Source organism: Bufo bufo, chromosome 1, assembly GCF_905171765.1.
Source record: "Bufo bufo chromosome 1, aBufBuf1.1, whole genome shotgun sequence".
Classification (NCBI taxonomy): Eukaryota; Metazoa; Chordata; class Amphibia; order Anura; family Bufonidae; genus Bufo; species Bufo bufo.
The window spans coordinates 23,901,739-24,045,917 of NC_053389.1; the positions used below are offsets into that span (position 1 = coordinate 23,901,739).

The following is a 144,179-nucleotide window of genomic DNA, read 5'->3' on the forward strand; positions in this document are numbered from 1 at the left end:
ACCTGTTCTATTCAGTAAAACATGTGACATACAACGTGGCCCCCCAGATAGCAGCCCGCAAACAAAATCACACTGCGCGCCCCCCCCCCCACATACCAAATCACACAGCACCCCCCCTGCATCCAATATTACTCGGCCCCCTCTCTGCACAATATTACATAGCCCCCCCCTGCATACAATATTATACGCCCCCCCCTGCATACAATATTATACGCCCCCCCCTGCATACAATATTATACGCCCCCCCCTGCATACAATATTATACGGCCCCCCCCCTGCATACAATATTACTCGGCCCCCTCTCTGCACAATATTACAATGCCCCCTCCCTGCACACAATATTATACGGCCCCCCCTGCATACAATATTATACGGCCCCCCCGCTGCATACAATATTATACGCCCCCCCTGCATACAATATTATACGGCCCCCCCTGCATACAATATTATACGCCCCCCCCTGCATACAATATTATACGGCCCCCCTGCATACAATATTATACGGCCCCCCCTGCATACAATATTATACGGCCCCCCCTGCATACAATATTATACGGCCCCCCCTGCATACAATATTATACGGCCCCCCCCTTGCATACAATATTATACGGCCCCCCCTGCATACAATATTATACGGCCCCCCTTGCATACAATATTAAACGGGGCCCCCCGCATACATTATTACACAACCCCTTGTTAAAGATGTGCGAATTTTATTCTATATTTTGTATATCTAGGACTGTAATGAGTTAACTTTTTCTTTTCCAAGTGCCCCCCCCACCCCTCTCTTTGTTTCAAGGCTGGAGAGGAGAGAGAGGGGGGCAAAGTGCTGCGGGCAGTGTCTGATTTCTCATCTTTCTGCAGGTGTCCCATAGAGTGTGGTGGAGATGCGTAAGCCAATCATATGGCTTGATGATATATATATTATTCACTGCCTATAGAGAAGCACCTCTTTGAAGTGTCACATATGACGTATGCAGTATTATTGTTAGAATAGAAGCCATTACAAAATGGCGATGGTAACGAGATGTTTACATTAGTTCACATTCCAAAGTGGTATTCACTGCGCAGATGTTGAAGTGTTATCTATGTTTCTCTTATCACTTTTTCCTTTTTGACCAATGAAACAATGTTTAAGCCTCAGAGAGGACTGCCCTCTTTTGAAGATGTATAATACGGCTTCCCTCATGTAATAAAAGTTAGAGATTGCTTTGACCAACTTCTGTGTCAGTGTTCAGTCTCTCAGCCACGCGTGGATATTAACCCCTGGGGGGGTACATTGATCTGGAACATCAGAGTGTATCTAAAATGCCCTAATTTAGGGCTTCTTTATCAAAATGGCGACCACGAAGGGACTCTGAGCGAATGTAGCATCGAACAGCTGACAAGACGGGCCCCTGAGCTTGACGAACGGCAGAGGGGAGAGGATTGCAACCTCAAAGAAAGGTGAGAAAACTTTTTATCTCATCTGCCTTTCTGCTATTTACTTTGTCATGCTCAGATAGCTCAGTCCGCTGTGGGGTGGTACTGATGTAAGTATAGTAGTCGGCTGTAATGCTGAAAGCTTAGAGTCTATTGAACCAAAAGTCTGAAATCATAGATCACTCTGGTGTGTATATGTTTTGTGTGTGTCTGCGATTTATGTGAGCAGTGAGTTGAGCACAGGCGGAGGAAAACCACAGACAAAGGGAGGGGACAGTAACCTCCTGGTTTGGAAGGGGGCGCTGTAGCGCCGAGGTGTGGGACAAAGGAACTCCGGCTGACCTGACCAGGGAGACTGTAGTTCTACATGACTCATTGATCAAGGGGAAGACTGCGGAGACTACCTGACCTGACCCCAGGAAGACGCGACGGAGCCCGCCTGACCCCTGGTTTTGGGGAAGACGTGCAGGGAGTCCCGGCTGACTAGTCAGACGTGATAGTCAGATTTGAGCAAACCAGTGGGGAGGGTGAATCCTTTGTCTGCGGAAGAAAGGGCTAAAGGTGCTGATCACTCCTCTGTTTTGTGTGTGTGTCAGTTTGAAATATTGTTGTTTTAAGAGGGGCCAGTCCCAGTATTAGAAAATACAGCCCCTAGCTAGTAGCGAGGAAAGAGGGAGATTATAGGATGTGATATGGAGAATTGAAAGTTAAAATGTGACAAAGAATGTTAGAGAAAGTGTGGCCCCGGACAGAAGGTCGCCCGGCTGGGAACAGGGATGAAAATCTGAAAGAAACTGTGAAGTTAGAGCTTACAGATTGAGGGCATCAGAACTCCGGTGATGTTGAAGGGGGAGTTTTAACGAGTGAGAAAACAGAGCAGTGTCAGGGAAAGCTGAATGATGAAGGATTATTAGGTGCAGCACAGGCATGGCACCGAGCGGCAAGTCGATTTATGGCAACTGGAGGGACAAAAAGATGGTCAGGAACTGTGAAATAGAGAAATTCATTTCCCCCCCACCTTCACACAGAAACATTCCTGAGATAAGAGGAGCAGGGAAAATGGGGGAGGGAATCATGCAGAGTAAGTGATGTTATATGTGTAATATTATTATAGAAGACAAAGAATTGTTCAATAATCTTCTTTCTTCTTCTTTCCCAAGCAGTGTACTGTGGGAATCCAACTTTTAACAAAATGACTGTATGATTATAACATGTATATTGTCTTACAGCGACAGACCATCAGCAATTCTGGGTGTGGTGTGGCTATCTGTTTCCAGGAAAGCTGTGTTTGTCTGTGCTGCAAGTTTTGGGATGAAACAATGTGGGTTGGAAGACATAAATGATTCAGTGGAATGTGAATGGGTGTGGCTTTGAGTTGTAATTGAGGCGAATATGTGTGAAGACTGATTATGAGCTGTTAATGAAAATGAGTACATGAAAATGTATATGAATGCGTATGGAGTACGGTATTTGTTTTATAAATAATATGCGCATTGAGGATTTTATTTTATTTTTCTTGGAAGTTTTTGGTTTTTATTGGTGCCAACAGCATTGATCAAGCTGTACATTTTTTTATATCGAAGTCAATGAAAAGTTTTTATGAGCCCTTTGTGTGTTCATGTCTGTATTGTCAGATCTGGTGTTTCAATGTTTGAAGTTACATGTTACATGTTAAGTGTTGTGCTAAACATCAGAGTTCTGTTCTGATGGATAGCTGCCACATTACTGACAGACAAAAGAAGGACCACAGCGTCCGACTGAAGGGGGTGGACTTAGATGACTCAGAGCGGAGGGAGGAGGATAGGGGTGGACGTTACAGACGACAGCCCTTATGTCCATCCCCTAGTTATAAGACACTCCCATGGAAGATGAGAAGTCCTGTTTTGTTTTCCAGTCTATTAATTCCGCGATAGGGAAAGTTGGATACTTCTGTAAGCCAAAATGCAAAGTAACATCAAGCGACATTGGGTGGTTCAGTGGTGCCAACCATAGGTAGTGTTCCTTTGGCATTGCTACAGCCCTGATGCCAAACGCCTCATTGAAGTGAGGAAAAAGTAAGTCTGCCATCCTGTGATGGGCCTGCAGAGTCTGTGGGACCCAGATCCCAGAAGAGAGAGTGTTGTGCTGTGTGTGGTACTCCTCGTCCACACCACACGAGAGGATTGTATTCTATGTTGACCATGCCCGGATCACTGTTCGTCCCCACAGACACTCATGTTTTGTTGTCATAAGGAGAACACAAAGACAGGGAGGGGGGGAGTTAGATCAAGATTAGGAAACAGGAAATCCAGTATCGGCTCTACTTTTAAACATTTTAAGCAGATTCAGTCTGGCCCAATGATATCCCTTACTCTGGGTGATAAAGAAGTAGTCCTGTTTTTGATTGATACTGGAGCAGCCAAGACAGTTGTGCACAGCAAACATGGCCTCCCCTGATTTACTCTCCAAGCACACCAGTCTTTGGGTAGAAGTGGATGGGAAAGTAGTACGCTCCCTTTTCAACAGAAACCATCCATATTAGATTTGCCCCTAACCAAGATGCGCTTGCCCGTTTGCTGGTCAGTGGTAACGCCCTTTGTTGCCTCCCAGGTGCAGATTTGCTTGCAAAAGTACATTCTGGTATCTCATATCAGGAGGACGGCACTGTGAAGCTTACAGGTGCCCTCAACGACCAGGAACTTTGTTTGTTAACGACCAGGAACTTTGTTTGTTGGCCATTGGTGATAAAATTCCCTGGTCCATGTTTGTATCAGTACTCCCAGAAGCTGAAAAAAGCAAAACCACTCACCATTGGATGGTACATGACCTGCATGCCGTTAATGAAGCCACAGTTTCTAACACCCACATCGTGCCCAATACACACACCTTGTTGGCTCAGGTTCCCATTACCCCTACTCACTCCACTGTGATTGATTTGTGCTTTAGTCCCTACCGCCTCACAGATGAGGTGGTAGATGCTTTTTATGCCTAGAACTGGCAATTTTGTGTTCCCCCACAATGTACTATCAGATTATTACATTTAGATTGTATTGTTATGAAGTGAGTGGCCATGACTCAGCTGTCCTCACCCAACTGCATGGCCAGCAATAACGCCCCGTAGCATATTATTCAGTCAGACTTGATCCCGTGGCCAGAGGTGCCCCTTTCTGCATCAGAGCTGTAGTAGTTGTACTAGCTATGCTTGATGAAAGCTCGGAGATAGTTCTGAACCACAAAGTGATGGTGATATTACATCTATCCTCATGAACGTACAATCCAAATTATTGTTTTGTTGCTGTAATGACCGGCGTCACGCACAGGGAGGAAAAAGGGAAAGCCCTGCCCAAGGGAGAGGGAAAGGTGGTGACCCCTAACTCACCTTGCGGCTGGCACCTGACGTCCCTAGACGGGTTCTCACCCGTGCGGCGATCACGTGCCTAAACCCTGGCTTTCCCTAAAATGAGCCCTAGATAGTGAACGGGCCGGTGGGATCGCTAGTCCGCACCACTGTCACTAAGAGGGAAACACCAGGGAGAGGACAGACAAAACAAACAAACACATACACCAAGGTGGGCGACCACAATAGACCACAAAGGTCCAACAGGGATCCGGAGGGTAGCGTTCTGGACCAACTACCAGAGAACGCAGCAACACAGCTCCAGAGGGTCAGAATAGATGTCCAGGCAGGAAGCTCTATATCTGGCAACCAGAGAAGTGTGAGAGGGGAATATAAGGAGGTTTGGGAGTGCTGGACAAGGAACAGCTGAGGAGAAGGAGCTACGGATCCCTGAGTGAGCCAAAAGGGTTTGCAAAGCAAACCCAGAAAGCTACCATAAGGAAACAGCCCTATCTTACATAGAGCGTGCAGCCAACCGCTGCGACTTCCTGACCCCGGGTATAACGGAGTCAGGCGTGGTTCTTGACACCCTCGTGACAGTTGCCCGTTATTTGAGAATGCAGTGTTCCATTTTGTTGCCTGACAATGTTGCTCTCCAAAGGTGTAATTCTTTGGACCCAGCCACCCTGTTGCCTCTGGACCAAGGGGGGAGGGAAGAGTTAGGGCACCGCACTTTAAACTTTTCTTCCAGATTCAAAGGAAGAGGCTCCTGACTGTTTGCAGATGAGGTCACAAGAGGTAGTGGGATTTGGTAAATCAGCCATTAGGTAATCTAGATCATGTGCTATTTATGGATGGATCAAGGTATGGCCAGGATGGCAGGTACTACACAGGTTGGGCAGTGGTGAATAAACGTGAACTACCACACATGTCTGCACAAGAAGTGGAGCTAAAAGACTCTGAAGATGGCTTGCAGATATGCAGATGGAAAAACAGCCAACATTTACACTTATTCCAGGTGTGCTTTTGGGATAGCCCATGACTATGGGCCCACATGGAAAGCCAGAGACTCCTTGATCGATTCAGGTAAACCCATCGAAAATGGGGAAGCAGTGAGGTCTCTGATGGAAGCCCTCTTGTCACTAACATGAGAGGTGATGATAGCAACGAAAGGCCACTGTAAACAGATGCAGAGGAGGCAAAGGGGAAAGCCACGGCAGATCAGGCGGCAAAAAATGGCTGCCAAATTACCTAAGCAGACCCTGTCTTAAGTGGCCACAGTTCAGGTCCCTGAAATAACTCCTCCTGTCTCCCGAAAGTTCTTAAGACCTTACAGAACCAGATGGGGAAGGAGGAAAGGGACTGGTGGATGGAAAAGGGGGGACTACAAATAAGAAGGGAAACTTTACCTTCCCAGGTCCCTCTACTCCACGATGGCACAGGCAACCCATGGAGTGACGCACCAGACAAAAACTGCTATGTGTGATTTAGTACGTAGCATATGGTACGCCCCAGGGTTCAGCACTGTAACAGTCAGACATACTCAAGGATAAACGGTTGTGCCCACAACAACGTGGGCAAGGTGGTTAAGGTACCCAAGAAACACGTCTTGCTTTTTGTATCTGTTTCAACGTTTGCAGACTACCTTCAAATACACAAGGTGGGCATGTATGAGTATGTATTGATATGTGACTTGTTTTCAGGATGGCCAAAACCATACCCAAAGAAGTAAAGATTATGGCTGAAGTTGTGTGCAGGTATGGGGTACCTTAGATCATTGAAAGTGACACAGGTGTTTACTTCACAGGTGAAGTGATGCAGGAGATGATGAAGGTTTTGGGTGTAGGACAGGCCTTACATGCTTCGTACCATCCACAAAGCAGCAGTAGAGTAGGGAAAAGGAACTGAACGGGACACTAAGTTAAAGATTCAAAAGCCTTAGAGTGCCTGCTGGTAGCACTCTTTTAGTAAGGTATACGCCTAACCGTGAGACAGGCCTTTGTCCCTATAAGGTCCTTTTTGGGTCAGCCCCTAGGATAGGATTTATTTCCCACAGCAGCTCCAGATGCAACATGGTTGTCTGGCAGATTATGTGATCAGTTTTGTACAAGCATTTGACTAAAGTACATTTTCGAGTTTTTGCTTCACTTCCAGGTTTTGATAAAGTACCAGGAACCCACCCACTTGTGTCTGGAGACTGGGTGGTAGTAAAAGACACGTTAGAAAAGTCCTAAAACCCTGGTTTGATGGTCCATTCCGAGTGTTGTTGACCACAAGCACAGTGAAGCTCAAAGAAAAGGAAAATTGGATTGATTTCAAGGAAGTGTTGAGACTGGTTTTCCCTTGTGTGACTGTTGATCATGACTCAAAAGAATATGGAAAATTGTATGAAAACATCGATCCAGAAAATCAGAAGCACTGATGACCTCCAGTCTCCCCATATAATGTCAACGCCAGTTAGGGAAAGATCATCTGACTTCCCCGTGCTCAAATCCAGTGTCACGGGAGGCTGTTCGCTAGGTATGGCTTGTCGTGGAAGCTGGTGAAGAGGAGGCGGAGCATTGGGACAGATGGTTAGGTTTAGGGAGAGAATGAAATTCAAGGGGGGACTGTTAAAGATGTGTGCATTTTATTCTATATTTTTTGTATAACTAGGACTGTAATGAGTTAACTTTTTCTTTTCCAAGTGCCTCCCACCCCTCTCTTTGTTTCAAGGCTGGAGAGGAGAGAGAGGGGGGCAAAGTGCTGCGGGCAGTGTCTGATTTCTCATCTTTCTGCAGGTGTCCCATAGAGTGTGGTGGAGATGCGTAAGCCAATCATATGGCTTGATGATATATATATTATTCACTGCCTATAGAGAAGCACCTCTTTGAAGTGTCACATATGACTTATGCAGTATTATTGTTAGAATAGACGCCATTACAAAATGTCGATGGTAACCAGATGTTTACATTAGTTCACATTCCAAAATAGGGCCCAGTGCGCAGATGCAGGTCTATTATCTCCTCTCTCTTATCTCTTATTCCTTTTTGACCAATGAAACAATGTTTAAGCCTCAGAGAGGACTGCCCTCTTCTGAAGATGTATAATACGGCTTACCCCATGTAATAAAAGTTAGAGATTGCTTTGACCAACTTCTGTGTCAGTGTTCAGTCTCTCAGCCACGCGTGGATATTAACCCCTGGGGGAGTACATTGATCTGGAACACCAGAGTGTATCTAAAATGCCCTAATTTAGGGCGTCTTTATCACCCTCATCATACAATCTCTCACAGCAGCCCCCCCCCCCATTATACAATCTCACACAGCAGCCCCCCCATCATACAATCTCACACAGCAGCCCCCCATCATACAATCTCACACAGCAGCCCCCCTCATCATACAATCTCACACAGCAGCCCCCCCCATCATAAAATCTCTCACAGCAGCCCCCCCATCATACAATCTCACACAGCAGCCCCCCATCATACAATCTCACACAGCAGCCCCCCCCAATCATACAATCTCACACAGCAGCCCCCCCCAATCATACAATCTCACACAGCAGCCCCCCCCATCATACAATCTCACACAGCAGCCCCCCCATCATACAATCTCACACAGCAGCCCCCCCCCATCATACAATCTCACACAGCAGCCTCCCCCCCCATCATACAATCTCACACAGCAGCCCCCCCCCATCAGACAATCTCACACAGCAGCCCCCCCATCATACAATCTCACACAGCAGCCCCCCCATCATACAATCTCACACAGCAGCAGCCCCCCCCATCATACAATCTCACACAGCAGCCCCCCCATCCTACAATCTCACACAGCAGCCCCCCCATCATACAATCTCACACAGCAGCCCCCCCATCATACAATCTCACACAGCAGCCCCCCCCATCATACAATCTCACACAGCAGCCCCCCCCCATCATACAATCTCACACAGCAGCCCCCCCCCATCCTACAATCTCACACAGCAGCCCCCCCATCATACAATCTCACACAGCAGCCCCCCCATCATACAATCTCACACAGCAGCCCCCCCATCATACAATCTCACACAGCAGCCTCCCCCCCCATCATACAATCTCACAGGACAGCCCCCCCCTCACAGAATTGTCAGCCCCCCCTCACAGAATTGTCAGCCCCCCCCTCACAGAATTGTCAGCCCCCCCCTCACAGAATTGTCAGCCCCACCTCACAGAATTGTCAGCCCCCCCTCACAGAATTGTCAGCCCCCCCCTCACAGAATTGTCAGCCCCCCTCACAGAATTGTCAGCCCCCCCTCACAGAATTGTCAGCCCCCCCTCACAGAATTGTCAGCCCCCCCCTCACAGAATTGTCAGCCCCCCCCTCACAGAATTGTCAGCCCCCCCCTCACAGAATTGTCAGCCCCCCCCTCACAGAATTTGCAGCCCCCCTCCTCACAGAATTGTCAGCCCCCCCCTCACAGAATTGTCAGCCCCCCCTCACAGAATTGTCAGCCCCCCCCCTCACAGAATTGTCAGCCCCCCCCCTCACAGAATTTGCAGCCCCCCTCCTCACAGAATTGTCAGCCCCCCTCCTCACAGAATTGTCAGCCCCCCCTCACAGAATTTGCAGCCCCCCTCCTCACAGAATTGTCAGCCCCCCTCCTCACAGAATTTGCAGCCCCCCTCCTCACAGAATTGTCAGCCCCCCCTCACAGAATTGTCAGCCCCCCCTCACAGAATTGTCAGCCCCCCAGGCTTCACATGTACGGCTCTCAGGCAGACACTCTCCCCCGTCAGTGCTAAAGACGCTGGTGCGCAGCCGCAGAGCAGCCATGCCTAACCTTCCTACTGTAATAGAAGCGCTCGCTGGCTGCCGACCCACCACGTGACCTAGAAATGTCACGTGATAGTGTGACGTCAGAAGGTCCGTTTCGTGTTTGGAGGAGTTTAGTCGCTACCGTAATGTAACGTTACAGGTCACCGTGACCGAGTCCTGCATCGCTCTACTGCCTAGTGGCCTGAAGCCTATGAGGCATAACGGAGGGGACGGGAGCCATAGGCTACCATGACCCTCATTGAAAGTTCGGCTGCCTGGCGCCCGGGGCAACGGCCCCTCCCTACCCCCACCCACCCCCAAGGCTACGCCCCTGCTTTGCACTGCAGCCTCCTGTGCATTTGTTATTTTGCGAGGGATTTATTATTTATAAAACATCAACTTTTTGTTTGTTACTGGGGGGAGTTTCATTTCATCAACATAATTAAGCTCCTCCCATGTTCCACCCAAAACCTTCTTCTCATCACGTCCTGTCTTCAGGAGCAGAACCATGAGCTCCCTGTTTGGAATCCTCTGCCTCCTCTCGGCTCTTGCAGCAACAAGTAAGTGAGACCTGAATTAGTTGTCTTTTCCTATTTAGTTGCTTTGTTTTATGGATTTATTCATATTATTGTCAATGATAACAGTCATGTGTCGGACAGATCTTCCCTTTCTCCTGATCATGGTGTGAGCTGGGCTATACTGGACATCATTCTCAGACGCCACTGACCTCATTAACAAAGCAAAATAAAGAAATGTAATGGCAAATACTGTAATAAGTGACCAGTGTGCTGACTGACATCTTCTTCTTTAGGTTACTCTTACTCATGTTCTCGGTGTAGTTCTATAGCCATACATTGCCCAGCCAACAACATCACTTGCCCATCAGGAGAGGAGTGCCCAGGCGATACTGGTGAGTAATATGTCCCTCATGGCTCTGTTCTGGTGCAGCAAACCCCTGAGGGCAGACAAAGCGGAGAAGGGGAATGGCAGTAGCTCTGACTAGATGACGATTGATGCTTAAAACACTCAACATAGAGAAAACCGACTTCATTCTCTTTCCCTCTTACCATTCAAGCCCGTCACCATACTTGTTAATCGCAGTTATTGACTCCACACTTTCTACCTTCACCCCTAAGCCTATATCACCTCTTACAGCCTCCACAAACATTTCTCATATATGGTCCTTCCTCAATCCCAAATCATCTAAAGTGCTAGTGCATGTCCTCATTATCTCCCGACTAGACTACTGCAACATCCTCTTCGGTGGCCTCCCATCTCACACTAGTATATCCCTATGTCACCAGGATTATCTCCATAGAGCCAATTACATGTTATTGGAGGTCTCCTACAGCAGGTCAGAAATATACCATTGTGCAAACTATGACTGCTGTAGTTTTGCAGAAAAAAAAAGACACTTTTATATGTTTGCAAATAAACTGTGAAAAGAGCCCAAGAGGAAGCAACATAGTGAACCAGTCACAGAGTAGAGCGGATGGCAACAGCAATGGCGGTAACAGCACAAGATGGTGGCAGTAGGAGAAGATGGCCACAGGTGTGTGGCATTAGTCAGGTGGCAGCATTAGAATAGTGGCTGAAGCAGGTGGGCAGAAGTAACGGGTAGTGTTGAGCGAACTTCTGTTTTAAGTTCGGCTTCCGGTTAGCGCAGAATCCCGATATGGATTCCGAATTCCGTTGTGGTCCTTGGTAGCGGAATCAATAATTGGCCATTATTGATTCTGCTACCACGGACCACAACGGAATTCGGAATCCATATCGGGATTCTTCGCTAACCAGAAGCCGAACTTAAAACAGAAGTTCGCTCAACACTGGTAACGGGCCATTTTTCCCCATGTTCTGCTGTGGCAGCACACTGCAGTCATAGCATTACTGCCAGAATGATCTAGTCTGATGCATCAAGCACCGGTGTGTGGAAATCGTGGCTGATCCACGCCTGATTCACCTTTACAAAGGATAATCTCTCAACATTTTGTATTGAAAGGTGAGTTTTCTCCCACTCCAATGCCACACTGCTGGTCGGGCAGGAAAGCTTGTCCAGGACAAACTGTCACGGTCTCTCCCATGACAGAAGATCTAAGAGACTGGCTGCATGTGATGTGATCTGACAGCCTCTTTGGGTTTCACTGTGTTGTTGCTGTTTATGACCACCCCGATGGTCTCAGGTGTAGCTTATGTGGTCATTCCAACTCCTCTGTTTAGTTTGGTCTCGCCCATCATGCTATGCGGTTGATAGCTCCATTCTGGTTGTAGAAGTGCTGGTGTTTGGATCTCCACTGAGTTCCTGCTCGTCCACGTACTTATCAGAGTTAAGTGTCTTTATCCTATTTCTAGTTTGTTGTATTCCCTGATCTTTTGGTATTAGGCCTGAGGGAGTCTCCTGTTCCTTCCGCTGGGAAGGAACAGGTCATCTGTTGTCCTGACACTATTTTCAGGGCCCTTTAGGGTGAGATAGGGCTTTAGGTTCCTGCGTATGAGCATTCCTACCATCGAGGTCTGTTCATACAGATAGTCAGGGCTCGGATTAGGGATTCACTAGGTTCCCATGTAAAGTCCTAGGGAAAGGAATCCAGAGAGAGACAAGTTTTTCAGTGTATTGCTAAAAGTTCTTTGTTTAACCCTCTGTGCCTGGTTCCTTTCTCCATCATCTTTCGCACTGCATTGAACCCCTGGGAGCAACAGCCTGAGGTAGGACACTGCAACACCACATCACTACATCAGGGTCACTACCACTCCCATCCTCTACAACTTGCTCCCCAGGGGCTCCTTGCACATACAGTGCATTTTTGTGAATAGAGATTGGCTAATACCTCCTGTGGAGGTGCTCAGGGAATTTGAACTTGTGCTGTTAGGTTTCCCCACAGATTATAGCTGATCACTGGAGCGCCCAGCAGTGGGGAACTTTGTGATCAGCCTCTTGTCAGGAAAATCTGTTAAAGAATTCATTTTATGATTTTGGAAAGAAAAAAAAAAAGTTGTTATGTTTCTTTGCAGGTGGAAAGAATGCTGCATTTCTGGGCAAGTCACGTGCACGGTCATCTGAATGTAGCCCCTTGGACAGCAGGAGCGCGCAGCAAGAAAAAATGAGGATAATCAATTCATGTTGTAACACGAATGACTGCGATCTTTATAGTCCTTTATGTAAGTCATCTATTTCTGTCTTTTTATACATATACTTGTAGTTTGGCAAAGAAAATTCTTCCTTGGCTCTAGGGCTCCAGGTTTACTAGCACAGCACAGTTTTAGATTCCACCTATTTTAATTGTACTTACTGATGTGCCCTTCCTTACCTTTCCTGTTGACTTGACATATTGTGAGATGAGCGGAGCAAGATGACCGGTTTTAAATAAATAATTTGTGTGACTCTGTAAGACTTCTGCGAGTCGCATACAAGTTTTTACGCATTGTTATCCGGCACCACTCATCTTGGTAAATAAGGACACATGTCCACATAAAGATGGAAGGTAAGAAAGAAGACCAATCTATGTTGTTTTATAACCTTGTCAACTATGCTACTGTCTCACTACAGTGACCCTGTGGATCACTGCTAGAAGGGTTAATAATTAATTGGACCACTGCTAGAAGGGTTTCTACCTGCCACCTTAACCCATAGCGCCATATATACAGTACAGACCAAAAGTTTGGACACACCTTCTCATTCAAAGAGTTTTCTTTATTTTCATGACTATGAAGGCATCAAAACTATGAATTAACACATGTGGAATTATATACATAACAAACAAGTGTGAAACAACTGAAAATATGTCATATTCTAGGTTCTTCAAAGTAGCCACCTTTTGCTTTGATTACTGCTTTGCACACTCTTGGCATTCTCTTGATGAGCTTCAAGAGGTAGTCCCCTGAAATGGTCTTCCAACAGTCTTGAAGGAGTTCCCAGAGATGCTTAGCACTTGTTGGCCCTTTTGCCTTCACTCTGCGGTCCAGCTCACCCCAAACCATCTCGATTGGGTTCAGGTCCGGTGACTGTGGAGGCCAGGTCATCTGGCGCAGCACCCCATCACTCTCCTTCATGGTCAAATAGCCCTTACTTTCAACGTTTTCCCAATTTTCCGGCTGACTGACTGACCTTTATTTCTTAAAGTAATGATGGCCACTCGTTTTTCTTTACTTAGCTGCTTTTTTCTTGCCATAATACAAATTCTAACAGTCTATTCAGTAGGACTATCAGCTGTGTATCCACCTGACTTCTCCTCAACGCAACTGATGGTCCCAACCCCATTTATAAGGCAAGAAATCCCACTTATTAAACCTGACAGGGCACACCTGTGGAGTGAAAACCATTTCAGGGGACTACCTCTTGAAGCTCATCAAGAGAATGCCAAGAGTGTGCAAAGCAGTAATCAAAGCAAAAGGTGGCTACTTTGAAGAACCTAGAATATGACATATTTTCAGTTGTTTCACACTTGTTTGTTATGTATATAATTCCACATGTGTTAATTCATAGTTTTGATGCCTTCATAGTCATGAAAATAAAGAAAACTCTTTGAATGAGAAGGTGTGTCCAAACTTTTGGTCAGTACTGTATATATGGAGTAATGTGCCTGCGCGTGTATGGAGCGGGCCTCTGCAGCGGGCCCACTCCATACACGGCGGTTGCTGGCTGTATCATATAGCCGACACCCGCCTGTACTGACAGGAAGTGGCGATCGTGCCTCCCCTGTCATCTAACCCCTCAAGTGCTGCGATCACTGCTAATCGGCGGACTTGTGAGTAACGGCAGAGCGATGGGGCTCCCTCTTCCTTCCGATCGGAGCCCCAGCAGTGAAATCGCAGGGCTAGGCTACAATCGGTTGCCATGGCAGCCTGGACGCTGCTGAAGCTCTCCAGGCTTGCCATGGCTGTCTCCATACTGAGCTATGTACGAGGCACAGCTGGGAATGGGGACTGTAAAAATCCTATTCACCCTAATAAGATCTATTAGGGTGAATAGGAGAGGGGATCAAAAGATCCCATGTACTAGGTTCCTAAGGTTAAAAAAAATAAGTAAAAAGTTTTTAAAAAAAAAATTAAAAGTTTAAATCACCCCCTTTCCCAATTTTACATATAAAAATATATAAACAAAAAAAATTTAAACATATTGGGTATCACCGCATCTGAAAAAGTCTTACATACTACAAAAATGGTACCAATAAAAACTAGTTTGTTACGCAAGAAACAAGCCCTTATACAGCTCAGTAGACTGAAATAAATAAAATAAATAAGTTATGGTTGTCAGAAAATGGTAATGCAAAGAAAATTTAGATTTTTTCCAAAGCTTTTTACTTTTTTAAAAGTAGTAAAAAAAACACTAAAATCAAGTTTGGTATTGCTGCATTTGTATTTGCCACAGAATAAGGACGTCAGCTCATTTTCAGTGCATTGTGAACGCTGTGATCTCAAAACCACAAGAAACTTGCCGGATTTCTGGTTGTTTTTTTTTTTTCAATTTTGCCGCACAGAATTTTTTTCCCGTTTTCTAATACAAGACATTGTAAATTAAATTAAAAAATACATCTTATCCTGCAAAAAATAAGCCCTCATATAACTATGTGAATAGAAAAATAAAAAAGTTATGGCTATTGGAATGTGGGGAGGAAAAATCCAAAACGTAAAAATGGAAATAGTCACGGTATTTAAGGGGTTAAGACCTCATCCACACGGCCGATGCTCGGCTGTTCTGTCCATTGGGGACTTGAATGGGTCAATCAACTTGAATGGGTCCGTGATACATCTGCACAGCAAAAAGTTATATATTTTATTTATTTTTTTGCAGTGCGGAGGCACAGAGATAAATTCCACGGAAGCACTCCGTATTGCTTCCGTGGCCCGTGGGGTTCTGTGCCTTCATTCCATTCCGCACCTTCCGGATTGTGGACCCATTCAAGTTAATTGGGTCCACATCCGTGATGCGGTGAGCAAACGGCCGGTGCCCGCATTTTGCGTACCCACAGTTTGAGGGCCGCGATGCGGGCCACGTTCGGCAAAAGCAGTGTGCATGAGGCCTAAGAGTTTACTGCATTTTCTAGGTTATGCTTGTGATTTCAAGAGCTGTCCATGGGTTAACTACCTAAGTGTTTTTTGCCCTACTCAGTAGGTGGAAGGCTGTCCCTGCCCCCTCTGAGTTGGGAGAAATAATTTTTTTTTTTAAAGTAGTACCGTATGTCCTTGTTGTACAAGATAGATGAGCAGAGTGGTGGAAGACGAGGCAGCAACCTACTAAAGAGACTTCATTAATCAGTGTGAGACTGTGATAAAATGTAAAGAAAGAAAGGCGTGAGGCGCCAATATACACCAAGTGCCCACACAGAAAGTTACTAAGTGGTAAAAACGCTAGGGATGCATATAAAAGTGGTAGACACGTTTATCTGTTAACCAGTCAGAAAACTTGGAGTTAAAATTACAGTATACCGCATGGAATACTTCACCAGGGAGGGGGTGCAAGATAAACTCAAGACACTTGCATTCCTCACCTCCCTCGCCGAGGTAGCCTGTAGAATACCAACCACCCGTCCGTTCAGCAAGATGGATCAGAGGACTCCAATAAAAGGAAAGTAGTTAATGAGGAAATAAGCTCGACGTGTTTCGGGGATTACCATAGAGGTCCCCTTCTTCAGGAGCATATAAAAATACATAAAATGACTTGTGAGTGGGGGAACCAGAGGGGTTTAAATGTGCGGGGCTCCTCCCACAAATCCGGCCAATAATTGGCCTCAAACTTGTAGTCTGAGCCCCACTAATTCGTACCTGTAACATGCAGGTGATGACCCTACCTAACCTTGACTTGAGGTGTGCCACAGTCACTATGGTCAGTATGCAATAAGGGGGCAAAAACCACTTAGTAGAAAAGGGGATACATTAATTAAAGTAACAACTACAGCAGAAGTTTGTAGAATGCCTGCGCCATTTCCAGCTGTGGATCAGGCACATACCTAGCATAACACCCTGAACTCCACCTTCCCAACTGCTTAATGACATGCACTGGAGCACCTTGCCTGGATGCCGCAGAAGCTGCCCCTATCCTGAAGGAATGCCCGGAATATTGCTCGGGGTTGAGACCCCTGTTGGCTAGGAGGATGCGTACATCTCTAATAAAATGTGCGGAGCTGAGTGGACCTCCTGAGAAAAGCAACAGGGGACTGTCCGGAGAGGAATGACCGAGAGCAGCTAGCAGCTGGTCCAGAACTCTGACTGGACACCAGGCATTCTGTGAAGGGAATTACTTGACCTCCATGCTTTTGCCAGGTTGCAGTGTCTTCGAGTGTTCCAAACAAAGTGAGAAGAAGGTGGGGTAATGAACTAGCTGTCTCCTGGCAAGAGCGTGACCCTGCGGCCTGGTAACAGTGAACTCTCCGGGCCTTAGAAACCCGTAGAAGGCTAAGTAGATTGCCGCCTTCAAAACCAGGCTGGGCAGTACACCAAGAGGTGCCCACGACAGCCCTCCATCAAGATCCCGGGAAATCCCCTCCGTAACGGGAAGGCGGATGAGTCTTGACCCTGGCTGCAGCTTCTGGATTCCCCTGAGTATGGCCTTAACGGGATGCGCTGAAAAGAGAAATGGCCTGTCGGGGTCCTGGAGGGACATGTGATGTTGCACCCCCACTAAATACAGCTTGATGGTACTATGTGAAAGACCCAGGTTGGTGTGGCAATACGATGACAGTATGTATTTGATGTTGCCCGAGTCTAGTCTCGGGTACCTCTCCTGAAAATCTAGAAACCTGAGCCATGCTGAGGAGTAAGCCCTCCTTGTGTTATCGGATAACGACTTCTGAATGATGTGGCAGGCGGTGGGCCAATGAGAGGTCGGTCCAGAATTAGCAGAGAGAAAGGTGGCACCGGAGTGGCTGTAACGTCTGCCTCTGGATGCTGTTGGAAAAAAAGGGGGAAATTAATCCGCAGCAGTGTTCCCCCTCCCGGGGATAAACGAACAGGCTATATTGAAACTATGTTGCAGAGACAACCATACCAGCCTCCTCAGAAGGGACATAATGACTAGGGACTTGGATCTGCCTTTAGTGATGATATCGGAGGTAGCCTGATTATCAGTGAGAAACGTTACTGTTTGACCCGACCACAAGTGTTCCAAAACTGTGGCAGCAGCCACGATAGGGTAAATTTCGAAAAGAGAAGAGGTACTTGAAAATTCTGGAATCTCCAAAACCTCTTCCATCCAGGGGGCTGCTAGCCAGTGGGGGCCAAAAATGGCCGCGTAGCCCCTTGAGGCTGCGGCATCGGCACACCAATCCGCTGAGGCCTGCGGGATAAACATGAACACACCATTCCACCGACTGAGAAACTCGTCCCACATCGCCAGGTCCGCTCGTGCTCATGGGTTCAATCGAACCAAGGACTCTGCATCAGGAGCCGAAGGCAGCAGCGCAAGCAACCTGGAGATGAAGGACCTGCCCTGCGGTATAATCCGCATGGCAAAATTAAGCATGCCTAGCAAAGACTGCAGCTCCCTCCTGGTGGCAGAGCCGGCCCGGAGCATGGCGCGGCTGGCGGGCTTGATGCTGTCCAATTTATCCTGGGGTAAACTGGCCTGCATGCGCAGCGTGTCCAGCCGGACACCCAAAGAAATGACAGCAGTTGACGGATTGCTGGCTCAGGAGCTGGAAAAGGCTTTTCTTATTGGTCCCTTTGTCACCCCCCCTTTCGGAACTTGGAGGGTGAGCCCTATTGGATTGGTCAGAGGTAAATTTTGCAATAAACCCCGCTTAATTTATGATTTGTCTGGGCCTCACTCATCCAGTGTGCCTAGTCTGAATTCACTAATCCCGTCGGAGGAGTTTTCACATAAATATTCCTCTGTGGATCAGGCGATTCAGACAATCATTCGGGCAGGCAGGGGTGCCTGGTTGTCCAAAGCGGACATTTCCGACGCTTTTAAGCATAAGATGGAGGACCCTCTGTGGATCAGGCGATTCAGACAATCATTCGGGCAGGCAGGGGTGCCTGGTTGTCCAAAGCGGACATTTCCGACGCTTTTAAGCATAAGATGGAGGACCCTCTGTGGATCAGGCGATTCAGACAATCATTCGGGCAGGCAGGGGTGCCTGGTTGTCCAAAGCGGACATTTCCGACGCTTTTAAGCATAAGATGGACAACCAGGCACCCCTGCCTGCCCGAATGATTGTCTGAATCGCCTGATCCACAGAGGAATATTTATGTGAAAACTCCTCCGACGGGATTAGTGAATTCAGACTAGGCACACTGGATGAGTGAGGCCCAGACAAATCATAAATTAAGCGGGGTTTATTGCAAAATTTACCTCTGACCAATCCAATAGGGCTCACCCTCCAAGTTCCGAAAGGGGGGGTGACAAAGGGACCAATAAGAAAAGCCTTTTCCAGCTCCTGAGCCAGCAATCCGTCAACTTCGTCCGGATCTAGGGAGGACGACAGCAGATTCCTGCACTCAAAAGAGGAGGTGGGCAAGATGATTAACCCCGTGTGGAACCCCAGGGTGAACCCCTGTACCAGGAAGTCACGGAAAGACGAGGACGGGTGACCCACCAGACAGTGACTCGGGAACCCCACGTCAACCCTCCTTAGTCATGCTGAATCCCCCTGCCGCAAGGTGCAAGCCAATTTTGGGGTAGGCCCGAAAGCACAAGGCACAGATGTGCAGGAGGCGGCATTGCCCAAAGTTACAGGCGGTATAATTGAAATTGTTGCATATCTGGGCCTTGCCCAAAAAATGAATGGGCCTACCCAATTTATCCAGCTGCACAGCCTGCTTAGGATTCGGGAGAGAGGCTGCAGCCGATCTGGAAGAACCCTGGACGGAGGGGATCTCGGCGGAGGGACACCAAGTGGTGGCATGGGAGAAGGACTGGCAGATGGCACACACCGGTGCCCTCAAACTTTCAAAATAACGGCAGAACAGCTCCATGTCCACGCCGCCCCAGTTGGTCACAACTTGGAACTGAGCCAGGGTGGCCGCTGCCTTAGCCGAAAAAGACCTGTGGTAGTCGTAGAACGCCCAACCACCATACCTGTGACCCAACTCCACTACTCGGTACAGATACAGGTCCAACTCCTCCCTCCTGTTGGGCGCCACCGAACAGACCACGTCTCTGTACACGCTGAACTCCAGCATGAACTTGGGCAGGGACAGCTTACGGTTGAGACGGGGATCCTTCGCTTTAAGGATCACTGAAATGTCCCTGCAGGCAAAGGCCTTGTTCTCGGTCATGTCCTGCGACGCCAACAGCAAGGGAGAGAGATTCACATCCTTCCCCTCCAGGATGTCCTTCCTGATGCTAGGGGGCACAAAGTGAGCTGGAGTAATAGAGGGAGGTGAAGCAGGGATACCTGAGAGCACTGGGGGGGCTGCGGGAACCACCGGGACAGCCGCGGCTGGGGGGCCGGCGGCTGTCACCGACTCCATACGCTGTTGCAAATCCTGGAGAGAGGAGTTAAGGGAGTTCAACAATGTATAGATTTGTGTAAGGGAAGTGGCCACATTTTGCAGAGAGATCTGCTCGACTCCACGGGCCGCAGCTGGGGCAGGAACAGGGGCGTAGCTATAAATGCATGGGCCCCATAGCAAAAGAAAATTATGGGGCCCCCCCCACATATCTATTGGGCCTCCCACCACCCCTTCCAGAGCTCCCACCCAGTCAGGCAAGCGACTGAGCAGAGACCAGAGCAGCGGAGCGGCTGAGCCAGGAGGCGGAGCGGGGAGGGAGCACGTAAGTCAGTGCCAAGTGCTCACTACTTCCTCTGTCCTCCAGCGCGGCCGGCAGCCCGGTAGGCGCGGCAGCAGCAGCGACGTGGTCAGTGTAGTGGTGTATCTTGGTTTTGTGCTGCCCTAGGCGAGACTAAACTCGGGCACCCCCACTAATATAAATTTTACCCACCCCTTCCTGTCAAGGCCAAACCCCTTTCTCTCTAAACCCCACCCCTTCCTATATGCCATCCACAGATCCCCCTCCCCTAAACAGTGCCATCCACAGATCCCCCCCCTCCCCTAAACAGTGCCATCCACAGATCCCCCTCCCCTAAACAGTAACATCCACAGATTTCCCTCCCCTAAACAGTGCCATCCACAGATCCCTCTCCCCTAAACAGTGCCATCCACAGATCCCTCTCCCCTAAACAGTGCCATCCACAGATCTCCCTCCCCTAAACCAGTGCCATCCACAGATCTCCCTCCCCTAAACCAGTGCCATCCACAGATCTCCCTCCCCTAAACCAGTGCCATCCACAGATCTCCCTCCCCTAAACCAGTGCCATCCACAGATCTCCCTCCCCTAAACCAGTGCCATCCACAGATCTCCCTCCCCTAAACAGTGCCATCCACAGATCTCCCTCCACTAAACAGTGCCATCCACAGATCTCCCTCCCCTAAACAGTGCCATCCACAGATCTCCCTCCCCTAAACAGTAACATCCACAGATCCCCCCCTAAACAGTGCCATCCACATATCCCCCCCCCCTAAACAGTGCCATCCACAGATCTCCCTCCCCTAAACAGTAACATCCACAGATCCCCCCCCTAAACAGTGCCATCCACATATCCCCCCCCCTAAACAGTGCCATCCACAAATCTCCCTCCCCTAAACAGTAACATCCACAGATCCCCCCCTCCCCGACGCTCTCAGAGTACATTTATAAACTAATCAGTAATTTTAACTTTAATCATTGCTGATCTCTTTACTTGGATTGGATACCTTACTCTGTCTTAGCTCCGGTAACAGCAGGCAGTGCGGGCGGGCGGCGCTCATTCACTGACGTCATGCGCCTGCGCCACCTAGTGGGAGGAGCAGGCGCGTGACGTCAGTGAGTGAGTGACGCCCGCCCGCACTGCCTGCTGTTACCAGAGCTAAGACAGAGTAAGGTATCCAAGTAAAGAGATCAGCAATGTCAATGATTAAAGTTAAAGTTACTGATTAGTTTATAAATGTACTCCTGTGAGCGGTGTGGCCCTGTATATTCTAACCCCCAGGCAAGCGTCCCTGTCACCATGGGAACGCCTGGGGGTTAGAATATACCATCGGATTTGAGTTTTCACAATCTCAACCCCCCACCCCATTAAAATAATTGGTGGCACAGTGCGCCGGCCCCTCTCAACCCCCCCAGTATTAAAATCATTGGTGGCAGTGGCCACAGGGTCCCCTCCCCCTCATTGGTGGCAGTGGCCACAGGGTCCCCTCCCCTACCCCTCATTGGTGGTGCAGTGGCAGCTTCTGATCGGAGCCCCAGCTGTGTAATCCTGGGGCTCCGATCGGTTACCATGACAGCCAGGATGCTACTGAAGCCCTGGCTGCCATGGTAACATCCCTGATGCTGTGTGCACAAAGCACAGAGCAGCAGGGACAGTGTGAAGTCCTATTCACCCTAATAGAGCTCTATCAGGGTGAATAGGACAAGGGATGAAAAAAATCCCAGGTTCTAGCCCCTAAGGGGGGAAATAGTTATTAAATAAAAAGTGTAAAAAAATAAAAAAGTTTAAAAAAAAAACACCAAAATTTTAAGTATGAATCACCCCCTTTTCCCAATTTCACATATAAAATGTATAAATAATAAACATATTACATATCGCCAGGTCAGAAAAGTCCAAACTATTAAAATATAAAAAAAATCTATGCGGTGAACGCTGGAACAGAAAAAATAAATAAAAACTGCGCGATTCGCCATTTTTTTAAATGCGGAATGCACGTGGCTTTGTTGGTTTATTTTTTTCGAATGGTATCGAGTATCGCAATACTTTTTCATGGTATCGAAACCAAATCAAAAATTTGGTATCGCAACAACTCTAGTACAGTGTAGAAGTATACTGTATATTGTGAGGCACAGTGTAGCGGTATATTGTGTGGCACGGTGTATGCTATATGTGTATAAAATATTTCACATGAAAACTTACAATTACTTGGCTTGGCCCTTGGGGATCTCGGACACCACTTCAACACTTGGCCCGTGGCTCGGCGGAGCTGAAGTTGTGTTTTATCCTAATGAGAAAGATTTCATAATAAGGATTTGGAGAAAGGGCAGAGGGATAGCAGAGCAGGGAGAGGCTGGTGCTGCTACTAGGGGGTCATACCATGGGGAGTAATAAAGCCCACCATAATGCGCCCCCCCCCCCCAGTAGAAATAATTCTCCTCTGCAAAAAATACCCCCTTATAATGCACCCAGTTGAGCTAATGTCCCCATAGTGCCCCCATAATGTGCCAGTATAAAATACCCCTATATAGTTCCCCCCAGTAAATGCCCCCATAGTGCTCCTCTCCCCCCTTCCTCCTAGTGCCCCCCATAATTTACCAGTATAAAATGCCCCAGTAGATGCCCTCAGTGTCCCCCATAATTTGCAAGTATAAAATACCCCTTATTAGTGCCCCCGTAGATGACCCCATAGTACTCCTCTCCCCAACAGTACCCACCATAATGTGCCCCAGTATAAAATGCTACTGTACAGAGCCCCCATATAAATGCCCATTCTTTGTGGCCTGAGTAGATGCCCCTATAGTGCCCACCAGGAATGTGCCAGTAAAAAGTGCCCCCAATAATGTGCCAGTAAAAAGTGCCCCCATAGATGCCCCCCCATCATATGCCAGTAAAAAGAGGGCCCCCCCATCATGTGTCAGTAACGAGAGGCCCCCCTCTATTCCCCATCATGTGCCAGTAACAAGAGGGCCCCCCCCATGCCCCATCATGTGCCAGTAAAAAGAGGCACCCCCCATCATGTGCCAGTAAAAGACTTTTCTTAAAAGTATTGTAATACATCTAAAAAAAAAAAAACACTTATACTTACCTCCATGTCAGCGATGCGATGCAGGCCTCTTCAGGCCTGTGTCCCGCGCTGTACGGCTCAGGTGGCAGGATAACGTCATCGTGCCGCCTGCGCCGGCCTCTGATAGGCTGCCAGCCTAGTGCCTGCAGCCTATCAGAGACACAGGGGAGGGACACGCCTCTCCCCGGCCCTGCTGCAGCACAGCCATCTGTCTCGCTGTCCTGAGGACAGCGAGACAGATGGAGATGAGTGCTTCCACAATGGAAGCGCTCATCTCCCTGTGCCGGCACGCCGCCAGCTCGGGGAGGGGGCAATTGCGGGCTGCTGCCTGCTGGGCCTATTTTCACACAGGGGCCTGGAGCTGCTGCTCCATCCGCCCCTATGTTAATCCGGCCCTGAGTGAGGCAGCAGAACACACCCCTTCACTCCCTCTGTCTGCTCGCTCTCAAACAGCACATGCACACAGGCAGTGGCGCTGTGGGGCTCGGGTTTAATATCCAAGCAGCGCTGCGCTCACAGCGCCATGAATGGACAGCAGGCAGGCAGTCATGTGACAGTGTCAGCAGATTCTCCTGTGCTCTGGTTGACCATTCTGACGCTGTCTTAGACCACATTTACACGACCATAGTGTTTTGCGGATCTGCAAATTGTGGATCCCCAAAACACGTACACCGGGCCATGTGTGTTTCGCAATCTGCGGAATCTTTAGTCCACAGCCAGCTCTTCAAAAAGGGGTTAAGATTATCTCTTACTCTGGAGGACCTCTCCTGTCTTCTATTAAACAGACATTCCACCAATTAGAATGGACACTGGGTAATACCTGATTACCCCTGCGGAGGCGCTGCTGGAAAATTGAATGCCCACAGAGCTGATTGCTGGAGGTCCCAGCAGGGGGTTATCGTGTGATTAGGGTTGAGCGAACCTGAACTGTAAAGTTCGGGTTCGTACCGAACTTTAGGATTTTTTGGACCCCGAACCCGAACTTTTCCGTAAAAGTTCCGGGTTTGGTGTTCGCCGCTTTCTTGGCGCTTTTTGAAAGGCTGCACAGCAGCCAATCAACAAGCGGTTAACTGTCTGACCTTAGAAGACCACAGTTGGCACCTGCAGCCGATGTCCATCAGTCTTTCACCTCAAAATCAGCCAAGCAGTCTGAGTCCCAAGTCATGCAGCAGTCTCTTCTGCTTTTTGATGACTCTGTTAGCAGGGTTTCCAAGGGCCATCCACCTAGCCCTGCCCCAGAAGTGGAAGAGATTGAGTGCACCGATGCCCAATCACTTATCTTTCAAGATGGGTACATGGGAGGACCATCGCAGCACGTCTCGGATGATGACGAAACACAGGTGCCAACTGCTGGGGCTTTTGAAAGTGTGCAGACCGACAAGGAAGGCAGGGGTGAAGACTGGGTGGAAGATGATGTGGAGGACGATGAGGTCCTCGAACCCCACATGTAATCAAGGTCATGCGAGTGACCTATGTAGTTCGGAGGAAGAGGCAGTGGTCGCACAGAGCCACCAGCACGGCAGAAGAGGGAGCAGGGTGAAAAAGCGGAGTGGCTGTCCTCTAGACAGTACGCCTGCTACTGCCCACCGCAGCAAGAGACCGAGCACACCAAAGCCAGCTCCAAGGAGTTCCCTGGCATGGCAGTTCTTCAGACAATGTGCTGACGAAAAGACACGAGTGGTTTGCACGCTGTGCAATCAGAGCCTGAAGCGAGGCATAAACGTTCTCAACCTGAGCACAACCTGCATGACCAGGCATCTAAGTGCAAAGCACGAGCTGCAGTGGAGTAGACACCTCAAAAACCAAGAAAGGTCTCTGGCTCCTCCTGCTTCCTCTTCTGCTGCAGTCTCGGCCTCTTCATCCACCTCTGGAGTGACAGTGCCACCTGCCACCCCGCAAACAGAGGATCTGCCAGTAACACCAACGCCTGGGTCACCAAGCATCTCCACAATGTCACACGGAAGCGTTCAGCTCTCCATCTCCCAAACGCTGGAGAGGGAGAGGAAGTACCCCCCTACCCACCTGCGATCCCTAGCCCTGAATGCCAGCATTTCTAAATTACTGGCTTTAAAAGCTGTCATTCCGTCTGGTGGAGACGGATAGTTTTAAAGGCCTTATGGCGGTGGCTGTCCCACAGTACGTCGTGCCCAGCCGCCACTACTTTTCAAGGCGAGCCATCCCTTCCCTGCACAACTAAGTAGGGGACAAAATCAGGTGTGCACTGTGCAACGCCATCTGTGGCAAGGTGCACCTGACTACGGATACGTGGACCAGTAAGCACGGTCAGGGCCGTTATATCTCCATAACAGCACACTGGGTAAATGCAGTGGCGGCTTGGCCTGAGGCGGATAGCAGTTTGGCGCATGTCCTTCCACCACCGAGGATTGCAGGGCGCTTCAGTTTGCCTCCTGTTGCTTCCTCCTCCTACTCCGCTTCCTCATCCTCTACCGGCTCCTCACCCGGTCAGCGTAACACCTTCACCACCAACTTCAGCACAGCCAGGGGTAAACGACAGCAGGCAGTTTTAAAACTTATCTGTTTGGGGGACAAACCCCACACCGCGCAGGAGCTGTGGACGTGCATGGAACAACAGACTGATGAGTGGTTTGTGCCAATCAGCCTCAAGCCCGGCCTGGTGGTGTGAGATAATGGGCGAAATCTCGCAGCAGCTCTGGGCCTAGCTGGTTTAACGCACATCCCTTGCCTGACGCATGTGCTGAATTTGGTGGTGCAGAGATTCATTAAAACTTACCCCAATATGTCAGAGCTGCTGCATAAAGTGCGGGCCGTCTGTGCGCACTTTCGGCGTTCTCACCCTGCTGCTGCTCGCCTGTCAGCGCTGCAGCGTAACTTCGGCCTTCCCGCTCACTGCCTCATATGCGACGTACCCACAAGGTGGAACACCACTTTGCACATGCTGGCCAGACTGTGCGAGCAGCAGCAGGAGATAGTGGAGTTTCAGCTGCAGCACGCACGGGTGAGTCGCTCGGCGGAACAGCACCACTTCACCACCAATGACTGGGCCTCCATGCGAGACCTGTGTTCCTTGTTGCGCTGTTATGAGTACTCCACCAACATGGCCAGTGCCGATAATGCCGTTCCCAGCGTTACTATCCCACTTCTATGCCTCCTTGAAAAAACGCTCCTGGCGATGATGGAAGAGGATGTGGCACAGGAGGAGGAGGAGGAAGAGGGATCATTTCGTAGGATTTCCGGCCAGTCATTCCCAAGTGGATCCGAGGGTGGGTTCCTGCACCCACAAACCCAAGGTACACAATTGTCCAGCCAGGCCACAGTTCTGGAGGATGAGGAGGAGGAGATGGAGGAGGAGGAGGAACCATGTTCCCAGCAGGGTGGCACCCAGACCAGCTCATGGCCATCACTGGTGCGTAGATGGGGGGATACAGAGGACACAGACACACACACCTCCCATAGAGGACAGCTTTTCGTTGCCTCTGGGCAGCCTGGCACACATGAGCGATTACATGCTGCAGTGTCTCCGCAACGACCGCAGAGTTGCCCACATTCTAACTTGTGCTGATTACTGGTTGGCCACGCTGCTGGATCCCCGTTACAAGGACAACGTACCGTCCTTAATTCCCTCACTGGAGCGTGATCGTAAGATGCGCGAGTACAAGTGCACGCTGGTAGACACGCTGCTGGTGGCATTCCCACCTGACAGCGGGGGCACAGTAAAAGCACAAGGCAAAGGACGAGGAAGAGGTCGCCAACGCAGCTGGGGGACCGCCAGCACCTCATAAGGCAGGGTTAGCATGGCCGACATGTGGAAAAGCTTTGTCAGCACGCCACAACAACCAGCACCACCAGCTGATATGGAAGGTCTTAGCAGGAGGCAGCATTTCACCAACATGGTGGAGCACTATGTGTGCACACGCCTACACGTACTGAATGATGGGTCTGCCCCATTCAACTTCTGGGTCTCCAAATTGTCCACGTGGCCAGAGCTTGCCCTTTACGCCTTGGAGGTGCTGGCCTGCCCTGCAGCCAGTGCATTATCTGAACGTGTGTTTAGCACGGCAGGGGGCGTTATCACAGACAAGCGCAGCCCCCTGTCCACAGCCAATGTGGACAAGCTCACGTTCATTAAAATGAACCAGACATGGATCCCTCAGGACTTGTCCGTAGCTTGTGCAGAATAGACATGTATACCGGCCTTACCCAGCCATTGTTGTACTGCAGCGCAATTGCTCATGTTTGTATTTTGGATATTTCACGCTCTTTTGGAGTGTACCCTAATTTTACAAAATTAAATTAAAACCAAAAACCTGTGTTGGATACCTCGTCCTCCTCCACCGCCGCTTCCACCTACTCTGCTACGTCCACCCCCTCCTCAAACTCCTACTCCATATGGACCTCCACCTCATAAATCCATATTTTATTTTTGTACGTGTTTTTTATTTTATATCATTTCACTACTTTGTCATTAAAATTTTCTGGTGAAATTCACCAATTTTTGGGTGTATAGTACCATTACTATACCTAGTGGACCGGTAAAAAAAAATTGTTACATTTTCTGGCGAAATAAACAAATTTTTGGGTGTATAGTACCACTGCTATACCTAGTAGACAGGTTAAAAAAAATTGTCAGTTACATTTTTTAGTGAAATTCACAAATTTTTGGGTGTAATATATCCTCTACCTAGTTGACAGCGTAATAAATTTCAATTTTTCTGTTACATTCTTGGGTTGACACTATACAATTTTAGACGTGAATAAACACATAGGTGACAGGGAATAAAATTTTATAAATTATTCAGCACCACATCCTTTCATTCAATGCTTAAACTTTGAAAAGTTGTCACACTTTTACGCTTTAACAATTTCTCCCATATTTCAACTCTATCATTTTAAATTTGAAAAAATGAATCCTCCCCTGGATGTGGTCTCACTTTCTCACGCTCCCTCTCCGGCCTGGAACCCTGATTCCCCGCCACCCGGGATCACCATGGTAGGCGCATAAAAGAACATCGAAAGTTGGGGGGTGGAGCTAGCTGCAGAGCTGAGTGAAAGCAGCATAGCGGAGCTCTGCAGTCAGTTCAGAGAAAACTGAATTTATTTCGGAAAATCTGGAGTGTTTGCACTAAAAAAAGTGTAGATCTGATCCCAGTACACCACCAGGAACCCAAAGAGGTTACTTTTGTGAGGATCTGGGGTGGTCGGTGGTTGCGGCCTACACCACACCGGAAAGCAGGGTGCTCTATTTTGGCGCCTAGCCGCAGAACACAAGCCGTTTTTCGGAGGGGCGATATAGCTGACCTCGGAATCTGCCTTATCATCAGCAGTGTGTTACGCTGTGCAGCAGACCCAGCCTGTATCAGAGGAAGGGATACAACAAATCGCGGCACACGGTGAAGAAGAAATAAGCTGCCCGAATTTAATCACCGCTCACCGCTGACCAAACAACTAACCAAGGTCAGACAATAAAGTCAGTCCCTCCGGTGCCATATAATCGGCACTATATAACCGGACTGCTGAAAATACCACTGTACAGCGGCGACGCCATCATGGAATAAACTGCCATACATAGGACTGAAGAGACGTCGTTACAGCGATATACCTCTGGATCGCAGTAAGTTTCCCATAGTGGTAACACAGGGCTTACCTGGCTGGTCCTGAGATACTGACCCAAGTAAATTGCTGCTCAGTTCCTACATCCTCCCATGTCCGGCTGTAGTGAGGTGAGGAGTGAAGCCGACGCCATTTTAGTTACACACTGATAAATGCTGCAATATCAGCGATACTTCACTCTCATCTATGTATAGAGGACTTTAATATAACGATTTGTGAGACCCTCTATATACTCATCCATCATCATTACCACTGAATCTGAAATATATGTGTTTTTTACAATCTAAGTAATAAAAAGTAATTGGAGCTATTGAGAAATATATACAAGAACTATCCAGTAGGTGGCGATATTCTCCTACCTGAGAATCTCTCAATACATTTCAATGTTCCTCTATCTCTGAAAGTGTTATCTACACAGTCAATATAATGCCATGATTATTTAACACCTTCATTAAGGTTATGTGAGAAGAAGAATAATCTACCCGCGGGGCTATTTAAATACATTCCTATGGTGAAGATCGGAAGATATCATGGTTCTAGACCAGACCCACCTAAAAAACGTCAACTCTCACTTACGCATCAATCTGATCTGGATAGTTACATGATGAAAAAATCCAATACTAACGCACTTAATACTAAATCAGCTGCTTCAAAATCGCCTCATTCACAAGCAGATAATGAGAGTGATCCTGAAGACACAATTGAAACTTCTTCTGAACTTCCCATCTCTAGATCCTGTATTTCACAGGCTTTCACTAAAGCTGTCAATCCTATATTGGAAGAACTTGCTGACCTCAAAAAAGAAATGAAACAAGTGGGCCATAGAGTCGAAAATCTGGAAGCCACACAATCAGTATTAGTCGACTATACAAAAACAAACTCAGAGGCTCTCCACTCATACCAGCAACATATCAATTATCTCTATGACCATATAGAGGACCAAGAGAACCGAGGACGCCGCAATAACATATGTTTTAGAGGCGTCCCAGAGTCAGTAGCCAATGAAGCGGTCCCCAAAGTAACATAGTAACATAGTAACATAGTACATAAGGCCGAAAAAAGACATTTGTCCATCCAGTTCGGCCTGTCATCCTACAAGTTGATCCAGAGGAAGGCAAAAAAAAACTGTGAGGTAGAAGCCAATTTTCCTCACTTTAGGGGAATAAAAAATTCCTTCCCGACTCCAATCAGGCATCAGAATAACTCCCTGGATCAACGACCCCTCTCTAGTAGCTATAGCCTGTAATATTATTACACTCCAGAAATACATCCAGGCCCCTCTTGAATTCCTTTATTGTACTCACCATCACCACCTCCTCAGGCAGAGAGCTCCATAGTCTCACTGCTCTTACCGTAAAGAATCCTCTTCTATGTTTGTGTACAAACCTTCTTTCCTCCAGACGCAGAGGATGTCCCCTCGTCACAGTCACAGTCCTGGGGATAAATAGATGATGGGAGAGATCTCTGTACTGACCCCTGATATATTTATACATAGTAATTAGATCTCCCCTCAGTCGTCTTTTTTCTAACATGAATAACCCTAATTTTGATCATCTTTCAGGGTACTGTAGTTGCCCCATTCCAGTTATTACTTTAGTTGCCCTCCTCTGGACCCTCTCCAGCTCTGCTATGTCTGCCTTGTTCACAGGAGCCCAGAACTGTACACAGTACTCCATGTGTGGTCTGACCAGTGATTTGTAAAGTAGTAAGAATATGTTCTCATCACGGGCATCTATGCCCCTTCTGATTCAACCCATTATCTTGTTGGCCTTGGCAGCAGCTGCCTGACACTGGTTTTTACAGCTTAGTTTGCTGTTTATTATAATTCCTAGATCCTTTTCCATGTCAGTGTTACCGAGTGTTTTACCATTTAGTATGTACGGGTGACTTGCATTATTCCTTCCCATGTGCATAACTTTACATTTGTCAGTGTTAAACCTCATCTGCCACTTATCTGCCCAAGCCTCCAATCTATCCAGATCCCTCTGTAGTAGTATATTGTCCTCTGTAGTATATATACAGTATACTGTCCTCTGTAGTATTTATACAGTATACTGTCCTCTGTAGTATATATACAGTATACTGTCCTCTTCAGTGTTAATTACTTTACACAGTTTAGTGTCATCTGCGAAAATTGATATTTTACTATGCAAGCCTTCTACAAGATCATTAATAAATATATTGAAGAGAATAGGGCCCAATACTGACCCCTGATGTACCCCACTAGTGACAGTGACCCAATCTGAGTATGTACCGTTAATAACCACCCTCTGTTTTCTATCATTGAGCCAGTTACTTACCCACATACAGACGTTTTCTCCGAGTCCGAGCATTCTCATTTTATATACTAACCTTTTATGTGGTACAGTGTCAAATGCTTTGGAGAAGTCCAAATATACGACATCCATTGATTCGCCGCTGTCAAGTCTAAAACTTACCTCCTCATAGAAACTGATTAAATTAGTTTGACATGACCGATCCCTCACGAAGCCATGCTGATATGGCGTTATTTGCTTATTTCCGTTAAGATGTTCTAAGATAGCATCTCTCAGAAAACCTTCAAACAGTTTACCCACAACAGATGTTAAACTTACCGGCCTATAGTTTCCAGGCTCTGTTTTTGGACCCTTTTTGAATATTGGCACCACATTTGCCATGCGCCAATCCTGTGGGACATTCCCTGTCAGTACAGAGTCCGCAAATATCAGAAATAAGGGTCTGGCTATGACATTACTTAATTCCCTTAGGATACGGGGGTGTATGCCATCCGGTCCTGGCGATTTGTCTATTTTGATATTTTTAAGTCGCTGTTGTACTTCTTCCTGGGTCAGACAGGGCACTTTTAATGGCGAATTTATTTCAACATTCAGCATTTCATCTGACAGTTTATTTTCCTCAGTGAATACATTGGAGAAAAAAATATTTAACAGCTTTGCTTTCTCCTCGTCGCTCTCTGCGACTTCCCCCTCATTGCTCTTTAAAGGGCCGACACCTTCAGATTTATACTTTTTAACATTTATATAATTGAAGAACATTTTAGGGTTAGTTTTACTCTCTTTGGCAATTAATCTCTCGGTCTCTAGTTTGGCCGCTTTTATTTGTTTTTTACATGTTCTGTTTTTTTCCTTATAGTTTTTCAGTGCTTCCGTGCCACCCTCCTGTTTTAGTGTTTTATATGCTTTCTTTTTGTCATTTATTGCTTTCTTTACAGTTCTGTTTATCCACATTGGTTTCTTTTTGTTCCTTAACCTTTTATTACCATACGGTATGTACCTCTCACAATGAGATTTTAGGATGTTTTTAAAGATATCCCATTTTTTGGCTGTATTTTTATTTTTGAGGACTTTGTCCCAGTTAGTTTGGCCTATGGCCTCTCTTAGTTGGCTAAATTTAGCTTTTTTGAAGTTTGGTATTTTTGTTCCTCCCTGTAGAAACGCTCTTTTGAATGATAATTGGAAGGTTATTACTTTATGGTCACTATTTCCCAGGTGTCCCCCAACCTGCACGTCTGTTGTTCTGTCAGGTCTATTGGTTAATATTAAGTCCAGTATGGCCGTCCCTCTAGTCGGGTCCTGAACCAGTTGGGAGAGATAATTGTCTTTGGTTATTGCCAAGAATCTGTTTCCTTTATGAGATATACAAGTTTCAGTTTCCCAGTCTATATCTGGGTAGTTGAAGTCCCCCATAATAACCACCTCATTATGATTTGCCTCCTTGTCTATCTCGTTTAGTAGTAGATTTTCTGTGGACTCTGGTATATTAGGTGGTTTATAGTAGACTCCTATTAGTAATTTATTGTTGTTTTTAGCTCCATGTATCTCTACCCATAGTGACTCCACATGTTCATGTCCCTCACTTATATCTTCACGGAGTGTGGGCTTTAGACAAGACTTTACATAAAGGCAGACCCCTCCACCTCTCCGGTTTTGACGATCCTTTCTGAACAGACTGTAACCTTGTACATTATCTGCCCAGTCATAGCTATCATCCAGCCATGTCTCAGTTATTCCCACTATGTCATAGTCCTCCTCACACATCACTAATTCCAGTTCACCAGTTTTATTAGTCAGGCTTCTGGCATTAGTATACATACATTTGAGAGGTTTATGTATATTTTTTACCCTACACCTTTCCTTCTGAACTGTTCTAGTCCCTCCTTCCATTCCTCCCCCAGTCCCACTACCTTGCCCCCGGTCTCTATCTGCACTATCTTCCCCTTCTATAGTGTAATTACCCTCCCCCCCAGTCCCTAGTTTAAACACTCCTCCAACCTTCTAGCCATCTTCTTCCCCAACACAGCTGCCCCTTCCCCATTGAGGTGCAGCCCGTCCCTACGATAGAGCCTGTAGTCGACAGAGAAGTCGGCCCAGTTCTCCAGGAACCCAAACCCCTCCATCCTACACCAGTTCTTGAGCCACTTGTTAATTTCCCTAATCTCCCGCTGCCTTTCTTGTGTGGCCCGTGGTACCGGTAGTATTTCTGAAAATACTACATTTGAGGTCCTTGCCCTAAGCTTTTGACCTAAATCCCTGAAATCATTTTTAAGGACTCTCCACCTACCCCTAACTTTGTCATTGGTTCCGATATGGACCATGACCGCTGGATCTTCTCCAGCCCCTCCCAGTAATCTGTCAACCCGATCCGTGATGTGTCAAACTCTAGCGCCAGGAAGACAGCACACTGTTCGGCGATCACGGTCTTTGTGACAGATTTCCCTATCTGTTCCCCTAATAATTGAGTCTCCCACTACCAGCACCTGTCTGGCCTAAGTGGTGCAAGAAATATGTTCATCTGTGCTAGGAGAAGAATACTTGGACCCAATATTACTTGAAAGAGCTCACCGGGCTTTAAGACCAAAACCAAAACCAAATGAACCGCCTAGGGACATTATTTGCAGGTTCTTGAATTATTCTCAAAAAGAGATGGTAATGAGGAAAGCGAGAGAATGCGAAAATATAGAGTACCAAGGAGTGAAAATAATGCTGTTTCAAGATTTGGCCCCCGCCACACTGCAAAAAAGACGACTGCTAAAACCATTTACTGACCATCTCAAACACAAGCGTATTGCCTTCAGATGGCTTTTTCCTTTTGGACTATTGTTTCATTGGAAAGAAAGAAGATTGATTATTAAAAAACATGGAGATCTTCAAGAAGCACTAAAAATTATGGAAATTGATGATATAGATGTCCCTGACTGGTCAACAACTTCTGACATCTGCATCCCATCAGAAATCACACCTCCAACTCCATGGGAAACAGTCAGCAACGGGAAATCATCAAGGCAGAGGAAAAGACAAGGAAAATTGACACCGCGTCGCATCTTATCAGAGGGAGATGGATGAACAGTCCTGCTCTTAACTTTGAATTGATATTATAGTAATTATAAGGGCTTTGACTCTTCTCTTTCTCTCCTTTCTTTCTTTCTCTTAGTTGTTGGTGCGTCCCTCGTGATGGTGTTGACTCCCTCTCTGATCCACAATAGTTACGCAACAATACCTCCATAGAGGTTTACAATGTAGATCCTTAAATGCTGTGGATAAGGGAGTGGACGCGGTCGTGAGCAACTACCCAATATACTTCCAACCTCTCCTTTTGAATAACGTTATGCTTTTCATCTTTTAAATATGATTTTAAGTCTATCATATCTTACAATGTATTCTTCTCACTGACCTATTTTCTTTTTCATTACAATACCCTTTATATGTATTATTATTTCTTCCTCCTTTTACATCAGAATAGATCATTCTGGTGTACAGACCTGTCATGGTCTCTCCCGGAGACAAAAGATCTCCCTTACAGTTACGTCCTATTGAGGATATTTTGTGTAAATGTTCCAGGTTTAGTTCCAAATGTTAAAAATTACCAGCTAATGGTTTTTGGTTCTTTTCTTCCTCCTAGACATCCTTTCTCAATCTGTACTCGGAGACCTCCATTCAGACGAGCCAACCCAAATATGCCTTATCACTCAGACAACGTGGTAAGAGTCGCTATCACAAACATCACTCTTTACCTATCACATGACTAATTTACAGGTAGTGACATACAATGTCAGGGGGCTAAGATCCCCAATAAAAAGAAGCCAAATTTTAAGACACTTTCATAAAAAAAAAGTACAGATAGTGTTTTTACAGGAAAAGCATTTTAAACACCATAAAACACCGAACCTTACACATTCTCCCTATAACTTATGGTTTCACAGTACTTCTGAATTTGCTAATAAATTAGGTACCAGTATAGGCATCCATAAACACACCAACTTTTCATTAGTAGAAACCAAAATAGACCCCAAAGGTAGATTTGTTTTTATAAAAGGACACATAGACTCACAACTATACACACTGGCCAGTATCTATGCCCCCAATTCTTCCCATAGACAATGGTATGAAACAGTTATGAACGAATTAGAGATATTTAGAGAAGGCCTGATCATCTTAGCAGGAGATTTCAATGTCTCACTTCAACCCTCTCTTGACTGTTCTATGGGGAAAACTACGGTGCCTTTTAAAACATTAGCCACTATTAACAAACTAACACATAAACACTCTCTAGTGGACATCTGGCGCACCTTCCACCCAGATACAAAAGACTACACATTTTATTCAGCTCCACACAATTCTTATCACAGAATTGATTATATTTTATTTCCGGCTGCTCTTCTACACCTCTGTATAGAGGTCAACATCGGTTCTATGATTCATTCGGACCATTTCCCAGTTTTTATGTCTTTCAATGTCCCGGACAGTCGTCCCAGGGTATTCCACTGGAGGCTTAACGAGACAATTCTTGACAAATCAATAATCACAGAACGCGTTGAGACCAGCCTGAAAGAATACTTTCTTTTAAACAATGTGGAAAACATTTCTCCCCATATTTTATGGGAATCTCACAAATCAGTTATCAGGGGGGTTTTATATCTATTACTTCCCATTTAAACAAAACTAGGAAGGAACATATGACGTCTCTGAATAGAAAAATACAGAAAATAGAAGCAAATAGATGCTATACATAAACAATCTTTGTCCACAAATCACCTAAAAGAACTGATCAAGCTGAGAGAAGAACTAAGAGATTTACTTAATGTACAGTCTGCTAAATTCTACCTCTCTCTAAGGCAGAAATTCTTTGCTCATGGAAATAAACCAACTAAATTTATGTTGGCTATGTTGAAACAGAGGAAAAGGAGATCTAGAATTATGGCCATCAAGCATCAGAACAATTCTGTTTCTTCAGATGATGTTGGAATTGCGGAGGCTTTCCACACATATTACTCTGACCTCTACAATATCAATATCTCTGACACAGAAGAAGCAAAAAAGAAAAGAGAGGAACTCACAACTTCCTTTTTGGAAAAGCTCAAACTTCCCTCTCTCTCAGGTGATCAGGCTCTATCTTTGTGTAAACCAATCACAGAAACTGAAATACTGACATCTATAAAAAATATGGCCAAAGGAAAAGCACCTGGACCTGACGGCCTCCCTCTATTATACTACAACACATTTTCTAAAACCCTATTGCCATATCTATTGAATTCCTATAATCACGCCATAAAAGGATATGCATTTCTACCCCAAACCCTTTCAGCACATATCTCACTGATTCATAAACCTAATAAGGATCCTACCTTGTGCTCAAATTATCGTCCCATTTCATTGTTAAACCTAGATGTTAAAATATTCGCTAAAATATTAGCCTCAAGGATAAAACCCCTATTACAATCACTTATTCATTCAGACCAGTGCGGCTTTGTCCCTAATAGGGAAGGGAAAGATACTACCTTTAAGGTGATTGATGCCATATCTCTGGCTAAGAAAAGAAACTCCCCACTTGTACTATTGAGTACGGATGCGGAGAAAGCCTTTGACAGGGTGTCCTGGCTATTTTTGCGGAACACCCTGTCAAGGTTTGGCTTCCATGAAACCTTTATCGACACTATATTCACAATGTATTCTTCACCCAGTGCCCAAATAAGAGTTAATGACACATTATCACCTCCAGTCCATATAAAAAATGGTACAAGACAAGGCTGTCCCTTATCACCAATTCTTTTTATACTATCACTAGAACCATTACTCCAATATATACGCCAATCACCAGACATATCGGGATTAAAATGTAAAAAGATGGAAATAAAACAAGCTGCGTATGCAGATGACCTTCTTATGCTGATCACCAATCCATTACGTGCATTTCCCATCCTTTTACAGGCCTTTGATTCATTCAGCTTTATATCTAATTATAAAATTAACCCTACTAAATCCCAAGCAATGGGTATTAATGTACAATCTACAGTCATAAGCAAGTTACAAACTACTGCACCTTTCCTTTGGACGAAGGAACATATAAAATTCTTAGGGATTAACATCACCCCCAACTTAGATCAACTATTTAATGCCAACTACCGTCCCCTACTAAAAAGTATCCCAGATATACTAAAATCCTGGTCCCCTACTTTCATATCATGGTGGGGCAGGAGAAACATTTGTAATTCTTTAGTGATACCTAAGATCAATTATCTCCTACAGACGTTACCTATTAAACTCCCACGTGAGTTCTTTGATCAATTCAGGAAAATAAGCTCAAGATATATATGGGGTAATATTAAACCTAGACTGGCCTTTAAGATTCTACAGCTGCCCTATGATATAGGTGGAATAAACCTACCCTCCATACAGAGAACATATAATGCCATACAATTAGGTAGGGTTATAGATTGGGTAAGAAAACCATCACACAAGCAATGGTTAACGATGGAAGAAGAACAAATAAATAGGCCCTTGAGATCCCTGGTCTTCTCTGACCCAAAGGAAATTCATACACATAGAGACTACTCACTACTTACAAACACTTTGCAAATTCTACGGAATGTAAAGATCAGACAATATTGCTTAGAATTCCCCTCTCCATTAACAACGGTATCAGACTGCCTATATAGAGATAGAGTAGCTTCACAAACATTACCCCGTCAACTGGCTGAGTGCACAGTAAGGTTGGATAAATTACTAGATGATACTGGAGTATTCTTAAATAAATCTGAATTAGCTTCCAAGCTATCCATAAACGAACTACACACAATGCAGTACGAATACTTAAAGGCACAAACCAAGCTTTTTCTCGCACATCCTAGATCAAATTCTGATCTCTCATGGTATGAGAAACTCTTAACTCAGACAAAACCTCCTACTAAAATAATTGCTAATATAACTAGACACCTCAGTCTGATGGACAAACCTAATGCTCTATATTACATCAGAGAATGGGAAAGTGATTTAAAACGGACATTCTCTGACACCGAAGTTAGCATATTGTTATCTGCTCCAAAAAAGATATCAAGATGCATTCCAATACAAGAAAATGCTTATAAGCTCCTCACTAGATGGTATTTGACACCTCATAAACTGAGCAAAATATATGCCCTTACTTCCAATAAATGTTGGAGATGCCTTACACAGGTGGGAGACTTCCTCCATATTTGGTGGTCATGTCCTAAGACAACTAATTTCTGGAAATATATATTTTTCAAGATTAGGAAGATCTTGCATTTATCAGTGGAGAGACTTCCCTGTCTTCCAGAAATAGCTTTACTCTCCCTTTTACAGACCTCCTTGTCCAAAATAGAAAAGAGTTTGATAAGAATTTTATTAGCTGCTGGTAGACTACTTATTGCAATAAAATGGAAATCCGAGGACATCCCATCTGGACTTCAATGGTCCGCTAAAGTAAATGACATAGCCAGATTGGAGGAACTCTCACACTGGGAACTCAGCAACCACTCCAAATTTGAAAAAATATGGAAACCATGGAAGTCAGAGACATAGATTTAAATGCTCTTATTTACGGCTATAAGCATGGATTAAAAATAACACATACACCAATCTGCGACAATAACATTGAAAAGGGTCTGGCCTGTCTGAATTTGGAGTCTCGCTGGAAGATATTTAATATGCAAGAAACTATGATCCAGAGCGGTTTTTTAACTGCTTGAGAACTTAATATGATTGTCTAGAGGAACTATTGTTTGTTCTCACCCCCCCACACCTGACCCTTCCCCCCCCCACATTCCATCAGTTATCCATAACCTTCTGTTATTCCCTCTTCCTTAGGCCTCATGCACAACGACCGTTGTGTGCATCCGTGGCCGTTGTGCCGTTTTCCATTTTTTTTTCGCGGACCCATTGACTTTCAATGGGTCAGTGGAAAAATCGGAAAATGCACCGTTTTGCAGCCGAGACCGTGATCCGTATATCCTGTCCGTCAAAAAAATATGACCTGTCCTATTTTTTTGACGGACAACGGCATCCGTGTCCGTGATCCGTGGCCGTAGGTTACTTTCATGCAGACGGATCCGTCTGCATAAAAGCTTTTTCAGAGCTGAGTTTTCACTTCGTGAAAACTCAGATCCGACAGTATATTCTAACACAGAGGCGTTCCCATGGTGATAAGGACGCTTCAGGTTAGAATATACTAAAAGAACTGTGTACATGACTGCCCCATGCTGCCTGGCAGGTGCTGCCAGGCAGCAGGGGGCTGGCCCCCCCCCCCCCCCGTAGTTAACACATTGGTGGCCAGTGCGGCCGGCCCCCCCTCCCTCCCCTGTAGTTAACTCATTGGTGGCCAGTGGGCCCCCCTATCTCCCCTGTAGTTAACTCTTTGTTGTCCAGTGCGGCCGGCCCCCCCTCCATCCCCTGTAGTTAACTCGTTGGTGGCCAGTGGGCCCCCCTCCCTCCCCCTGTAGTTAACTCATTGTTGTCCAGTGCGGCCGCCCCCCCCCCCTCCCCTGTAGTTAACTTGTTGGTGGCCAGTGGGCCCTCCCCCCTGCCTCCCCCTCCTAATTAAAATCTCCCCCCCTATCATTGGTGGCAGCGGAGAGTACCGATCGGAGTCCCAGTTTAATCGCTGGGGCTCCGATCGGTAACCATGGCAACCAGGACGCTACTGCAGTCCCGGTTGCCATGGTTACTTAGCAATTTGTAGAAGCATTATACTTACCTGCAAGGCTGCGATGTCTGTGTCCGGCCGGGAGCTTCTCCTACTGGTAAGTGACAGATCATTAAGCAATGCGCCGCACAGACCTGTCACTTACCAGTAGGAGGAGCTCCCGGCCGGAGGCAGACATCGCAGCTCGTAGGTAAGTATGATGCTTCTGCAAATTGCTAAGTAACCATGGCAACCGGGACTGCAGTAGCGTCCTGGTTGCCATGGTTACCGATCGGAGCCCCAGCAATTAAACTGGGACTCCGATCGGTACTCTCCGCTGCCACCAATGATAGGGGGGAGATTTTAATTAGTAGCGGGAGGGAGGGGGGAGGGCTTACTGGCCACCAACGAGTTAACTACAGGGGAGGGAGGGGGGGCCAGCCGCACTGGACAACAAAGAGTTAACTACAGGGGAGGGAGGGGGGCCCCACTGGCCACCAACGAGTTAACTACAGGGGAGGGAGGGGGGCCGGCCGCACTGGACAACAAAGAGTTAACTACAGGGGGGAGGGGGGGCCGGCCGCACTGGCCACCAATAAGTTAAAAACAGGGGGGCGGGTCTGCCCCCTGCTGCCTTGCAGCACCTGCCAGGCAGCAGGGGGCAGTCATGTACACAGTTCTTTTAGTATATTCTAACCTGAAGCGTCCCCATCACCATGGGAACGCCTCTGTGTTAGAATATACTGTCAGATTTGAGTTTCACCTCATATCCGACAGTATATTCTAACATAGAGGCGTTCCCATGGTGATGGGGACGCTTCAAGTTAAAATATACCATCGGATTGGAGAAAACTCAGATCCGATAGTATAAAAGGGACTCCTGACTTTACATTGAAAGTCAATGGGGGACGGATCCGTTTGCAATTGCACCATATTGTGTCAACGTCAAACGGATCCGTCCCCATTGACTTGCATTGTAAGTCAGGATGGATCCGTTTGGCTCCGCACGGCCAGGCGGACACCAAAACGACTTTTTTTTCATGTCCGTGGATCCTCCAAAAATCAAGGAAGACCCACGGACGAAAAAAACGGTCACGGATCACGGACCTACGGACCCCGTTTTTGCGGACCGTAAAAAAAAACGGTCGTGTGCATGAGGCCTTAACCTAACCTCATCCTCCTTATCATACTTAATAGTGACTTATATTGAATTATGGTCTAGAACTATGTTGGATTCCCTCATCTCGATACAGTAAACTTTAGGGATATCTATGCAGTATCTGTTATCCTAATCATTCAAGCTTATACAACAAATCCCTTAAACTAACGCAAACTGTCTTACTGTATAATGTTCAAATGTTATCACACCTTGTAATTCAATACGGTGAATGTATACTTTTTTACTAAGTGTCACTGTAGAACATTTTATACTATGTGGATGTTTATTTTCTTGAAATAATAAAAAGAATTTTGAAAGAAAAAAAAGAACATCGAAAGTTGATAGAGCAGATATCAAATTGGATCGTGAACATCTCGGGGACGTGCGGCATGTGGGGCACTAAGTGTGCACACGCCTACACGAACTGACTGACAGGGGTCAGCCCCTGCAACTTCTGGGTCTCCAAATTGGGCACATGGCCTGAGCTTACCCTTTACGCCTTGGAGGTGCTGGCCTGCCCTGCAGCCAGTGTATTGTCTGAACGTGTGTTTAGCATGACTTGGGGGGGGGGGGGGAAGTTACAACAGGTTATATTTTCCAATGTTTTGGGGTGTACCCTAATTTTAAAAATAAAATTTAAAATCAAAAAGCAGTGTAGGCTACCTCCTCCTCCTCCACCGACGCTACCACCGCCTCCTCAACCTCCTACTCCATATGGACCTGGTCCTCCCAGATCAAGATTATTATTTTTTTTTTTTAACGTATTTTATGTTATTTTAAGTAATTTCCCTATCCACATTTGTTTGCAGAGCACTTGCCATGCTCTTAACCACATTTTGATGCCATTTGCAGCCCTCTAGCCCTTTCCATGACATTTTTACAGCCATTTTAGTGCTCAAAAGTTCAGGTCCCTATTGACTTCAATGGGGTTCGGGTTCGTGGTCAAGTTCGGGTCCCGAACTCGAACTTTTTTCTGAAATTCGGCCGAACCCGTCGAACCTGAACATCCAGGTGTCCGCTCAACTCTACGTGTGATCATTTTTATTTTTATTTTTGTCAAAGAACCACTCTAACAAGAAGGTCCAGTGCAGAGAGAACCTCTTTTAACTTATAACTTTATGTTTATTTGCAGGTAAAATGATGGCTGACATTTTGGCCTGGACATATGAATGTGCATCTGAATGTAACTTCTTGGGCAGCATGCGCCTACAGCAACTACAAATCAGGATGAACACGTTATGTTATGGCCATCCCAACTGCACTGTGAACGGCTATTGTGAGTCATATATTCCTGGCTATTTATATGTGTTCTGTACTTGTCATTTGAAAAAGAAAACTGCTAGCACAGCACAATTTTAGATTCCACATAAGTGAATTGCCATTCTGATGCGCCCCTCTCTATCTTTCCACTTGGCTTGACATATCCTGAGATGAATAGAACAAGATGGTCGGTTTTAAAAAACAAAACATGTCTGTCTAGCTCTGCAGGGCTTTGTAAGTAAGGCTACTTTCACACCTGCGTTAGGTGCGGATCCGTCTGGTATCTGCACAGACGGATCCGCACCTATACTGCAAACGATTGTATCCGTTCAGAACGGATCCGTCTGCATTATTCTGTCCAAAAAAAGTCTAAGTGTAAGTCAAACGTAGGGGTGGGCGATATAGGCGATATGCGATATAAATTTGGGCCACGATATGGATTTTCGCCATATCGCCTATATCGCCGGACCGCGATATGACCGCGCTCTCTGCGCGCACCATTTTCTCCTGATGAGCCGGCTGGCACAGTGGAGGGAGAAGGAGGGAGTCCCTCCCTCCCCACTGTGCGCGGCTGCCGCTGAACACCAATGAGGACAGAGGAGGAGGTGGAGGGGAGGGACTGTGGCCACTGCGGCACCAATGAATGTGCAGGCCATATCCCACAGGGTCCCCCTCCTTCCCCCCATCATTGGTGGCAGTGGGCAGTTCCGATCGGAGTCCCAGCAGTGTAATGCTGGGGCTCCGATCGGTTACCATGGCAGCCAGGAGTCACGCTACTGAAGTCCTGGCTGCGATGGTATGTTAGTGAGCAGCATTATACTCACGTGTACCGTGGCCGCCGGTCGCTCCTTCTTCTGTCTGTGCGGCGCATTGCTTATAGCATTAGCAATGCGCCGCACAGACCTATGAGAAGAAGGAGCGCCCGGCGGCCACAGCACACGTGAGTATAATGCTGCTCACTAACATACCATCGCAGCCAGGACTTCAGTAGCGTCCTGGCTGCCATGGTAACCGATCGGAACTGCCCACTGCCACCAATGATGGGGGGGGGACCCTGTGGCCACTGCCACCAATGATTAATACTGGGGAGGGAGGGGGGTGGGTTTGAGTTACCAGAGGGGGCACATCAGAGGCTGGGGGTGGGCACATCAGAGGCTGGGGGTGGGCACATCAGAGGCTGGGGGTGGGCACATCAGAGGCTGGGGGTGGTCACATCAGAGGCTGGGGGTGGGCACATCAGAGGCTGGGGGTGGGCACATCAGAGGCTGGGGGTGGGCACATCAGAGGCTGGGGGTGGTCACATCAGAGGCTGGGGGTGGTCACATCAGAGGCTGGGGGGACACATCAGAGGCTGGGGGGGGGCACATCAGAGGCTGGCTGCCATGGTCAGCTCCCTGCTGTTGTGTGCACAAAGCACAGGGCAGCAGGGAGAGTGTAAAGTCCTATTCACCCTGATAGAGCTCTATTAGGGTGAATATGACAAGGGTTCTAGCCCTTAAGGAGGCTAATAGTTATTAAATAAAAAGTAAAAAAAAAAAAAAAGGTTTTAACGAAGGATAGCAGGTACTATGACATTTACAATGACAGTGAAAGTGCAACGGGCGGCCTCCCCCTAGGGCCCTCTATATACTGTCCCAGGTTTAGTAGGAATGCTGAGTGGTATAGTGCGGCCTAAAATGTCTCTTTATGTGTGCCACGGTGCTCCTACCTGGATACTGCTGGACCCCAGGCTTTGGCTCCGAAACAATAAATAGGGGGAATAACTGAGGGATTTGAAGAAATAACTTGATTCCAGACCTTAAGATGAAGTTCAACAGCAGCTTTACTTGCATAAACGTTTCTTCCAACAGTTTACAAGCTTTGTCTTGGTTCCAGCAGGCTTTAGCATTAAACTGGCAGGCAAACTCAACTCTGTTATATGTTTCTCTCACTGCTGTACTGACAGGCTGACTGGATAACAGCTTCTTCTTTATGCTGATTTTCAATCTGTAGTCTGACTTATCTTCAGCAGAGGAACTAATTTCCTGGCTCCATGGCCAGCAGAGCTTAGGGTGCTCTGGCTGGAGTGGGCACATCCAGAAGAGACGTGCCCCTGCACACCCTCCCCCTAGCTGGGGGTAAACTAGACTAGCTCTAACTGGTCCCCACCCTTCCTGGAGGAAGTAGGACAAGCCCACTTCTCTCCGGGAAGGGGGGGGGGGGGAATTAGAATAGAATGGAAAGCTCCATTCTACTTAAGTACAGCTCTGCCGTGTTTGCTGCCACCTGCTGTTGAACCAGGTGCATTACATGAACAGTTACATAACAACATTATTAGGAATGCACAGTGTGGAAGAACCTGGACAAAGTACATAGATGGCATTAGTGTTAGCCCAATAAAGACAGTAGCAGGGTGCAGTAGTGGTAACACCACTCTGGGGTGTTACAAAAGCACATGGTAAAATGGCTGCCTATACATAAGATTGCATGGCTAACTAAGGCCCCTTTCACACGGGCGAGTATTCCGCGCGGATGCGATGCGTGAGTTTAACGCATTGCACCCGCACTGAATCCCGACCCATTCATTTCTATGGGGCTGTTCACATGAGCAGTGATTTTCACGCATCACTTGTGCGTTGCGTGAATATCGCAGCATGCTCCTCTTTGTGCGTTTTTCACGTAACGCAGGCCCCATAGAAATGAATGGCTTGCATGAAAATCGCAAGCATCCGCAAGCAAGTCTAAGTGTAAGTCAAACGGATCCGTCCTGACTTACATTGAAAGTCAATGGGGGACGGATCCGTTTACAATTGCACCATATAGTGTCAATGTAAACTGATCCGTCCCCATTGACTTACATTGTAAGTCAGGACGGATCCATTTGACTCCGCATCGCCAGGCGGACACCAAAACGCCTCCAACGTTTTGGTGTCCGCATCACTTGTGCGTTGCGTGAAAATCGCAGCATGCTCCTCTTTGTGCGTTTTTCACGTAACGCAGGCCCCATAAAAATGAATGGGGTTGCGTTAAAATCGCAAGCATCCGCAAGCAAGTGCGGATGCAGTGCGATTTTCACGCACGGTTGCTAGGTGATGATCGGAATGGGGACCCAATCATTATTATTTCCCCTTATAACATGGTTATAAGGGAAAATAATAGCATTCTGAATACAGAATGCATTGTACAATAGCGCTGGAGGGGTTAATTATTTTTTTTTAAAAATGTAACTCCCCTTAATCCACTTGTTCACGCAGCCGGCATCTCTTCTGTCTTTAACTGTGAGCAATAGTACCTTTGATGATGTCACTGCGTTCATCACATGGTCCATCACCATGGTGATGGATCATGTGATGGACCATGTGATGAACGCAGTGACGTCATCAAAGGTCCTATTGCTCACAGTTAAAGACAGAAAAGAAGCCGGGCTGCGCGAACAAGTGGATTAAGGTGAGTTAATTTTTATTTTTATTTTTTTAACCCCTCCAGCCCTATTGTACTATGCATTCTGTATTCAGAATGCTATTATTTTCCCTTATAACCATGTTATAAGGGGAAATAATACAATCTACACTACAACTAACCCAAACCTGAACTTCTGTAAAGAAGTTCGGGTCTGGGTACCACAGTCAGTTTTTTATCATGCGCGTGCAAAACACATTGCACCCGCGCGATAAAAACTGAACATCAGAACGCAATCGCAGTCAAAACTGACTGCAATTGCATTCCTACTCACGCCGGTTTGCCGCAACACACCGGGCTGCATCCGGACCCAATCCGGACACGCCCGTGTGAAAGAGGCCTAACAGTTATAATTGCTATTCAGAAATTATAACTAACTAAACAGCTCTGCATAACATAATGTCCATGAAACAAAGGTAGATCTCTCACCAGATATGCTTTTACAAGGATGGTGGAGTTTGAGAAGGAGACATGCACAGGGCAGCTCTGATGATGTGTCCTGGAGACTGGAGACTTCTCTTTCCCAGGATGCCTTGCTCTCCCACAATGCAGTGCACCACCCACAATGCAGTAGTCTTTGTAACAGGCAAACAAAGTGTAATACAATTTAACACCGCTAGATTGTGCTATACCCACACTAAACACTTCTGAACACCCTGACTGAGGCAGAAATAGACTGTAATGAGTTTTTAAACCTGCTAGGCAGAACACTCCCCGCCTGACATCAACAGACGTCACTACTGGACCCTTAATTCTTAGCAACCCATTTTGGTCAATGATGGGATAAAGCTTTTTCAAAGAGCTATCTTTGGAGACTGTTTGGCCTTTGCTGAGGTAGTCTATTTCTTTAGCATAACATTCACGTTGTATAGTGTGAATTATTATTATTCAGATTAGTAGCTGAAAAAGTGTGTTTTTAGTGATGCCATCCTTTGCATGGCTTTTGGCTCACAGGTAATGTCGACTTCTAAGTCTCAGCTATATGAACTAGACAGGCTATAGCACGAATGAGTGACATCCAGGTAGACAACCTGCTGAAACTATGGGATTTGAGTTGGTGGTCCGAAGTCACAGATACTTCAGGTCGGATTTATTCATCTGCATCTGGGTCTACCAACTCAAACGTGTCGGATACGATACTGCAAGACATTGAACGATACAGGAATGCAGGACCCATAAACCATGTAGTGTCCTTAACCTCTTCAGGACACATTATGTACCGGTACGGCATGTTGTCCTGGTACTTAAGGACACATGACGTACCGATACGTCATGTATAGTTCCGATCACCGCCGCCCAGCGGGCGGTGATCAGAACCCGGTGCCTGCTCAAATCATTGAGCAGGCACCTTGGCTAAATGCGCCGGGGGGTCCTGTGACCCCCCCCCCCCATGTCGGCGATCGCAGCAAACCGCAGGTCAATTCAGACCTGCAGTTTGCAGCGTTTCCGGGTTATTCGGGTCTCTGGGGAACAGGATGGTGATCGGTGGTGTGATAATACACCACCAATCACCATCCTTAGATCCTGAGAGGTGATGGTGACATCACCTCTCAGGATCGGCTCTGATTAGTAGGTGGGCGGGCGGCGGGAGGTTCAAATCCTAACAGCGCTCCTCTCCTCCTCCTTTTGTGTCCGGGAGCCGAGGAGAGAGGAGCGCTGCCGCTGCACGTGTCGGATCTCAGCCAGCACCCCCATCTGTCTAGGCATCACCCCATCTGTGCCCAGCACCCGATCTGTGACCCAGCACCCCCCATCTGTTCAATCAGGTACATAGGGAAAGGCTAGGGAAAGGTTGGGTTAGGCAGGGAAAATAAAGGGAAAGTTAGTGGAAGTAAATAAAAAAAAAAGTTTGTGATTGCATCACCCTAAATCGGGTGTCTGGGGTCCACAGCACAGCTGTGTGACCTTAGACCCCCAGGGGTTCTGCAGCTTGCCCCCCTGCCCCCCCTCAACTTTTTTTTGGGCGCAAGTATTTTATTTTATTTTTTGTGAGTACACTGACTGTGGCCGGCACTCTTAGCGTCCGGCCACTGTTAGCGCATCGCACACCCCACCGCTGATCAACTTCGGACGGTTGATCAGCGATTTTGAATTTTTTTTGTTTTATTTTTTTCTAATTTTTTCCCCTTTTTTTAGTTAGTCTTTTTTTCTCTGTTAGTTTTAGGGATAAGTACGCGAACACCTGTGCCCCCACACACACGCACACTGAATAAAGATTTACACACACGCACATACACACGCAGACACACACTCCCCGGATGTTCTTGGCCGAGGAGGTATACGCCCAGCTTGCCTCCGAGTCCGAGAGTCCCAGTGAGGACGAGGATGACCCCACTTTCCTGTTGTCATCCGCGTCCTCCTCATCATCTAGCAATGATGATGAGCCCCCATGGCGGCGGAGACGCCGCCAGGCGGAGGAAGGGGACCGCCATGCTAGGGACCCCGTGGCCCACCCAAGTACGAGCAGCTCTGGGGCTCGTACTAGTTTTCCGGCCCACCAGTTAAATCCACCGGAGGCCCCTGCCGGTGAACTTGTCTGGTGTACCACAGAGCAATTTGAGCCCGTGATTAATGATTTTGTAGGCCAACCAGGAATCCAGATTTCCACAGTGGGCTTCACTGAATATGACTTTTTTTGTCATTTTTTCAGTGACCAACTGGTAAATCTAATGGTGGAGCAGACAAACCTGTACGCCCAACAGTTCGTTGCTCAACACCCGGGCTCCTTTTTGGCTAGGCCCAGTGGCTGGACGCCAGTCAGTGCAGCCGAGATGAGGACATTTTGGGGCCTCGTGCTGCATATGGGCCTAGTCAAGAAACCTAGTGTCAGGCATTACTGGAGTGGGGACGTCCTCTACCAGACACCACTTTACAGTATGGCCATGACACGCTCCTGGTTTGAGGCTATCCGGAAATGCCTGCATTATTTAGATAATGCAGCATGTCCCCCCGATGTGATCCTGCCTATGACCGACTGTACAAAATCAGGCCGGTCATCGATCAATTTGGGGCCAAATTTGTACAGGCCTATGTACCTGGAAGGGAGTTCGCGGTTGATGAGTCTCTCATTGCATTCAAGGGGAGACTCATTTTCCGCCAGTATATTCCCTCTAAGCGGGCGAGGTATGGCGTGAAGCTGTACAAACTTTGTGAGAGTACCTCAGCGTACACTTACAAGTTTCGTGTGTACGAGGGGCGAGATTCCCGTATTCAACCCCCAGAATGTCCCCCCACTCTGGGTGTTAGCGGGAAACTTGTGTGGGACCTTATGCACCCACTGCTAGATAAGGGTTACCACGTGTACATGGATAACTTTTATACTAGTATCCCCTTGTAACAGTCCCTTGCCGCCAGATCCACGTCCGCTTGTGGGACCGTGCGGAAAAATCAACGCCTCCCTGCCCACCCCCTCCAGGTACCTATCCCCAGGGGTGAGACCCGTGCCCTTACCACTGGAAACCTGTTGCTGGTCAGATATAAGGGCAAGAAGGATGTCCTTGTACTGTCCACAATTCATGGTAACGGCATCACCCCTGTCCCTGTGTGAGGTACCGCGGCAACGGTCCTCAAGCCCGATTGTATCGTCGACTACAATCGGTATATGGAAGGAGTTGATCTCTCTGATCAAGTCCTCAAGCCATATAAAGTCATGTGCATAACCCGGGCATGGTACAAAAAAGTTGTGGTCTACTTGGTGCAGGTTGCCTTGTACAACTCTTTTGTGCTGTCCCGGAGCGCTGGCAACACAGGGACATTCCTTCAGTTCTATGAGGCATTCCTCAAGGCCTTGATCTTTTCGGACCGGGAAACAGCAGGCCGGAGAACCTCGGGAACTGGAGGCGCTCGGATCGTCCCTGGCCAACACTTTCCAGGTGTGGTCCCCCATACTGGAAAGAAGGGACGAACCCAAAAAAGGTGCAGAGTGTGTCTCAGAAGGGGGACACTGAAAGACACCACTACTCAATGTGACACGTTCCCCGATCATCCGGGTCTCTGCATTATTGGTTGCTTCAGGGAGTACCACACTTCCATGGAGTACTAAATTTATATCCCAATTTAGCCACTGACAATCGGATAAAAATCTGGTTCTCAGACTTGAGACACTAAAACTAAAAAAAAAGTAAAAAAATAATATTATTTAGTAAAACTAAAATAAAATAAAAAAGTAGACTTATTAGGTATCGCCACGTCCGTAAGAATCTGCTCTATAAAAATTCCCCCCCAAACCCCTCAGATGAACACGCTAAAAAAAAAAAAAAAACGGTGCATAAAAAGGTATTTTTTTGTCACCTTACATCACAAAAATTGCAATTTTTTGGGCTAATTTTCCATGTTAATCCATTTTTTTCCAATAACAAAGCAAGGGTTAACAGCCAAACAAAACTTAATATTTATTACTCTCATACCGCAGTTTACAGAAACACCCCATATGTGGTCGTCAACTGCTGTATGACCAAACGGCACAGCGCAGAAGGAAAGGAACGCCGTATGGTTTCTGGAAGGCAGATTTTGATGTCCTTTTTTTTTTGGCAACATGTCCCATTTGAAGCCCCCCTGATGCACCCCTAGAGTAAAAACTCCATAAAAGCGACCCCATCTAAGAAACTACACCCCTCAAGGTATTCAAAACTGATTTTACAAACGTGTTCCACAAGAGTTATTGGCAAATGGAGATGAAATTTCCGAATTTCTATTTCTAGTAACCTTGCCTCACAAAAATGTAATAAAGATAAACCAAAAATCATATGTACCCTAAAAATAGTTAAAAAAAACTGCTACCTTATCCCATAGTTTCCAAAATGGGGTCACTTTTATGGAGTTTCTACTGTAGGTCTGCATCAGGGGGACTTCAATTGGACATGGTGTAAATAAACCAGTCCAGCAAAATCTGTCTTCCAAAAACCACACGGCGCACCTTTCACTCTATACCCTACTGTGTGCCCGTACATTAGTTTACGGCCACATATGGGGTGTTTCTGCAAACTACAGAATCGGGGCAATAAATATAGCATTTTGTTTGGCTGTTAAGCCTTGCTTTGTTACTGTAAAAAATGGATTAAAATGGAAAATTTGCCCAAAAAATGTAATTCTCAAATTTCATCCCCATTTGCCAATAACTCTTGTGCAACACCTAAAGGGTTAACAAAGTTTGTAAAATCAGTTTTGAATACCTTGAGGGGTGTAGTTTCTTAGATTGGGTCACTTTTATGGAGTTTCTACTCTAGGGTGCATCAGGGGGACTTCAAATGAGACATGGTGTAAATAATCCAGTCCAGCAAAATCTGCCTTCCAAAAACCATACGGCGCACCTTTCCCTCTACGCCCTACTGTGTGCCCGTACAGTAGTTTACAGCCACATATGGGGTGTTTCTGCAAACTACAGAATCAGGGCAATAAATAAAACATTTTTTTGGGCTGTTAACCCTTGCTTTGTTACTGGAAAAAATGGATTCAAATGGAAAGTTTTTCCCAAAAATCCAAATTCTGAAATTTTATCTCCATTTGCCATTAACTCTTGTGGAACACCTATAGGGTTAACTACATTTGTAAAATCAGTTTTGAATAGTTTGAGGGGGTAGTTTCTAGAATGGGGTCATTTTTGGGTGGTTTCTATTATGTAAGCCTCACAAAGTGACTTCAGACCTGAACTGGTTCCTAAAAATTGGGTTTTTGAAAACTTCTGAAAAATTTCAAGATTTGCTTCTAAACTTCTAAGCCTTGTAACATCCCCAAAATATAAAATATCATTCCCAAAATGATCCAAACATGAAGTAGACATATGGGGAATGTAAAGTAATAACTATGTTTGGAGGTATTACTGTGTACTATAGAAGTAGAGAAATTGATACTTGGAAATTTGCAATTTTTTACAAATTTTTGGTAAATTTGGGATTTTTTTTATAAATAAAAATGAATGTTTTTGACTTCATTTTACCAGTTTCATGAAGTACAATATGTGACGAAAAAAAACATTCTTAGAATGGCCTGGATAAGTCAAAGCGTTTTAAAGTTATCACCACTTAAAGTGACACTGGTCAGATTTGCAAAAATTGGCCTGGTCCTTAAGGTGAAATAAGGCTGTGTTCTAAAGGTTAAGGTGGCTCACTGCAACAGATCTAGTTGCGTGGTCTGCAGGATCATGGTGTGTGGGCACATAATGCTACTGTTTAGGGCAAGTGGATCTTATGATTCTTAGCCCCCGATTGCTGACAGACATAAAAGCATCTGGTTTTGTTGCAAATATATCCTAGGACTACCTTGCTGTCAGTGTAAAACTCTACTTCCTCGATTTCCAGGTTCATTCCTGTTGTTATAAGTTCAGCCAACTCCACTGAAAGCCCAGCAGAGCAGAGTTCCAATCTGGGTATAGTGTGTTCACGGAGTGGTGCCAGTTTGGTCCGGCTCATAACAAACCCTATATGGCATCGTTCTTTGACGTCAATGGTCTTTAGGTATGCTACGGCTGCAATCGCCTTGACTGAAGCATCACAGAAGATATACCCCCACTGAAATTGAGTGTTTTGGCCAGTTTGACATTGATTTTGATCATTTCAGTCATCTTGTTTACAATTAAATCAAAGAGGCACTTGTAAGTCAGACAAATATAACATAACATTTATAATGAAATAACCACAAATGTCTTTTCTGTGCTCACATCATTATCAGTTTTATTCAACCCCCAAGTGACATTCAATCTTAGTACTTAGTACAACATCCTTTTCCAGTTATAACCGCTTTTAAACGTGAAGCATAGCTTGACACAAGTGTCTTGCAGCGATCTACGGGTATCTTCGCCCATTCTTCATGGGCAAAAGCCTCCAGTTCAGTCACATTCTTAGGCTTGCGCACTGCAACTGCTTTCTTTAAGTCCCACCAGAGGTTCTCAATCGGATTTAAGTCTGGTGACTGCGATGGCCACTTCAAAATGTTCCAGCCTTTAATCTGCAACCATGCTCTAGTGGACTTGGAGGTATGCTTGGGATCATTGTCCTGTTGAAAGGTCCAACGTCTCCCAAGCCTCAGGTTTGTGACCGACTGCATAAACATTTTTATCCAATATCTCCTGGTACTGAAGAGAATTCATGGTACCTTGCACACGCTGAAGCTTCCCTGTACCTGTAGAAGCAAAACAGCCCCAAGCATGATTGACCCCCAGCCATGCTTCACAGTAGGCAAGGTGTTCTTTTCTTCATAGGCCTTGTTCTTCCTCCTCCAAACATAGTGTTGATCCATGGGCCCAAACAGTTCTAATTTTGTTTCATCAGTCCACAGAACACTATCCCAAAACTTTTGTGGTTTGTCCACATGACTTTTGGCATACTGCAGTCGACTCTTCTTATTCTTTGGAGACAGCAAGGGGGTGCGCCTGGGAGTTCTGGCATGGAGGCCTTCATTACGCAGTGTGCGCCTTATTGTCTGAGCTGAAACTTCAGTACCCACATCTGACAAATCTTTTTTCAGTTCCTCAGCAGTCACACGGGGACTTTTCTCCACTTTGCGCTTCAGGTAGCGCACAGCAGTCGAAGTCAGCATCTTCTTTCTGCCACGACCAGGTAGCGTTTCAACAGTGCCCTTTGCCTTGAATTTGCGAATGATGCTTCCTATGGTGTCTCCTGGTATGTTTAACATCTTTGCAATCTTCTTATAGCCATTGCCCTTCCTGTAAAGAGAAATCACTTCTTCTCTTGTCTTCCTGGACCATTCTCTTGACTTCACCATGTTTGTAAACAGACCAGTAAATGTCTAGAAGGAGCTGAGTATCACAGTCCTTTTTAAATGTGCCTAATTAGGGCTTATTATGCTTGATTGCTGCTCCTTGACATCCACAGGTGTTTTCAATACCTGATCGAAAACACATGAATGAACCTCTGTTCTTAAGAGTGGTAGTCTCTCCGGACCGCCTAACGCAGGATCGCGTTCCGGAGGCGGCAGCCCTGCGCAGAGTCACGCATATACGCGTCATCTCGCGAGACGCGAGATTTCCTGTGAACGCGCGCACACAGGCGCGCGCGTTCACAGGATCGAAAGGTAAGCGAGTGGATCTCCAGCCTGCCAGCGGCGATCGTTCGCTGGCAGGCTGGAGATGTGATTTTTTTTAACCCCTAACAGGTATATTAGACGCTGTTTTGATAACAGCGTCTAATATACCTGCTACCTGGTCCTCTGGTGGTCCTTTTTGTTTGGATCGACCACCAGAGGACACAGGTAGCTCAGCAATATGTAGCACCAAACACCACTACACTACACCCCCCCTGTCACTTATTAACCCCTTATTAACCCCTGATCACCCCATATAGACTCCCTGATCACCCCCCTGTCATTGATCACCCCCCTGTCATTGGTCACCCCCTTGTAAGGCTCCATTCAGACGGCCGTATGATTTTTACGGATCCACTGATACATGGATCGGATCCGCAAAACACATACGGACGTCTGAATGGAGCCTTACAGGGGGGTGATCAATGACGGGGGTGATCACCCCATATAGACTCCCTGATCACCCCCCTGTCATTGATCACCCCCCTGTCATTGATCACCCCCCTGTAAGGCTCCATTCAGACGTCCGTATGTTTTTTACGGATCCACGGATACATGGATCGGTTCCGCAAAACACATACAGACGTCTGAATGGAGCCTTACAGGGGGGTGATCACCCCATATAGACTCCCTGATCACCCCCCTGTCATTGATCACCCCCCTGTCATTGATAACCCCCCTGTAAGGCTGCATTCAGATGTCCGTATGTTTTTTACGGATCAACGGATACATGGATCGGATCCGCAAAACACATACGGACATCTGAATGGAGCCTTATAGGGGGGTGATCAATGACAGGGGGATGATCACCCCATATAGACTCCCTGATCACCCCCCTGTCATTGATCACCCCCCTGTCATTGATCACCCCCCTGTAAGGCTCCATTCAGACATTTTTTTGGCCCAAGTTAGCGGAAATTATATATTTTTTTCTTACAAAGTCTCATTGTAATGACCAGCGTCACGCACAGGGAGGGAAAAGGGAAAGCCCTGCCCAAGGGAGAGGGTAAGGTGGTGACCCCTGACTCACCTTGCAGCTGGCACCTGACTGCCCTGACGTCCCTAGACGGGTTCCTCACCCGTGCGGCGATCACGTGCCTAAACCCTGGCTTACCCTGAAATTAGCCCTAGATAGTGAACGGGCCAGTGGGATCGCTAGTCCGCACCACTGAACTAAGAGGGAAACACCAGGGAGAGGACAGACAACACAGACAAACACATACACCCAGGTGGGCGACCACAGCAGTCCACAAAGGTCCAACAGGGATCCGGAGGGTAGCGTTCTGGATCAACAACCAGAGAACGCAGTAACACAGCTCCAGAGGGTCAGAATAGATGTCCAGGCAGGAAGCTCTATATCTGGCAACCAGAGAAGTGTGAGAGGGGAATATAAGGAGGTTTGGGAGTGCTGGACAAGGAACAGCTGAGGAGAAGGAGCTACGGATCCCTGAGTGAGCCAAAAGGGTTTGCAAAGCAAACCCAGAAAGCTACAATAAGGAAACAGCCCTATCTTACATAGAGCGCGCAGCCAACCGCTGCGACCTCCTGACCCCGGGTACAACGGAGTCAGGCGTGGCTCTTGACACCCTTGTGACAGTACCCCCCTCTCTACGAGGGGCCTCCGGACACTCAGGACCAGGTCTCTCAGGATGAGAGGCATGAAAAACCCGAACTAGCCTGTCGGCGTTTACCTCAGACGCAGGAACCCACATTCTTTCCTAGGGACCGTAACCTCTCCAATGCACCAGATATTGAAGAGAGCGGCGGACCCGACGAGAATTAATAATTTTGGATATCTGAAATTCTAGATTACCATCCACGACAACAGGAGGGGATGGCAGCGGTGACGGTTCTAGAGGTGGAACATATTTTTTGAGTAACGACTTATGAAAGACATTATGGATTTTAAAAGTCTGAGGTAACTCCAGGCGAAAAGCCACGGGGTTGATGATGGCTACAATTTTGTAAGGACCAAATAACCTAGGACCCAGTTTCCAAGAGGGAACCTTCAATTTGATATTCCTAGTAGACAACCACACATAGTCATTCACTCCTAGGTCCGGACCTGGCGACCGTCTCTTATCAGCCATGCATTTGTATTTACCTCCCATATTTTTCAAGTTAGCTTGCACCTTCTGCCATACCGATGAAAGAGATGACGAAAACCGTTCCTCTTCGGGAACCCCAGAAGACCCCCCCTCTTTGAAAGTACAGAATTGGGGATGAAAACCATATGCACCAAGAAATGGTGACTTGCCAGTGGATTCCTGACGACAATTATTTATGGCAATCTCAGCTAACGGTAAATATGATGACCACAACTCTTGGTTTTCAGACACAAAACATCTTAGATATGTCTCCAGGTTTTGGTTGGTACGCTCAGTCTGTCCATTCGACTGAGGATGGAAAGCTGAGGAAAAGGACAAGTGTACCCCCAAACGGGAACAAAAAGCTTTCCAAAATTTTGAAATAAACTGGGTTCCCCGATCCGAAACAACATCGGAGGGGACCCCGTGAAGCTTCACGATCTCACTGACTAATACCTGAGCAAGAGTTTTAGCATTAGGTAGTGCGGGTAACGCAATGAAGTTTACCATATTGCTAAACCTGTCCACTACTACCAAAATAACTGTTTTACCCGCAGACAAAGGTAAGTCAGTGATAAAATCCATTGACAGATGTGTCCATGGTCTATTGGGAATGACGAGTGGTAATAGAGACCCTGCAGGACGTGTATGTGAAACTTTTGCGCGCGCACAGGTAGAACAAGAAGACACAAAATCCAATACATCCTGACGCAACCTTGGCCACCAAAAATGACGAGACAATAGCTCCAAGGTTGCTTTACTACCTGGGTGCCCAGCAAGTGCCGAATTATGATGTTCCTTTAATAATTCGAAACGTAGGTTCAACGGTACAAACAATTTCTCTGAGGGGCAAGAGACCGGGGCGTCCCCCTGGGCCTCTAACACCTTCCCCTCCAGAACAGAGTGTACCGCAGAAACAACCACTCCTCTTTGAAGAATGGGCACTGGATCACTCACATTACCCCCTCCAGGGAAACAACGAGATAGTGCATCAGCCTTGGTATTCTTTGCCCCAGGACGATAGGTAATCACAAAGTTAAACCTGGTAAAAAATAGCGACCACCTAGCCTGTCTAGGGGTGAGACGCTTAGCTGATTCGAGGTACAGAAGATTTTTGTGGTCTGTAATCACAGTGACGGGGTGGACTGCCCCCTCTAAGAAGTGACGCCACTCCTCAAACGCAAGTTTAATAGCTAACAGTTCCCTATTGCCAATATCGTAGTTCTTTTCTCCTGCAGATAGTTTTTTAGAAAAGAAAGCACAAGGATGCCATTTGCCAGGAGACAGACCCTGAGACAGTACAGCCCCCACTCCCACCTCTGATGCATCGACTTCAACAATAAAAGGCTGAGAGACATCAGGTTGGACTAGTACAGGTGCCGAAGTAAACCTCTCTTTTAGAGAGGAAAAAGCAACTTTAGCGGCGTCAGACCATTTAGAAAAATCAGTCCCCTTCCTAGTCATGTCAGTAAGGGGTTTTACAATAAGTGAATAATTTTTAATGAATTTCCTATAGAAATTCGCGAAGCCCAAGAACCGTTGTAGTGCTTTGAGGTTCTCAGGAAGATCCCAATCCAAAATTGCCTGGACCTTCCTAGGATCCATACGGAAACCTGAAGCAGATAAAAAATAACCTAGGAATTGTATCTCCTGAACGGCGAAGACACATTTTTCAATTTTAGCATATAATTTATTCGTCCGTAGGACCTGCAGTACTTGTCTGACATGCACCTCATGTGTTCTCAGATCAGACGAATAAATTAAAATATCATCTAGGTATATTACCACAAACCTGCCGATTAGATGACTAAAAATGTCATTCACAAAATGTTGAAAGACGGCAGGAGCATTGGTCAGACCGAAAGGCATAACTAGATTTTCATAATGCCCCTCAGGGGTGTTAAAAGCTGTCTTCCACTCATCCCCCTCCTTAATACGAATCAGATTGTAGGCCCCCCTAAGATCAAGTTTGGAGAACCACCTAGCACTCGCAATCTGGTTATACAGGTCAGGAATGAGAGGAAGAGGGTATGGGTCTCGGATGGTTATCCGATTTAATTCACGAAAATCTAGGCAAGGACGCAGGCCCCCATCTTTCTTTTTAACGAAAAAAAACCCTGCAGCCACGGGTGAAGAAGAGGGTCTCATGTGTCCCTTAGCCAAACTCTCGGAGATATAATCTTTCATGGCTTGTCTCTCTGGACCTGAAAGATTATATAACCTGGTCTTGGGTAATTTTGCGCCGGGAATAAGGTTAACCGGACAATCATAAGGACGATGAGGTGGTAACTTCTGACAACCCTTTTCAGAAAAAACGTTCTCAAAATCCGAAATAAATGTAGGTAGGGTAGTTATGGAGGCGACTAAGCAATTGCTATTAAACCAATTTTCTCTGCACTGCTCACTCCACTCCAATATCTCCCTGGCCTGCCAATCCACCACTGGATTGTGCATTACCAACCAGGGAAGACCCAGCACTACCGGAGTGGGAAGCCCCTCCAGAACATAACATGAAAGCATCTCGTTATGGTGGTCCCCTACCCGAAGGTGTAAATTATGAACAATGTGGGTGAGGTTTCTCTAAGACAGAGGAGCAGAATCAATAGCAAATGTGGGAATAGGTCTCTGTAGCGTACAGAGAGACAAACCCATAGTGCGGGCAAAATGGGCATCTATCAAATTTACCCCTGCTCCACTGTCTAGAAAGAAAGAAATAGTCTCTGTCTTATCACCAAAAACAATAACCGCTGGTAACACAAATTGCGATGTACGTATGGAGGAAACGTATAGCCCTGGCTGACATCATCCACACAGCCTGGGGTTAGTAGTTTTCCGACGGTCTTTTGTTTCTGAGGAAAGAAGGACAGACATTAATGAAATGACCCCTCTCCCCACAAAAAAAACAAACCCCACGCCTACAGCGAGCCACAGGAGGACGGACCTGACGAGTAGTTCCTCCTAGCTGCATAGGCTCGTCTAAGTCCGTACAGACTAACTGCTGCTTGGGAGGGGTTACCAATGGCTCCGGTTTTTTCAACCTATCCCGAAGGCGTCTATCTATTCGGATAGAAAGGGACATAACCGCATCAAGGGAAAAGGGGGTCTCATATAATGCAAGCGCATCCTTAACCCTTTCGGATAACCCAGAGCAGAACTGACTCCTGAGAGCCGGGTCGTTCCATTGGGTATTCGTAGCCCACCTACGGAAGTCAGAGCAATATTCCTCTACCGGCCGCTCTCCTTGTAGGAGTCTCCGTAATCTTGATTCAGCCAGTGCGACTCGGTCAGGGTCGTCATATATGAGACCCAAGGCCCCGAAAAACTCATCCACTGACCGAAGCGCCTAAGAATCAGTAGGTAAAGAGAACGCCCAGGACTGCGGGTCCCCCTGCAGCAGGGAAATAACAACCCCCACCCGCTGTTCTTCATTACCAGAGGAGTAAGGGCGCAGTTTAAAGTATAATTTACAGGCCTCACGGAATGTCAAAAACTTGTCCCTTCCCCCAGAAAATCTGTCAGGGAGAGGGACCTTGGGTTCCGCTACAACCTGGTTACCAGTAGCAACCGCTGGGCTTGCGGTCTGTTGTAATTGCTGCTGTTGCTGGAGGACCAACGCCTTCAATCCTACCACCTCCAAAGACAGGCCATGAAATTGTTTGGACAGAGCAGCAATTTGATCCATACTGGATTTTAAGTAGGTAAAAAAAAAAATTATTTTTTTTTTTTTACCTACACAAAAATAAGGGCCAGATATAATGTAATGACCGGCGTCACGCACAGGGAGGGAAAAGGGAAAGCCCTGCCCAAGCGAGAGGGTAAGGTGGTGACCCCTGACTCACCTTGCAGCTGGCACCTGACTGCCCTGACGTCCCTAGACGGGTTCCTCACCCGTGCGGCGATCACGTGCCTAAACCCTGGCTTTCCCTGAAATGCGCCCTAGATAGTGAACGGGCCGGTGGGATCGCTAGTCCGCACCACTGAACTAAGAGGGAAACACCAGGGAGAGGACAGACAACACAGACAAACACATACACCCAGGTGGCCGACCACAGCAGTCCACAAAGGTCCAACAGGGATCCGGAGGGTAGCGTTCTGGATCAACAACCAGAGAACGCAGTAACACAGCTCCAGAGGGTCAGAATAGATGTCCAGGCAGGAAGCTCTATATCTGGCAACCAGAGAAGTGTGAGAGGGGAATATAAGGAGGTTTGGGAGTGCTGGACAAGGAACAGCTGAGGAGAAGGAGCTACGGATCCCTGAGTGAGCCAAAAGGGTTTGCAAAGCAAACCCAGAAAGCTACAATAAGGAAACAGCCCTATCTTACATAGAGCCCGCAGCCAACCGCTGCGACCTCCTGACCCCGGGTACAACAGAGTCAGGCGTGGCTCTTGACACCCTCGTGACACTCATATTCCACTAACTTGTGTCAAAAAATAAAATCTCATATGAACTCACCATACCCCTCACGGAATCCAAATGCGTAAAAAATTTTAGACATTTATATTCCAGACTTCTTCTCACGCTTTAGGGACCCTAGAATGCCAGGGCAGTATAAATACCCCACATGTGACCCCATTTCGGAAAGTAGACACCACATGGTATTCTGTGAGGGGCATATTGAGTCCATGAAAGATTGAAATTTTTGTCCCAAGTTAGCGGAAAGGGAGACTTTGTGCCAAAAAAAAATTAATTCTATGAACTCACCATGCCCCTCATTGTATACCTTGGGGTGTCTTCTTTCCAAAATGGGGTCACATGTGGGGTATTTATACTGCCCTGGCATTTTAGGGGCCCTAAAGCCTGAGAAGAAGTCTGGGATCCAAATGTCTAAAAATGCCCTCATAAAAGGAATGTGGGCCCCTTTGCGCATCTAGGCTGCAAAAAAGTGTCACACATCAGGTATCGCCATACTCAGGAGAAGTTGGGCAATGTGTTTTGGGGTGTCATTTTACATATACCCATGCTGGGTGAGAGAAATATCTTGGCAAAAGACAACTTTTCCCATTTTTTTATACAATGTTGGGTGAGATAAATATCTTGGTCAAATGCCAACTTTGTATAAAAAATTGGAAAAGTTGTCTTTTGTCGAGATATTTATCTCATCCAGCATGGGTATATGTAAAATGACACCCCAAAACACATTGTCCAACTTCTCCTGAGTACGGCAATACCAGATGTGTGACACTTTTTTGCAGCCTAGGTGGGCAAAGGGGCCCATATTCCAAAGAGCACCTTTCGGATTTCACCGGCCATTTTTTACAGATTTTGATTTCAAACTACTTTTCACGCATTCGGGCCCCTAAAATGCCAGGGCAGTATAACTACCCCACAAGTGACCCCATTTTGGAAAGAAGACACCCCCAGGTATTTCGTGATTGGCATAGTGAGTTCATGGAAGTTTTTATTTTTTGTCACAAGTTAGTGGAATATGAGACTTTGTAAGAAAAAAATTAAATAAAAATAAATCATCATTTTCCGCTAACTTGTGACAAAAAATAAAAAATTCTAGGAACTCGCCATGCCCCTCACGGAATACCTTGGGGTGTCTTCTTTCCAAAATGGGGTCACTTGTGGGGTAGTTATACTGCCCTGGCATTCTTGGGGCCCTAATGTGTGGTAAGTAGTTTGAAATCAAAATCTGTAAAAAATGGCCGGTGAAATCCGAAAGGTGCTCTTTGGAATATGGGCCCCTTTGCCCACCTAGGCTGCAAAAAAGTGGTTTGAAATCAGAATCTGTAAAAAATGGCTTGTGAAATCCTAAAGGTACTCAGGAGAAGTTGGGGAATGTGTTTTGGGGTGTCATTTTATATATACCCATGCTGGGTGAGATAAATATCTTGGTCAAATGCCAACTTTGTATAAAAAAATGGGAAAAATTGTCTTTTGCCAAGATATTTCTCTCACCCAGCATGGGTATATGTAAAATGACACCACAAAACACATTGCCCAACTTCTCCTGAGTACGGCAATACCACATGTGTGACACTTTTTTGCAGCCTAGGTGGGCAAAGGGGCCCACATTCCAAAGAGCACCTTTCGGATTTCACCGGCCATTTTTTACAGATTTTGATTTCAAACTACTTCGCACGCATTTGGGCCCCTAAAATGTTAGGGGAGTATAACTACCCCACAAGTGACCCCATTTTGGAAAGAAGACACCCCAAGGTATTTCGTGATGGGCATAGTGAGTTCATGGAAGTTTTTATTTTTTGTCACAAGTTAGTGGAATATGAGACTTTGTAAGAAGAAAAAAAAAAAAAAATCATCATTTTCCGCTAACTTGTGACAAAAAATAAAAAGTTCTATGAACTCACTATGCCCATCAGTGAATACCTTAGGGTGTCTACTTTCCGAAATGGGGTCATTTGTGGGGTGTTTGTACTGTCTGGCCATTGAAGAACCTCAGGAAACATGACAGGTGCTCAGTAAGTCAGAGCTGCTTCAAAAAGCGGAAATTCACATTTTTGTACCATAGTTTGTAAACGCTATAACTTTTATCCAAAGCATTTTTTTTTACCCAAACATTTTTTTTTTATCAAAGACATGTAGAACAATAAATTTAGAGAAAAATTTATATATGGATGTTGTTTTTTTTGCAAAATTTTACAACTGAAAGTGAAAAATGTCATTTTTTTGCAAAAAAATCATTCAATTTCGATTAATAACAAAAAAAGTTAAAATGTCAGCAGCAATGAAATACCACCAAATGAAAGCTCTATTAGTGAGAAGAAAAGGAGGTAAAATTCATTTGGGTGGTAAGTTGCATGACCGAGCAATAAACGGTGAAAGTAGTATAGGTCAGAAGTGTAAAAAGTGGCCTGGTCATTAAGGGTGTTTAAGCTAGGGGGGCTGAGGTGGTTAAGGGGTTGAATAATTGTGTCAATGAAGAAATCACAAAAATAACATTTAATACTGTATTACAAAAACAATTGTCATTTTAGTTGCATTTGGTTCTTTAAAAAGTCCTTGAAAGCTTTAATTCTGAACACAATTACAAATGTACACTAAATTCCCTAAAACCCTTTACAGCATTGGGGGTTGAATAATTTGGAACACAACTGTACAGTGTTTGCATTTTGACTTCAGTTGATAGCACGGAAGCATACGGTCGTGCCACATGAAACCTGGACAAAGCTTCGAGAGACTTCCTCCAACCTGTCCACAGGTCTTTTTTCTCCATGGGAAGTGGATCATCCCAATCAGACGTCTCTGGGGTGAAGTCTCTTAGCATCATTTTACCTTGGATGGTAACAGGCGCTACGAATCCCAGAGGATCATATAAGCTGTTTATGGTGGACAGGACTCCTCTGCATATGAAGGGCTTTTCTTCCTTGCTGATTTGGAAGGTGAATGTATCTGCTTTTAAATCGCAGAGCAAATCGAGACTCTTCTGCATGGGATGGGAGTCGGTGCTAAGATCCAAGTCTTCTAGATCATTTGAATGGTCTTGGGGTGAGAAGGCCTCCATTAACTCACAGCTGTTGTAGGCGATTTTGTGCAACCTTAAAGGGGTTGTCAGTTATGAAAAAAAATTATAATAGCACTGTAAATCTGATGGTCAGTGATATATAACTAAGCTAAGCAAGTTTTAGGAAACAAAATATCTATTTCCTCATTTCCCTGGTTCTCTTTTTTGGCCCTTTGTTTACTTGCAATAAAAACAATCTCTGCCCCTCCCCCTGCACTTCTAAGGGAGTGGATACAAGAGCTTCTGTGACATGTCTGCCTGCTGGGAGACTCTGCAGCATGTCGTATGTGTAGGACTACAAGTCCCAGCTGTATAATGACACTGCTAAGGGAGTGAATACAAATGCTGCCCTGAGTGACATGTCTGCCTGCTAGGAGAATCAGCAGCATGTTGTGTGTGTGTGTAGAACTACAAGTCCTAGCTGTATAATGACACTGCTAAGGGAGTGAATACAAATACTGCCCTGAGTGACATGTCTGCCTGCTGGGAGACTCAGCAGCATGTTGTATATATAGAACTACATGTCCCAGGTGTACAATGACACTGCTAATACACACAGGATTTTCCCCTTACCTGCAATGCTCTGCAGAACTTCTCTTTCAGTTCCTGTGCCCAGCATTTGTCTCCTCACTGCCTGCAGCTACACAGTAAACACTTCAGCCCTGAGTCTGTGCAGCTGAAGGGGTTAAGAATCGTGGGAGAGAGCAATAAGCAGCAGCCAGCAGTGCAGGGGGCGTGGCCGGCACAGTAAAGTCTGGTGTACAGATCTCTCAGGCTTGTGCACGAACATTATCAGGACAGGGAGAGAAGCTGACATCACAGGTCAAGTGACCCTCAGTGAAATCTGAGAAACCAGCCACTGGAGATAAAGTGAGTTAATTAGAAAGCTGTTATATTTGCCTAGTTAGAAACATAGAAAGAACAAAAAACTTGGACAACCCCTTTAAATTAGATACAGCGATAATTTCTTGGGCCCTTTTCAAGAGACTGATTGCGGACTCGTTCATGGATTTCAAGCAGTCATCCACATAGAAATCCTTTTCCACAAAGGACCTGACATCCCACCCATACTTTGCTTCACCCTCTCAGGCTGAATGTGTAAGACTGTAGATAGCGACTGCAGGGGAAGGACTGTTTCCGAACATGTGCACTCTCATTCGGTACTCTACAAAGTCTTTATTGGGGTCGTTGTGCGGTACCAGAAGAACCTCAAGTAGTTTCTGTGTTATTCCTTGACGAAGAAGCAGTGGAACATCTGTTGTATGTCGGCCATAAATGCTACTGAATCTCTGCGGAAGCAGAGAATACCTCTAGAAGTCTGTTGTTGAGGTCTGGACCAGACAGTAAGATATCGTTTAGCGAGATATCGTTTACATAGAAACATAGAATGTGTCGGCAGATAAGAACCATTTGGCCCATCTAGTCTGCCCAATATATCTGAATCCTATGAATACGAGATGCCTTTGCACCTGGCTCTCAAGTCAAATACTATTCTTATCTGCCCTGTTTTTTTAGGATGATAGACACCGAATATGGCTGAGTACCAACACTCCTCGGAGTCTTGGAGCACGGGTGCAATTTCTGCATGGTTGTTCTGGAATATTCTTTTCATGAAGGTAAAGAAATGTTCTTTCGTCTCTGGTGTCCTCTGAAGTTTGTGTTGAGGGAGATAATTCCGCTGTAGACAAGTTCTTTGTTGTTAGGTAAGCGTTGTCTCTGGGGTTTAAACGGTAAAGGTGCGACCCAGCTTTTTGACTTGTCTTTTACTATTTCTTGATCCATGATATCCAAGAACAGCCTGTCTTCTATGGACATTGCGACTCTGTTGTCTTCTCTTGTCCTGTGAAAGACTGTGCACTAGTGTTGATCGAGCACCAAAGTGTTCGGGTGCTCGGGTCGAACACCTCGGGATGCTCAGGTGCTCTACCGAGCACCCGAACACAATGGAAATCCATGGGAGAACCCGAGCATTAAATTAGGGACCCCCTGCTCAGAAGAGGGGAGGGTGTCTGGTTCATAGGAAATGGTAAAAAATTGATGGAAAGACCATCAATGGTTCGGGAACAGCATGGGGAGGATGTCTGGATGCATCTTGGACTCCGAGGTCGCTGCTGGGAACGATGTTGTCTAAAACATTACGAGCGAGGGCCTGCTGCTGAGCTGACCCTCTAAAAGATTGTAGGTGAGGGCCTGCTGGTGAGCTGACACTCTAAAACATTATATGTGAGGGCCTGCAGGTAAGCTGACCATTTACATTAGGAGCAAGGGCAGACTAATAATCATGTTGATATGATGGAAGAGGACGAGAAAAGGAAGATTGAACCATATACCCCTTTTTGTGTTGGAAGGGGTGCATGGGAATACAGTCTATTCAGTACATTATAAAAAAAACACATTTAAAGTGCCTTTATGCTCAGCCGCTTTCCTCTGGTGGAGTAGAGAAGTCAGGGTCAATCCAGGCTGATGCCCCTAGCAGCACTAATTATCCGCTCTGACAAAATGCTGGCGGCAGGGCAGGCCAGCACTTCCAAGGCGTAGAGCGCCAGTTCGTGCCACGTGTCCAGCTTGGTCACCCAGTAGTTTTAAGGCACTGAGAGATCACTGAGGATTAGTGGCGTACACACAATCCATGGGGCCCTGGTGCAAAACTGATCCATGGGGCCCCCCCCCCCCGGTCTGGGGAGGGGCATTTCCCCAGGCAATAGGAGATTATGGGGCCCCTGTGTCCCCACCCGCCCTCAAACCACACACAGCCCCACCCATAAATCGCGCCCGTACCTCTTACATCCAGTGACTTCTCCTTCGATGTAGATGTTCTCTGTCCTCGTCTTCTCCTTTCAGACCAGACCACCATTTTTACGCCGATTTTAATCTCTGCAGTTTGACAAAAAAAAATCTTAACTACTTTTCATCATCCTACCATCTTCTCGACAAAACATCCTACTACCCCAATACTGTGCCCTGTGGTCCCCAATAGTGCCCCCAATAATGTGCCAGTAACAAGTGCCTCTCCGCCCCCATGTGCCAGTATCAAGTGCCAACCCCCCCTCATTTGCCAGTATGAAGTGCCAACCCCCCTTCATTTGCCAGTATGAAGTGCCAACCCCCCCTCATTTGCAAGTGTGAAGTGCCAAACCCCCCCTCATTTGCCAGTAAGCGCCAACCCCCCTCATCTGCCAGTATGAAGTGCCAACCCCCCTCTATTTGCCAGTAAGTGCTAACCCCCCATTTGCCAGTAAGTGCCAAGTTGCCAACCCCCCCTATTTGCCAGTAAGAAGTGCCAATGCCCTCCCCCTCTTTTGCCAGTATGAAGTGCCTCCTCATGTCCCAGTAAAGTCCGGTATTAAAAAATAATAATAAACCCTTATTCTTACCTCCTTAGCAGCGATGCAGGCCTCTTCTGGCCTGTGTCCCGCGCTGTATGGCTCCGGTGGCGCAATGACGTAATCGCGCCGCCTGCACCGCTCTGATAGGCTGCCGGCACAGCCTATCAGAGGAACAGGGAAAGGAGACGCCTCCCTCCCCTGCCCGGCCGCAGCACAGCTATCTGTATCGCTGTCCTGAGGACGGCGATACAGATCACTAGGAGATGAGCGCTTCCACAATGGAAGCGATCATCTCCCAGTCACCTGCCGCGAGCCCACACCTGAGTCTGAGTGGCAGTACTGCAGGGGCCAGGGGTCCACAGGTGGCCGGGCCCCCTGGAGTGCCAGGCCCAGTCGCAACTGCGACCCCTGTATATGTACGCCACTGCTGAGGATGCTGACACGGTCTGCCACGTACTCTTTCACTATCTTCCAAAACTTCTCTCCTTGTGACACTAGGCCACGCATCAGGGTGAGGGTGCTGGCGGGGTGTCATGAAACTGTCCCAGGCCTTGGAGAGTGTTGCCTTGCCTCTGTTGGAACTGCTGTGTGTTCCCCTCGTCTCCCCTACTCGGTTGCCCAAGCAACTAAGTACTCTGCTGCCAGCGTTGTCAGCTGGAAATTTATGGAGCAATTTTTCCACAAGGACCTTCTGGTATTGCACCATTTTGCTCATCCTCTCCACCACAGAAATTAGAGATGAGAAGTTCTCTTTGTAGCGGGGGTTGAGAAGGGTGAACAACCAGTAATCGTGTTGTCCAAAATGCTTAAAACGTGTGGGTCACGGGGAAGGCAGCCTAACATAAAGTCAGCCATGTGTGCCAGAGTCCCAACAGGCAAGACTTTGCTGTCCTCATCAGTAGGATGACTCTCAATCTCCTCATCCTCTTTCTCCTCTTCTGCCCATCCACGCTGAACAGATGGAATTAAACTTCCATGGGTACTACCCTCTGTAGCGGAGGCAACCGTCTCCTGCTCCTACTCCTCCTCCTCTTCATCGTCCAATTCGTGCTGAGAAGATGAACTGAGGGTGGTCTGGCTATCACCCTGTGTAATGTCTTCCCCCATTTACACCTCTTCCACATGCAAAGCGTCGTCCTTAATGCTGAGCAGCGAGCGTTTGAGTAGACACAGAAGTGGGTTGGTTACGCTGATAATAGCGTTATCGCCGCTCACCATCTGTGTTGATTCCTCAAAGTTTCCTAAATCCTCACAGAGGTCCGAAATCCATGCCCACTCCTCGTTTGTGAAGAGCGGAAGCTGACTGGAAAGGCGACGACCATGTTGCAGCTGGTTTTTCACTACTGCCCTCTGCTGCTCACAAAGCCTGGCCAACATGTGGAACGTGGAGTTCTAGCGTGTGCTCACGTCGCACAACAGTCGGTGAGCTGGCAAATGCTTCAGGCATCTGCTTTTGTGAACGGTCATATTTTCCCCGTTGCAAAAACTAGCAGTAGTCCCCCATCATGTTGGGATTCCAACGGCCTTGATACCTGTTCTCCATTGTAGAAATATCTTTATGGAACCGCTCTTCATGTTCAACACTTACGTGTCCCAAATTGGGTGGGAAAAAGTCAAGATGGGAATGTAAGAAATGCACTTTCAATGACATTCGGCAGCCAAGTTGTTCATATGCTGTAAGCATGTTGTCTATTAATTCAGCATAGTTTGCAGCTAGTCTGTTCCCAAGGAAGTTCTGCACTACTAGCACAAATGCATCCCAATCTGCAAGACGCACTCGCTTTGTCAAATTCTTGCGCTGATCATAAGTAGTGTATTTGCCACATATGTAGCAGAAATTGTCTGGATTGTTAACTCATTTAAGTTTATCCATCTTAAGTTTTAAAACTGATAGCACTATAACAGATCATTTTATCAAAATCTGGCTTGTCTTATATACTTACTGTTGACATCAGCCTGAGTGCGTCCGAACAGGTCTGGACATGTCCATTTGAATATCTCCAATATAATGCATTAATATTATAACTGAATAGGCTTTGCATGTATACCTTAACCCTTTAAGGACCTCCGCCATACATGTACGGTCTCCAAACTTGGCGCCCGCACGCACGTGCAGCGGGCGCCATAGCCGCCGGGTTTCTGCTATTTTAGACTCGGCTGATTGCATACATTTTTCCTTTCAGATGCCGTGGTGAAATGTTACCATGGAATCTGCACAGTCCAGAAGTGGAAGTCGCGCACCTCCGCTCCGGTAGCAGCGTTCCCCGTCTGAGATTGGGGAACCTGTTATATTGATTTAATAGGCTGAAGCCTCAAGCAGGCTTCGGTGCCTATTAGATGACTATACCAATACAGGCCACTAGGTGGCAGCATTGTCTTGGTATAGTGCAAATGAAATGTTTAATGGTGTCTATATAGACATCAATGAACACAATACATCAATGAACACAAAAAAAAGTGCAAAAAAGTTTTTGCAAATCTAAAAAAATAAAACTAAAAGTTCAAATCACCCCTTTTTCCTTTAAAAAAAAAAAAACTTAAACAATATCTAAAAAAAATCATGGGCATTGACGCGTGCAAAAATACCCATACTATTAAAATATAACAATATTAATGACATACGGCAAATGGCATAACAGCAAAAAGAATTAAAACAGCCAATTTACAATTTTTTGTCACTTCATCTACCCAATCATTTTTTTATAACAAGTGATCAAAAAGTCGCACACACTTCAAATTAGTATCACTGAAAAGAACAGATCGGCCCGCAAAAAATGAGCCCTCAAACAGCCACGTACACATAACTACAAAAAAAGTTATAAGGGTCAGAATATAGTTATAAAAAAATATTTCCTCAAAGGTTTTCATCATTTTTGTTTTCAGTATTAAAACGCAAGAAAAAATATACAAGTGTGGTATCGTTGTAACCGTACTGACCTGGAGAATGAAGATAACAGGTCAATTTTACCGCATAGTGTACAGTGTAAAAAAAAAAAAGGAAAAACCGTTATCAGAATTGCGGTTTTTCCCAATTCTACACCATTTGGAATTTTTTTCCCGCTTCCTACTACATGGTATGCAACCCGTAAAAGGTGCAATTAGAAAGTCCAAGTTGTCCTGCAAAAAATAAGCTCTCATATGGCTATGTGATAAAAAAAAAAAAAAGTTAGGACTTTGGGAAGGCGGGGAGTGAAAAACGAAAATGCAAAAATAGAAAATCCCCGGGTCCTTAAGGAGTTAAAATGTAGACGTGTCAGGCAAATTCCGAGTTCATATTTGGAATCGGCGCGCTCATTTTAGTATAAATCACATGTTTTTCTCTCAGTAGCAAAATCATTGTTGCGTGGTGTTATTGAGGACTTGCTTTTGACCGTGTCCTGAATGATGAAGCCTGGCTAGTGGACATTGTGTACCTCTGCTGCCTGCTTAATGTCTCTGTGCAGCGTGGTCTGGATCGTGCTAGGGGGGCTGCACTCTCACTTCTTGTGACTGTATGGCAGCTGCTGCAATCTTGTACGCAGGACCGCCTGGCTGATGGCGGCTCCGTATAGTCAAATGCTATATCGCTGGCGACTAGCATCTGTTTTACTGTTCTATCTTCATACACGTTCACACAGTGTGCAGTCTGACAATCAGCATAAACCATTCCTGTCTTCCAAATAAGAGGACTGTTCTTTGTTGTCTAACTTTTTTATTGGTCAACAGGTTGTACTCTCTGCGTGGTGTGCGTGAGTGAGAGATCGTACATGTGTGGTGCAAGAACTACAATAATGCAAATAACATGTATAAGTATAAAGCATAGGATAGCATGTACTATAATATTTACAATGACAGTAAAAGCACATGGTAAAATGGCTGCCTATACATAAGATTGCATGGCTAGCTAACAGATATAACTCCCTGAATAACCATTATAACTAACTGAACAGCTCTGCATAACATAATGTCCCTGAAACAAAGTTAGATCTCTCACCAGATATGCTTTTACAAGGATGGTGGAGTTTGAGAAGGAGACATGCACAGGGCAGCTCTGATGATGTGTCCTGGAGACTGGAGACTTCTCTTTCCCAGGATGCCTTGCTCTCCCACAATGCAGTGCACCACCCACAATGCAGTAGTCTTTGTAACAGGCAAACAAAGTGTAATACAATTTAACACCGCTAGATGGTGCTATACCCACACTAAACACTTCTGAACACCCTGACTGAGGCAGGAATAGACTGTAATGAGTTTCTAAACCTGCTAGGCAGAACATCACTTGTCTCATTAAATAAGGACAGATGTGGAGAAAAGAGGAAAGTAAGAGAGGAGACAAATCTCTCTATATGTTTCAACCTTAACCACTAGGCTTCTATCCAGTGGCGTGCCTAGGGTGTTTGGCACCCGGGTGGGTCCTTTCTCTGGCACTCCCTCCCAATACTTTTAAAAAATTGTACGCCCTCACAGTAGTATTGACCTCATTGTACAACCTTCATAGTAGTTTTGTCCAGATATGTGACCCCTCAAGGTAGTTTGCCCACAACGTGCCCCCTTACTCTACAACTTTCATGGTAGGTAAACCCTCATTGTGCCCCCTCACAGTAGATATGCCCTTTTGTAGTAGTATTGTCCTCTGTGCCCCCCTTTGTAGTAGTAATGCCCATTGTGCCCCCTTTATCGTAGTAATGTCCATTGTGCACCCTTCACAGGAATAATGCCCTCTGTGTCCACTTGACAGTAGTAATGCCCATTGTGCCCCCTTTATAGTAGTAATGCCCATTGTGCCCCCTTCATAGTAGTAATGCCTATTGTGCTTCTTCATTGTAGTAATGGCCTCTGCGCCCCCTTCAGTGCTCCAGCCTAAAAAAAATACCTAGTAGCCATTGGCTCCTGAACTGAAAAATTTAGGAGCCAAATCAAATTTTTAGTCGCCAAATCGAAACTGAATCAAAATTTTGGTATCGTGACAACGCTATGCCGATCAGATCGGCGTAGGGTTGTTTTGAAACCAAAATTTTGATTCGCTTTCGTCACCATAAAAAAGTATTGCGATACTCAATACCGCGCAAAAAAAACAAACAAAAAAAAAGCTGCGTGCATTTCGCATTTTATGAAACATTCGGCCCATAATAGAACCGTCCTATCCTATTTTTTGGGGTGACAAGTTGACTAAAAATGCGAATGCTCACCGCATAGGAGATATTTTTGAATAATTTAATAGTTTGGACAGCGCTATGTAATATGTTTATTTATTTATTGTTTATATATTTTATATGTAAAATTGGGAAAGGGGGGATTTAAACTTAATATTTTAGGGTACTTTCACACTAGCGTTATTCTTTTCCGGCATAGAGTTCCGTCCTAGAGGCTCTATACCAGAAAAGAACTGATCAGGCATATCCCCATGCATTCTGAATGGAGAGTAATCCGTTCAGGATGCATCAGGATGTCTTCAGTTCAGTCATTTTGACTGATCAGGCAAAAGATAAAACCGCAGCATGCTACGGTTTTATCTCCGGCGGAAAAAAAATGAAGATTTGCCTGAATGCCGGATCCAGCATTTTTCCCCATAGGAATGTATTAGTGCCAGATCCGGCATTCAGAATACCAGAATGCACCCGCACTAAATCCGGACCCATTCACTTCTATGGGGCTGTGCACATGAGCGGTGATTTTCACACATCACTTGTGCATTGCGTGAAAATTGCAGCATGCTCTGTTGTGCGTTTTTCACGCAGCGCAGGCCCCATAGAAGTTAATGGGGCTGTGTGAAAATCGCAAGCAAGTGCGGATGCGGCGCGATTTTCACGCATGGTTCCTAGGATGAAAGTCTATTCACTGTATTATTTTCCCTTTATAACATGGTTATAAGGGAAAATAATAGCATTCTGAATACAGACTGCATAGTAGAAGGTCAATATAATAAACATTGGTGGCGCAGTGCGCCCCCCCAACACTCCAGTATAATAAACATTGGTGGTGCAGTGCGCCCCCCCAACACTCCAGTATAATAAACATTGGTGGTGCAGTGCGCCCCCCCAACACTCCAGTATAATAAACATTGGTGGCGCAGTGCGCCCCCCATCACCCCAGTATAATAAACATTGGTGGCGCAGTGCGCCCCCCATCACCCCAGTATAATAAACATTGGTGGCGCAGTGCGCCCCCCCAACACTCCAGTATAATAAACATTGGTGGTGCAGTGCGCCCCCCATCACCCCAGTATAATAAACATTGGTGGCGCAGTGCGCCCCCCATCACCCCAGTATAATAAACATTGGTGGCGCAGTGCGCCCCCCCATCACCCCAGTATAATAAACATTGGTGGCACAGTGCGCCCCCCATCACCCCAGTATAATAAACATTGGTGGCGCAGTGCGCCCCCCCAACACCCCAGTATAATAAACATTGGTGGCGCAGTGCGCCCCCCATCACCCCAGTATAATAAACATTGGTGGCGCAGTGCGCCCCCCATCACCCCAGTATAATAAACATTGGTGGCGCAGTGCGCCCCCCCATCACCCCAGTATAATAAACATTGGTGGCGCAGTGCGCCCCCCATCACCCTAGTATAATAAACATTGGTGGCGCAGTGCGCCCCCCATCACCCCAGTATAATAAACATTGGTGGCGCAGTGCGCCCCCCCATCACCCCAATATAATAAACATTGGTGGCGCAGTGCGCCCCCTCCTCAAAATAATAAACATTGGTGGCGCAGTGTGCCCCCCCCCCAATATAATAAACATTGGTGGCGCAGTGGGCAGTGCCAATGAGGGTTAAAAAATAAAAAAATAATTTACTCAACCCTAACCCGCCTCCTGTATTTGTATAAGAAACGTTGGTGGCACAGTGCGCCCCCCCCCCCCCCCCCCCAAGTATAATAAACATTGGTGGCTCGGTGGGAAGTGCCAATGAGGGTTAAAAATAATAAAAGAAAATTAACTCGCCTCCTCCAGTTGATCGCATAGCTGCCGGTCTCCTGTACTTACTTCTTTCTTCAGGACCTGTGGTGACGTCACTGTGCTCATCACATGATCCATTACCATGGTGATGAGCTCAGTGACATCACCACAGGTCCTGAAGAAAGAAGTAAGTACAGGAGACCGGCAGCTATGCGATCAACTGGAGGAGGCGAGTTAATTTTCTTTTATTATTTTTAACCCTCATTGGCACTTCCCACCGAGCCACCAATGTTTATTATACTGGGGGGGGGGGGGGGGGGGCGCACTGTGCCACCAATGTTTCTTATACTGGGGTGTTTGGGGGGGGGGGGGGGGCGCACTGTGCCACCAACGTTTCTTATACAAATTCAGGAGGCGGGTGCCGGAATCAAATAGCCGGCACCCGACCTTTGTGACAGGGGCTGCGATCAGCTACAATTAACCCCTCAGGTACCGCACCTGAAGGGTTAACTCAACTGCAGCTGATCGCAGCTCCCTGTCACAGAGGTCGGGTGCCGGCTATTTGATTCCAGCACCCGCCTCCTGTATTTGTAATACAGCTCAGTTTTCTTCATTGGTGGCGCAGTGGCCACAGCCCCTCCCCTCCTCCTCCTGCCTCTCTTCTTATTGGCGGAGGCGGTGGCAGCAGCAGCAGCACAGGGGGGAGGGAGAGACTCCTCCTGCGCTGCTGAGAACATCATCTCCTGTGCCGCCGCTGTATTGAGCAGAGCTGCGGCGGCGGGTCTAGTCGCAAATGGCGACAAGACTAAAAAGTCTTGTCGCCATTTGTAAATTCTAAGTCGCATTGGCGACCTTTCTGGTCGCCATCTGGAGCCCTGCCCTTTGTAGTAGTAATTCCCTCTGTGCCCCCTTTGTAGTAGAAATGCCTATTGTGCCCACTTCACAGTAGTAATGCCCATTATGCCCCCTTCAAAGTAGTAATGCCTATTGTGCCCCTTCATAATATCAATGCCCATTGTGCCCCTTCATAATATCAATGCCCATTGTGCCCCTTTATAATAGTAAATCCAATTGTGCCCCCTCCAGGTCATTGTGCTCCCTCCACAGTAGTAATTCCCATTGTTCCCTCTTCATAGTAGTATTGTCCTCTGTGCCCCTTTGTAGTAGTACTGCCCTCTGTGCCCCTTTGTAGTAGTACTGCCCTCTGTGCCCCCTCCATGCTAGAAATGCCCATTGTGCCACCTTCACCGTAGTAAAGCCCTCTGTGCCCCCTCTGTGTTGAAAAAAACAACTATTAAATAGAACAGATCAGTGGACCAAACTGGAAGACCTATGGCTAGGTACTCTACCCAGGCGACTCACCCTAATGTTGCAAGAGAAAATAGATTATAATGGATATTGGATCTGGGAGGCACTCAAAATATCTAGGGTCGTATATATTAACCACAATGTGAGTGATGCTGTAAATGATTTATTATATTAACAATCCAGACTACTTTGTGAAAGAAGGATAAAAAATGAGAAGATATTTTAATGATTGATTATCTAGGAAAATTAGGGGAAAAAAATTGGAAAAGTAAAAATTATAAAATTAAAAAACATTGTTCATATAAAATGTATATGTAAAAAAAAGTTAATACATATAGAGAAAATTAAAAAAATATAATATGAACTTGAAAACACAGTGTTCACTGTAAATCCCATAAATGTCCAGTAGGGGGAGCAGCTATATAAAAGTTCTATATAGTCCAAGTTCATTCACCCTATTTCATGAATGGGAATCCCAGGGGTGAACAATAACGGTATCGCACGAACCTATATACGTCAGAGAGCTTCCCTTAGGTTTTGTCGTTCTTCCTCTTTATTTATTCATTTATCAGTGACAGTACGCGCCTCCGTATATTAGAGAGAACACGTCACAGTACATCTGATATTTTCCGGTAGATAATGGTAATGCGTTTGATGCTCAGAAAAGCCTGAAGTATAATAATAATGATGTTTAAAACTGTAGCTCTATCTTGTGTGCGGTGAACACAATTAAGGATGTCTGCTGTATTAGCGGTGTCTCGCTCCAGAGACAGAACAGCTTTGACCATCTTCCTTTTTATTCCTCGGTGACAGTGTGCGCCTCCGTATAATAGAGAGAACACAGTCACAGTACCCATTCATGAAATAGGGTGAATGAACTTGGACTATATAGAACTTTTATATAGCTGCTCCCCCTACTGGACATTTATGGGATTTACATTGAACACTGTGTTTACAAGTTCATATTATATTTTTTAATTTTCTATATATGTATTAACTTTTTTATACATATAAATTTTATATGAACAATGTTTTTTAATTTTATATTTTTTACTTTTCCAATTATTATTTTTTTCCTAATTTTCTTTTTTTTAATCTATCCTAGATAATCATAATATATTATCTTCTCATTTTTTATCCTTCTTTCACAAAGTAATCTGGATTGTTAATATAATAAATCATTTACAGCATCACTCACATTGTGGTTAATATATACGACCCTAGATATTTTGAGTGCCTCCCAGATCCAATATCCATAAAAAAAATAAAAAAAACACACAGTACCTACTCACCTTGTCCCGTTCCTGATGGTCACATCCAGCTCTCCCTTGCAGACACACATCTGCAGCACTGTGTGGGAGGAGCTTAGGCAGATTTCCAAGCTGCAGGCTCCTCCCACACAAGCCAGATCCGGGACGGTTGGGAGGTATGACTGACACTTAGGTGGCATTATTGTAACACTGATAGCGGTGCCAGTTTACTATATTTCTTTTAGTTTATGAATATGTGACCTACAGACTCGTGTACGGCTGCGTTCACATTACATTTAGTGAATACATTTGGAGACAAAGCTCCCGGCATATACACTAAATGTAGTCATTAGCCTCCATTATTCCTATTGGCCTCCGTCGGAGTGACATACATCATTTATTTTCACAGCCGGCCACTGCAGGCAATGTAAACAGCGTTTGTTCCCTTTTTATTTATTTCCTAACCAATGGCTGATATATGCTGCTGTACGGCTTTACGGTCACATACGTTGGGGGTGTATGTTAGGGCAGGGCTCGACAAATCCCAGGCGCCATGTCGCCATGGCGACCAGGAATTTGGTCCTGGCGCTTGGGTATTTGTCAGCCCGTTTTCAAAGATGCGCTCTCGGCGCGCACCATGGTTTCCTGAGCCGGCACAGTGGAGAAGGAGAGGAGTCCCTTTCTCCCCACTGTGCGCGGCTGCCGCTGACCACCAATGAGAACAGAGAAGGAGGAGGAGGGGAGGGAGTCAGGGACTGTGGCCACTGCGCCACCAATGAATGCTTGACTACCAATGTGCCGGCCATATCCCGGCCCCTATGACTGCACGCTGTGATCACAGCGTCCTGTCAGAGATCGGGTGCCGGGAATGTTTGTCTGCATTGGTGGCAGTGGGCAGTTCCGATCGGAGTCCGAGCAGTGTAATGCTGGGGCTCCAATCGGTTACCATGGCAGCCAGGAGTCACGCTACTGAAGTCCTGGCTGCGATGGTATGTTAGTGAGCAGCATTATACTCACGTGCGCCGTGGCCGCCGGGCGCTCCTTCTGTCTGTGCGGCTCATTGCTAATGCTTATAGCATTAGCAATGCGCCGCACAGACCTATGAGAAGAAGGAGCTCCCGGCGATCACTGCGCACGTGAGTATAATGCTGCTCACTAACATGCCATCGCAGCCAGGACTTCAGTAGCGTCCTGGCTGCCATGGTAACCGATCGGAGCCCCAGCAATACACTGCTGGGACTCCGATCGGAACTGCCCACTGCCACCAATGATGGGGGGGGGGGACCCTGTGGCCACTGTCACCAATGATTAATACTGGGGAGGGTGGGTTTGTTACCAGAGGGGGCTGATAAGAGGGAGGGGCTGATCAGAGGCTGGAGGGGCTGATCAGAGGCTGGGGGGGGCTGATCAGAGGCTGGGGGGGGCTGATCAGAGGCTGGGGGGGGGCTGATCAGAGGCTGGGGGGGGGGCTGATCAGAGGCTGGGGGGGCTGATCAGAGGCTGGGGGGGCTGATCAGAGGCTGGGGGGGGGCTGATCAGAGGCTGGAGGGGCTGATCAGAGGCTGGGGGGGCACATGATAGGCTGGCTGCCATGGTTCTAGCCCTTAAGGAGGCTAATAGTTATTAAATAAAGTAAAAAATAAAAAAAAGTTTAAACACCCCCCCCCTCCCCAAATTCAGAAGACAATATATCGCAATATATATTGCATATCGCACATGCTTAAAATTATATCGCAATATAGATTTTATGACGCGGCTCCGCCTGGCTCCTAACTTTTTTAGCTGGCTCCTAGATTCCAAGGAAATTTGTCAAGCCCTGTGTTAGGGAATACTCTAATTGCAGTACGCAGCCCTGCAGGGTGAGCGAATGTGAGGTCACAGGGGTAGTTAACAAACCGAGGGTTGCTCTTGGAACTCAGTTTTTATATACCCTGGGCTAGCGTACAGCAGTGATGGAGAGGCTGGCACATGGATCCTCTGGGGCACTCTCTGTGTATAGGGACCAGGCCAGGTGGTAGGTGAGGTGCCCTGGGTGTTGTAGGTTTAGTGTGCCTGTGGCAAGATCCCTTAAAGTTCCTGACGCCAGTGCCGGTAACGGTGGCACACCGATTTCTTGTAGTTATAATTGAGGAACACAAGTTGCAGTGAACCAAAACTTCTTTTACTGAACAGTTTAACAGTTATTTACAGTCTTTAGGCAAAGTTCCATAGGTAAAAAGGTGGTGACAGGCAGGGTTTACATCAAATGGCAGGCACAATGTTCTTGCAAGATACTCAGAGGGTTAAACACTTACAGATCAGGCTGCACTTTTCCTCAGAATCCTGTCTGTCTTTATCCAAGGCCCGTATGCCCTATTGCTGGCTTTATCCTTGGTTAGGGAAAACTTCCTCAGGTATATGTCTCCTTGCTTTAAATAGATCCTTCTGCCCTTCAGCTCTCTGTTTGGCTGGAATAAACTTGGCTCTGCGCTGCACTCTTATAGGAACTTGGTTTCTCAGGAGGTAACTTCTTCCCCTGGTGGAAAGCTAGAAGCCTGGGCTATCTAGCTGCATGTCAGAAGCTGATTCCCAGCTACTCACTGGCTAAGGTGACTCTTTGCTTCTGAACACTCAACCCTCTCTCTGGTCTGGACCTGGCTATTTATACTAGGGGGTTCCCTAGCTCCCTCTACTGTCTAGGAGGAGGAAGTACACCCCTAACAGGCCTGGTACACAGGAGATAACATAAATAACATGACAATATACATTAAAATGCTATATAAAATGCAATGACCATGTTCCACAGGAGGTGGAGAACAACGTGACCCAATTGACCCTTGTGTAGTGCCCACCCTTACGTAGTGGGACACTACATAATGTATAGTCTAAAGCTTAAGGCCTTTTTCAAACAAACGATACAGATTATGTCGTGATGCGTTCAGTGAAACTCGCACCATTTCACAAGTAAGTTCAGTCAGTTTTGTCTGCGATTGCGTTCAGTGTTTCAGTTTTTTCCGCGCAGGTGCAATCCGTTTCAAGCCTGTGAAAAAAAACGGAAGGTTTACAAACAACATCTCCTAGAAACCATCAGTGAAAAACGCATTGCATAAGGACTGCATCCGGAATGGATCCGGATGCAATGTGTTTTTTACTGAAGCCCCATTCACTTCTATGGGGCCAGGGCTGCGTGAAAAACGCAGAATACAGAACATGCTGCGAGTCTCACGCAACGAGGAACTGCTGCTTGAAAAAATGTACACAGACCTATTGAAATGAATGGGTCAGGATTCAGAGCGGGTGCTATGCATTCACGTCTGCAAAAGACTTGAGACTTGGGCAGAGGTTCAGCTTCCAGCAGGACAACGACCCTAAGCATACAGCCAGAGCTACGATGGAGTGGGCTGGAACTGTACAGGAGAAACTCGAGAAATTAGAATATCGTGCAATGTTCATTTATTTCAGTAATGCAACTCAAAAGGTGAAACTAACATATGAGATAAACTCATTACATGCAAAGCGAGATATTTTAAGCCTTTATTTGTTATAATTTGGATGGTTATGGCTTACAGCTTATGAAAACCCCAAAGTCACAATCTCAGGTTCCCTTTTCTCAGGGGGTATGGATTAATTAGCTGACTAGAGTGTGACACTTTGAGCCTAGAATATGGAACCTTTTCACAATATTCTAATTTTAAGTTGCATTACTGAAATAAATGGACTTTTGGATGATATTCTAATTTGTCGAGTTTCACCTGTATGTGTTAGGATGGCCTAGTCAAAGTCCAGACCTAAATCCCATTGAGAATCCTTCTGCAAAGGACACCACTCCCCCTCCACATGCAGATTAACGCTTTACTGGATCAGTGATTGTTAAAGGAGGATCTATCACTGTTGTTCAGCGACCCATCCACTCGCTTCCACTAAAGGGCAGGCAGATGAACAACATTGGAAGGTTCTCACTCTAATACTCCTGCATCCTCCCCTATCTGGCAGAAACACCCTGCAAGCCAGTGCAATTGCCTTTATCAAGAGGTGGGACCTCTTGGACTGGCTACTTCTACAGTATGTCAGTGCTGTTGCCACCCTTCTCTACTCACTAGGTGGCACCACCTGAGGAGATTTGCCCCTGGTTACTCCTCAGATGTATAGGTATCAGGAAAGAAGGAAAACTCATCATTGAATGGCGTCATAACGTGATATGAACTGCAATAATGTAAGGTTGGATAGTACTCCAATCTGATTTTGTGGGCAGCAGGAGATGGTTCCCAAACCAGATAATAGTATAGATTAAGACACTTTGCTGTTTTGAATAAATGCTTTTATTTCAAAGAGCAGTTCCAGTCAAAAAACGTTTTTCGGCATATAACTTTCTTCAGTACAACTGATTGAGCCGCATAGGTGGAGAAAAAAGCGTAGAGTAAGAGTTAAAGTTGATGGCGCCTTTCTGTTTAGGCTACTGCCTTACTCCAGCGCAAGCCGTACAGGGCCATAGAGCCCCACATCACTGCAACAACTTGCAACCCACTGTGGGTACCTCAACTTTAACTCTTACTCTACGCTTTTTTCTCCACCTATGCGGCTCAACAAGTTGTACTGAAGAAGGCTATATGCCGAAAAACGTTTTTTGACTGGAACCGCTCTTTGAAATAAAAGCATTTATTCAAAACAGCAAAGTGGAGTACAGGAGTCTTAATCTATATGTGATATGAACTGCAGCATTTCTTCCATCAGGCCATTTTACCATACACATACAGTAAGATTATTATGGGTTAAATGAAAGAGAATTAAAATTAACTAAAGAGAGAAATCTCCCAGTCTTTTATGGGATTCAAACCTGAGACTGCTATATGCAAGGCAGAAGACCTTAGCTCCAGGTTATAGCCTTACCATATTGAAAGGTATGTTTTTTTTATACTTAGAAAGCCGGTATATAACATTGGTTTCCATTGCAAATACTATGTATTAGCTTTCTAAGTATAACAAAAATGGTGCTATCAATATGGTAAGGCTATAGCCTGGAGGTAATGTCTTCTTCTTTACATATACTGTAGCAGTTTCAGGTTTTAATCCCCAGTTATTTCCCCCCCCCCTCATTTAACTCATAATAAAAGTGGATAGAAAATATTATGTGTATGGTAAAATGGCCTGATGAAAGTAATGCTGTAGTTCATAACACAACTTTTTTTTTTACTCAACTTTACTTTTTCCTGATATCTATAGATAATACTCCCCATATCTATATGAGGATCTATTTCTCTATGTAAAGGCAAATTCTAAGCCAGAGCTGTGTGTCACATATGAAAAACACAATTTGCTGCTTATGTCCTCAGTGTGCTGATCTCTAGCCCTTGCAATGAAAGGGAGAGGGGATTGTGCAGGGGTGTTACAAAGCAGCGCTCCAAGGATTCAGCCCCACCCCCTGGTGCTCCATTTGCATATGACTACAAATGGAGATATCTAAGAAATATATCATTTTTGCTGACAGAGGCTCTTTAAACTTCCCTTGATTTCTGTATTCTTATACTTTTCTACAGCACTGCAAGGGTTAACCTTTCCCTTTGATCTGTGTCCAGCTGATTTTTAATCACGGGCAGGTAGAGCAAGGCCAGAGAATAACAAAGCAGCAGAACGGGTAACGTAACACTAATAGGGTACATCGATCACCTGTCTATGTTCCTCACCTTTTTTTAGCCGCACATTTATATTTGCAACGTATTTTATTCTATCGACATACCTAACCCATATCAATACAAAGCTACGAAATTAGAGGCTATTCATATGTCGATCCTGCTACATGTGCACTTACATTTTTCTCCCAGCAAATCCGGCATATTCATCGTTCCCGGCTGCAATCACCCTCAGCTGTAACCATCTTTAGCTCCCCCTACTGGACACAAATGTCAAATCGAGGACTTTAAGGAACATTGAATATGCAAACTTTGTTTGTCCTAACACATTAAGTGGACCGAAGATAATTTTCTTTCTATATTCTTAGATTTTTTCTTTTTTTTTTTTTCATTTTTATTAATAAATTAACATTTTTAATAGCAACAATTATGGTGTGATCATTATATATCGTTATATACCACTTCAAGAACACAACCCACACCTTTACCACCAACCCCTCAATATTTCCACAAACCACACATATTCAACCCGGATACTGAGTGCCTCCCACATCTATATCTTGATTTTTTATGTGCTTATCAGTCCTCCTACATATACTAGGCGGTTTGCTCCACCCTGCGCCTAAGCAATATGTCTCATAGATCCTGCCAGTTTCTGTTTGATTCTGCTAGGTTGCAAGTCCATACTAAAGAGCTATAATCCATTTGTCTTCCTGTGTACCGACGTGAGCCTGATTCCTGGACTCTGCCTCTCTGGCGCCTGACCTGACCCATGTCTGTTCACCGTGATGATCCTGAGATGTCTGCCCTGACCTCTGAACTGAAGTACGGATTTGCAAAAACTCGAATTGCTCTGATCTGTACCTGATTGTTGAGTACGACTATAGCCTGATCTCTTGGTACGTCACACTGGTGTCTCTGATTCCCAAAGGTCAGCAGCCAACCACACTGGTTGGTTGGCACAGTGGTCCCATAACCCCGATCTTGACAAGGTGGTCCATCTAGTATTGCATAGGTAGAGCAGATACTTTTTTTGTGATGGGTAGATCTCACTTTGGAAGTCCACTAGTGTCTATGTATTGCTTGGAAGTTCACTGATTTCAATCCACAGAAAAGATGACCACTGCCCAACAAGTTCTTTAGACAAAACTAAATGATTGTGCTTTCAATAGGCTCTAACAGAAGCACCACCCCTTTATCAAAGAGAATAGTGGCTTATGAGAGAACTACATATGTTCATGTATTAACAACATTTTATTTCTCTTTCTCCAATCTGATTCTAGCGCCAACTGAAAACTCTACCCTCAATGGACTGGGCTGCCCATCCTGCTTATCTGATAACTCTACCTGGTGTTACACTGATGAAACCATACAGTGCAGAGGGGATGAGACTATGTGTCTTCTTCTGCAGACAACACAAGAATCAGGTATAATTTTTTTTTTTTTATTATTTATTTTATTTTACTTTAAAGAAAACCATTGACAAAGATTGAGATATCCTCTCCTGAACTAGTGAGCACAATTCTTACACAATTATGGGCTGTCTTTGTGTTAAGAAATAAGGAAGGACCAACATGCAGATATGTCCAATCTTACCTTTGCTTTAATTTGATTAAGGGCCTAAATTTCTCATTACACAAATTCAATACAATAATGTGACATGATAACAAAACCCTTACCAGGCTGCAATGCATACCACAACCATTGGGTAGCCACACACATAAAATTAGAGATCTTGTGACAAAATATTGAGAAATCATGTCTTTTTTGTTGTCAAATTGGTCATCTCACACCACATGCATTTAAAATCCGGTCCGGTATTTGACCTCACCTGGCTGTAAATTAGCCCAGCAGCACATGCTGGGAGAAAAATACCGGTTTTCCCAGACCAAACCTCTCACTGTGTCACTATATATATATACAGTACAGACCAAAAGTTTGGACACACCTTCTCATTCAAAGAGTTTTCTTTATTTTCATGACTATGAAGGCATCAAAACTATGAATTAACACATGTGGAATTATATACATAACAAACAAGTGTGAAACAACTGAAAATATGTCATATTCTAGGTTCTTCAAAGTAGCCACCTTTTGCTTTGATTACTGCTTTGCACACTCTTGGTATTCTCTTGATGAGCTTCAAGAGGTAGTCCCCTGAAATGGTCTTCCAACAGTCTTGAAGGAGTTCCCAGAGATGCTTAGCACTTGTTGGTCCTTTTGCCTTCACTCTGCGGTCCAGCTCACCCGAAACCATCTCGATTGGGTTCAGATCCGGTGACTGTGGAGGCCAGGTCATCTGGCGCAGCACCCCATCACTCTCCTTCATGGTCAAATAGCCCTTACTTTCAAAGTTTTCCCAATTTTTCGGCTGACTGACTGACCTTCATTTCTTAAAGTAATGATGCCACTCGTTTTTCTTTACTTAGCTGCTTTTTTCTTGCCATAATACAAATTCTAACAGTCTATTCAGTAGGACTATCAGCTGTGTATCCACCTGACTTCTCCTCAACGCAACTGATGGTCCCAACCCCATTTATAAGGCAAGAAATCCCACTTATTAAACCTGACATGGCACACCTGTGAAGTGAAAACCATTTCAGGGGACTACCTCTTGAAGCTCATCAAGAGAATGCCAAGAGTGTGCAAAGCAGTAATCAAAGCAATAGGTGGCTACTTTGAAGAACCTAGAATATGACATTTTCAGTTGTTTCACACTTGTTTGTTATGTATATAATTCGACATGTGTTAATTTATAGTTTTGATGCCTTCAGTGTGAATCTACAATTTTCATAGTCATGAAAATAAAGAAAACTCTTTGAATGAGAAGGTGTGTCCAAACTTTTGGTCTGTACTGTATATATTTAGTTTAGAAAGTCTTCATATTTAAGATCTAATATTGTTTTAAATGAAAGTCCTTCTGTGGATCTTTGCAGGATCAATGTCAACTTCAACAGCCTTTCGAGGGTGCACAACAAAGTCTTTCTGTGATCTTGGCAGTCAGTCCCAAAATGAGACCGGATCATCTACTGAGGTTAAGTTTAACTGCACGAGAGCCAGCACCATTGACAGTACCAGCGGCAGCCTGAGTGTCCATAAAGTCGTCTTAACTCCAGCCATTGTGTGTTTTCTCCTGCTGAAATTGCTCTTCTAGGATTCTTGGAGGAATGTGGCCAAAATAAATGAAAAAGATGTATATATCGTAGTGTATTTCATATTGTTCCTTATTTCCTTTCATTGTCAGTTACTTTTTTAATAAACCTTGGCTGGAAAATATCTAAGTGCAGAAGTCATATAACAATTGTCTCCATTGAGAAGAAAAGAACAATGGCAGTAGTAGGACAAAAAAAAAAAAACAACACAAAAAATTAGAGCTAGACAAAGCATACAATAGGGCAGATATATTAATGGGGTTATTCAGGAAAATATGTTTATGACTTATCCTCAGGTTAGGTCATTATCAGTATCAGATCTGTAGGAGTGTAACACCCAGAACCTCGACAATCATCTGTTAGAAAAGGTCTTGGCACTGCAGCCTCTTATTTGGCCATTCACATCACTCTATATCGGTCATGAGGCCTAATTGCAGCACAGCCCCATTCAAGTCAATGAGCCCGAACTGCAATACCAAGCACTGCCACTATATGATGTACGGTGCTGTCCTTGGAAACCTTACGGGAGCCTTCATCCTGAGGATAAGTCATAATCTTTTTCCAGGATAACCCCTTTCACAAGTTTGAACCTAGTAGGGGTAAGCGAATCGCGTTTCGGATCCAAGATCCAAAGTCGATTTGTTTCCCAACTTTGTTTTATTGCTGTACGGAGACCTGTCTCCAAACAGCATTAAAATGTATGCGCTGCACAGAGACAAACTGGTTAAATCCAAAGTCGCACGAGACTTCGGTGAAGAACTTCGGCCTTCGATTGTACAACTTTAAAAACATTTTAAAACAGCTTTGGTTCTGAGGTACCAGTCGGTCCTGAAGCCGACTTCGGATTGTTGTTTGAAATTGTTTTTAAAGTTGTAGAATCAAAGACCGAAGTTCTTCACAGAAGTGTCATGTGACTTTGGACTTAACGAAGTTTGCCTCTGCGCGAAACCCATACATTTTTTTTATAATTTCTTTATTTAAAACATCAGCTGAATTGTACAAGTATGGATAATAAAGAAAGCAAATGTCACAATGTCATATTGTATACATACATACGGTACATAGCTGTGAGAAACCTAAATAAACAAAGACAGGAGGTATGTTACAAGTCAATGCAAGTAAGGGGTTAAGGAAGTATTAAGCCTGGGGATACTAAGCCAGGGGATTTTAGATGTTGAGCTTGTTTATCCTATATTTAGAAGGGAAAGGCAAGACCCGTGTTAGGTCAGAATTTTCTATATTCAGCTCATTTTTGCCATTGTAGTCTGAACTGACGGATCTTACGGTCTTCCCATGCGGCTATTTCTTCAAATCTGTATAATTGATGAACTTTACTTATCCATTGGGACATTGAAGGAAGGTCAGAGGACAGCCAAAATCGGGGAATTAGTAAGCGAGCTGCGCTCAAGAGGGACCTAAAGAGAGGTGGAGGGTTCCCTGGTTCAACCTCAGGAGGGGTGCCTAGCAAAGCGAGTTGAGGTGTCATTTTAAGTTTAAGATTGCAGATGCTATTAGCTTTGCTGAAAATCTCGGTCCACCAGGATTGTATGGAGGGACAAGTCCACCATATTTGGAAGAAGGTTCCTCTTTCGGTTAGACATCTCCAGCAGGAGTCCGAATTATTTGGGTTATAGAGACACGTTAGCTCTGGAGTCTTGTACCAACGGGTTAGGATTTTATAACCATTCTCCTGTGTTTGCATGCATCTTGATGACTTATGGGGTGTGATAAGAAGTTGTGATAAGCCTTTATGGGTGAAAGAGGTCCCCAGATCTCTCTCCCAGAGACCAATGATTGCCGGTTTGTGTAATAGTACTGGAGAAATTGGCTTTTTATAAATTTGGGATATTAGCTTGGATCTTCTGATCCGACTAGAAATGTGGCCTTCCAACCATGTCAGAGGTCTTAATAGTGCACTCCTGGGGATATTCTTGGGGACAAATGATTTGAGGAAGGAAACCAGGGGTGGAGGAAATTTGCACTCTGGGAACAAATGTGAGATTTCATCTCCCTTCAGAAGTTTTCCCTCGTCATTGTAGAGTGCTATTGCCCCCATCAAAGAGTTTCGGATGGCAGAGGGTAAGCTTTTTAGTAAGGTTGGTGGGGCAAATGCTAGAATGTCTCTGATTTGTATTAGAGGTGATGGGAGGGGAATAGAAAGGTTGGATGTCTGTAGCCAATTCCATGTTAAGAGGGTGGTTTTAATAATTGGGTTAGACAACTTATCCAGGCTCCGAGGAACGGCAGGACCTACTAGTAGGCTTGAGAAGGGGAAATTAAAGTTGGTCTGTTCCATAGAGACCCAGGATTTCTCCTCAGAGTCACCAAGCCAGAAGATCAATCTTGATATAATACTAGCTCTGCTATATAACTCAGGATCCGGGAGAGCCGTCCCACCAAATTGCTTAGGTCTACTAAGGGTGTTATAAGCTAGTCGTGCTCTTTTCCCATCCCAAATGAAAAGGCTAATCTTTCGACGTAGTGTGATATAATAGGATCTTGGGATAGGGATTGGGAGAACCTGTTGAAGATATGTCAATTTAGGTATTATAAGTGATGTGACTACGTTTTTCCTGCCAAACCAGGACAATTTAAAACTTTCCAAGTTGGACAGTTGATCTTCTATAGAACGCAGGAGGGAGGTGAAGTTAAGTTGAAAAAGTGAGGTAGGGTCAGATCCTATCCTCACTCCAAGGTATGTGATGTGCGGTGTATTCCAATTAAATGGGGAGCTCGCCATTAGGTTTGTTTTAATGGGCTCTGGTATGTTGATGCTCAATATGTGTGACTTATTCATATTGACTTTAAAGTCAACTAGGAGGCTAAAGCGGTTGAGGCAATTGTAAATGTGTGGTAAGGCTTTGATTGGGTTGGTGGTCATTACAGTAGATCATCCGCGAAGGCGGCAACTTTATGGTTCTGATGACCAAGAAGGAGTCCTTTGATTTCTCTGGTATTCCTAATTACTTGGAGTAGGGATTCCATCACCAATACGAAGAGTAATGGTGAGAGGGGGCACCCCTGTCTTGTGCCGTTTCGAATAGTGAAGGAAGGGGAGAGAGAATCATTAATAATAATTGAAGCTGAGGCGTTTGTGTAGAGGGAGAAAGTGGCATTAATAAATGGCTCAGGAATACCAAAGATCTTCAATATCTCTCTCATATAGTCCCAATTTACTCTATCAAATGCCTTCTCGGCATTGGTACTAATAAGCGCAAGAGGGTGTTTTGTCTTTTTGGCATAAAAGATGGCATTCAGGACCCCCGTGGTGTTATCTTTGCCCTCCCTCCCCTGAATAAAACCTACTTGGTCTCTGTGAATTAGCAATGGGAGAAGTTTGGATAATCTGGTAGCCAACATCTTGGCTAGTAACTTCAAATCTAAGTTTAGAAGGGAAATAGGACGGTAATTTGCACACTGAGAACCATCCTTTCCCTCCTTGGGGATCAGAGTGATATGGGCTCTAGTCATATCGCATGAAAGTGGTACTCCAGAGAGGGAGCTATTGCACAATGATAAAAGGTATGGAGTCAGTGTCTTATAAAATGTACTATAGTATAGGGCTGGAAGGCCATCTGGCCCTGGACTTTTCCCTTTAGGCAGCAGTTTAATAGCCCTTTCCAATTCCTCTAAAGAGAATGGAGTCTGTAGGGCTTGTTTATGTGAGAAGGACAGGGTAGGTAGTGAGAGAGGAAAGATGTTGTTGTCTCTTTAGTAGAGGGAGGGGGATAAAGTTCTCCTCCGGCTCCTCTCTTAAGTTGTATAATGAAGAGTAGTATTTCTGAAATTGTTTTGCAATATCGGGGGTAGAGAAGACTTCTTTGCTCTCTTTGGTTCTAACGCTGTGGATGTAATTGTGGGATTTTCTCTGTTTGATGCGTTGCATCATAAATTTAGAGGCCTTATCCCCGTGGGCGAAATATTTAAATTGTGAATGAAGGTAATATTTAGCTAATTGTATGTTAAGGAGGTTCTTTAGGGAGACTCTTAGGTCAGTAAGTTCCTTCAGGTGTGACTCAAGAAGGTTTTTTTTTTTATGTAGACTTTCCAAATGAAAGCAATTCCTCCACCCTGGCCCTCCTTTCTTTTTTAAGTTGGGAGCCTAGACTAATGAATTGTCCTCTCATATGCTTTATGAGAGTCCCATAGTATATGTGGTGAAGTCTCTGGAAGAGAGTTCAAGGAGAAAAATTCCTCTAGTGACTTCTGAGAGCGTTCCAAAAGTTTCCCTGGTGCAAGTAGTTGTTCATTTAACCGCCACCTAAAAGCTTGTGGGGACAAGGACGAGGCTGAGATGGTGAGGAACACAGGAGAATGGTCAGAAAGCAAAATATTACCTATTCGGGCTCTAGAGCAAAGTTGTAAATGTTCTTTAGATATAAATATATAGTCGAGCCTATAATATGTGCCATGCGGAGGAGAGAAGAAGGTGTAATCATGTCTGGAGGGATTTAATAGTCTCCAGGCATCACATAAGGAACTTTTGATGCAGTTTCCTTTTTAAACTTTTGAGGGCCCTGGTGAAAATCGAGGATTTCTTGGATGAAGAATCCAGAGAAGGTTCAAGTGCTATGTTAATATCTCCACCAAACACCATTACACCCTCTCCATGTTGCTCTAGAAGGGGGAGGACTTCCATCAGCCAAGTGATTTGGTTGACATTAGGCGCCCGTTGTGGAAAAATGAAAGTCCAAATGGTAATAGCCATCTGTATATGACTTTTCTGTTCCGCAGCAGATCAGTGAGCGGCTTTAGTGCTTTGCGCTTCTTTAATGTGGATTGGGCTAGATCCTGATAGATGGATATAGGATTGTCTTCCCAGGACAGCTGTAAGGTATTCCTTGCGCTATTAAGTATTGCCTCTTTGCTGGGAAATGCAGGCATTTGCAGATCACATCCCTTGGTGGTTCTGAAGGCTGAGGTTTGATGCGAAGTGCCCTATGGGCACGCTCAATGATGACTTCGTGTGAGGAGTCAGGGCCCAAGAGTTTCAAGCAAATCTGCATCACGGTCTCAGGTATCCCTTCAGGGCCCACAGATTCAGGGATACCTCTGAAGCGCAGGTTGTTGCGCCTGCCCCTGTTTTCTTGGTCCTCCAACATTGTGTAAAGGGAGTTCAGGTGCTTTTGATATAGGGTCATGTTAGAGGAGATTGCGTTCTGGTGAGCTGTGATAGCGGTGTGCGCTTCTTCCAGCACCTCTAACCTTCTCCCTATATGGCGCATATCCTCTTTGATGGAGGTGAGATCTGTCTTGAGAGGCCCCAGGGCTTCCGATAATGCCTCCTTCAAGAATGATCTTGATAATAGTAATGTGTCGGCCCCTGGGGATTCCTCTATTACCTTCTCAGCGGGAGTTCCGGCTTGTTGTTTGCTCCTCGGCGTGTGAGGTGCTTCGGGCGCCATTTTGGAATCCCTTGCCACATATGTCTGTGCGGCTTTTTTTTATAAATTTCTCCATATCGCCAGCTTGGTTCTGTATTCTGGCTTGCTCCTGTGTGTCAGCGGATCTTTGGCCCCCGATCTTGACCATGTCGGGATCGCTGTGCTAAAGATGCAGGCTCTTGAGGGAATCGTTCACAGCAGAGCTTCACGCGGCCATTCAGCTCCGGTGCAGGCTCCGCCCCACAAAACCCATACATTTTAATGGAAAGAGGACTCTGTGCAGCATTAAAATGAAGTTGGGGAAGAAATCGGCTTTGGATCTGAAGCTCGAGTCGCTCACCTCTAGTGTCTAGAATGTAGCTGATAATGAGCCTCATAGACCACTTTGCTTGTGCCTTGCTCGAATTAGTCATATACACAGAAATTAGATTGTTATCCTGTCTTTGTTTTAGCCAATTCTTTTCTCTATTTAAGACATTTTCAAGAGGCAGATATTTGGCAAAATAAATATCCCAGCTTCAGCCTGGTATGATCAAAGACGTTTTTGTCTTGTTCTGAAATCACAAGATGTTTGTGGACACTTGAAAATGTGTCACAAAGTATTTTGCAGACTCGTCTTGTTCACCATTGTAACCAGTTTGGTTTCATTCATTGTTTTGATTCAATTTTGATTCAATCTTTTTTTTTTTTTTTTACATATAATATCTCTATTCATCCACCAGGTAGCAGATACCATCCTCGAACTTGACCTTTAACTCTTAGATGACTGTCACCAGCCATGTACAGTGGAAGTCATCTATTTAAATATCTGTCATGTTTCTGCTAGTTTAAACAGCAGAAGCCTGAGTCAGGTCTACTGTCTGCGATCGGAGATTACACTAATTGCAGACATTTGACTCTTCAGATGCCATGGTACTTTTTTTTTCAACCATTCAACAATACCACAAAGGGACTTTAACAGGGGATCTTTTGATTGCTTCTATAATTTTCTTATATTGCTTATGCAGTGCAAGAGAATTATACAGTCAGTGCTATATTGATAGTCACCAGCAGACTGCGCCAAAGAGTCATGTCCTTCTAGGCTGGGACCTTCATTAGGCTTCAGACTGCTGTTCAGATACATTGGCTTCCTGTGATGTAAATTTTGGGGATGCAGATAGAAGTCTGCTTCCTCTGTATATTGCTTAGTTGCCATGATCGCTATTGACCAAGGAATCTAAGGGATTAATAGTCTCAGATCTGCCCTTATGAGCCATTAGAGCAGGAGCCTGGCTTTTATGTGACAGCCAAACTTCTACTCTTTTCTGCAAGGGAGAGCGTAGACTGGGCTGCTGAAAAAGACAGCAGCTTAGCCAAAAGTCCACTAGTGACTGCTGTAAAAAGGTGTATGGGTGGTCACTAAGGAGTTAACAAGTGATAAGTTTTGAAAAACTTTGTTGAGAAATAAACGTTTGTGTTTTTTTATTTTTTTTTCATTTCACAAAGTATTAGCGAAACTTTCAGCATCAGTTTCTTGGACACTAATAGGCATATGTGAGGTCATTTATGAAACTGGTGTAAAGTAGAACTGGCTTAGTTGCCCATAGCAACCAATCAGATTCCACCTTTCATTTTCCAAAGGAGCTGTAAAAATGAAAGGTGGAATCTGATTGGTTGCTATGGGCAACTAAGCCAGTTTTACTTTACACTAGTTTCATGAATGACCCCAATGGTGTCTGAGGCTCGTGACGACTTGAGTCATATAGTTCAAGTGTGGATTTTCTCTGTCAAATGAGGTAATCATCTTAAGTCCAGTATTGTTAAGACTGGATACTAGTGTTTAGCGCGAATATTCAAAAAGAAAATTTTTATCGCGAATATCGGCACTTCGAGAATTCGCTAATATTTAGTATATAGTGCTATATATTCGGAATTACGAATATTATTATTATTTTTTTTTTTTTAAACAGTACATATCAGGTGATCATCCCTCCCTTCTTCTAGCTTGTGGGCCAATGAGAAGGCTTTGTCAGAGCTTAGCACCATCCCTAGCAACCAATAGAAAATTTGCCTACTCCTTACTATATAAGAACCTCCCCAGCAGCTTTTTTCAAAAGTTTATTGCAGTTATGAAAGAGACAGCAGTGTTATTGCTGTGCTCTGCGCTTTGTTGTATTACATTAGACAGTTAACTTATATATAATTCAGATAGTTAGGGGGAGATAGTCAGTGTAAGTTAGATTGATCTATAGTGTAGCTGATAGGTTCCATGTCACGGAACCATGAACCAGACGTACAACAAGAGATAAGGGAAAATAAGAAGGCTTTATTGAAAATAAAGCTGTAAAGCAAAAGTCCAAACGGATGGTGAAACCGAAGCAGAGTCTTTGAGAGGCCAGGGGTCAGGAACCAGAAGGGTAGTCAGACGAAGCCAGGATCAGGAACCAGCAGGGTAGTCAGACGAAGCCAGGATCAGGAACCAGCAGGGTAGTCAGACGAAGCCAGGATCAGGAACCAGAAGGGTAGTCAGACGAAGCCAGGATCAGGAACCAGAAGCAGCAGCAATCTTAGAAGCATGTGAACACAGGAGGACCAAGCAAGGAACTGAAGCCACAGACCTCCTATATATATGAGCTAGGCATCCAGCTCCTCCCAGTGGGAAGGAGGAGCCGCAGGGTGGAAGGCTACAAGAAACCCAGAAACCAAGATGGCCGCCAGCACATGTCAAACGAAGGAGAACAGCAAGAAGGTAAGACCATGACAGTACCTCCCCCTCAAGGGCCCCTCCTCCGCGGAGCAAAAAACGGTTTCTGAGGGAAGCGTGCGTGGAAGGCTCGGAGCAAGGCAGGAGCATGGACATCTGCGGAGGGAACCCAGGAACGCTCCTCTGGACCATAACCACGCCAAAAGACCAAAAACTGCACCCGACCGCGGACCAGGCGTGAGTCCAGGATATTGCTCACCTCATACTCCTCACGATTGCCCACTCGGACCGGACGAGGCCGAGGAACCGAGGAAGTGAAACGATTACACACCAGTGGCTTCAACAGAGAGACATGAAACACGTTAGAGATCCGCATGCCAGGAGGAAGCGCAAGGGCATAGGCTACCGGGTTTACCCTGCGAAGCACTCGGAAGGGACCAACAAAGCGAGGCGCCAGCTTGGGAGTGGGCACTCGAAGGTTGAGGTTGCGGGTGGACAACCATACATGGTCTCCGACCTGGTAGGAAGGAGCAGGCGCTCGTCTGCGATCAGCCTGGAGTCTCTGGCGCTGCGCAGAGGCCTCAAGGGACTTCTGGATCTGTACCCAAGAAGCACGTAGGACGGAAAGGTGATCCTCCACAGCCGGAATATCCTGGGGAGAGAATACCTCCGGTAACACGGCAGGTTGGAACCCATAATTGGCCATGAAGGGAGACGTCCCAGAGGAAGAGTTCACCGCCGTGTTCCTGGCAAACTCAGCCCAAGGCAGGAGGTCAACCCAATTGTCTTGGTGATCGGAGACATAGCAACGAAGGAATTGCTCCAATGCCTGATTGGATCGTTCTGCGGCCCCATTGGACTGAGGGTGGTAGGCCGAGGAGAAGGAGAGATGAATCCCCAACTGGGAGCAAAAGGCGCGCCAGAACCTGGACACAAACTGACTCCCCCGATCCGACACAATCTCCTTGGGCAAACCGTGCAACCGGAAGACCTCCCTGGCAAAAATCGTGGCCAACTCTTGTGCAGAGGGTAACTTCTTGAGAGGAACACAGTGGCACATTTTGGAAAACCGATCCACAATCATAAGAATGACCGTATGGCCTCGGGATGCAGGGAGGTCCACAATGAAATCCATCCCCAGGTGTGACCATGGGCGCTCCCCGGTGGCTATGGGTTGCAGAAGGCCCAACGGAAGGTGCCGAGGGGACTTACTCTGGGCACAAACGGAGCATGCCGCTACATATGCGGCGATGTCGGAACGTAAGGAAGGCCACCAGAACAGACGTGAAACAGCCCAGGACAGCTGATTCTTTCCAGGATGCCCCGCGGTCTTGGAGTTATGGTAGGTTCGCAACAAAACCGGAAAACTCGGCAACCACCGGATTGTTGTTCTCCCATAAAGGGCTGGCCCAGGCCAAGGCCTTGTCCGAGAGCAGCGAGATCAAGAAGCCCACCTTTGATCTCTCAGTAGGAAAGGCATGTGGCAGCAACTCGAAATAAATGCCCACCTGGTTAAGGAAACCTCGGCACTGAGTTGGCTCTCCCCCAAAGCGCTGTGGAAGAGGGGCAGAACCGGTCATACCCCGAAACACCGCAGGCGCAACAACAGGTGTCGGGGTAGACTCTGGCGCAACAGCCGGAGCGGCAGTAGGAGCGACAACCGACCCATCGGCAACGGGAGCGAAATGAGCCGTGCGTTCAAGCAGGGTTAGCAACGCCACAGCGAACCGACCCAACAGGTGATCCTGCTGATCAAGTCTGGCAACCAGCATGGGTAGCGAGGATGGCCCTGTACCGTCAGAATTCATGGCTTGGTCCTAATGTCACGGAACCATGAACCAGACGTACAACAAGAGATAAGGGAAAATAAGAAGGCTTTATTGAAAATAAAGCTGTAAAGCAAAAGTCCAAACGGATGGTGAAACCGAAGCAGAGTCTTTGAGAGGCCAGGGGTCAGGAACCAGAAGGGTAGTCAGACGAAGCCAGGATCAGGAACCAGCAGGGTAGTCAGACGAAGCCAGGATCAGGAACCAGCAGGGTAGTCAGACGAAGCCAGGATCAGGAACCAGAAGGGTAGTCAGACGAAGCCAGGATCAGGAACCAGAAGCAGCAGCAATCTTAGAAGCATGTGAACACAGGAGGACCAAGCAAGGAACTGAAGCCACAGACCTCCTATATATATGAGCTAGGCATCCAGCTCCTCCCAGTGGGAAGGAGGAGCCGCAGGGTGGAAGGCTACAAGAAACCCAGAAACCAAGATGGCCGCCAGCACATGTCAAACGAAGGAGAACAGCAAGAAGGTAAGACCATGACATTCCAGTGCAGGGTGTTAGGCAGTGTGATAGGTTCTGCTGTCCATACATACAGTACAGACCAAAAGTTTGGACACACCTTCTCATTCAAAGAGTTTTCTTTATTTTCATGACTATGAAGGCATCAAAACTATGAATTAACACATGTGGAATTATATACATAACAAACAAGTGTGAAACAACTGAAAATATGTCATATTCTAGGTTCTTCAAATTAGCCACCTTTTGCTTTGATTACTGCTTTGCACACTCTTGGCATTCTCTTGATGAGCTTCAAAACTTAGTCCCCTGAAATGGTCTTCCAACAGTCTTGAAGGAGTTCCCAGAGATGCTTAGCACTTGTTGGCCCTTTTGCCTTCACTCTGCGGTCCAGCTCACCCCAAACCATCTCGATTGGGTTCACATCCGGTGACTGTGGAGGCCAGGTCATCTGGCGCAGCATCCCATCACTCTCCTTCATGGTCAAATAGCCCTTACTTTCAAAGTTTTCCCAATTTTTCGGCTGACTGACTGACCTTCATTTCTTAAAGTAATGATGGCCACTCGTTTTTCTTTACTTAGCTGCTTTTTTCTTGCCATAATACAAATTCTAACAGTCTATTCAGTAGGACTATCAGCTGTGTATCCACCTGACTTTTCCTCAACGCAACTGATGGTCCCAACCCCATTTATAAGGCAAGAAATCCCACTTATTAAACCTGACAGGGCACACCTGTGAAGTGAAAACCATTTCAGGGGACTACCTCTTGAAGCTCATCAAAAGAATGCCAAGAGTGTGCAAAGCAGTAATCAAAGCAAAAGGTGGCTACTTTGAAGAACCTAGAATATGACATATTTTCAGTTGTTTCACACTTGTTTGTTATGTATATAATTCCACATGTGTTAATTCATAGTTTTTATGCCTTCATAGTCATGAAAATAAAGAAAACTCTTTGAATGAGAAGGTGTGTCCAAACTTTTGGTCTTTACTGTACATGCTACAGACATAGTTATGTAATGTCACAAGTTGCACGTATTGCAAAAAAATATGCGCATCAATTATTGCCGAAACTTCGCAAGCGCAAATATATTGGAGCACTCTATCTGCATATAAAGTTATTCTAATGTTCTGCCGTGCCAACCATTTTCTCCAGTCTAAGGAAACTTCTAGCAGCTTGAAAAATGTAGCATAAGTGACCCATGCCGGTATTTTGCGCACATTACGCGAATAATACATTGCCGATTTTCGCAATCAAGACTATAATCTAGAATTTGCGAATATATGATGAATATTCTACAAAATATAAGCAAAATATTGCGAATTCGAATATTGCCCCTGCGGCTCATCACTATTGGAAACCACAAACATAAACTCACCCCTTATAAATGTTTTATGAGCCTCCCAAATAATAGGGAAAGAGGAGAGAGCAGCAGAATTGGTTGAAAAATACAAAGCCTAAGTAGAGGAAATAAGCGTTATTTGGTGGCTTGAGTACAATATTGTCTTGTTTAGTCAACAAGACCTAACCTGCTAAGGGGTACTGTCACAAGGGTGTCACGACCTATCGCTGACCCTGTTGTGCCTGGGGTCAGAAGGTCACAGCGGGTGGCTATGTGCTCGGTTTCAAGAGATTGCTCCATGACCTAGTGGTGGGAATGGTTTCCGGACAAGGTTGTCCTGCTCAAATTTGTGATCCTTTTTGTCCAATTTAGAAATTTGTAGCTTTTCCTTTCAGCTGTTCTCTATCAGCCACTCCCAGCTACTATATATTCTCCCTTTCTGCTTTCTTTTTTGCCAGATATAGACCTTCTTTCCAGATCTTCTATTCTGACCTCAGGTGGAGTTGGAGTTGCTGTTGAGCTGTTAGAACTGGTACTGTCGGATCTCCGGTTCAATCCTGTTTGTTGTCTCCCTTCTGGGATTGTTTGTGTTGTTTGCCTTTCCCCTGTTGTTACCCTAGGTGTCAGTGGTAAGGACTAGTGCTCCCGCCGCCCTACTCACTACCTAGGGCTGATTTCAGGGTAAGCCAGGAACGAGGCATGGGATCGTCGTACGGGTTAGCAGCCCGTCTAGGGATGTCAGGGCAGCCAGGTGCCAGTGCTAGGTGAGTTAGGGGTCACCACTCCTCCCTCTCCCTAGTGAAAGGGTACTCCCCTTTCCTACCCTCTGCTCCGCACGTCTGTTACCTGCCATATGAGACGTGATAGGCACATATTAATAAAGTTCTCTGAAGCACAGTAGACTGGTCAGCAGCACAGGAGAGTGGTCAGCAACACTGGAGGGTGATCAGCAGCATGGAAGGGTGGTCAGTAGCACTCCTGAGTGGTCAGAAGCACAGAAGAGTGGTCAGAACCACAGTCAGTAGCATAGGAGAGTGGTCAGAAGCACAGGAACCTCATGGATACTAGTCAGGAGTGACATAAAGATGTAATCAAGTCGGTGGTATGAGTTATGGGGAGAAGAGAGGTGTGCAATCTTTATTTGATAGGTACTGTCACAACACGGTACACTGTGACACCGTGTTGCCATGTAGTCTAGCGGCCTGCACTCTTGCGTACTGGCTGCAGTTGACGTGTTCCCATGTATGCTGGTTGCTGGTGTTACTTGTGATGTATGCTAACTATGTTTTTTCATGTAACGGTCAATGTTTTCCTGGTCTGTGTGTCTGAATATCAGGTAGTCAGGTGTCTGTCACGGACATTCCTGCGACAGGTGACAGGACATCGGTGAGACTGGCAACACGTTTGAGCTGACATGTTTTCCGTTTGGATCAAATGACGTCTGTGTTGTTTCTGGTGCTTGCCACACCTTCTTTCCCCAGGTGTGGCTATTAGGGTCATTTAACCTTCTATATTTATAGTTGCTTCTCCCACAATGCTGTGCGGTTTATATCTTCTATTTGGACTTTTGGATAGATTGTGGTTGGATCTCGGCTGAGTTCCTTGTTCTTTCATTGCTCCTTTGAAGTTAAGTCTTTCATTTCCTTTTTGTATTTTGTTTGGGTCCTGTGTGTTGCATTTCCCTATTGTTTTTATTAGGCTTAAAGGAGACTTCGTTCGTCCTTCTTTTTGGAGGAGCAGGTATTCTTGTCCCTGCCATTAGCACTAAGGTCCTATAGGGCTAGATAGGACTCTAGGTATTCCTGCGTATGAACTCACTTACCTCTGGGGTCTGTTCATACTGGTAGTCATTTAGGATTTTGGTTAGGGTTTTCACTAGGAGGTGTCCATCTCCCTTCCCTAGTTCTCAGACCTGATTCCCTGTTCCCCCCCTTCCCTCGTATGCTCGGTGTGGTGTTTACCTCCCACACCGAAGCTTGACAGTGTCTTAATCACTCGGATATTTAGACCTGTGACCGGTGTGTTTGGGAGATCAGTCTGTCTTTGGTCTCCAAGAAATCTGTGTGAAGAGAGTGTGATCCTGACCAGAATATTTGTGATTCCTACTCTGACTCTTGTGGTCAGCCTGATTGTTCATTGATTGTTCAGTTATAACTGGGAGTGTTTGGACTAGGTCCCTGCACTTAGCCAGCATAGGGACTGTTGACCAGTTGGGGATTGTCGTTTAGGGCAGGTAGGGACAGTGGTCGGGTGAGACTAGGCTTGTGCTGTTTCCTACCTTTAAGTCCAGTTTGATTCTGATTATCTTTGTGTCTTGAACTATCTGTGTAATAAAACATTCGTTCTTGCGTTTTCTATGTCCGTATGTCTTGTCTGAGAACTCTTGGGATATGTTCAGTGGTTCTCCTAACCGCTCAACATGACAGATGCATGCGTCTCCAAGTGTCAATCAGGTTGAAAAAGTGAAGAGATTTTGCTATATGAGAGAGGGTCTTATGAGACAGCGAGGGGCACTATTGCCTTCCTTTCTTATGTAACTTTACTCTTGTTTTCCACTGATAATTCAATAATTTTTTGAAATGATCTTTCATTTTCAAAAGAAAAAAAAATCTGAGTTTTTATGTTAAACTTTTTTTTTTAAAGATTTTCTAGGTGATTTTAAAATTTAAAAGTCAGTAAAAAAAAACAAAAAAAAAACATACAGCTTTCATGCTGGCCACCAGGCCAAAAATATGTCAATAGGTCATTGTGCAGGTGTAGTATATACAGGGTGGGCCATTTATATGGATACACCTTAATAAAATGGGAATGGTTGGTGATATTAACTTCCTGTTTGTGGCACATTAGTATATGTGAGGGGGGAAACTTTTCAAGATGGGTGGTGACCATGGTGGCCATTTTGAAGTCGGCCATTTTGAATCCAACTTTTGTTTTTTCAATAGGAAGAGGGTCATGTGACACATCAAACTTATTGGGAATTTCACAAGAAAAACAATGGTGTGCTTGGTTTTAACGTAACTTTATTCTTTCATGAGTTATTTACAAGTTTCTGACCACTTATAAAATGTGTTCAATGTGCTGCCCATTGTGTTGGATTGTCAATGCAACCCTCTTCTCCCACTCTTCACACACTGATAGCACAGGCTTCCAGTATCCGTAGTTTCAGGTGCTGCACATCTCGTATCTTCACAGCATAGACAATTGCCTTCAGATGACCCCAAAGATAAAAGTCTAAGGGGGTCAGATCGGGAGACCTTGGGGGCCATTCAACTGGCCCACGACGACCAATCCACTTTCCAGGAAACTGTTTATCTAGGAATGCTCGGACCTGACACCCATAATGTGGTGGTGCACCATCTTGCTGGAAAAACTCAGGGAACGTGCCAGCTTCAGTGCATAAAGAGGGAAACATCATCATGTAGCAATTTCGCATATCCAGTGGCCTTGAGGTTTCCATTGATGAAGAATGGCCCCACTATCTTTGTACCCCATATACCACACCATACCATAATTTTTTTTGTTTCAACAGTCTTTGAGGGATCTATCCAATGTGGGTTAGTGTCAGACCAATAGCGGTGGTTTTGTTTGTTAAGTTCACCATTCACATAAAAGTTTGCCTCATCACTGAACAAAATCTTCTGCGTAAACTCAGGGTCCTGTTCCAATTTTTGTTTTGCCCATTCTGCAAATTCAGTGCGCCGATCTGGGTCATCCTCGTTGAGATGCTGCAGTAGCTGGAGTTTGTAAGGGTGCCATTTGTGAGTAGCTAATATCCGCCGAAGGGATGTTCGACTAATGCCACTCTCCAGTGACATGCGGTGAGTGCTACGCTGTGGGCTCTTGCTGAATGAAGCTAGGACGGCCACTGATGTTTCTTCATTAGAGACAGATTTCATGCGTCCACATTTTGGCAAATCCAACACTGAACCAGTTTCACGAAATTTAGCAAGCAGTTTGCTATTTGTAGGATGGGAGATGGGTGGTCTCGTATGGTGTCTTGCATTGAAATCTGCTGCAATGACCCGGTTACTGCGTTCACCAGACATCAACACAATTTCTATCCGCTCCTCACGTGTTAACCTCGGCGACATGTCAATGGCTGTAAAGAAAGAGAAACTTGTAAATAACTCATGAAAGAATAAAGTTACGTTAAAACCAAGCACACTATTGTTTTTTGTGTGAAATTCCCAATAAGTTTGATGTGTCACATGACCCTCTTCCTATTAAAAAAAAAAAAAGTTGGATTCAAAATGTCCGACTTCAAAATGGCCGCCATGGTCACCACCCATCTTGAAAAGTTTCCCCCCTCACATATACTAATGTGCCACAAACAGGAAGTTAATATCACCAACCCTTCCCAATTTATTAAGGTGTATCCATATAAATGGCCCACCCTGTAGAATGAAGTATATAAAATAAGGGAGGAAATATATAGGCTCAGCTATTATAAATGGCAGCTCCTGTTCTTTTTATATACAGGTGTCATCTGTCATTGTAATCCTGGCTATCATAATAAGGAGATGGCTTCTGAAAAATTATCTGTACAGAACGGGAAGTCTTGAAATAGTATTAGGCTCAGTAGTCAGCGTAAAAGCTGCACAATTTTAAGATATATTTTGTAATATGCACAGTGACATAGAAAATGTGAAAAAAAAATAACCAAAAATTATAAAATAAATCTGTTTAACTTAAAAATGTGATTTAATAGGTCATTGTCTAAAGACACATTCCCCTTAAGAAACTGTTCGAATAAATATTAAACCAAGGTTTCATATAATTAACTAAATGGAATGAACAATACATCTCTTCAGTACTAGGGAAATTATGTCTTGAATTTTTCCATTATTATCGTTCGGGCATCTACACGCAATACAGTACAGTGCTGACCTCTAGTGGCCAAATAGATGATCTTAACTCCTACAATATTGGTTAGCAGGGTGAACTGACAATATGCACATACTGCTAATGGGGAAATTTTACACACCTATGCACAACTCTCAATTATGCCTCTTGGAAAAACTTTATAATTTACACATATTCTGTTTCTCCGTCGTAGCTTCTTTCCAGTTTGGTTAAGAGTCAATAATCTTGACGAGGGTTGCCACCCATCCAGAAATTACTAGACTGTCCATAAAAATAGGCAATGTTTTTTTTGTGTCGATAAAAAAATACAAATGTGGCTGTAATTTTTTTCGAGGCTGGTGGTACATGAGCAGGTTACTTTTGTAGAAATTATTATTATTTCACAGTTTCCAGTTTATACTGGTAATGATTTCTCGTCAGTATATTGAGCTATGACAGACGAATCCAAGGCAAACACGGATTACAGATATAACGCAAAACACAAAGCACTGGCAGATGGCAAGATCAGGAACCAGACCAGGGGCGCACCACCAATGAAGCCCGGTGAGGCAATCGCCTCAGGCAGCACCAGGTAGAGGTAAGAGAGGGGCAGCCAAAGGGCCATGGGCTAAAGGGAAGGGGTTAGGTTAAAAAATTGGCATTGGGGAGGTAGGGGCACCATTTCAGTTTTCGCCTCGGGAACAGAAATGCTAGGTGCACCCCTGAACCAGACATATGGACTTCTTGCACACAACACATGGTTAGTTACTATGACAGTCATATTTTGACTGTCTTTTTAGTACATTTTACATCTGCTTTGCTGCTGGAAAATGCACCTAATTTATGACAGTGTGTGCGCCTCATCATAAATTAGGGCCATCTTTGGTAGTCTTTGCACCTGCCTAGCTCGTTTATGTTTTTGCCAACTTTAACTTTTTTATCCTGGTGTAACATTAATAATTTGCAGAACAGAGGAGGAGTACAAGTGCACAGGCACAATTCGCACCAGAAGTAACCAGGACCAGGATACACGGAGTGGTGGCATTAGCGTATAGCCAAGACTAGAATGTCCCTAAATCACTCCTACAAGCAGCCAACACTGCATGGACAGTATAATGGTATAAGTGTAGCTGGCCAGCTAAGACCTGTCCTAGATTGCTAAAATAGCTTATATGTTTATACAGCTAGACCTGCCAATAACCTTAATACATTCAATATGTGAGAGAGAATCTAAATCGCACATCCTCAATACTATGCTTTTGATATAACAACAGTTTTTTTTTCAGTATGATAAAATATGGCTTTTCAGCACTATTATTAATAAATATAACCTTATGCTATGCACTATTAGGAGGCATTAGTATATAGTTTGATCAAAGAGCATAGGCCCACTTACCACGACAAGGTTGCCTCTTCAAGTGGGGACCTACTCTAACTTTGGCGCGGCACTGTGCAGCGACCATCGCGCCCCCGCACTGCACCAGCAGGCAACGGGACCCAGCAGCCACACAGTTCCCTCACTGTGCGGCAAAGCCACCTAGGCCCTGGGCCCCATCACTCCACCAGCACAGCACAAAAGCAGCAATGGCCACCGCCCAGCATCGCATAATGTGAACAGGTGCAGAGAGCTCACCTGTTCACAGCCTCTCAGGAACACCAACTGAGAGGTGGTAGGAGGCAGGAAACTTGTGTGTGTATTATTTTAGTAACAGTGAATAACAGAGAGGGAACTCCCTGAGAGGAGTAAAAATACAGCTAGCACAGCGGGACAGGCAGTGTAGAAATGCAGGCAATAGCTGAAGCTGTGAATGACTAGCAGACCCTCTGCTGTGAAGGATAATAAACAGCAGGAAGGTCCCATATAAAGGAGAGTCTCTGTGATCACTGGGGATTTTTAAACCGTGGCAGTACATTTGCTAAAGCAGTTTTAATAAATAGTTTTCAATAAAAGTGAATTTTTAAACACAATAGCATTTAGATTCTCTCTCACATACTGAATAACCTTAATACAGTTCCTATGTTTATGTGTTAAAGACAAAAGCAGAGATATTTACTGTGACATCATGTTTTGGGTGTCATATAACTGTTATATTTTGTGTTCACAGAAGCAGAAAAGATAATATGCTTTTACGATTCATTATATGAATGTAAGCTAAGCTCAATGACACAGCAGAAACAACAGAAAGCATAGAGTTAAACTGTTGTTGCTGGGTAAGAGTCTAGACCAATCCTAGCTAGCCTCACACAGCCCAGGAGTTTTGACCAATTACAACCAGCCTCACACACAGCTTGTGTGGGAATTTCCTCTAGCAGGAGCTGCTGGAATCATTATTCACCAGAGAGAGGAGCTGAACAGACTCACACTCCACTAAGAGCTGTGTTTTATGGAAGCAAGAGGCCAAAATAGATATTTAAAACAGTTATATAATGTTCCTATTGTTAATATAATGATTAGAACTGTATACTGAACCAGTTATATGTGTGTTTACTTACAGTTCCACCAATTGCAAACAAATAAATTCACATTCCATATTGCAATCCAAATTGCATGCAACCATACCAGATCATACTTAACCAATCTGCAAATAGTTACTGCTAACAGCATACTGCAAATTGCGACTAAATTCAGCAAGTAGAACCTATCAGTTAGACCTCTCAGATAGATCATAATGTGCTTAAATAACTTAAAGTGAGAGTACAGATACTCAAGAGAGAAATATATCCACCATTTTATGTTGAATGACAAGATTGAACAGTTGAACCACCATCTTATGCATACCGCCGTTTTATGATACTTTATTCAACACGTGTTATGAGATATGAACACCAGCTGCATGGTGCTTGCTCTCCTTCTCCTATTTTTCTTTCCCTTCATGGCCAAATATGAATTATTCATGTAATAGCCGCTATTTTGTTTTGGTATCTAAGCTGTATTGTTTTGCATATATAGTGGGTAGGAAAGTGTGAGGGATGAGGGGAGGTGATGAGGGGGGGTAGGAGGCCTAGGCGATGTGTAAGAGGAGCATGGGTCTTAATTGCCTCGTGCACCATGGGAAGGGGGGATTGGGGGGGGAAGGGTTGTTTCACTGCTGCGGGATCCAATATAGAGTTAGGAGGGGAGCGGATGGTATGGACCACCCTCCAATTTAGGGTAAATGGCACGCATTTTGACGTGGAATGTCCGCAGATTGGCGGACAAACTTAAGACGAGGGTGGTCTATGATACCATCTCTAGACATTTACCTGCCATCGTGGGGCTGCTGGAGACCCATTTAACTGCTGAAAGAATGCTTTATATGCGAAAGTCCTGGTCGCAGTACGAGTACCACTCCCACTATTCGGCCTATTCGCGGGGAGTAAGTGTCTACATTCATAGAAATGTGGATTACGACTATATGATCAATGGATCAATAAAGAAGGCAGATTTGTATTTCTGTATGGCCGATGGATGGGACTGGTGTGCGTGCTTGCGTTTGTATATATCCCCCCTCCTTTTCCTCTGAGGTGCTGAGAAAACTAGCGGAATATATTTGTAAATGGGACTCGTGCCCCATATTAGTTCAGGGAGATTTCAACGCCGTTAAAAGGATAGGGTATCTGGGATTAGTGGAGGGGGGAGTGTAAGCGATCAGCCTACAGCCTTTAGCAGGATCTGCCAGGAGTTGGGCCTTATAGATGTGTGGCAGTCTCTGTATGGAAAAAAAAATGTCTTCTCCTGTTTTAGCAGATCCTGCAGGGTTATGTCTAGGATAGATATATCCCTGGCGACCCCAGGACTTTTGGAACGGATACAAAAAATTAAGTATGAGCCACATGGTATATCCGACCATACTCCAATGTTGTTATCAATGGTTGATCTCGCGCAAAAGAGCAGAAAACCTTTCAGATTAAATCCACACTGGATACATCTGGTTGGGGACCAAGAAAGGATTGGGGAGGATATTTCAGAATTTTGGGCACTAAACTACGGATCCACACATATACATTTTGTGTGGGAGGCCATGATAAGAGGGGTATATTGTAAGAGGATTTAAAAAAAAAGGGCGGAATAAGCCAAAACAGAAAAAGAATTGGCAGAGAGGGTTGAGGCTTTGGAGGCGGAGTTGGCTAGACAGAACAGGGAAAATGTCCGATTATCATTAATAGACGCAACATAAGGCATTTTTCGCAGGACAGCGTGCTTTTTTTGAAAAAGGGAAAACAGGCAGATTGCTGGCATCTTTAGTCGGTAATCAAAAGACCCAAACCCCAATAAAGCAAATTAAGTTACCTTCTGGCACCTTAACTAATGACTACCTTAATATAAAATCCGCCTTTATAGAATACTTCACTAAACTATACCAGTCGGATCTCGGGGTGGAGGGAGTAGCCCCGGCTCATTTTTTGGACAAAGTGGAACTCCCTTCCCTCTCCGACCAAGACTGTACTAAATTAAATTTGCCAATAACTCTTTTAGAATTGGAGGCCGCGGTAGATAGTATAAAAAATAATACGGCGCCGGGCCGAGATGGCCTGCCTTTTGAAATATATAGAGTACATCGTAAAAAGATATTGCCTCTTCTCCTTCAGATGCTTAATGAATCTTGGAAGAACGGCTTACTCCCTCGCTCTCTGAGGGAGGCCTCCATTTCTTTAATTTTGAAAAAGGATAAAGATCGGACCAAAGTTGGATCGTATCGTCCAATCTCATTACTTAATACCGATTACAAAATACTCGCTAAACTGCTTGCTAATAGGTTGAAGGGGGTTATCCATCCGGATCAGACGGGGTTCATCCCAAAACGAAATATACAATCGAATATCCATAGAGCCTTTCTTAACATATATGTCGGGGATGGGGAGGACCGCTCCATCCTGTCTTTGGATGCCGAGAAGGCTTTTGACAGGGTGGAGTGGCCCTTCCTATGGGGAACCCTGACTAGAATGAACTTGGGTGAACATTTCACTAAATGGATACAGCTGTTATACTCTGGATCCACGGCCAGCGTTAAGATAAATGGGATTGACTCAGAACAGTTCCCCCTACAGCGAGGCACCCGGCAGGGATGTCCCTTTTCACCTTTGATATTCGCCCTGGTCTTAGAGCATGTAGAATCAGACAGTCTAGAGAGATCATAGGCTTTGGAGGGAGAGGAAAAGAAGATAAAATTAGCCTGTATGCGGACGACATCCTTGTCTTTTTGAGGCAGGGATGGAAGGGCGTCCAACCCTTGATTAATATTCTGGAAGAATATGGGGCCTTATCAGGCTATAAAGTGAACTGGGATAAGTCTGAACTCCTCCCCCTAGTTCGAACTCCCCCTGATGGAGTATAATGTATTAGGCTACTTGGCCTCACCGATTCTTTCCGATATTTGGGTATTAGAATTGGCGCAGATCTGACTAGAAATAGCCTCTTAAATATAATTCCCATGATTAATAAGGTGAAGGAAAAGATCCGAACTTGGCAGAAGTTGCCTCTGTCACAGGCAGAAAGGATTGCACTGGTTAGGATGGTGGTCCTCTCTATTGCCCTATACCCCTTGATAGCATGTCCTATATGGATTGATGATTCTTTTTTCGGGCTGTTAGATAGACTGCTAAATGTTAATCTGGGGGAGGGGAAGGGTCAGGATTAAGCAAAAATATCTTTGTCTCTCTGAGAGGGATGGTGGGCTCTCCCTTCCATTCCTGCAGGGATACTACATCGCAGCTCAGATAAGGTGGTGGGTGGGGCGGGGGATCACCAGTCTGCAACGCTGCTGAATATCCTGTCAAGGGACTTTTTGGGGCCATATGGAGACATTTTTTCTATTTTGGAGACTGGGCATCCGGGAAAAAGAAAAAAACTGTGCTTAATCAGTGACACGTTAGATAAGGTCTGGAATAAAACTAAAAAGATATTGGGTGTAAGCAGCCCCACACTTTTTACCCCTCTTTGGCACAATCACAATTTAAAAGAGTTCAGGTTAATTGAAGATTACAAGTATTGGAATTCACGTGGCATTAACAGTCTAATCCAAATAACATCTCATGGAAGTATTGTCCCTTTTGACGATTTAATAAAGGATATAAATGTCACTTCTCTAGATAGATATTCACAAATTAGACATGCATACACGAACACCCAGGATAAAGATTCTTTAATCACTAGGGCAAACTCCTTCTTGGACTATTGTTTTAAATTTAGGGATACACAACTCACTCTCTCACAAATATACCGTAGATTTCAGGACTGCTTAGGAGAAACAACAACATTTAAAAGCGAGGGAGGCTGGAAAGCTGAATTAGGCGTAGGAAGTACTGTTGATTGGGAAATAGTATATCGAAATATAAAAAAGGTATCGATATCCCAAAAATATAGATTAATCCAGTTCAGGATTGTACATCGCTTGTATTACTCCCCTGCCTTCCTCGCCAAAATATACACTGTTCAAAAAAATAAAGGGAACACAAAAATAACACATCCTAGATCTGAATTAATTTAATATTCTTCTGAAATACTTTGTTCTTTACATAGTTGAATGTGCTGACAACAAAATCACACAAAAATAAAAAAATGGAAATCAAATTTTTCAACCCATGGAGGTCTGGATTTAGAGTCACACTCAAAATTAAAGTGGAAAAACACACTACAGGCTGATCCAACTTTGATGTAATGTCCTTAAAACAAGTCAAAATGAGGCTCAGTAGTGTGTGTGGCCTCCACGTGCCTGTATGACCTCCCTACAGCGCCTTTGCATGCTCCTGATGAGGTGGCGGACGGTCTCCTGAGGGATCTCCTCCCAGACCTGGACTAAAGCATCTGCCAACTCCTGGACAGTCTGTGGTGCAACGTGACGTTGGTGGATAGAGCGAGACATGATGTCCCAGATGTGCTCAATTGAATTCAGGTCTGGGGAACGGGCGGGCAAGTCCATAGTATCAATGCCTTCGTCTTGCAGGAACTGCTGACATACTCCAGCCACATGAGGCAATGAAATGAAGGGGAGCAGTAACAATTTAAAATTTAACTTTTAATATGTCTATTCTCACACGGGAGTAAAAGACCCCTTACAAACAAAAAAACACACACACGAAAAGACAGACGAGACCCCTGGAGGGTTGTGCCGCGTATTAAACGCTGAGCACCGATCCAGGTGCCAACCTCCCTAGGTCTATGAACAAATACACAGGCCTATAGTGGAGGAACCGTGTGATTCCTAGTATCTATAATATGAGATAGTAGGGAATCAGATAATTAAGAAGTGGAACGGTCTTACCAGTTCTTAAGAGAGCCTCACTTGAATAACCATATGGAATGGGTTAATGCAGGAGGAGGTCACAGAGCGTGGGTAGGTACTCCGTCAGATGTCCATAGGTGGATGAAATAAGACATCCAAGGTGTCCAGACGGCTGGGTACGAGAGTAGCCTCAAACGAGAAACTAGCCCTAGTACCTCCCTGCTTGACCTAGCCTAGCCCTATCACGGGGTCTGTGCCCCGCAAGGGGTGGCCCCGTCCGGAACCTTGCCCTGTTGTGGAAACCCTAGGTAACCCTAACAGAGGGTAGCTAGGGACAGGATAATATATAACAAGGCCAGTGAAGATATTAAATTGATAAGGTCTCAAAGGACCATAAGTAATGGAAGTAAGCACAATAAGTGCGTGTCTATCGATATGTAAGCGTGTCCCGACGCGTTTCTTTAGTGTCACATATCCTAAGTAAACTTATAAATCAAAAGGCCCCAAAAAGTCATCAGGGGACACGGGGCTTAGTATTGAAACTCCTGCCAATCTAATTAATGCCACTGTATTGGGTATCTCAGTGTAGCAAAAAAATGGGGGTATTTGTTTGAAGAAAAAAGTGATATACTCCACATCAAAAAAGGATCATTGGCAGTGTGAGGCATGCACAGTAATGTACCTATGGAGAAACACAGATAGAGACAATGCAAATAAATATCTAAGTCTAGGTACCCATGCTGCCCACATGGTGGTGGGTGCGAGTAGGTACTCACATAACTGCTGGAACGGTGACACCCGGTATCCAGAGTTGGTGGCATGGAGGTGCACCACGTCGTCCGTCTATATAGCACGCCTAGCATGTGTGCAAAGGCGCGCTGTATTTAAATGGAAGGAAGGGGAGACGCCGGTCAGTGCGCCTGCGCCATGTATGACGCCGCCCCACGTGACCAGATCAAGTCACATGACCGGGCCAAACGGGGGTGCGGCGTTCCCACAGGGCGCATGCGTCCAGAGACACGGCGATAGCGATCTGTTTCGACGCGACAGCGTCGTCATGCCTACCGGGCCGCCCGATGGGCGCAGCTAAGGTTGGGGGAGTGGCCTAAGGTCCTCGAACCACCTCAGAGTGAAGCGCCGCTTACAGCAATAGCTGCAGATAGGGGGGGTGGAGCTAAACCTGGAAAATGAGGTTATAAACCGGGTGGCTACTACACAGCTCATCCCCAAAGGGGGAGAGATAAACCCCTCAATGTATATGACAAATAGGACATTTTGGTGGGCTAACATACCACCTAGTCTGGAAGGGGAAAGAGACAAGCGGCTAAACAGGAGAACGTGATGTTGCAGTCTACAGAGAGATAAATAAAGCACTATGAATTGAACTGCACATGGTCGACGCAGCTCTACTCATAAGTGAAATTCCTCATGACTGGCACAGTGATAAGAGGTTTATATATAGCATCCAAAGTGTAGTTGTTCATTTAAACCATGGGGGTGGGATGTATTGAGTTTGAAAATCCACCAGCATTCACGCTGGAGGATCCGTCTGTCCCAATTTCCCCCTCGAAATGGTTTATTCACCCGTTCGATACCCATAAACTTGATGGCAGATGTGCGGCCACCATGTACCGAAATGACATGCCTAGCTACCGGCGTGTCCCTTCCGTTACGGATATCTCCTAGGTGCTCGCCCATCCTTTTACGCAGTTCCCTCCGGGTTTTGCCCACATAGCGTTGGCCACACTCGCAGCTAAGTAGGTATATGACCCCTACGCTGCGGCAATTGATAAACTGTTTAATCGTGTAGGCATTATCCAGAGGGTTCGTCGCAAAAGATTTGTCCTTAACCAGCCATTCACAAAAACTGCAGTGGCCACATTTATAACAACCCATAGTACTTCTGTCCAGCCATGTCCCTTGGGTCACAGTGGGACTGAAATGGCTGTGTACTAATTTGTCTCTTAGGTTGACCCCCCTTCTGAATGTTACTGAGGGGTGTGGGCTCAGGATTTCGGCTAGGTCTGGGTCCATCAAGAGGGTCTCCCAATTGCGTCCCAGAATACCCTTCACTTGGGTCGCAGCCAAGTCAAAGGTGCCGATTATCCTTATTGTTTTTGTTGGAGCTGTGCTAGGGCGTGTGGTGGGATATAGGAGAGTGGTTCTACTACGTGCCATGGCCTTTTGGTATGCTTGTTTCAGTATTCTGTCTGGGTAGCCCCGTTCTAAAAACCTAGCTCTCATGGTGGATGCCTGTTGTTTAAATTCTCTATATTCAGAGCAGTTGCGTCTGAGACGAATGTACTGACCAAAGGGGATTCCACGTTTCAGTGGCGCGGGGTGGCAACTGTCCCACCTCAGTAGTGAGTTTGTTGCCGTTGGTTTGCGGTATATCGTTGTTTTTAACCCGCCCACGTCATCCCTAGAGACAGTAATGTCTAGGAAGGGGAGATTGTCCCTCATGATGGACGAGGTGAACTTCAGTCCAATGAAGTTAATGTTCAACTCCTGGACAAAGCTATCAAACTGCCCTTCGGTCCCGCTCCACAGAATGAATATGTCATCTATGTAGCGGGACCAAAGGGCAACATGTCCAGTAAGTCCGCAAGGTATGTAAGCGTCGGGACACGCTTACATATCGATAGACACGCACCTATTGTGCTTACTTCCATTACTTATGGTCCTTTGAGACCTTATCAATTTAATATCTTTACCGGCCTTGTTATATATTATCCTGTCCCTAGCTACCCTCTGTTAGGGTTACCTAGGGTTTCCACAACAGGGCAAGGTTCCGGACGGGGCCACCCCTTGCGGGGCACGGACCCCGTGATAGGTCACTAGGGCTAGGCTAGGTCAAGCAGGGAGGTACTAGGGCTAGTTTCTCGTTTGAGGCTACTCTCGTACCCAGCCGTCTGGACACCTTGGATGTCTTATTTCATCCACCTATGGACATCTGACGGAGTACCTACCCACGCTCTGTGACCTCCTCCTGCATTAACCCATTCCATATGGTTATTCAAGTGAGGCTCTCTTAAGAACTGGTAAGACCGTTCCACTTCTTAATTATCTGATTCCCTACTATCTCATATTATAGATACTAGGAATCACACGGTTCCTCCACTATAGGCCTGTGTATTTGTTCATAGACCTAGGGAGGTTGGCACCTGGATCGGTGCGCAGCGTTTAATACGCGGCACAACCCTCCAGGGGTCTCGTCTGTTTTTTTGTTTGTAAGGGGTCTTTTACTCCCGTGTGAGAATAGACATATTAAAAGTTAAATTTTAAATTGTTACTGCTCCCCTTCATTTCATTGCTTTATCTCCCTGAGCGGTACCCAGGCGAACTGCCCCTGCAGTCATTTATCCTGGGAAGACACATATTATTCTCTACTATCTATCTCTAGGGACATGGCAGGTTTTCTTACGGCCGGCCTGGATAGGGAGACATGGCTAACAGAGGCTAAAACAATATTCTCAGATCAGTCTTTCACACAAAAGAAATATACCCCCACACTCAACGGGGCCTTCTCAGAACTCACCCGCATTTATAAGGAACACATCAGCTCCTGGTGGGAGTTGCAGGGGCTAGAACATTACATTAAACAAGGAATAGTACCCAGGGGGCTCCGTATTTCCCTTGCACCAGCGTATCGTGTCAGGAACCCAGAACTTCTGGTCAAGTGGGAAAAGGAAGCAACCAGCAGCTCCCTTAAATTCATGCAACTTCTCATAGACGAAGAAAGGACCATACTTGCACGGCTGGACACTAACCTAGTGGAACAAATAGAGATTGTTAAGAAATTTCACTCTGACACAGAATTCAGCATTAAGGAGAGTCAACTACAAAATACATTAGAGCGCTACCAGTACCATCTTAAGGAGCGCAAGCACAAGCAGTTTGCTAGGGACCTACAGGATTTCAGAGATAACAAGGTACGTCTCAAAAAACTGACTTGTCCTCCACAGACACGGAGGCCTCGGATACTGACAGGGACAGATACCCCAGGAACAGAGGTCGAGGTAGGGGCGGATATAGAGGTAGGAGACGGGGAGGAGGTAGATATAACACAGACCAATTCTCTAACCAACCACAATGTCCCCCTTCTACCCAACGGCCCTCATCTACACAACCGTCTTCCTCCTCTTTTTTAGACCAGGGGACACATTATCCACTGCGCAACCGAAACCCCACGTTACACAACGTATAAGATCAGAGGACAGACAGACTAGTAATCAACCTGTCCTCTCACCCGTTGACTACCAAGGAGAATAGCCTTCTGAGAAAGGGACTCTCCTTTGTTCCGACCCAAAAGTATGATGCCTTCCGCTGGGTCAAGGATCTCCACCTGTTTGCCCGCAAGCTGAAATGGCATAAGCACTTTAGAGTTAAAGATCATAAAGAGAGTCGCGAGTTGGGCATCCCGGTGGAGATCCTTGACGATGTCCATCTTCTTTACAATTTGGACACAGCACCTGCTGATTCAGAGGGGAGAGGTCCCTTCACAAACCTTAAGAGGGAGAGTACCAAAATGCCCCCAATGGGCGAGATTTCATGTATCGATGTCTTTATTAAACAAACTGTAGCTGAACTCTGCTCTCTCGAATCCACCACTACTCGGTTCAATTGCAGCAGAGAAGAAAGGGATATCATCAGTTCACTTGAGGGTGACAAAAATATAGTCATTAAACCTTCCGACAAAGGGGGAAACATTGTCCTCATGGATTCTTCAGCATACAAATTGATGTGCCTGGCCATCTTGAATGACAAAGAGGGCTATGAAACCCTACAGGGTAACCCAACGCCGAGATTCCAGGGCGAACTATGTGCGATACTTGCTAGTGCCAAAACTGCCCAACTTATCAATGGAGATGCATTCGAATTTATGTATCCCCCTCATCCGGTGACAGCAACATTTTACTGTCTTCCAAAAGTCCACAAGGACACCATACCAATGAGGGGACGCCCCATCGTGTCAGGAGTGGGCAGTCTTTCACAAAATGTGGGCATTTATGTTGACCGCCTTCTTAGCCCATTTGTGCAAGCACTGCCCTCCTACATCAGAGACACGGGGGATCTTCTTACAAAACTGGAGCACATCTGCATAGAACCTGATTGGCTCTTGGCGTCGATTGACGTCGAGGCACTATACTCCTCCATTCCCCACGACAAGGGCCTGGGGGCTGCCGCACACTTCCTTAAAGCAAGGGGATGCCAGCATTCAGCACATAGCAACTTCGTCCTGGAACTCCTGCAATTTGTCTTAACTAGGAACTTTTTCCTTTTTGATGGCCGCACGTACCACCAGCTCAGGGGCACGGCGATGGGCAGTTCCTGCGCACCGTCGTATGCCAACCTGCTCCTGGGCTGGTGGGAGGAGACAGTGGTGTTTGGTGACATACCTTGCGGACTTACTGGACATGTTGCCCTTTGGTCCCGCTACATAGATGACATATTCATTCTGTGGAGCGGGACCGAAGGGCAGTTTGATAGCTTCGTCCAGGAGTTGAACATTAGCTCCATTGGACTGAAGTTCACCTCGTCCATCATGAGGGACAATCTCCCCTTCCTAGACATTACTGTCTCTAGGGATGACGTGGGCGGGTTAAAAACAACGATATACCGCAAACCAACGGCAACAAACTCACTACTGAGGTGGGACAGTTGCCACCCTGCGCCACTGAAACGTGGAATCCCCTTTGGTCAGTACATTCGTCTCAGACGCAACTGCTCTGAATATAGAGAATTTAAACAACAGGCATCCACCATGAGAGCTAGGTTTTTAGAACGGGGCTACCCAGACAGAATACTGAAACAAGCATACCAAAAGGCCATGGCACGTAGTAGAACCACTCTCCTATATCCCACCACACGCCCTAGCACAGCTCCAACAAAAACAATAAGGATAATCGGCACCTTTGACTCGGCTGCGACCCAAGTGAAAGGTATTCTGGGACGCAATTGGGAGACCCTCTTGATGGACCCAGACCTAGCCGAAATCCTGAGCCCACACCCCTCAGTAACATTCAGAAGAGGGGTCAACCTAAGGGACAAATTAGTACACAGCCATTTCAGTCCCACTGTGACCCAAGGGACATGGCTGGACAGAAGTACTATGGGTTGTTATAAATGTGGCCACTGCAGTTTTTGTGAATGGTTGGTTAAGGGCAAATCTTTTGCGACGAACCCTCCGGATAATGCCTACACGATTAAACAGTTTATCAACTGCCGCAGCGTAGGGGTCATATACCTACTTAGCTGCGAGTGTGGCCAACGCTATGTGGGCAAACCCCGGAGGGAACTGCGTAAAAGGATGGGCGAGCACCTAGGAGATATCCGTAACGGAAGGGACACGCCGGTAGCTAGGCATGTCATTTCGGTACATGGTGACCGCACATCTGCCATCAAGTTTATGGGTATCGAACGGGTGAATAAACCATTTCGAAGGGGGGATTGGGACAGACGGATCCTCCAGCGTGAATGCTGGTGGATTTTCAAACTCAATACATCCCACCCCCATGGTTTAAATGAACAACTACACTTTGGATGCTATATATAAACCTCTTATCACTGTGCCAGTCATGAGGAATTTCACTTATGAGTAGAGCTGCGTCGACCATGTGCAGTTTCATTCATAGTGCTTTATTTATCTCTCTGTAGACTGCAACATCACGTTCTCCTGTTTAGCCGCTTGTCTCTTTCCCCTTCCAGACTAGGTGGTATGTTAGCCCACCAAAATGTCCTATTTATCATATACATTGAGGGGTTTATCTCTCCCCCTTTGGGAATGAGCTGTGTAGTAGCCACCCGGTTTATAACCTCATTTTCCAGGTTTAGCTCCACCCCCCCTATCTGCAGCTATTGCTGTAAGCGGCGCTTCACTCTGAGGTGGTTCGAGGACCTTAGGCCACTCCCCCAACCTTAGCTGCGCCCATCGGGCGGCCCGGTAGGCATGACGACACTGTCGTGTCACAACAGATGCCTCCCCCTCGGCTTTGCTCGCTATCGCCGTGTCTCTGGACGCATGCGCTCTGTGGGAACGCCGCACCCCCGTTTGGCCCGATCATGTGACTTGATCCGGTCACGTGGGGCGGCATCATACATGGCGCAGGCGCACTGACCGGCGTCTCCCCTTCCTTCCATTTAAATACAGCGCGCCTTTGCACACATGCTAGGCATGCTATATAGACGGACGACGTGGTGCACCTCCATGCCGCCAACTCTGGATATCGGGTGTCACCGTTCCAGCAGTTATGTGAGTTCCTACTCGCACCCACCACCATGTGGGCAGCATGGGTACCTAGACTTAGATATTTATTTGCATTGTCTCTATCTGTGTTTCTCCATAGGTACTGTGGGGATCCGCTCTGGTAGGCAGTGGTAGCGAGTGCAGTATAGAGGCAACACAGACCGGTCTTGGTGTAAAACACAATGCTTTGTTTATTCACACGGTGCATATTTGTGAAAGACGGTGCAGTTCATAGGGATGGTGGTCACACACCACAGCAAAATAATAGTTCAAACACAGCAAGTCCCTGCTGCAGGCTACTTGAGGCCTGTTTCAGTCACATAAAGCAAAGTCTACTTAAAGCCAGGAGTAATGTCACCTTTTCTCCTTGGTGAAGTAAGTCCATGAGTCCGGCTCCTAGCCACGGGACATGGATCCCTCCTGGATTCAGCTGCGGGTCCCTGCACACTTCTTTACAGGCCTCAGCACGCAGCCCAGCTCACCTCCACTCCTCACTCTCACAGCCAGAGAACACAGAAGCTCCACACTGAACATTACACCCTTGTTGCTGGTCAGGTTTTAACCCTTCCCTGCAAAACCTGGCCTGGACCGTGGGGAGACAGGCACCCGCCCGCATATCTGCCTGCTCCCAATAAGAGCCGGCCCGGATCCGTTGTTAACAGCGTAACCGCTGCAAAATGCATTTTTCCGGCTCTTACTCCAGCGGGGCCAGGACCCCCGCTGGCACGTACCTCCCGTTTACGACCACCCCAGGTACTCTCCTACATATCCCCCCCCTTTGTTCAATCCTGAAGGGTTGCACACCCTGTTCAATCCTGAACGGTTGGACACACGTACAACAGTGTGCCCGGGACAGGGCATCGGCATTCCCCTGTAAGCGGCCTGCCCTGTGTTTGACACTGAACTTAAAATTCTGGAGGGATAAGAACCACCTGGTGACCCGGGCACTCCCCTCCTTGGCCGGGCTCATCCACTGAAGAGGGGAATGGTCGGTCACCAGACGGAACCTTCTCCCTAACAGATAGTACCTAAGGGACTCGAGGGCCCACTTAATGGCCAGGCATTCTCTCTCTATCACGCTGTACCTGGTTTCCGCTGGGGTGAGTTTGCGACTCAGGAAGACAACAGGGTGTTCCTCCCCACTGATTTCCTGAGAGAGTACCGCCCCTAGGCCCACTCCAGAGGCGTCCGTCTGAACGACAAATTCCCGTGTGAAGTCTGGTGTCACCAAAACCGGGGACCCACACAGAGCCGACTTCAAACGGGAGAACGCCTCTTCCGCCTGCTCATCCCAGCGGACCATCACAGTCTTCCTCCCCTTTAAAAGTCTTGTCAATGGGGCCGCTACTGTGGCAAAGTTGGGGATAAAGCGCCTGTAATATCCTATCATCCCTAGGAACGAACGTACTTGCTTGGTGGTAAGAGGTCTGGGCCAGCTCTTAATCGCCTCAACCTTGTCTACCTGGGGTTTGACAACTCCCCGCCCAATCACGTATCCCAGGTATCGGACCTCCTCGAACCCGATCGAACATTTTTTTGGGTTGGCCATCAGTCCGGCTTTTCTAAGTGAATCGACTACGGCCTGTACCTTGGGCAGGTGACTCTCCCAGTCCTGGCTAAACACGATGATGTCATCTAGATATGCCGAAGCATATGGACGATGGGGCCGTAGTATGACGTCCATCAATCGCTGGAAGGTGGCTGGAGCGCCATGCAGGCCAAAGGGCAAAACTTGGTACTGAAATAACCCCTCGGGGGTGACAAAGGCAGTCTTCTCCTTTGCCGCCTCCGTGAGAGGCACCTGCCAATATCCTTTTGTGAGGTCGAGGACCGAGAAATAGCGAGCTATCCCTAGCCGTTCTATGAGCTCGTCTACCCGGGGCATGGGGTAGGCATCGAATTTCGACACTTCGTTGAGCTTTCTAAAGTCATTGCAGAAGCGCAGAGTACCTTCAGGTTTTGGGATGAGGACTATGGGGCTGGCCCACTCGCTCCTTGACTCCTCAATCACCCCTAACCTCAACATCGACCTTACTTCTTCTGAAATGGCCTGTCGCCGGGCCTCCGGTACACGATACGGCTTTAACCGTACCCTGACGTGGGGCTCGGTGACGATGTCATGTCGGACTACCGAAGTTCGACCAGGAAGCTCAGAGAACACGTCCCTATTTCGACTCACCAACTCTTTGGCTTCCTGAGCTTGTTTGGTCGACAGACCACCCGCTATCTTTACCGTGGAGGCGCCCTCCGGGACCTCGGGTGGAGCTGGGACCTTCCCCGCAGACAAGACAGTGCTTGGGCCGCCCCCAATGAGACACTCCCTATCTCTCCACGATTTCAGTAAATTTACATGATATACCTGTTCTGGCTTCCGCCGGCCTGGCTGGGATATCTTGTAATTCACTGGCCCTACCTTCTCTTTCACCTCGTAGGGACCTTGCCACCGTGCCAAAAACTTACTGTCAATGGTGGGGACTAGCACCAGTACCCGGTCACCCGGGTTAAATGTCCGGACCTGGGCACTCCGGTTGTATACCCGGCTCTGTGCCAGTTGGGCGGCCTCCATGTGTTCCCGGACGATTGGTAGGACTGTCTCGATACGGTCCTGCATCTTTTCTATATGCTCTATAATACTCTTGTGTGGGGTGGGCTGTTGCTCCCACGCCTCTTTAACGATGTCCAGCAACCCTCTTGGCCGTCGACTGTACAATAGCTCGAAGGGCGAGAATCCCGTAGAGGCCTGGGGCACTTCTCGCACTGCGAACAATACGTACGGCAGCAACAAGTCCCAATCCTTTCCGTCTTTGGCTACGGTTCTTTTAAGCATAGTTTTTAGGGTTTTGTTAAAGCGCTCCACTAGTCCGTCGGTTTGAGGATGGTATACGGACGTGTGTAACCGTTTAACCCCTAAAAGCTTGCAGAGCTCCCTCGTCACCTTAGACATGAAGGGTGTCCCCTGGTCGGTCAGGATCTCTTTTTTTGAATCCCCACTCTTGCGAACATGCCCATGAGTTCTTTAGCTATGAGCTTAGCTGAAGTATGACGTAGTGGGATCGCTTCAGGATATCTGGTGGCATAGTCTAAGACCACCAAGATATGCTGGTGCCCTCTGGCCGACTTGTTTATGGGGCCTACCAGATCCATCCCTATTCTTTCGAAGGGGACCTCAATGATGGGCATGGGTACTAGGGGACTGCGATAGTGGGGTTGGGGGCTCGTCATCTGACACACTGGACAGGATTGGCAAAACCTTTTGACCTCCTCATAAACCCCGGGCCAATAGAACCTTTGCAGAATCCGCTCTTGGGTTTTTTTTACGCCCAAGTGTCCTCCCAGCACGTGGGAGTGGGCCAAGTCCAGTACCACACGGCGGTATGGCTGGGGTACCACCAGCTGCTCCACTACCTCGTGCTGCACTTTGTCCACCCTATACAGCAGGTCCTGGTTAAAAGCTAAATGGGGAAACACCGAGTCGGCCCCTGGGTGCTGAGCCACCCTATTTACCACTGTCACCCTTCCCTCGCCCGCAATAATGTCGGATCCTGGAGCTGGGCGGTCCCGAACGTGTCACGGGATACCTCCAGGTCCGGGATGGACGGGGTTTCCACGGATTCGCCTGCCAACACCTCTAGGGGAAACCTATCGGGATGACACTCTACAGGTGATGTGGTGACCCCTACGGCTGGTATCCCCGCATCGGGATCCTCGGGCACTGGGCCAGATTGTCGTCTGTCCCTAAGGGAAGGCATATCGCTCTTCCATAGAGTCCAGAATAAAGGAAAATCCCTTCCCAGTATGGCGGCATAAGGGATTTGGCGTCCCACCCCGACGACATGCTGCACCTCTTTGCCCAACACGGACATGGTAACCCTGGCAGTGGGGTACTCCCGGCGATCCCCATGGATACAGACAATGGACAGGGTTTGCTTCTCTGGGAGTGTCTCAGACACTAGGGACGCATGCACTAGGGTTACCAGGCTCCCAGAGTCCAGCAAAGCATTAATCGGATGCCCATCGATCAAGACTTGGCACAGAGGTGGCATATCGGCGTCCGGCCAGGCATCTGCGGTACATACAGGCCGGGCAAAGAAAGAGGACCGGCGAGCGAACCCGCAGTCCATGGGTTCAGGTGTTTGAGGACAGTTCGCTGCCCTATGTCCCAGGCCGTGGCAGTGCCAACATTGAATCCCCGTGGTCCCTCCCCGGTCTCTCTTCCCTGGAGTAGGACTAGCCTTCCCCCCCCCTTTGTGGTTGGGTCCCTTTTTCCGGATCCCTAGCCTGAGAGGGAGCCTGACGGGATTCCCGTACCTGCGCTGAGTCCCGCACCAAGTCCTGGGTCGCCACATACCTCTCGACTAGGCTTACTAACTGATCCAGGTTGCCGGGGTCTCCCTGACCAACCCAGCGCTGTATGGCCCTTGGCAGGGTCCGCACCAAACGATCGACCACCACCCGTTCCACCATCTGCGAGGGGCTCAATGTCTCAGGCTGCAGCCATTTTTTTTACTAGGTGTAACAGGTCATAGGCCGGGGACCGAGCAGGCCGGGACTCAGAGAAGGCCCACTGGTAGACTCGATGTGCACGCACATAGGTATTAACCCCAAGACGATCCAACACCTCCCCCTTCAGCCTCTTATAGCTCTTGGCTTCCTCCTGACTGAGGTCGAAGTAGGCCTTTTGTGCGTCTCCCACTAAAAATGGCGCTACTACTTCGGCCCACTGTTCTGCAGGTAACCTTTCCTGTTCCGCAGTGCGTTCGAAGACCATCAGGAACGCCTCGATATCATCCTCGGGGCCCATCTTTCTTAACGCTGAGCGCACCTTATCCCGGGCAGCAGGTAGGACTGCGGTTCCCCCTGGGACGGCTTGTTGTTGTAACACACGCATGGACTCCTGCATAGTCGCCAGTTGCTGGGCCAGTAGACTATTCAACTGCCGCTGGTCTTTAAGGGCTTCCTCATGTCTCCGAGTAGCCTCCTCATTACTTTGCACCAAGTGTCTAATGGCTTCCTCCATCTTATCTGGAGCCACAAAACTTGCCGGTTTAATATATTGCAGCGTACTCAAGTTGTGTGTAATAGAGTTTCTGGGTGTAGTAGTGCAATGACACTAACCTGAGACGGCTGACTCTCTGCATAGGCAGGTGATGATAGAAATTGTTCGTGACGCCAGTGCCAATTAAACGGTGGCACGCCGTTTGCGGAAAGCAGGAATAAATTGAAGAACACGTGGTATTAAAACAGAACTCCAACTTTAGTAGTTTTCATGCAGAGACAATATTGGAATCGCACTTCCTTGGCATACAGTCGATTTTGCAATACGGTTGATGCAGGCAATTACAGATTTAGCAAGGTGATTACAGAGTGTTGAACACAGGACTTGCAGTACAGGAGCTTGCACTCTATTTCTGTCTGATCCTGGAATATAGCAATTCTTCACCAAGGCCCAATAACCTAGTTCTGGCTTTATATCCTTGGCTATAGCTTTAGAAAGTACCTCCTCTGTTATTTTTAGTACCTCTTGCTTCTCTGCAGTTTGCCTCTGTCTCTCTCTGCTTCTTCCTCAGGCTCTTTAGCTAAGATATTCCTGTTTCTGCATATGGGAATTCAGGAGGGAATCTTCTCCTGGACAGCAGGCTTCAGGCCTGGACTTGTCTCTGACATTGTCTAATCTCCAACTGTAGATTACAGACACTAGACTCCGTCTCCCCTCTACTTCCCTGACTGGGCCTTATATAAACTAGAGCTCCCTAGCTCCCTCTAATGACTAGAAGCTGGAATGACACCCCTAGCAGGCCTGTACATGCAAGTGTCATAGTAACAGGGAAACACATAGCATTGCATTACATGAATTTTATAAAACTGACATATAACAACTTCCCCATAATTAGGAGTGACGACAGCACACCAAGTGACACTTTGGTAGTGACGGGTATTACAGTTCCCGTACACTACAATATGACATACAGTCCAAACAACACAATTTTTCGGCCTCACTGCTGTTTGCCCGCTGAAGCCACCAATTGTGGGGATCCGCTCTGGTAGGCAGTGGTAGCGAGTGCAGTATAGAGGCAACACAGACCGGTCTTGGTGTAAAACACAATGCTTTGTTTATTCACACGGTGCATATTTGTGAAAGACGGTGCAGTTCATAGGGAGGGTGGTCACACACCACAGCAAAATAATAGTTCAAACACAGCAAGTCCCTGCTGCAGGCTACTTGAGGCCTGTTTCAGTCACATAAAGCAAAGTCTACTTAAAGCCAGGAGTAATGTCACCTTTTCTCCTTGGTGAAGTAAGTCCATGAGTCCGGCTCCTAGCCACGGGACATGGATCCCTCCTGGATTCAGCTGCGGGTCCCTGCACACTCCTTTACAGGCCTCAGCACGCAGCCCAGCTCACCTCCACTCCTCACTCTCACAGCCAGAGAACACAGAAGCTCCACACTGAACACCACACCCTTGTTGCTGGTCAGGTTTTAACCCTTCCCTGCAAAACCTGGCCTGGACCGTGGGGAGACAGGCACCCGCCCGCATATCTGCCTGCTCCCAATAAGAGCCGGCCCAGATCCGTTGTTAACAGCGTAACCGCTGCAAAATGCATTTTTCCGGCTCTTACTCCAGCAGGGCCAGGACCCCCGCTGGCACGTACCTCCCGTTTACGACCACCCCAGGTACTCTCCTACAGTACATTACTGTGCATGCCTCACACTGCCAATGATCCTTTTTTGATGTGGAATATATCACTTTTTTCTTCAAACAAATACCCCCATTTTTTTGCTACACTGAGATACCCAATACAGTGGCATTAATTAGATCGGCAGGAGTTTCAATACTAAGCCCCGTGTCCCCTGATGACTTTTTGGGGCCTTTTGATTTATAAGTTTACTTAGGATATGTGACACTAAAGAAACGCGTCGGGACACGCTTACATATCGATAGACACGCACTTATTGTGCTTACTTCCATTACTTATGGTCCTTTGAGACCTTATCAATTTAATATCTTCACCGGCCTTGTTATATATTATCCTGTCCCTAGCTACCCTCTGTTAGGGTTACCTAGGGTTTCCACAACAGGGCAAGGTTCCGGACGGGGCCACCCCTTGCGGGGCACTGACCCCGTGATAGGTCACTAGGGCTAGGCTAGGTCAAGCAGGGAGGTACTAGGGCTAGTTTCTAGTTTAAGGCTACTCTCGTACCCAGCCGTCTGGACACCTTGGATGTCTTATTTCATCCACCTATGGACATCTGACGGAGTACCTACCCACGCTCTGTGACCTCCTCCTGCATTAACCCATTCCATATGGTTATTCAAGTGAGGCTCTCTTAAGAACTGGTAAGACCGTTCCACTTCTTAATTATCTGATTCCCTACTATCTCATATTATAGATACTAGGAATCACACGGTTCCTCCACTATAGGCCTGTGTATTTGTTCATAGACGTAGGGAGGTTGGCACCTGGATCGGTGCGCAGCGTTTAATACGCGGCACAACCGTCCAGGGGTCTCGTCTGTCTTTTCGTGTGTGTGTTTTTTTGTTTGTAAGGGGTCTTTTACTCCCGTGTGAGAATAGACATATTAAAAGTTAAATTTTAAATTGTTACTGCTCCCCTTCATTTCATTGCTTTATCTTCCTGAGTGGTACCCAGGCGAACTGCCCCTGCAGTCATTTATCCTGGGAAGACACATATTATTCTCTTCCAGCCACATAAGGTCTAGCATTGTCTTGAATTAGGAGGAACCCAGGGCCAACCGCACCAGCATATGGTCTCACAAGGGGTCTGAGGATCTCATCTCGGTACCCAATGGCAGTCAGGCTACCTCTGGCGAGCACATGGAGGGCTGTGCGGCCCTCCAAAGAAATGCCACCCCACACCATTACTGACCCAATGACAAACCGGTCATGCTGGAGGATGTCGCAGGCAGCAGAACGTTCTCCACGGCGTCTCAAGACTCTATCACGTCTGTCACATGTGCTCAGTGTGAACCTGCTTTCATCTGTGAAGAGCACAGGGCGCCAGTGGCGAATTTACCAATCTTGGTGTTTTCTGGCAAATGCCAAACGTCCTGCACTGTGTTGGGCTGTAAGCACAACCCCCACCTGTGGACGTCGGGCCCTGATATCACCCTCATGGAGTCTGTTTCTGACCGTTTGAGCAGACACATGCACATTTGTGGCCTGCTGGAGGTCATTTTGCAGGGCTCTGGCGGTGCTCCTCCTGTTCCTCCTTGCACAAAGGCGGAGGTAGCGGTCCTGCTGCTGGGTTGTTGCCCTCCTACGGCCTCCTCTACGTCTCCTGATGTACTGGCCTGTCTCCTGGTAGCGCCTCCATGCTCTGGACACTACGCTGACAGACACAGCAAACCTTCTTGCCACAGCTCGAATTGATGTGCCATCCTGGATAAGGTGCACTACCTGAGCCACTTGTGTGGGTTGTAGACTCTGTCTCATGCTACCACTAGAGTGAAAGCACCGCCAGCATTCAAAAGTGACCAAAACATCAGCCAGGAAGCATAGGAACTGAGAAGAGGTCTGTGGTCACCACCTGCAGAACCACTCCTTTATTGGGGGTGTCTTGCTAATTGCCTATAATTTCCACCTGTTGTCTATCCCATTTGCACAACAGCATGTTAAATTGATTGTCACTCAGTGTTGCTTCCTAAGTGGACAGTTTGATTTCACATAAGTGTGATTGACTTGGAGTTACATTGTGTTGTTTAAGTGTTCTCTTTATTTTTTTGAGCAGTGTATAAGGAAAGAAGGGATACGTGTTGGAAATTTTCGGCCGAAAATGCTGGTCTAGGTCACTTGCTATGGAATTGACCAGAAATAAATGGATTTTGGACCAGAATTTATGAAGAACTACACAGCAGATATAAGATTAAATTGAATCACTGTTTTACGCAGGCAATATTAGGTTCTTTCACCCATACGGATTTAACGCCCTATCAGATTAGAATCTCAGCAGAGTAGTCCTGGAAGGGGCGGGTCTTTGATGTTTTTTTTTTCCTTCTTTCCTTCGCTCCAAAGAGCTTGGCTATGTGTGGTATTTGGGGATGACCACGAGTAGCAATAGGATACTGTCGGATCCCGCTGCAGTGAATCAAGGGGTGGGGGGTGGGTATAATGGGGTCAAGTATGTAAATTGGTGTATGATTATCTGTATCTTTTTCTTAAACGATATATAATGGAATTTACATTTTTGGTTCAGAAAAACAATAAAGAATTAAAAAAAAAAAAAAAACTTGCGCCAAAAAAAAAATATTCTAGGAGCTCGCCGTGCCCCTCACGGAGTACCTTGGGGTGTCTTCTTTCAAGGGTGGGGTCACTTGCGGGGTGTTTATACTGCCCTGGTATTTTAGGGGCCCTAAAGCGTGAGAAGTAGTTTGGAATCCAAATGCGTAAAAAAAATGCCCTGTGAAGTCCTGGGGGTGCTCGTTGGAATTTGGGCCCCTTTGTGCACCTAGGCTGCAGAAAGAAAAGAAAAAAGAAAATAAAAAAAAAAAGAAAATAAAAAATTCTCTCTCACATATTGAATAACCATAATACAGTTCCTATGTTTATGTGTTAAAGACAAAAGCAGAGTTATTTACTGTGACATTATGTTTTGGGTGTCATATAACTGTTATATTTTGTGTTCACAGAAGCAGAAAAGATAATATGCTTTTACGATTCATTATATGAATGTAAGCTAAGCTCAATGACACAGCAGAAACAACAGAAAGCATAGAGTTAAACTGTTGTTGCTGGGCAAGAGTCTAGACCAATCCTAGCTAGCCTCACACAGTCTAGGAGTTTTGACCAATTACAACCAGCCTCACACACAGCTTGTGTGGGAAATTCCTCTAGCAGGAGCTGCTGGAATCATTATTCACAAGAGAGAGGAGCTGAACAGACACACACTCCACTAAGAGCTGTGTTTTATGGAAGCAAGAGGCCAAAATAGATATTTAAAACAGTTATATAATGTTCCTATTGTTAATATAATGATTAGAACTGTATACTGAACCAGTTATATGTGTGTTTACTTACAGTTCCACCAATTGCAAACAAACAAATTCAAATTCCATATTGCAATCCAAATTGCATGCAACCATACCAGATCATACTCAACCAATCTGCAAATAGTTACTGCTAACAGCATACTGCAAATTGCGACTAAATTCAGCAAGTAGAACCTATCAGTTAGACCTCTCAGATAGATCATAAAGTGCTTAAATAACTTAAAGTGAGAGTACAGATACTCAAGAGAGAAATATACCACCATTTTATGTTGAATGACAAGATTGAACAGTTGAATCACCATCTTATGCATACCGCCGTTTTATGATAATTTATTCAACACGTGTTATGTACATGGACTATCTGCTGCGGAGGCAGCATTGTAATATATGAAGAAAAGTTGAAGTTAATAAAGAAGTTATTTCAAGCATTTGGTGTGCTCTTTAAAACTGTTTCCATAGAACGGCGCTAGAAGAATTACAGAGTAATAGACAGTCTGGTTAGACTAAAAGTCAGAGATATCCAAATTCTTCTAATGCCACAGCACAAATAGCACTTCATATTGCTGCGTGCATCTGGCAAGCTAAGATCTGTTCTAGGTTGCTAGTATAGCTTATATGTGTATACAGCTAAACCTGCCAATAGCCTTAAAGGGAACCTGTCACCTGGATTTGGGGTATAGAGCTGGGGACATGGGCTGCTAGATGGCCGCTAGCACATCTGCAATACCCAGTCCCCATAGCTCTCTGCGCTTTTATTGTGTTAAAAAACTGTTTTGATCAATATGCAAATGACCTGATATGAGTCCTGTATCCGGAGATGAGTCAAGCGGAAAGGAGCCCAGCACCGCCCCGCGTCCTCCGAATATCCTCCTTGCTGGCTGACGTCACAGAGCTTGAGCGCCGAAATCTCGCGATGCGCGAGCTAGCGCATGCGTAGTTCGTTCCCTGTGCTGATGCCAGTACAGGGAATGAACATGATGCCGAAACTGCGCATGCGCTAGCTCGCGCATCGCAAGATTTAGGCGCTCCAGCTCTGTGACGTCAGGCAGCAAGAAGGAGATTCGGAGGATGCGGGGCGGTGCTGGGCTCCTTTCCGCTTGACTCATCTCCGGATACAGGACTCATATCAGGTCATTTGCATATTGATCAAAACTTTTTTAACACAATAAAAGCGCAGAGAGCTGTGGGGACTGGGTATTGCAGATGAGCTAATGGCCATCTAGCAGCCCATGTCCCCAGCTCTATGCACCAAATCTTGGTGACAGGTTCTCTTTAATACAGTTCCTATGTTTATGTGTTAAAGACAAGTGCAGAGTTATTTACTCAGACATTATGTTTTGGATGTCATATAACTGTTATATTTTGTGTTCACAGAAGCAGAAAAAGATAATATGCTTTTAAGATTAATTTTATAATGTAAGGCAAACTCAGTGACACAGCAGAAACAACTGAAAGCATAGTGTTAATCTGTTGTTACTGGGCAGAAGTCTAGACCAATCACAGCCAGCTTCTCATACAGCAAGAGTTTTCACCAATCACAGCCAGCCTCACAGACAGCCTGTCTGGGAATTCCCCCAGCTCCTGCTGCTAAAATGATTATTCACCAGAGAAAGGAGCAGCAGAGACATTCACTCCACTGAGAGCTGAGTTTTATGGGAACAAGAGGCCAATATAGGTATTTAAAACAAGTTATATAAATGTTCATATTGTTAGTATTGTGTTTAGAACTCTATGCTGAACTAGATATATATATATATGTGTTTACTTACAGTTCTACCAATTGCAAAGTACAAATACAAGTTTCAAATTGCAAACTACAATTGCAAGCATTCAGATTCCATATTGCAATCCAAATTGCATGCAACCATACCAGATGATACTCAACCAATCTGCAAATAGTCACTATTAACTGCATACTGCAAGTAGAACTATTAGTTAGACCTCAGATATACCTCTCAGAGAGATCATAAAGTGCTTAAATAACTTAAAGTGAGAGTACAGATACTGAAGAGAGAAATATATACACCATTTTATGTTGAATGACAAGATTGAACAGTTGAACCACCATCTTATGCATACCGCCATTTTGTGATATCTTTTCAACACGTGTTTTGTACATTGACTATCTCCTGCGGAGGCGGCAGTGTTATATATGAAGAAAAGTTGAAGTTAATAAAGAAGTTATTTGAAGCATTTGGTGTGCTCTTTAAACCTACTGTTTCCATAGAACGGCGCTAGAGGAATTACAGAGCAATAGACAGTCTGGTTAGACTAAAAGTCAGAGATATCAAAATTCTTCTAATGCCACAGTGCAAAAGGCACTTCATAGTGCTGCGCCTGCTACAATAAGTGAAAGGCCATTATAACAGAACAATCATCAATATCATATTGCTGGGGTCCGACACACCACAATGCCATGATCAGCTGTTTTAAACAACCACTGGAGCCGGAAACTGTACAGTGTATGGAGTCAGAATGGTTGCTTAGCTGCAGTACATAAAAAACAGTATACGGTAGTTCAATCCTCTGCGGTGTGTCTTGTGTCCAGTGGCATAGCGTGAGTCGCCAGCAACCGGGGCAAGCCAAGTATTGCACCCCCCCAAACCTGTGGCAACGCACCTTTTTACAGATAATGTAGTAGATGTCACCTGCAGTCCTATGTAACACCACAGATAACACAGTAATAACTCTCTGTGTACAGATAATGTAGTAGATGGGTGTGAGGTTCCAGATTTCAGAACACACACAGTGTGACCTGAAGTCTGGGGCCAGGCTGCTATAGTGTGGGCCAAATTCTATATCCACCCTCCCATCATTACAGCACATACAGGGTAATACAGCGCCCCATACCTCTTACATCCAGTGAAGTCTCCTTTGATGTAGATGTTCCTTCCCTCTTTCCCCATCTTTTCCTTTCAGACCTTAAGACTATCCACCATTTTTCAGCCATTTCTCGTCTTTGCAGTTTGACAAATCATCCTACCACCCCCAATATTCTGACTGCTGTGCTCCCCAAAACTATAGTACAGAAACAGATAAACCCTCTGATAATAGTAGTACCATGCAGATAGTGCCCTTCAATAATTATTGGCACACAATGCCCTAATATAACTGTGCCCAGCAAATAGTGCCCGACACTAATAGTGCAAACATAATGTCCCCCAAATATAATTGTGGTAAGCTGATACTGTGCCAAGGGGGCCCCAACAGCAATAGTGCTCCCAAAAGTCCCACCAATAGGAATAATTCTCTACTAGAGCACACATGATAGTAATAATGCTCCTACAGTGCCCCCAACATGTCCCCCCTGTGCCCCAGAAGTAATAATGCTCCCATAGTGCCCATACTAGTAATCATGTTCCCCATAGAACCCCAGTAGTAATAAAGCCCATCATAATGCCCCCCAGTAGTAATAATTCTCCTTACAAAAAATACCCCCTTTTAATTCCCCCAGTTGAGCTAATGTCCCCATAGTGCCTCCATAATGTGCCAGTATAAAATACCCCTATATAGTGCCCCCAGTAAATGCCCCCATAGTGCTCCTCTCCCCCTTCCTCCTAGTGCCCCCCATAATGTACCAGTATAAAATGCCCCAATAGATACCCTCAGTTTCTCCCATAATTTGCAAGTATAAAATACCCCTTCTTAGTGCCCCCGTAGATGACCCCATAGTACTCCTCTCCCCCCTTCTCCTTAGTACCCACCATAATGTTTCCCAGTATAAAATGCCCCTATACAGAGCCCCCATATAAAATACTCCTTCTTTGTGGCCTCAGTAGATGCACCGGATCCAAACACAGACATCTAGCGCACCACCCCGTCTTACACTGCAGTCCTATGGTGCAACGCCACTCCAGACATGTAAGTATAGATTCCAACAGTAGAAAAGGATAATGAGGCGGCACTCACCCAGCAGTAATTCATAAAATGATCCTTTATTGATCCGGGATACGAGTAACAAAAAAACAGCAGAATTAACAGGGGCGGACAGCGAATCTTCCATGCATAGGGGCGATGACTGTTTTGCGCAAAAATGCGCTTCCTCGGGCCGCTGACGTGAGCGCGTATAAACGCGCTGACTTTAAACACACCCAGGGGGACACACGTATGACACACTATCACCCTTCTGGTGTCCGCCCCTGTTAATGCTGCTGGTTATTGTTACTCGCATCCCGGATCAATAAAGGATCATTTTATGAATTACTGCTGGGTGAGTGCCGCCTCATTATCCTTTTCTACTGTTGGAATCTATACTTACATGTATGGACTGGCATTGCACCATAGCACTGCAGTGTAAGACGGGGTGGTGCACTAGATGTCTGTTTTTGGATCCGGTGCATGAAGTGTTGAAAAGGGAGTGTATAGCTGTGGAGCCTGGTCCCTCTACTATGTGCACACTATTGATTCTTGTTTTTGGTCTGAGCACGTTGATTGTTCACTCCTTGCTTTTACACCGTGAACACATTATATTATTAAAGATATCAGAAGAAGTCGCACCTAGTCTGGACGAGGGCAGAAAAGGGGCGGACGCGTTCTTTATACAATGCAACAGTAAAGACACATTGCAGAATTTGAGCACAAAGGCACCGGAAACTAAAATATAGCATCTTGCAGATAAGGAGGTTCGCCTCTTCTGGACTGTTAACTCTCTGAAGTCATACAAAGAGAGCGTCAGGGTTCACAGAGGACTTAGAGCTTACAAATAACCCATGCAATATAAATGTGACACCACCTTCATGACGGAGTGGCAGGAGCTGCATGAGAGTTTCTCCTTAAAAATACTAGATATGGTCTTGCATAGAGATGAAATAGAATATAATCAAATAAAAGAGGAACTGAACAAAGCTAAAAATGAGCTGCAAACAAGACTAAGCGAGAGTCAATTATGTGATTTCAATAAGAAATTGAACATTGAACAGCAAACTTGTAATTACCCAAACAGAGGTGAAAGAAAGGAAAAAAGATAAGTTCCTCAGAGATAAACAGGACTATGACACTGGTAGAGTGTTCGATTGGAACAAGAAGAAACAACGTGGTAAAAAGAGATATCAACGCCGTAGTAGGAGTGATTTCTGGACAACAGACTCAGATTCGGGCCTCTCAGAGGAGTCAAGCAATCAGACTGCACCTGCAGAAATGACCCATACCCAGGACCCTTTAGAAGGAGGATCAGAAGGGGAAGGGGAAAGAAAAAGAGACACAAGAAAGTCATTATGCAGGAGAAAACAGGTCTCATGGAGATGGTGACTCCTGCCTCAGAGACAGAATATTCATCTGGGACTGAACATTTGGTGATTAACTTTATAGGTCGCGAATTGCCTCCAGGATGTATCTGGGTCCTCTCTCGGGGCCTCTTATACAGCCTTGTTGAGCAATTCGACCCTGTTACCTTTGAGATAGATATGTTCAAGGCGATACGCAAATTATATCTCTATAAGATGTTTAACCTGTTTGGGACATAGGACGTAGAGGTAATCCCTGATGTCCTGGTACTTAAGGACACGGGGCGTACCTGTACGTCCTATGTATTTCCGATCACCGCCGCGTGGCGGGCGGTGATTGGAACAAGGTGCCTGCTCAAATCATTGAGCAGGCACCCGGGAACAATGCGCGGGGGGGGGGGGGGGGGTTCCGTTAGGTATTGCCGCGTCCGTATCGACCGGCTCTATAAAAATATCACATGACCTAACCCCTCAGATGAACACCGTAAAAAATAAAAAATAAAAACTGTGCTAAATAAACAATTTTTTTGTCACCTTGCATCACAAAAAGTAAGCGATCAAAAAGGCGTATGCCCACCAAAATACAGTAGTACCTATCTAACCGTCACCTCATCCCACAAAATATGAGCCCCTACCTAAGACAATCGCCCAAAGAATAAAAAAAACTATGGCTCAGAATATGGAGAAAAAAAATAAAAAATTTTTGTTTTAAAAAAGCTGTTATTGTGTAAAACATAAGTAAATAAAAGAAAAGTATACATATGAGGTATCGCCGCGTTCGTAATAACCTGCTCTATAAAAATATCACATGACCTAACCCCTCAGATGAACACCATAAAAAAAAGTGTAAAAAAAGCAATTTTTTGTCACCTTACATCACAAAAAGTGTAATAGCAAGCGATCAAAAAGTCATATGCACCCCAAAATAGTGCCAATCAAACCGTCATCTCATCCCGCAAAAATAATACCCTACACAAGATAAATCGCCCAAAAACTGAAAAAACTATGGCTCTCAGACTATGGAAACTCTAAAACATGATTTTTTTTTGTTTAAAAAATGAAATCATTGTGTAAAACTTACATAAATAAAAAAAAAGTATACAGATTAGGTATTGCCGCATCCATAATAACCTGCTCTATAAATATATCACATGACCTATCCCCTCAGGTGAACACCGTAAAAAAAAAAACTGTGTAAAAAAAGCTATTTTTTGTCACCTTACATCACAAAAAGTGTAATAGCAAGCGATCAAAAAGTCATACGCACCCCAAAATAGTGCCAATCATACCGTCATCTCATCCCGCAAAAATCATACCCTACCCAAGATAATTGCCCAAAAACTGAAAAAACTATGGCTCTCAGACTATGGGAACACTAAAACATGATATTTTTGGGGGGTTTTAATAATGAAATCATTGAGTAAAACTTACATAAATAGAAAAATTGTATACATATCAGATATCGCCGCGTCCGTGACAACTTACTCGATAAAAATACCACATGATCTAACCTGTCAGATGAATTTTCTAAATAGAGTTGAGCGAACACCTGGATGTTCGGGTTCGAGAAGTTCGGCCGAACTTCCCGGAAATGTTCGGGTTCGGGATCCGAACCTGACCCAAACTTCGTCCCGAACCCCATTGAAGTCAATGGGGACCCGAACTTTTCGGCACTAAAAAGGCTGTAAAACAGCACAGGAAAGAGCTGGAGGGCTTCAAAAGGCAGCAACATGTGGGTAAATCCCCTGCAAACAAATGTGGATAGGGAAATTAATAAAAATAAAAATAAAATAAATAAAAATTAACCAATATCAATTGGAGAGAGGTTCCATAGCAGAGAATCTGGCTTCACGTCAGCAGAGAATAAGTCTCTTCATGCCATAGCAGAGAATCTGGCTTCACGTCACCCACCACTGTAACAGTCCATTGTCATATATTTAGGCCCCGGCACCCAGGCAGAGGAGAGAGGTCCCGTAACAGAGAATCTGGCTTCATGTCAGCAGAGAATCAGTCTGCATGTCATAGCAGAGTAGCAGGCTTTACGTCACCCAACACTGGAACAGTCCATTGTCAGATATTTAGGCCCAGGCACCCAGGCAGAGGAGAGAGGCCCCGTAACAGAGAATCTGGCTTCATGTCAGCGGAGAATCAGTCTGCATGTCCTAGCAGAGAATCATGCTTTACGTCACCCAACACTGGAACAGTCCATTGTCAGATATTTAGGCCCAGGCACCCAGGCAGAGGAGAGAGGTCCCATAACAGAGATTCAGGCTTCATGTCAGCAGAGAATCAGTCTTCATGTCATAGCAGAGAATCATGTTTACGTCACCCAACACTGGAACAGTCCATTGTCAGATATTTAGGCCCAGGCACCCAGGCAGAGGAGAGAGGTCCCGTAACAGAGATTCAGGCTTCATGTCAGCAGAGAATCAGTCTTCATGTCATAGCAGAGAATCAGGCTTCACGTCACCCACCACTGGAACAGGCCACTGTCAGATATTTAGGCCCTGGCAACCAGGCAGAGGAGAGAGGTCCCATAACAGAGATTCAGGCTTCATGTCAGCAGAGAATCAGTCTTCATGTCATAGCACAGAATCAGGCTTCACGTCACCCACCACTGGAACAGGCCACTGTCACATATTTAGGCCCAGGCACCCAGGCAGAGGAGAGAGGTCCCATAACAGAGATTCAGGCTTCATGTCAGCAGAGAATCAGTCTTCATGTCATAGCAGAGAATCAGGCTTCACGTCACCCACCACTGGAACAGGCCACTGTCAAATATTTTTAGGCCCCGGCACCCAGGCAGAGGAGAGAGGTCCCGTAACAGAGATTCAGGCTTCATGTCAGCAGAGAATCAGTCTTCATGTCATAGCAGAGAATCAGGCTTCACGTCACCCACCACTGGAACAGGCCACTGTTACATATTTAGGCCCAGGCACCCAGGCAGAGGAGAGAGATCCCATAACAGAGATTCAGGCTTCATGTCAGCAGAGAATCAGTCTTCATGTCATAGCAGAGAATCAGGCTTCACGTCACCCACCACTGGAACAGGCCACTGTCACATATTTAGGCCCAGGCACCCAGGCAGAGGAGAGAGGTCCCATAACAGAGATTCAGGCTTCATGTCAGCAGAGAATCAGTCTTCATGTCATAGCAGAGAATCAGGCTTCATGTCACCTACCACTGGAACAGGCCACTGTCAGATATTTTTAGGCCCCGGCACCCAGACAGAGGAGAGGTTCATTCAACTTTGGGTTGCCCCGCAATATAATGGTAAAATGAAAATAAAAATAGGATTGAATGAGGAAGTGCCCTGGAGTACAATAATATATTGTTAAGGGGAGGTAGTTAATGTCTAATCTGCACAAGGGATGGACAGGTCCTGTGGGATCCATGCCTGGTTCATTTTTATGTGAACGTCAGCTTGTCCACATTGGCTGTAGACAGGCGGCTGCGTTTGTCTGTAATGACGCCCCCTGCCGTGCTGAATACACGTTCAGACAAAACGCTGGCCGCCGGGCAGGCCAGCACCTCCAAGGCATAAAAGGCTAGCTCTGGCCACGTGGACAATTTGGAGACCCAGAAGTTGAATGGGGCCGAACCATCAGTCAGTACGTGGAGGGGTGTGCACAGGTACTGTTCCACCATGTTATTGAAATGTTGCCTCCTGCTAACACGTTCCGTATCAGGTGGTGGTGCAGTTAGCTGTGGCGTGGTGACAAAACTTTTCCACATCTCTGCCATGCTAACCCTGCCCTCAGAGGAGCTGGCCTTGACACAGCTGCGTTGGCGACCTCTTGCTCCTCCTCGGCCTTCGCCTTGGGCTTCCACTTGTTCCCCTGTGACATTTGGGAATGCTCTCAGTACTCGCGCATCTTGCTATCACGCTCCAGTGCATGAAGTAAGGTGGGCACTGGATCCAGCAGGGTGGCAACCCAGTAGTCCGCACACGTTAAAATGTGGGCAACTCTGCTGTCGTTGCGCAGGTACTGCAGCATGTAGTCGCTCATGTGTGCCAGGCTGCCCAGAGGTAAGGACAAGCTGTCCTCTGTGGGAGGCGTATCGTTTTCGTCCTGCGTTTCCCCCCAGCCATGCACCAGTGATGGGCCCGAGCTGCGTTGGGTGCCAGCCCTCTGTGAACCTGCTTCATCCTCATCCTCCTCCACCTCCTCCTCATCCTCGTCCTCCAGTAGTGGGCCCTGTCTGGCCACATTTGTACCTGGCCTCTGCTGTTGCAAAAAACCTCCCTCTGAGTCACTTCGAAGAGACTGGCCTGAAAGTGCTAAAAATGACCCCTCTTCCTCCTCCTCCTCCTGGGCCACCTCCTCTTCCATCATCGCCCTAAGTGTTTTCTCAAGGAGACATAGTGGTATTGTAACGCTAATAACGGTGTCATCGCCACTGGCCATGTTGGTGGAGTACTCGAAACAGCGCAACAGGGCACACAGGTCTCGCATGGAGGCCCAGTCATTGGTGGTGAAGTGGTGCTGTTCCGCAGTGCGACTGACCCGTGCGTGCTGCAGCTGAAACTCCACTATGGCCTGCTGCTGCTCGCACAGTCTGTCCAGCATGTGCAAGGTGGAGTTCCACCTGGTGGGCACGTCGCATATGAGGCGGTGACCGGGAAGGCCGAAGTTACGTTGTAGCGCAGACAGGCGAGCAGCGGCAGGATGTGAACGCCGGAAGCGCGATTAGACGGCCCGCACTTTATGCAGCAGCTCTGACATGTCGGGGTAGTTGTGAATGAACTTCTGCACCACCAAATTCAGCACATGCGCCAGGCAAGGGATGTGCGTCAAACCGGCTAGTCCCAGAGTTGCAACGAGATTTCGCCCATTATCGCACACCACCAGGCCAGGCTTGAGGCTCACCGGCAGCAACCACTCGTCGGTCTGTTGTTCTATACCCCGCCACAACTCCTGCGCGGTGTGGGGCCTGTCCCCCAAACATATGAGTTTCAGAACGGCCTGCTGACGTTTACCCCGGGCTGTGCTGAAGTTGTTGGTGAAGGTGTGCGGCTGACTGGATGAGCAGGTGGAAGAAGAGGAGGAGGAAGCTGAGTAGGAGGAGGAGGAGGAGACAGGAGGCAAAGAATGTTGCCCTGCAATCCTTGGCGACGGAAGGACGTGCGCCAAACAGCTCTCCGCCTGGGGCCCAGCCGCCACTACATTTACCCAGTGTGCAGTTAGGGAGATATAGCGTCCCTGGCCGTGCTTACTGGTCCACGTATCTGTGGTTAGGTGGACCTTGCCACAGATGGCGTTGCGCAGTGCACACTTGATTTTATCGGATATTTGGTTGTTCAGGGAAGGCACGGCTCTCTTGGAGAAGTAGTGCCTGCTGGGAACAACATACTGTTGGACAGCAAGCGACATGAGCTGTTTGAAGCTGTCTGTGTCCACCAGCCTAAATGACAGCATTTCATAGGCCAGTAGTTTAGAAATGCTGGCATTCAGGGCCAGGGATCGAGGGTGGCTAGGTGGGAATTTACGCTTTCTTTCAAATGTTTGTGAGATGGAGAGCTGAACGCTGCCGTGTGACATGGTTGAGATGCTTGGTGACGCAGGTGGTGGTGTTGGTGGTACATCCCATGTTTGCTGGGCGGCAGGTGCCAACGTTCCTCCAGAGGCGGAGGAAGAGGCCGAGGCGGCGGCAGCAGCAGAAGAGGCCGAGGCGGCAGCAGCAGAAGAGGTAGCAGGGGGAGCCTGAGTGACTTCCTTGTTTTTAAGGTGTTTACTCCACTGCAGTTCATGCTTTGCATGCAGGTGCCTGGTCATGCAGGTTGTGCTAAGGTTCAGAACGTTAATGCCTCGCTTCAGGCTCTGATGGCACAGCGTGCAAACCACTCGGGCCTTGTCGTCAGCATATTGTTTGAAGAAGTGCCATGCCAGGGAACTCCTTGAAGCTGCCTTTGGGGTGCTCGGTCCCAGATGGCGGCGGTCAGTAGCAGGCGGAGTCTCTTGGCGGCGGGTGTTCTGCTTTTGCCCACTGCTCCCTCTTTGTCTTTTGCTATGCTGTTGGCTCGGTCTCACCACTGCCTCTTCCTCTGAACTGTGAAAGTCAGTGGCACGACCTTCATTCCATGTGGGGTCTAGGACCTCATCGTCCCCTGAATCGTCTTCCACCCAGTCTTGATCCCTGACCTCCTGTTCAGTCTGCACACTGCAGAAAGACGCAGCAGTTGGCACCTGTGTTTTGTCATCATCAGAGACGTGCTGAGATGGTATTCCCATGTCCTCATCATCAGGAAACATAAGTGGTTGTGAGTTAGTGCATTCTATCTCTTCCACCCCTGGGGAAGGGCTAGGTGGATGCCCTTGGGAAACCCTGCCAGCAGAGTCTTCAAACAGCATAAGAGACTGCTGCATAACTTGAGGCTCAGACAGTTTCCCTGATATGCATGGGGGTGATGTGACAGACTGATGGGCTTGGTTTTCATGCTCCATCTGTTCGCTCTCTGCAGAAGACTGGGTGGGAGATAATGTGAACGTGCTGGATGCACTGTCGGCCACCCAATTGACTAATGCCTGTACCTGCTCAGGCCTTACCATCCTTAGAACGGCATTGGGCCCCACCAAATATGGCTGTAAATTCTGGCGGCTACTGGGGCCTGAGGTAGTTGGTACACTAGGACGTGTGGCTGTGGCAGAATGGCCACGTCCTCTCCCAGCACCAGAGGGTCCACTAACACCACCACGACCATGTCCGCGTCCGCGTCCCTTACTAGATGTTTTCCTCATTGTTACCGTTCACCACAATAAGAAAAATATTATTCGGGCCAATGTATTGAAATAAAATTCAGGCCTTTTTTTTACAGACACCTAACACTAAGTCTATCTGGCTATCTATTTAGGTACCGTATTACACTAATACAGGCACACCAGTAATGACAGATTTAGCTGAATATAAATTTAAGGCCTATTATTTAGGCGCTGGGTGACAGGTATACGTTTAATCACAGAATTAGACTTGGATCTGCACTGTAGCGTGTGTGTTAAGTTTTTGAGAATTACCCTATCAGCACCTTGAATCTAATATACCCTTTTAGGGATAGATTTAAAGTAGGCCTGATACAGCAGAAACCACTAATTTTGAGAATTGCAAATTTGGGAATTGTTTTTCAACCCAGAACAAAAACTGTGCTTTGACGGACACTAAATAACTTGACCAGCTAAAGCAGTAATGACAGATTTGGATTAATATAAATGTGAGGCCTATTTTTTAGGCGCTGGGTGACAGGTATACGTTTAATCACAGAATTAGACTTGGATCTGCACTGTAGCGTGTGTGTTAAGTTTTTGAGAATTACCCTATCAGCACCTTGAATCTAATATACCCTTTTAGGGATAGATTTAAAGTAGGCCTGATACAGCAGAAACCACTAATTTTGAGAATTGCAAATTTGGGAATTGTTTTTCAACCCAGAACAAAAACTGTGCTTTGACGGACACTAAATAACTTGACCAGCTAAAGCAGTAATGACAGATTTGGATTAATATAAATGTGAGGCCTATTTTTTAGGCGCTGGGTGACAGGCCCAACTTGCCCCTGATGTAGTATATGGCCAAAAAATAACCAGACTATTGATGGTTAAATGCACTTGATGAAAGCTTGACCCTGATGTAGGATATAGCAAAAAATAACCACACTATTGATGGTTAAATGTACTTGGTGGCAGCTTGTGCTGGTGCACAAGCAAGCCACAAAATGGCCGCCGATCACCCCAGAAAAAAGTGACTGAAAAACGCTCTGGGCAGCCTAAAAACACTGAGCAATTGAATATCAGCAGTTCAATGATCCACAGCTGTAGATCGATCACTGAATGAAGTCTTTTGGAGGAGTTAATCACTGCCTAATCTCGCCCTAACGTCGCAGCTGCAACCTCTCCCTACACTTGTATCAGCAGAGTGACGTGCAGCGCTACGTGACCCAAGCTTATATAGAGGCTGGGTCACATGCTGCACTGGCCAATCACAGCCATGCCAATAGTAGTTATGGCTGTGATGGCCTCTTGGGGCAAGTAGTATGACGCTCGTTGTTTGGCTGCTTTGCAGCCTTTCAAAAAGCGCCAAGAAAGCGCCGAACACCGAACTCGAACCCAGACTTTTACGAAAATGTTCGGGTTCGGGTCCGTGTCACGGACACCCCAAAATTCGGTACGAACCCGAACTATAAAGTTCGGGTTCGCTCATCCCTAGTTGTAAATAACAAAAAAAAAACGGTACCAAAACAGCTTTTTTTCTGTTACCTTGCCTCACAAAAAGTGTAATATAGAGCAACCAAAAATCATATGTACCCTAAACTAGTACCAACAAAACTGCCACCCTATCCCGTAGTTTCTAAAATGTGGTAACTTTTTTGGAGTTTCTACTCTAGGTTGCATCAGGGGGTATCAAAAAACCAGTCCAGCAAAATCTGCCTTCCAAAAACCGTATGGCATTCCTTTCCTTCTGCGCCCTGCCGTGTGCCCGTACAGCAGTTTACGACCACATATGGGGTGTTTCTGTAAACTACAGAATCAGGGCCATAAATTTTTAGTTTTTTTTTGGCTGTTAACCCTTGCTTTGTAACTGGAAAAAAATATTAAAATGGAAAATATTCCCAAAAAGTGAAATTTTGAAAATGTATCTCTATTTTCCATAAATTCTTGTGGAACCCCTAAAGGGTTAACAAAGTTTGTAAAATCAGTTTTGAATACCTTGAGGGGTGTAGTTTCTCAGATGGGGTCATTTTGGGTGGTTTCTGTTATGTAAGCCTCACAAAGTGACTTCAGACCTGAACTGGTCCTTAAAAAGTGGGTTTTTGAAAATTTCTGAAAAATTTCAAGATTTGCTTCTAAACTTCTAAGCCTTGTAACATCCCCAAAAAATTAAATATCATTCCTAAAATGATCCAAACATGAAATACACATATGGGGAATGTAAAGTAATAACTATTTTTGGAGGTATTACTATGTGTTATAGAAGTAGAGAAATTGAAACTTAAAAATTTGCTAATTTCTGGTAATTTTTTCATTTTTTTATAAATAAAAATGAATTTTTTTGACTCCATTTTACCAGTGTTATGAAGTACAATATGTGATGAAAAAACAATCTCAGAATGGCCTGGATAAATCAAAGCATTTTAAAGTTATCACCACATAAAGCAACATTGGTCAGATTTGCAAAAAATTGCTTGGTCCTTAAGGTGAAAATGAGCCCGGTCCCTAAGTGGTTAAAGATGTACCAGAAAAACCTTGTGCTGTAAAACAAGGAGAGACCCGTGTTACACCTAATACTTTTGTCCTTAACATATCTACCAACTTCAGTGATATAGAAGTGTCCTGTTTGTAATTTGTTACTAATAGTGACAAGTGATGAGCGAGCGTGCTCGGCCTAATACTTGTTCGGCTCGAGCATCGCTATGCTCGGCACATGGCGGTACTCGGCCGAGTACCACATGTGCTCGAGCGCCATGCTTGAGTCTCCTCCCCGCACGTTTCACGGCTACTAAGCAGCAAATAAACGTGCAGGTAAGTACTGCCATCTCTGTAATGCCAGTAGCCATGTTGACTACTGGCATTACATTGATTGGCTGGCCGGAACGCGTCTTCGGAGGTTAGATAGCGCCCGATGACGTGGGTTTGGCTCATTGCGAGTCATATTTATACCCTGCACCTTATATAAATGGCCGGGTTATGATGATAAGTGCACCTCATAGCCTGGCGGTTTTATATATATATATATATAAAGAAATGGATAGATTAGAGTTCAGGGCAGCACTCCTTGTAGCAGATGTTGGGTGCCAGCGGTATCGACACTCGACCACAGTGTCAAACAACCAGAGGAATAAACACACCGCAGCACATCCGTAAGGTGAAAAATGTGGGATCCTTTATTCACCCAAGCAGCGACGTTTCGGTCCGCTTGCTGGGACCATTTTCAAGCAATGCATCAAATACAATTGTGGGTATTTATATAGTCATGTCACCTTTACATACATAAGTGATACTTAAACAAAGAGTGAAAAATAAATACGAATCAATTCATATGGGTGCATCCGGACATCATATCAGAGAGACAACGCAGCCAAATACATGAATACATATAACTCTAATATATGGAACCGTCGGTACAACAAATATATACTTATTACAGTCAAGTGATAATCTACAGTGAATAATTGTCACCTGTGTGTGCAACATCATAGGAGGGCCGGGCATGGAATCAGGCAAGCTCAAATTGCAGGTAGATACAAGGTTCCGTGATGTGTCTCGTGGATACGGCGTCCCGGAACTGGATTTGCGCATGTCCGTGACGTCACTGAAGGAGCGGTTGCGTGTTCACAATAGTGCATCACATGACCCTCACGTCATAGACAACATAGATGAATAAAGCGCTTCAGCGAAAATACAAAGTAGTATGTAAGACCTGACATAATGCAGGATAATCTGCCCAGGGTGCACAGCCAGGTGATGTGCTGTCCTACGATGCACCATCGTCCGGAATGTGCAAACGGGGGGAGGGGGACAGCAGCCGCTGTTGCCCTAACAACCCCTATGTTAACCCTTGACGGGCAGAGTACATCCAAAATTAGTTAGAATTAATAAGGAAAGAAATGAAGATACCCCATTTGCCACACATACTCAAATCATGTCAACCCTTGGGAACAAGGATTTAGAACCCCCTAGGAGCGACTGCACAAATTTAACATAGAGAACTAAGCAAATGTGAACACTAGCGCCATACCATACCGATCTGTGGACTTTGAGGATCCTGGTCTGAGAGATCAGGCAGCGCTGAATGTGACAGCAGGCAGGAGGAGCCGGGAGATCTTGCAAGAACAACTGACAGGCGAGCTGCTGTGTAATAAAAGCGGGGAGCACGATATGCCCTCAGCTCTATAGGAAGGAACAATGTTCACCTAGTGCGGGGTCAGCAGCGCCGCTGTAACTCTGAACACATCACCGTAAGGAACAGCAAATATGTTCATACAATGTATCAAATGTATCAAAATATATCACTATGTGTATTGTGAAACCTATGGTTGAAACAATGTATGTAATCAGACCATCTGCACATCACAGCAAGTGTCGGACACTTAACATCAATTGCCGCAGATCGCTAGAAGATATCAGCAAACAGGTTCATTATACTAAACACGCCCACCCCACCCCCTGAACCTCCCCCTTTTTAACCCGCCAAAACAGCGTTTTAAATAACCTGATTACAAGTGTATCTTCATTCTGTATATTGTCCTGACGAAGGGGGCCTTTTGCCCTTGAAACGCGTTGACTATAATAAAAAGAATCTTACTTACCTCAAGGACTGATTTCTATGCCTACAGCGCCGGATAGCGGTCTGATATTTTTAAGAATTTCTGCATACCTATTTCCCTGGAACCTTTTGGACAGGAAAAGAGCAGCACGGCATCCCCTAATGCTGGTGGGGAAATATACCAGCTAAGGCACATCCAGCAGTTGTGACTATTCACAACAGAATCCGGTAAGCGCAATACGCACCATAATTTTATATTTTATATAAGGCGGTACCGCACATGAGGCGCTGTGTTTTTTGTATTTTCTCCTTTCATTGCGAGTCAGGGAGAGCTGCGCTTCGGGAGGGACAGATAGTGTAGGGAGTTTGTGATTGTATTTTATTCAAGTGAATAACGTTTCAAAGACCCAAAAGTCCTTTTAAGGACTATTGTGTGCGGTGGCAGCAATTTATTTTAGCAAAGTAGTACTCAATTTTTTTTTACATACTTTGCAAAATAGCGATTATTTTGCTATATAGAAGATGTCTGCAGTGACTTGTGACATCTGTGCAGCAATACCTTCTGTGTGTCAGGGGCAGAGATAGGAAGAATAAGGCTACGTCTACACGACAACATTTGTCGCGCAACATTTTGCTGCACTAATGTCGCGTGACAATTTTTATAATGGCAGTCTATGGTGTCGCATTGCAACATGCAACATGCTGCGACTGCGACGCAACAGTCGCAGAAAATCCATGCAAGATGGGTTTTCTGCGACTGTTGCGTCGCAGTCGCAGCATGTTGCATGTTGCAGTGCGACACCATAGACTGCCATTATAAAAATTGTTGCGCGACATTAGTGCAACAAAATGTTGCTCTACAAATGCTGCAGTCTAGTTGTGCCCTATCTGTTGCGCGACTTATTGTCGTCGTGTAGACGTAGCCTAATAGTGAAAACATTATTTTTTCCCATAATATATCCACATTTTTGCTGTAAACGGTGTCATCCGTGAGTTGTCAGATCTGCGCTGCAATACCTTGTGTGGTTGTCAGGGCCAGATTTAGGGAAAAAATTAGAATACAGAAAACATTATTTTTTCCCCCATAATCTATCCACATTTTTGCTGTCAACGGTGTAATCCGCGAATTGTGTGATCTGCTCTTCAATACATTTTGTGGTTGTCATGGCCAGATATAGGGAAAAAATTTGAATACAGAAAACACATTCCCCCCCCCCCCCCCATAATCTATCCACATTTTTGCTGTCAACGGTGCAATCAGTGATCTGCGCTTCAATACATTGTGTGGTTGTCAGGGCTAGATAGAGTGAAAAATATAAATATAAATATAAACTACATCAGAAAACAGTGTCTGTACCGCAGATTCCAATAATCTGGTTCTAAAATAGTGTCCATATTCTGTGTGTTACTGTGACATATACTGTCCTGCATCAGAAAACAGTGTCTTTAGCGGACTGTAAAACAATCTGCGCCACTTCTAGTGACAAAACAATTAACATGAAGAAGGCAAGCACAAAGGGACGGGGAAGTGGGTGTGATGCTGATGGTGCATGCAGAAGCCGTGGCCCTAAGCAATGAAACGGTGCCTCCTGCCAGTGCACCATAATAAAATAAAACATCCTCTGTACCCAGCTTCATGTCCAACTTAGCTGGGTGGTGCAGGAAAACACTGACCAAGTCGGACCAGTGCGAACAGTTGGTCGGTTGGATTGATGAAGATAATGCTTTCAGTCAGTTAATCACCACCCTCTCTTCTACCAAGTCCAGTCTCTAGCCAAGAGTCTGGTCAACCGAAAACACTCTGATCAACCTTCCTCCCACCATGGAGAGGCTTGCCAAACGAGTGATCCCACACTCCGATATTCCGAGGAGCTCTATCCAGCGCCACTATTACATTTGGCCCTCACGCCCAGCACGCTTGAAGAGGGACCTGAGATATTGTGCCCTGATTCCCAACCTCTTGAGC

At 45.9% G+C, this 144,179-nt stretch overlaps 1 protein-coding gene across 1 annotated transcript; it reads left to right on the top strand.

Annotated features, from left to right (window-relative positions):
* The first annotated feature begins 9,904 nt into the window (after positions 1-9,904).
* LOC120992389 lies at positions 9,905-84,942 on the top strand. Its single transcript, XM_040421350.1, has 6 exons — positions 9,905-10,076; positions 10,328-10,426; positions 12,526-12,672; positions 42,060-42,203; positions 82,873-83,016; positions 84,526-84,942. Exons 1-6 carry the CDS (start codon positions 10,025-10,027, stop codon positions 84,741-84,743), a joined length of 804 nt encoding a protein of 267 aa, XP_040277284.1. The 5' UTR covers positions 9,905-10,024; the 3' UTR covers positions 84,744-84,942.
* The last annotated feature ends 59,237 nt before the right edge of the window (positions 84,943-144,179 follow it).

Bases quoted from the DNA above. Each gene is read 5' to 3' on its own strand.
- LOC120992389 (XM_040421350.1), top strand. From the start codon at position 10,025: ATGAGCTCCCTGTTTGGAATCCTCTGCCTCCTCTCGGCTCTTGCAGCA. The intron at 42,204-82,872 runs GTGAGTCATATA...ATCTGATTCTAG, and splicing joins CTGCACTGTGAACGGCTATT to CGCCAACTGAAAACTCTACC. The intron at 83,017-84,525 runs GTATAATTTTTT...GGATCTTTGCAG, and splicing joins GCAGACAACACAAGAATCAG to GATCAATGTCAACTTCAACA.